Genomic DNA, 144179 nt, shown 5'->3' on the forward strand with positions numbered 1-144179 from the left:
CTCTGGCATAAATAAATACAATGTAAGAATGTGACACACACACACATATACACACACATAAACACACACACACACAGACACAATGCAATGCCTGCTGTTCTATTTCTACTGTATAGACTTCAATGTACGTCCCATATACTGTATCATATTGGATAAATAATTGGTAACCATTAAGGTTTGTTGGTTAGTGTTGGTTACAAAAGCAAATTTTCAAGCCTCGTTGATTGCATTTAGTTAATTTGACTGGCTGCCCTGTGCCTCAAACTTCCCCCCTCAGTCTGTACAGTATCTTGACAACTACACTCCGTAAATATTTTCTTCGGGCAGCTGTCCTCTGGAAGGGATTTTCATAGACTGTATCTGTGAAAGGAACTGCAGGACCACATTGTCTGATGCAAAAGTTGAGGGATATTTCTTACAAATACATGGGCCTCAGACTGAAAATAACAAACACAATAAGAAGGCCTCCTTGCGGAGACACCTTCACTCATGTTCTCCCAGGCCCAGAACCCAGGAGACCTGCAGCCCCACTCCATAGCACTCTACTATAAACCATTCCCACTGGTCACAGGTACAGCTCGTCACCTGTGATGAGGGATAGAGGGAGGAGAGAGAGGGAACAAAGACAGAACAAATGATAGCACAACATAATAACATGACATCTCCTATTCATTCACATACTGAAGAATAATGGATCAAGGTGTAATGATGAAAGTATGCATATATGTCACAACCTGATCTGTTTCACCTGTCTTTGTGATTGTCTCCACCCCCCTCCAGGTGTCGCCCATCTTCCCCATTATCCCCTGTGTATTTATACCTGTGTTCTCTGTTTGTCTGTTGCCAGTTCGTCTTGTTTGTGAAGTCAACCAGCGTTTGTCCTGTCAGCTCCTGCTTTTCCCCAGTCTCTCTTTTCTCGTCCTCCTGGTTTTTGACCCCTGCCTGTCCTGACCCTGTACCCGCCCGCCTGACCACTCTGCCTGCCCCTGCCCCTGAGCCTGCCTGCCTGCCGTCCTGTACCTTTGCCCCACCTCTGGATTACTGACCTCTGCCTGACCTGACCCTGAGTCTACCTGCCTTCCTGTACCTTTGACCCTGTTGCTCTAATAAACATTGTTACTTCGACACGGTCTGCACCTGGGTCTTACCTTGATTCCTGATACATATAACTGTAGATTTATGAAATATGGATTATGATACTGATTTATCTACTGACCAATAGAATAAAGGGTAAATACATAACAATAAATATTCATACCTCCACTCTGTCATATTCAGCCCCCCTTCTAGATATAGATGGCAGACACCCCCTGAAGGCCTCCCTTCACAGCAACATTACCATAATGTTATTCTTACAGTGGTCATTTGCAAAAATGCTGTGGCTGAGTACCTGAAACTGCCATGTCTCAGTTACCATTACCTAAGCATTGGATCTTTGTACAATAGTCTAAAATAGAGGTACTTACTGAGAAATGGTGTTCAATCATCAGATATGTCCAATGGCGGTCAGTGCAGTTTAAGATGAGGGAGGACGGCCTTATTTCTATTACAGCCTATTGGAATGACTCTCATTCATATTCCATTCACCCAGTTCAATGTAACAGCGATAGGTTTAGGCTACTACATGATACTCTAATTTTCCCTATACCCATCATGAGGTTGCTATAACCTAAATGAAAGTTTACAACGCAGGTGCACACAGGTCGAGAGACAAATTTGAGGTGACAGACAGTGACATTCAATACCGCCTTGCACACTTTTGCCTGCATCTAGCTGATATAGGGTGTAATCATGAGTCCAACAGTTGCAAACAAGAGTTTCTACTGGACAAATGTATACCCGTTTTGTTCCATTTGCTTCCGTTTAGATACATTTATCAACAGAATCGGCGGAATGAATACACCCCTGCTCATGCATAGACAGAGTTCACTCTCATAACAGCCACGTTGTATTCCTTCTCTTCCCTTCGCTTGTGGACTTCAATGCACAACACCTCAGCTGTATGTGACCAGGTGAAAAAACCTGTACAAGCCAAACCTCTGCAAAGCCTACATTGTTGTCACCATATTAGCTAAAGTAACGTCATAGTCAGCAGAGCTAATAGAACTACATTTACATTTACATTTAAGTAATTTAGCAGACGCTCTTATCCAGAGCGACTTACAAATTGGAAAGTTCATACATATTCATCCTGGTCCCCCCGTGGGGAATGAACCCACAACCCTGGCGTTGCAAGCGCCATGCTCTACCAACTGAGCCACACGGGACTAACGCGTTAGTAAAACCGCTACAATCATACAGTAGCGTTAGTGTACAGTCAGTAAGCAGTTACACCAGCGGGCCCCGGTGGCAATAAATTAGTAAAACCAAAAGCTTACCTTGACTTGGAAGAGTTCCAGTGTTGTGTTGGATAGTTATAGCCAGCTAGCTAACATAGCATCCCCTCTGTTTGAGCAGGGTGTTACAGTAGGATAAACTAGCTAGCTGCACTTTTTAAATGTTTACCATTTTAATTTTTATGAAATTCACTGAGGAAGATTGTCCTACCCTTCCTCCTCTGAGGAGCCTCCACTGAAGGCGATGATTTCATTTTAAGTCACAATGGACTGTTTTGTTGTCCTAAGTATTTGATGACAATAACACATAATTGCAATTGCTGGACACAGTAGCACAGCAACCTAGGATGTACCAACGTCTCAACTGAAATAGAATATGGAACAGAGTAGAGCAGACTCCTCTGTAAACAATAATAGTAAATACAACTGCATCAAATATAGATATGTAAACACACAAGGCCTTATTAAAATCAATTCACCAGGGCAACCAAGACATGCACGTCACAACTATTTTGAGAAAATGGAGAATCTTACGAAAATAGCTTGCCTTATTTCAAGTACCCTGAAGCCAAAACCTATTGAGTAATTGGCTTGTAATAGACTGAAAGAACACAGGTATAGAGTATAAAGAGTATGGGGTTACAGAGATGCCTATCTAACGTGTATGTCCTCCCTCCTCAACGGGTGCAACTGCTGCCAGACAGACAGAGGATCGAACGCCGTGCTGAACAGCTCTCATCAGATCATTCTGAGCAAGTCTCTAACAAAGCACTGTCACTATGACAACAGAGATCCTTAGGTAAAAGACAGCTGCTACCAGTATTCACAATACCAATAGATTATCCATACAGTAGCTAAATGACAGCAGGCACATTGAGAAATGAAACTTCCTGACACCTTTTTAGAACTTAGTTACATGATTCACTGAGCTAATCGGCAGGATAACAGAGTGATGATCGATACTTKACACTGTCTCTCCCTCCCACTGAAAATGTTTTCCTGAGTACATATCATGAAGAAGAAGAGTGTTTCTCTCTTGTACTGAATGCCTAGAACTACATCTTGCTGCCTTTCTACAGCGAATTGCCTGTTTTCTGAACACAAGTATGTAAATATGAAATGACTAACAAAAGCTCCAAATATAATAAAGGCTACCATTTTGCTATTCCAACTACAGATGTAGAATATTAATTTGATCACTCTTTTGTTGCTTAGAAATGCAAACTTGTTGTATTTGAGTTTTAAAAAGGCTTCTAAAGTTTGTAATTTCCACTTTGAAATTTCAGACTTGATTTGCCCTAATGAAAAATATATCAACCCCTACAAAAATGCCCCTTAGTTATAATCCACATAATAATTTACATTTCCTGTTGTTACAGTATAATTTCCCTGTTGTAGCAAACTGGCTCAAATGAAGATCCTACATCTGTAGTGTATAATGTGTCTCAGAATTTTCAGGGTGCGCCAATGAGCATTTGAGACAAAAGAACAAACATTCACTTTTTAATGAAGCACTAGACTTTTTACTCTGCTTCATACATCTACTCACTTGAACTGCTCGCTACCAGGAAAAGAGAGAGAAAGGAAAGAGTAGGTTTCTTTTACAGCATCACCAGCATGGAAGTGGGACAATCATCCATCACGGAGGAGAATAATGGAGGAGCTTTTCATTTCCTTACTGTGGGCCTGCTGCTCCTGTAGGGCTTTACAGAAGCTTCATGAATTGCCCGTTTAACGACAATTGCCTATTGTGGCAGGTTTGTGTTATCTTGTAAACATTTGCGTTTTATGCCGTAGCACCATGATTGCAGATTTTGAATGAAAGCTGTGCATTAGGATTCTGTGTATTATGGGGCTTTAAGAACTGCTTATCCTGAGGGGAATGGAATTATCCAGCTAGTGTTATCTGAGGCGGACACAAGTGTAGATTTTTACACAGTTATAGTTACCCTACACACTTCTATCACAGTGTTCTAGAAAGGCAACACTGTTGCATGTCACACATATAGTACAATAAATACACCACACATTATGGAGCATACAGGCAGATTTAATGCAGATTTGACTGAGAGTTGGTCATGGACACTTCCTCTTTCCATTCCATTTTTAAATCATCCACTACACTTAGAAACAGAGAATTGCTCACAGTCCTCGGGCATGATTTGTGACGTTTTGAGTTAAAAAACAGTTATGTCGACAAGCAAATAAGAAACACAGTGTTGAACAGTGTGATGCGTTTGCATAATATGGACTCATTCCAAAAACACAATGTTCTCATCGTGCCTTAGGCAAAAACAGAACATAGGCTTGTTTGAGATCCTCATTCAAATGTACATGCCATATATGAACAGATCTAGAGAATAGAGTCAAATATGAATAGATCAAATCTCTGACTTGGTGGCTTCATCAGCTAAATCCATCCAAGACTGGTCCCTTGTTAATAAAAAAAATTGCATTCAAGCTCATATAGTGTAAATTATATGGCAAAATAAATTATTAATTTACTAGCCAATGTGTGCTGACCTAAGATATTAAAATGGTCTTTATTCATAAGATACCTTTCTAGATTCAATTCCCCACGTTTTAGTAACCATTTTCACCTCATTTCAACAGGATAATTAACTTGCAAACATATCAGGCTTAAAACTCATCCTTCTCATAGAGAAGCGTCAAACATAGTGATATGAGCCTACTGTTTGAGAGAGAAGCATCATCAAAAACCCCAAATGATAAATTATTGAAAAATAGAAAACCAATCAACTACTTTGATCATCATATTTGCATACCCTGCATGTGTCACAATAATATTCTGTATGTCTATCAATCGACCGATGAGCTTCTTTCAGCATATTCCATAATGCCACTCAGTGTCCAATTTTTCAAAATATGAAGTGAATAGAAATATATGACATAACGTCCCAATGCTATAACGGACATCTTCAGATTTAATATCAATTACATTTTACACATGAAGCTGTCATCATAAAATGTCCGTTACATTCACTCTGCATGGCCCATAGCCTACTGTTTCATCATCTAACCTGGGTATTCTGAGTGAAGTATCTGGTTACACAGATATTGATATTGCTCTGCCTCTGCAGCTAATAAAGATAAAAAAGCAATGATGCCAAGTGCCAAAAATACACTACTGCCTCTCCAAGAAAAACTCCCCCACCCACCCCCCAATCCCCCTCCCCCATAAACTGGCACAGTGGAATATTAACACATGGCAGACAGACATTCAAATGGCCATTACCTTCAGGACAGGAGGGAGAAGTTATTGACCTCCTAGAGCCAAGGTTAGTGCAAGAATGACGTGAATTTTAAGTACCACTCTCTGTCTATGTCTCTTTGTTACTAAGGCAACATCGGAAGACGTAGTACTGCAACGACATCACAGTTTGCCAGTCGTTAACAGGAGACGGAGGGAGTGGGAGGATACTTATGTCCTGTGAAGGAGAGCCCCTGTACCAGGAAAACTGGGAGGAGAAGGGAGTTTGGTTTTGTAACTGGAACTGTAAACACATGACTGGCAGTATTTGGTTCTCTCTCTTCCTCCCTTTCGTAGGTACTAGTAAACCTGGAGCACAGTCATGCTGAAGAGGCTGCATTCTGGCTCACAGCAGGACGGGGCTAGAGAACATGAAGAGCAGATGCCTGAGTACAAATGGTGCCCGGATAAGAGACGCTCAGCCATGCAAATGAGAGGCTCACTTCCAGAGGCTTCTGTTTTGTCACACCAATTCAGGGAACTATCCATTTGTAGAAGAGTTATGCCACAACAGACATGAGGAAGAACAAGCAACATTCGCCCACATCAGTAAACGATATCATTATCATAACGTCATTGTCATTGTATTTTCCCTTTGAAGACACTGTAATGGACCATAAAATGAATAGTACATTCTAACCCAGTGGGCACAGCAATTCATCTAACCCAGTGGGCACAGCAATTCAAATCTTCTTTTCTTCTTTTGTCTCTTTTTGTAACTCTCCCTCATTCGACACAGCGTTTCCCCTCTGGCCCCTAAAAAGTGCCATTTGAATTGACAACATGAACTTACACAACATCCTGAAGTGGACAGAAAATGAGCGAAAGAGCGACATGTCTGAACGTTCTACCCCAGTTCACAGTTAATAATATACAGGTGTGATTTCTAAGAGGGTTTTGACGATAGCGTTCTCACTCTGTATTCAATTTAGATTGTGTTCCAGATGGTTGCCGACGGAGACACCAACGTTCCTATTCTGCTTCAAAGAATTCTTTTGGCAGCTTTACACACAGCTCAGATGCTCATACATACCCCACAAGCCATGCCACCATGGGTTTCTTCACAGTCCCCAAGTCTAGAACAGACTCTGGGAATTGCACAGTACTACATAGAGCCATGACTACATGGAACTCAAGCGAGCAGTAAAATCAGATTTTGCACACGCACACATTGTAATGTTGTTGTATTGTAGTATTATCCATTTGATATCGTACGTTTGTAATAAGAGAGTAATAATCTAATGAAGTAGTGTATGATGTATTGTTTTATTGATGATGTGGGCTATTGTGTTTTTGTTGTGATATAATTGTTTTAATCCTGTTTGTACCCCAGGAAGAGTGCCTTGGCAGCAGCTAATAGGGATCCTAATAAATACAAATAAAAAAATATACCAAGGCCTGTACTCTTCTACAGTCAATCACCCATCGCTTTGAATTTTCAAACCAGTGAATTTTCATCAAAGGCAAGCGTTTGGAACATGCTGCCCCCATTTCTCCTACGTGTGAGCTTTCAGGGGGAGAGAGAGAGAGAGAGAGAGAGAGAGAGAAGAGAGAGAGAGAGGAGAGAGAGAGAGAGAGAGAGAGAGAGAGAGAGAGAGAGAGAGAGAGAGAGAGAGAGAGAGAGAGAGAGAGAGAGAGAGAGAGAGAGAGAGAGAGAGAGAGAGAGAGAGAGAGAGAGAGAGAGAGAGAGAGAGAGAGAGAGAGAGAGAGAGAGAGAGAGAGAGAGAGAGAGAGAGAGAGAGAGAGAGAGAGAGAGAGAGAGAGAGAGAGAGAGAGAGAGAGAGAGAGAGAGAGAGAGAGAGAGAGAGAGAGAGAGAGAGAGAGAGAGAGAGAGAGAGAGAGAGAGAGAGAGAGAGAGAGAGAGAGAGAGAGAGAGAGAGAGAGAGAGAGAGAGAGAAGAGAGAGAGAGAGAGAGAGAGAGAGAGAGAGAGAGAGAGAGAGAGAGAGAGAGAGAGAGAGAGAGAGAGAGAGAGAGAGAATGAGAGAGAGAGAGAGAGAGAGAGAGAGAGAGAGAGAGAGAGAGAGAGAGAGAGAGAGAGAGAGAGAGAGAGAGAGAGAGAGAGAGAGAGAGAGAGAGAGAGAGAGAGAGAGAGAGAGAGAGAGAGAGAGAGAGAGGAGAGAGAGAGAGAGAGAGAGAGAGAGAGAGAGAGAGAGAGAGAGAGAGAGAGAGAGAGAGAGAGAGAGAGAGAGAGAGAGCGAGAGAGAGAGAGAGAGAGAGGAGAGAGAGAGAGAGGAGAGAGAGAGAGGAGAGAAGAGAATGAGTACGAGGGACGAGAGATGAGAGACGAGAGAGAGAGAATGAGAGGATGTGACTCCCTGGGGCTACTGTACCAGGCTCACAGGATGTGGTTGATCGAAGCTGGAGTCCAGAGGGAATAAGCCAAATGTCAGGATACCTACAGGGGAATGTTGAATTCTCTCTCCCCCCACACCCCTCCCCAGGGAGAATCCTGCCATTCCCTATCCCTGTATTGGAAGCTGAGCTGTGAATCATGGATGTGAGGTAGGCCTGCTGCCTGGAAAAACGGCAGCATTTATCCTCGTTTGACATTTTGTCTGATTAACAGGCGAGATATTCCTGGCAGGAGTTTTATGCCAGGTCGCTTTCTCATTTATTTGCTGGTTTCTTTACCCCCCACCATTATAATACACCTCCCTGTATTTCTATCTCAGATAGACATGAAAACATGAAATGACCCCGGGATTCGACAGAACATCGCTCAGAGATGCACAAATACAATACAACATTCAAAATGGGTGAATATTAAAGGGCACTTCATTGAATATAACAGGCTAATTGGTGCATAATTTGAAGAGTTCATTTCCAAAACGCTACATCCACCAATTTTTCACATTTCTGTTTTTTCACCAGAAATTATTGCTTATGGGTGGGTACCTTCATGTGTGTGTGTAGAATATTACTGTTTTCCGATTTTGTATTAATCTATTTTAGTTGTGTATTAAAATGTGGTTTTTTTACAAAACTATATTTCCATAGATTTTTTTTATTATTTGTAATTTTTATTTATAGTTTTTACTTAATTTGTTTTGTATATATATCTTTTTTGGGGGATTATACCCCTTTTTCTCCCCAATTTCGTGGTATCCTCAATTTGCTGATCCTCAACACTGAGGATGCATTCTCAGCCCTCTCCTGTACTCCCTGTTCACCCACGACTGTGTGGCCATGCACGCCTCCAACTCAATCATCAAGTTTGCAGACGACACTACAGTGGTAGGCTTGATTACTAACAACGACGAGACGGCCTACAGGGAGGAGGTGAGGGCCCTCTGAGTGTGATGTCAGGAAAATAACCTCTCACTCAACGTCAGCAAAACAAAGGAGATAATCGTGGACTTCAGGAAACAGCAGAGGGAACACCCCCCTATCCACATCGACGGGACAGTAGTGGAGAAGGTGGAAAGTTCTAAGTTCCTCAGCGTACACATCAAGGACAAACTGAAATGGTCCACCAACACAGACAGCGTGGGGAAGAAGGTCCTCAAAAACTTCTACAGATGCAAAATCAAGAGTATCTTGTCGGGCTGTATCACCGCCTGGTACAGCAACTGCACCGCCCTCAACTGCAAGGCTCTCTAGAGGGTGGTGCGGTCTGCACAATGCATCATCGGGGGCAAACTACCTGCCCTCCAGGACACCTACAGCACCCGATGCCACAGGAAGGCCAAAAAGATCATCAAGGACAACAACCACCTGAGCCACTGCCTGTTCACCCCGTTATCATCCAGAACGCGAAATCAGTACAGGTGCATCAAAGCTGGGACCGAGAGACTGAAAAACAGCTTCTATCTCAAGGCCATCAGACTGTTATACAGCCATCACTAACATAGAGAGGCTGCTGCCAACATACAGACTCAAATCACTGGCCACTTTAATAAATGATTTAAATAATGGTATCACTAGTCACTATAAATAATGCCACTTTAATAATGTTTACATATCCTACAATACTCATCTCATATGTATATACTGTATTTTATACCATCTATTGCATCTTGTCTATGCTGCACAGCCATCGCGCATCCATATATTTATATGTACATATTCTTATTCCATCCCCTTACATTGTGTGTATACGTTAGTCGTTGTGAATTTTAAGATTACTTGTTAGATATTACTGCATTGCTGGACTGGAAGCACAAGCATTTCGCTACACTCGCATTAACATTGCTAATCATGTGTATGTGACCAATAAAAATGTATTTGATGTGTTACAGTCCTGTCCCATCGCTGCAACTCCCGTATGGACTCGGGAGAGGCGAAGGTCGAGAGCCGTGCGTCCACTGAAACTCAACCCAGCACTGCTTCTTGACACAATGCCCGCTTAACCCGGAAGCCAGCTGCACCAATGTGTCGGAGGAAGCACCATACACCTGGCGATAGAGTCAGCGTGCATCGCGCCCGGCTTGCCACAGGAGTCGCTAGTGCGCGATGGGACAGGAACGTCCCTGCCGGCCAAAACCTGCCCTAACTCGGACAACGCTGGGCCAATTGTGCGCCGCCCCATGGGTCTCCCGGTCGCGGCCGGCTGTGACAGAGTCTGGACTCGAACCAGGTTCACTAGTGGCACAGCTAGCACTGCGAAGCAGTGCCTTAGACCACTGCACCACTCAGGAGATATATCCATTGTTTAGCTGGAATGAAAGATATTTGACTGTGATATGTGGTTGTCTGTCCTAGCTATCTTAAGATCAATGCACTAACTGCAAATTACTAAAATGTCAAATGTAAATGTTTTACATACAGTACAGATCTCATATTACTCTATTGATTCATTTTTTAAAACATGTTTTTAAATATTAATGTCACAAATTTATAATTTGAACAGTTCTTTATGAAAAATTTAGTTATTTAGCGGATATATAGCATTTTGCAAACAATTATGATTATTTGTCTCTGAAATTAAACCATCAAGTGATAGATTTCAAACAAATACATGTCTGTCACTGAACCACCCGCTGCCATTGTTAGATACTGAAAAAACACACCAATCTCTTTCATACATTCTTTAAACAATAAAAGCTAATTTACCAACATTTCTGAAAATGGATATATAGCGTTTTGGAAATAAACTCTTAATTTCTACTTAAAATATCAAAGGGACACAAAAGGCCCTCATTTGGTGGAACGACCCTGATACTGCTGTTTCAGTTACTCTCCCAATAATCCATTTTGATGTTTATAATGCTGTCTTTGCAGCCATTGATCCATTGTAACTGTTTCTATTGCTAAGTCTGCCTTTACAACCACTGCCGGTATGTCCAATGCTGTCTCTGTTGTATCTGTATGTTCCCGGTTGTTCTTTCTGTTTCTATTCCTTTGCTGTCTCTAAGGTGTCTGTTGATGGGTCTATGGTTTCTAATGCTGAGTCTAGGCTCTCTGTTGTTGTTTCTGCTGTTTGGACGGCTGTCTCTCTGGCTGATAGTGGGATAGAGATCCTGGGGCAAGGCCTCTCTCTCTCGCTGTGTCTCTCAGTGGGCGGACGGTGGGCGAAATGACTAAGCCAAGGTTGGTCGTGTGCTGGAACAAATTCCACTGAGAGCGTATAACGCTGCCCACCTACTGTGGTTTCATCACTCAAACAGCCTGCTGAAAATTAATAAATAAAGTAAAAAATAAAAGATGCATAATCATTTTCTGCAGTGTCTAACTGAGCTGGCTGAGCTGCACTGTTGACAATTCAGCCACAGGAGATACTGATGATAAAGAAATCAGAGACTAAAACTACATGACATGACCATGACCATGTTTATGAGGGTATTCACAAAACAAATACATACAGTTAACCCTGGTCTGTAAATGTATTTTCTATTATTGTTACTACTGTATGCGTTCATCTATCTTGTATTCTATGAGCGCGCAATCTATTAATCAAATCCAGTTTTATAATGATGTGATGTAGCAGCACGGGGCATTACGTCCATATACACCAACCACAGTGCATCCTGGGGGTTAGCATCTGCTGATTAGCTATGACACAGCGGGGGGAGTTCATCAAACTTCAACCCAGTTTAAAGATTCAGAGATGGATGCATTTTAACAGTTACTGATCATGTGAAACAAGGAAATGTACCACAGCAGTAAGTTTTAATAAGTATGGCTCCACCCAAATTGGGGTAAGTACTGTACGTAACTACAGTCTAAATAGTCTGGGTACACATCTAGAGCTTGGGACTATAAGGTTCTATCTGCAAAAAGATGATTCTGAGATCATTGGCTTTAACGTTCTGAACCCTCATTGATTTGAATGGTGTCAGCAATTTTTATCTTGTATTCTTTTGAACTTAACAACATGAATTGGGGTATATCGGTAGAGAACATTGAACAGAACATGGCTTGGTCAATAACTCATTTTTTACATGAATGCAGATAGAACCTTATAGTTCCAAGTCCTCAACATGTGAAGAGTCTCATCTGTGGACAAAAAAGACAAGGAAGGAGATGGAGGGAGGTTGTGGAGGAAAACACAGATGCATTTGGGAGTGGAGGGAGAGGGGGGGTGGCTTCTATTTTTAGGTCCTGATAACAAGAGAGAGAGAGAGAGGCATCTCTAGCCCAGCCAAGCCCCTCATTTGCACGTGCAACAGACGCTCGGGAACGCTCTGTCTCCCAAATACCAATGAGTTGGAAGCAGCTGGATCCCGATTGGCATTCCAGGCCACATCCCTGTCTCTGGAGCAGAGAGGGACTGAGAGTCAGATGGGACAGACACACAGCCAATAACCTTAGACTGACAGGCAAAATAATGCTAAAATTGTATAGAGATCATAAGCGTTTTGATACACACTATTGATACATCTATACTGAACATTCACATACTTGCTAGAGGGCTTGTGATGGTCTGTTGGAGAGCAGGTTGCATCAATAACATCCTTCCAGTTATTCATTTGACACACTCATGAAAGGACAAAGGAGAAGCAAGATAGCTGAAAGAATCCAAATCAATCTACAAATGCGGTATCTTAATAAAGATCCTCAAATTAAGATCCTACATTTGTAAAGTAAGGCACAAAAAATAGCTTACCGTGTCCTAATGCACTGCTTAAGAATCAACCTTGTTTTTACTCTGCAAGGTTTGCATGCTTCCATCAGCTCCCGCTGGCACTGTACTGAGAGGATAATACATGATCTACCGGTTATGTCTGGCACAGGGGGAAATACATATGTAGGATCTTAATTTGAGCCAGTTTGCTACAGCAGAAAAAGTATTCTGCACCAACAGGAAATGTGAATTATGTGGATTATATTTAATTAACATTTTTGTAGAGGTTGATACATTTTTCGTAAGGGAAAATCAAGCCTTTTTAAACCTCAAATACACTTTGATGTTTAGAAAGTTCTCCTGCAACAGGGTGATCAAATTAAGATCCTACATCTGTATAGGCTTTGTAAAGTCTGGGGCCTCTGTAGAGGCTTAACAAGAAGATGGAGAAGCCTGTTAGCCACGTCCAACAGGAGGACACAAAGTCAACCTGAGACACACAGGAAGCCCAGACAGAGGATTGTACATCTGATTTATATGGCATTGTACAAGGCAGCTCGGTAAGACATGGCCCCTTGTCTCAAACTGAAGGATTGCTGACAGGGTTCTGTCTTTCTCTTCTCCTCTATCTTGGAGAACTGTTTAATTGGTTGTTCGTCAGCTTGGTTACAGCTTGGCTGTTATTTTTAAGTGTTTATGTGGGAAACTGGGAAATCATTGCATGCACTTCTGGGCGCAGGCAAGCACACACACACATACACACATACTGTACACACACACACACAAACCCTGACACATTCCTCACACCCTCAGCTAGCCAGAGATCTGTTGGACACCCTGTTGAAGTGTTGGAGATAATAGCGTTTGACTGAGTGCTGGTTGTCATGGGAATGCAACCATCAGTAATCCCAGTGGAGCGTGGGGCTGAGTGAAAAAGCACAACTTTTCCAGACACTGTTATTGTCCACAGGAATGTCACTTTCCAATTAGTAGATAACCAAAGCAGGGAGACTGAAACATTCTGTGAGAAAAATAATGACAAGAAGAATGACTTGCGTTTTCCTATGGCGGGTACATCTTGAAAACATCCTGGAGCATTTCTGCAACTGTTTAACCATCCTGAATGTAGTCTCTTTCATAGCTTCAGGAGAATTTCCAGGGATTTGGACAGAGTTGCACACTACCAATTAATTTAACTAGGGAGGCTTTAATTAATTGCACCATGTTAAATTAATGAAAAGTAAGAAAAGTAATTTTGATACCAATTATAATGGTTAATTTTTAACAGAGATGGAAGATTCATTTATCAAATGAATACATAGACTGGATAATGAAAATCCCAATATAAATACAAGTTTATCAAAGTAGCTGGCTTTTATAGTAGTAGTAAAGTAGTTGCCTTTTGTAATACTAATTATGTCATCATTATCAATATCAAAATCATGGTACATATAAGGACAGGAAAACACACAAATACTATTACAGCAAGACATTCTATGGGTGACCAGAGACAACGCAGAGGCACAGAGAGCCAAGATGGAGACTGGTGAGGTGAGCTAGGGCTGTGGCTGCCAAGCTGAACTAATGGCATGAAGCAGTGAGCTGGGTTGCAGGTGGAGACAACTCGATGAGCTGTGACCGCTGGTCCATGACTAATGTGACTCCATATTGAGGTCACAAATAAGCACTGAAATATGTATGATAATTAGTAATGTAATTATCATAGGCATGATGCAATACAGTATTTATTTTAATTTGACTGTTAGTTAATACAAACCTTGTTTGGTTGGAGGACTGACTTGTTCCAAAAATACATCATCATAGAACAGAATCAAGACAATCCCCTCGAATAACAGAGAGTTTTGATGTGACTGCAACATAACATGCTTATTTAGTGTTCCTACCAAAAAAGCTGTGAATCATGGGTGAATCAACATTTCATATGGGAGGAAAAATAATTATGCTACGCAGCACCTCAATGCATTCTCTCTCTCGTTCTCTCTTTCGCACTCTTTCTCTGTCTCGCTCCCTCTTTGTCTCTCTCTCTCTCTCTCTGGACTTCAAAGGAGAGAGAGAGAGGGATGGTTTGCTGGCAGGACTCCATACTGGGTTGGGGGAGTAGAGAGAGAGTGAAAGAGAGAGTGGAAGAGAGAGAGAGCGAGGGAGAGAGAAAGGAGAGAAAGCAGAGAGAAGAGATGAGGTGGTAGCAGACAGAGGAGAGCGAGTGAAATAAATAAAAGGAAGAACATTGCGAGAGAGAAGAAGCAGGATGGACACACCGACACATCTGAGATCTAAGGGGAAAGCAGAGAGACACAGTTAAGCCAATCCGTCAGTTTTTCTCCCTGCAGTCGTTAAGAGCTGACCATCTCTGAGCTCATTAAGCTCATCAGTGGTGTGGCCAGACCCTGCTAATCTGCCATTAGATGGAGAGTTGTAATTAAATGAATCAGACAGACAGACAAGGCCTACGAGACCCTGAGTCAGCTATTCCTTTAATACCTAGACGTCCTCAGCCCCTTGTATAATACAGAAGAAAATACAGTTTAGTATGACTATAGTGCTAGCCAACAACGGTTAGGCTTTTCACAGGAGAGAGAGGAGAGATGGCCAAATGTGTGGACACTCCCACTGCCATACCATGCCAGCAAGGGAAGTAATCTAGATGTACAGGCCATTCTGTATTTGGTGCGTCAGTAATATGCAACAGTCTGCCAAGGAATAACGATACATATTTAACCAATACTTTCATCATCTACTGATAGTGGTCTGTAATGTCCTACTTTTGGAGTAACATTTGGCATAGACTATAAAGACAAACGCGAGCTGTTCCATTTTCATAGACAGCAGGATATATAATTTCTGGGATTGATGTCATACAGACATAGCATCTTCATTTGAGCCAGTTTTCTACAGCATAAAAATAATCCTGCAGCAACAGGATATGTGAACTATTATGTGGATTATAATTCATGGTCATTTTTGTAGGGGTTGATACATTTTTCACAAGGGAAAATCAAGTCTGAAATTTCAAAGTGGAAATTACAAACTTCAGAAGCCTTTTTAAACCTCAAATACACTTTGATGTTTAGAAAGTTCTCCAGCAACGGGTTGATCAAATTAAGATCCTACATCTGTATAGGCTTTGTAAAGTCTGGGGCCTCTGTAAAGGCTTAACAAGAGGATGGAGACGCCTGTCAGACACATCCAACAGGAAGACACAGTCGACCTGAGACACACAGGAAGGCCAGATATTGCAGGAAAGTTCTCTTGCAACAGGGTGATCAAATTAAGATCCTACATCTGTATGAGTCCTTGCCTTATGTGCAATAGTGGAAAAACACCAAGACAGAAATGCCTACGCAATCCAGCAATCCAACATCAAACTCACTATTTTCTTGTGAAATATATTTTCATCCCTTTTGAACTAGAGGTTGTATGTTTTCATATACACCCACATGAAAACATACTACAGTTTACTATAAAACACTACAGTACTTACTTAATAACTCATACTGTTGAATACTATACTACTATACTATTGTTTAACTTGGGTAGTATACCTCGATCATGTGTAGTACTTACTATAGAATGGTGTAATATACTGTAAAATACTATAATAAATACTACAGTATACTAAAAAAGGCAAACACACTACAGTATACAGTAGACCATATATTGTGTTCCCTACAGGTTATAGAAAAGAGCAGAAGCTCTGAAATATCCGTTCAGACCTCAGTACTATCTACCTACAGGTTATAGAAAATTTGCTCTTTTAGTATTTTGTCCAGGAGGCTTCCTCAAGGCCAAAGCCTCCACTGCTATGGAGATAATAAAAGAAAAGATAATAAAACAATAACACTGTTGTAAATACTACAGTAATGTCCACAAAAACACTACAGTAATTACTATAGTACAGTTGAAGTTGGAAGTTTACATACACCTTAACCAAATACATTTAAACTCAGTTTTTCTCAATTCCTGACATTTAATCCTAGTAAACATTCCCTGTCTTAGGTCAGTTAGGATCCCCACTTTATTTTAAGAATGTGTAATGTCAGAATAATAGTTGAGAGAATTATTTCTTTCAGCTTTTATTTCTTTCATCACATTCCCAGTGGGTAAGAAGTTTGGGTTGTCTATGTGTGATTTTCTATGTTGGGATTTTGTGTTCGGCCTGGTATGATTCTCAATCAGAGMRKMCWYTCAYWSGRWGRRSRRYATRGWMYWRCKTYKTTYYGKAMCKTYSMTWMSKKGRSTGMMTTMRYSGTGTMTMTTMTVSGTGTRWGTWMTRSMMSRKKYRYGMWSTGTTTGTCYGTTAGATTCTCTTTTGTTATTTTGTTTCGTGTAGTGTTCAGTTTATTTGATAATAAAACATGGACACTTTCCACTCTGCGTCTTGGTCCGATCCCTACCGATCCCTTTTTGGAAATCAGCCGTAACAATTATGGCCAAACAGTTACATTTTTGTTTTATCAGACCAGAGGACATTTCTCCAAAAAGTACGATCTTTGTCCCCATATGCAGTTGCAAACCTGGCTTTGGCTTTTTTATGTGTAACGATTGTTCTCCTCCTCGTCTGAGGAGGAGCATGGATCGGACCAAAACGCAGCTTGTGTGGAATACATGATGAATTTATTTAAACAAGACGAACACGAAACACACTTGATAAATTACAAAATAACAAAACGACGTAGACCGACCTGAACATGAGAACTTACAGAACACGAAGAACGCACGAACAGGAACAGACTAAACAAACGAAACAGTCCCGTGTGGTACATACACAGACACGGAAGACAATCACCCACAAACAAACGGTGTGAACAGCATACCTTAATATGGTTCTCAATCAGAGGAAACGTCAAACACCTGCCCCTAATTGAGAACCATATAAGGCTAATTAACAATGAACCTAAACAAGAAACAAATAACATAGACTGCCCACCCAGCTCACGTCCTGACCAACTAAACAAAGCTAAACAAAGGAAAATAAGGTCAGGAACGTGACATTATGGCTGATTTGGAGCAGTGGCTTCTTCCTTGCTGAGCGGCCCTTCAGGTTATGTCGATATAGGACTCGTTTTACTGTGGATATAGATACTTTTGTACCTGTTTCCTCAGCAGCTTCACAAGGTCCTTTGCTGTTGTTCTGGATTTGATTTGCACCTTTCGCACCAAAGTACGTTCATCTCCATCCTCAGCGGTATGACGACTGCGTGGTCCCATGGTGTTTATACTTGCGTACTATTGTTTCACAGATGAACGTGGTACCTTCAGGTGTTTGGAAATTGCTCCCAAGGATGAACCAGACTTGTGGAGGTGTACAATTATTTTCTGAAGTCTTGGCTGATTTCTTTTGATTTTCATATGATGTCAAGCAAAGCGTCACTGAGTTTGAAGGTAGGCCTTGAAATACATCCACAGGTACTCTCCAATTAACTCAAATGATGTCAATTAGCCTATCAGAAGCTTCTAAAGCCATGACATCATTTTCTGGAATTTTCCAAGCTGTTTAAAGGCACAGTCAACTTAGTGTATGTTGACTTCTGACCCACTGGAATTGTGATACTGTGAATTATAAGTGAAATAATCTGTCTGTAAATAATTGTTGGGAAAATGACTTGTGTCATGCACAAAGTAGATGTCCTAACCGACTTGCCAAAACTATAGTTTGTTAACAAGAAATGTGTGGAGTGGTTGAAAAATGAGTTTTAATGACTCCAACCTAAGTGTATGTACATTTCCGATTTCAACTGTATATACTAGTTTTTTTTTTACCACAGTATTTATACTATAGTAAACTATAAATAATACAGTATAGTACAATCATGTCCGCAACACTGCAGTTAATAGTACAGTATTCACTGAAGTGTTTTTGCGGACTAGTCCGCAAAAACAGTACATTTATTACTACAGTTAAGTCCGCAAAAGCAATACAGTGAATACTATAGTATTTAACCATAGTATACTATAGCATTTTTTCATGTGGGCAGTAGTCATTTCCGCTGGCCTACATAGCACACAAAGGGCTTCACACAAAGATTCCTCGGATCTGCCAATTAATGAGCCTCTCACTGAATGAATTTGAATGCTGCTTGGGGGAGCTTGGCACTTCACAGCTCTTCACTCCGTTTCATATGATGTACATTTGCAAGGGTCTGAATAGACCTGATACCCAGCTGATGATTCACTGTAATATCTGTAGACGGGATTCGTTTTACACAGCTGTGTTACCATGGCAGAGGCAAAACTATAGGCTTGTTCCTACATAATAACCTGCATGTACACTACAGTATGCTCTCATCAATCAACAAATCAATAATCAATAGTACAATTAATTCACACATGCTGTATATGGTTTGTAAGCACAATAATATAAATGAGACCAATATTAAGTAAGAATAACAATAACGGAATCATACAATAACATTTGCTCAGCTGTGTGTTTAATGGTCATACACATACTCTAGAGAGTGGAGAGAAGAGCTCACCATTCCACTCACTGGCTGCCAAGACATGAAAAACAAAAGCCTGAACTGCCATACACACAACACAAGATCAGGCCGCTTGAAAAACATTTTCTGCAGATTTGGGCTTCTGGCTAAAGAGACAGAAGAAATGCACATTTAAAAAAACACAGTCACTCACACCCTCAAACAGTCTCTCACACCCTCAAACAGTCACTCACACCCTCAAACAGTCTCTCACACCCTCACACCCTCAAACAGTCATTCACACCATCAAACAGGCTCTCACACCTNCACACCCTCAAACAGTCACTCACACCCTCAAACAGTCTCTCACACCCTCACACCCTCAAACAGTCATTCACACCATCAAACAGGCTCTCACACCTTCGAACTGTCACACCCTCAGTCACTCACACCCTCAAACAGTCATTCACACCGTCAAACAGTCACTCACACCCTCAAACAGTCACTCGCACCCTCAAACAGTCACTCACACCTTCAAACAGTCACACCCTCAGTCACGCACACCCTCAAACAGTCACTCACACCCTCAAACAGTCACTCACACCCTCACACCCTCAAACAGCCATTCACACCCTCAAACAGGCTCTCACACCCTCAAACAGTCACACCCTCAGTCACTCACACCCTCAAACAGTCATTCACACCATCAAACAGTCACTCACACCCTCAAACAGTCACTCACAAAGCTGAAGCAGACCTTGGGAAACATTTGAGAGATTTATTTAACAAATACTGAGATGTAAATACACAAAGTTTTAAAACCTGGTAACTAAAGATCCAGAGGCTTCCCCAGCCATTATATTGAGCTATAAAAGCTTACCTAAAATCCTGGCATGGACGGGCTTATAAAGTGATTAAGTGGGTACTCAAATAATTGACATACAGGTTAAAATAATGGATATGCATGACCAATAATATCAAAGGTGTTTCAAATGTTATGAAAGAGCCCCAACCTTTCATCTGTTGTTCATCCTTTCCAAAGCCATTTTGGTGACAGGCACCTGTTGTGATGTTTCAGATCAATCTAAGCATCTATAAGCATCTAGAGTAGACACATGCATACAAAAACACACACACACACACACACACACACACACACACACACACACACACACACACACACACACACACACACACACACACACACACACACACCTACTGGAGGAGGATGTTGTTCTATCCTCTGTGTGACTATGAGCGCCTCACCGGGGCTGCTTTTGTTCCACATACAGAACGCAGTAGAGCATTATTCATCATAGGACGTCACCAAGCTCAGAGAACCACACTCACAACGGCGATATAGACAGATGCTTTATACTGTATGTGACTGGAAAGAGTACATTACAGGGAGTAGGCAATGATTGGGTTGTGCCTGAAAACACCACGAATAGAAGTATGTGCATCTTCCCAGCATCGTAAAGGAGATGCTGCATACTGTATCTTCTATTCGCATTTGATCGTTTGCTTTTAACCAGTGAGATGCTCTAACTTAAGTGTCAGCCAGGAGTGTTGTGAATAAATCAGGTAATCACAGCACATGCTATTAATATGCTTGGAGGAAAAGCGACACACAGCTCCACAGTAATCAGGTCAACACCTCTACCCCTCTTCCATCCATTTTCATTAGAAGTAAACGACAAGAGCTGAGAGAGGATATGGAGTGTTATTCCCAATGGAGTCCCTGTAAAACCTCCATCCACTATCAGCAGTAAAACTCTCCCTGGCCAGATTACAGAAAGTGTATATTTATTGGATGCCTTAAAATAGTGAGCAGAGACCAATATCTCATGAAAATCTTTACAGGAAATTAATTTGATGACCTACAATTGATTTTGAAAAAGGGACTTCAAACAACTTAGAAATGGCATGACTGTGACAACATTGTGAAAGAAATTGATTACCTAATGAATAAAGAAAATACCCAGCAAACCAAAATTGTTCTGCAAAGGTTCTGTTACAGGCAGCGGTGGAAAAAGTACTAAATTATCATACTTGAGTAAAAGTAAAGATACCTTAATATAAAATGACTCAAGTAAAAGTAAAAGTAACCCAGAAAAATACTACTTGAGTAAAAGTACAAAAGTACCCGATTTTAAATGTACTTAAGTACAGTGGTGGAAAAAGTATTACATTGCCATACTTGGGTAAAAGTACAAAGTAAAAGTAAATGCTTTACATCAAATTCCTTATATTTAGCAAACCAGACAGCACAATTTTCTTTTTTATTACTTTTTTGACAGCTAGGGGCAACTCTAACACTCAGGCATAATTCACCTTGTTAGTCAGTATGTGTTACACTTGTGCTGGTTGCCGTCTCATTAGTGGGAAGGTGTTTAACCTGTACTGGCCAAGGTGCTATTTAAGAGTGGCTGGCCCAGTGCTCCAGTTGTCTTGATAGATGCGGAGGGTTAACACCTTTAAAGGCACACCCTACTAAAACATTGATTTCCCTGATTTTGTTTTGCTCCACCTTTTTGTTTTGCTTAGTGTCTTTAGGTTTGGTGTGGGTTTATCTTTTGTTTGCCTCTTAGTGGGCAAATTTAGTGGCCGCTTATGGTGGGTGTCTTTAGGTCTCAGTTGTTGTTGCTATGCAACTTTCAGTGGACACCCCCATGAGTGTCTTTCAGAACCCCTCCTAAAAACCCACCTGTTTTGTTTTGGTTGTTGTCAGTAACTCTTTGTTAGTTCCCCTTTCTGTTTCAGCAACAATTTCTAGTTTCCTTGCTGGGGAACGTAACAGTTCCCAGAACATTGTTCTCATAACACAAACTGTCCAGTTGGGGTGATGATTATAGAATGTTTGTATAAAACATTTGTCTAATGTTGCAAGAACGGTTCTAGAACACATTTAATCTGTTCTTTATAGGTTCCCAGAATGTTTCATTGGGTTGTGGGAAGAGTCTGGTGGGAACAATGTGGGGACATCACAAAATATATGTTCCAGAAACGCCAGAACTGTACAGTTGTGCAGATTATTATAAAATGTTTATTTTAGGGTGCAAAAAACACTCAACTGATGTTACAAGAATGTTCCCAGAACAAATTTTGTCTGTTTTTTAAAGGTTCTCAGAATGGTTCATTAGGTTGTGGGAACAGTCTGGTGCGTACATTGTAGGGACCACAGGAGGCTGCTGAGGGGAGGACGGCTCATAATAAAGGCCGGAACGGTGCAAATGGAATGGCATCAACCACATGTACACCATGACAAAAGCTGTGGCCTTGTTATTTAATTTTTTTGTCAAATGTGGTCAATCAGGACACAGAACAGTTATTAAAACCTCCCATCCTTTTCTTTCTTAATCACATGTGGGGTTTGCAAGTTTAAAACTCACATGTGCAGATTGTCAACGTATGAAGTGTCAACATATGAAGTATAAAAAATATGGATGTGCTTGCATTCTGTTCAAATGTCCTATGAATAAAATGAAAATGCCATGTGTCTCTATATCACCTACAATACTGTCCTCAAATGCAAATTGTCATGAAATCTGGAGAGAAACAAAACGGGGATGTATTCCAATCTGATTTCTTGTGCTTTAATTTGCATGCTGAGAATGTTGTGGTAAGATTAGGTCAAACTTAAATCTAACATTTTCTAAATGTTCTTGAAATGTTCTAAGGACCTCCATATCAAGGTAAGCTGTATATTGTGTGAACATCAATGGAATATGAAACCTAAAACAAATATGCTATGAAGATCATAAAAAAATACTTATTTCATTCTTACAACATTAAGGGAATGTATGTGCAACCTAACTTAAACGTTGTATTAATGTCATCACAACTGAGCATATTTTGTGTTTTGTAATGTACCCACACTGTTCACACAACCTAATTACATGTTCTGGGAACCTTTAAAGAACTCAGAAAGGCTGCTTTGTCAACATTCTTGTAACATCAAAGGAATATGAAACAAACATTATCTGAATGTCAGTACAACTGGACAGTTTTTGCATTTTGGGAACTTGTCATGTCAAAGAACAGACTAAATGTTTTCTGGGAGTGTTTTTGTAACATCAGGTGAATGTTTTTGCATACTAAAATAAACATTGTAGAATAATCCACACAACTGGACAGTCCACACAACTGGACAGGCCATGGAAGAACTAGGACATTTTCACCTTCCAGTGTAATAGCGAACACCCCGCCGGTAGGCGTCTGATTGCCGTCATTTTCGTGCATGTAGAATCGTTTTGCACTCGGATTGCAAATTACGGACTTCACTGTGTTCAGAGGAGCTAAGTCAGGGGTTCCAAAACATTTTTGGCCCGCAACCCCATTTTAATATAAATTATTTTTCACGACCCCACCATGTAAAAAAAGTGATGTAATCAACGGCCAATGTTTACTTTTTTTATTTGGGCTTTGACAGTCTATTACAAATAAGTCTGACAGTATTTTTTACAGTATGAAGACAGTATGGTTTGAAGTGACTGAAATGCATCAGAAAGGTATTGGGAAGTTCAGAAGATTATCAGGCAATAAGGTTGTATGATCTTCTGTGTAGAAGTCTGATTTAGTGCCTGGTCTTGTCCACTCGGTTCTAACGGCTTGTGGGCATACTAGAGGGAAAAAGTATGTACATACGTGAGTCTTATCTTTCAGTGAAGGGGTCATAATATTTTGTAGCTTAAACCATTCAAAAGATAGAGCCACATTTGTAGGAAGAAAACAGAAACCGCTCTGTTTATTACAACCACATCTAGCAGCTACCGGAGGCTACTGAACCAAGCTCAAATGTTCTCTTGCTGCCCCATTTTCAAATCAGGCGACCCCTAGTTTGGGAAACCATGTGCTAAGTACTCTCGGCCGACTAACGCTACCAGTGTGTCTGTGCCATTAGGCCACTTAGAAAAGTCTCTGCATTGACCATCTTGCTCAGAAGTGTAAGTGGGTCATCCAGCAGTTCAGCGGCCACATGCAGTCAAGAAGTGACCGACTGGAAGAGTAGATGAGATCAGGGAAGATCACAGTCATAGAACAGCTGAGAAATAGATCTGGTAATACATTATGAATGATATCTCAGCCATGTGAAAGGAGGTTGCTTAGAAATGTATTTTACATACACTGGTGCTAATTTATTTCCATTACCAGAACAATTTTTTACCCTGACAAAAATGAAAGTTCAAGAGATCAATAGCGGAAGGAAGGAAGCAACATCATATCTGTAATTGAGTTGCCAAAAAGACCACAAATCAATAGGAAGTCCGGGAGTCTTTGTTACTGTTTCTCCAAACCACTTCCTTTATTTAATTGAATAAGTAACACAATTCCCCTCCCAACCAAATTAGGAATAACAAATCCGTTCAAATACACCCACCCAACCCTCTCACTCTTAGTGTTTGCCCGTTTTCAAATAGTCAAACTTTGAATGCCATTCTCTTCCAGTGGAGTAGGAGGCTGCGGTATAAGGAGGACATGAAGTACTGTACCTTTGTTTTTCACATGTAGCTACAGCATGAAAGGAGAAACTTCCACCAAATCTCTCTACAAGGACTGTAAATATAGCACAACATCCCAGAGCTATGAAAGACAATACATGGAATAGTTTCCCCACATTCTTCTTGCTTTGTAATAGAAAAAAGAGCTGTTGCAGAGGAAATGTGAAAATCCACTGATGGGTGAAGGAAATGAAATGAAGAAGAAACTCCGATAGAGAACAGACCACAAGGGACTGTGATGGGAAAATGATCACTTTATTGATGGATTTGACAACGTGAGACAGAGCCTTTCCTGCTCTGATTACGTGGTAACATACAAACAGCTCGCACATGTGATTGAATTCACAGACCCAGAAGTTTGTGACTGTTAGGCTGTCTCTAAGGATCAGCTTCACGTTGTAATGATACGCGTACCAGAGAGTTGATTGAAATTGTAGGGAACCATGTTTCCTCTGAGTCCTCAAACAAAATCTGTCATATGTTTACCTACAGAATTCCTTAGAATTCAATTGAGCCCATCTCTGTAATTTTTACACCTCATTTTGTTTCCAACTGCCTACACACACAAACATAAAGCATCTACCTATGGAGAGTACCTGGTAGTATAAGTAAATTCTTACAGTTCTCTAAAAACACTGAGATTTCATTTGACCAGGGACAAAGAGCTACAGTGTACCATAATATGTTTCACATTGAATTGAGCCCTCCTTTTTCACATTTAACCTCAGCAATGAATGTACAGAGCAATGTAAGTAATCTGACCTCTCTGCTAAAAAGATGTGTCAGAGAATAATGTAGAAAAACAAAACCCCAGCTACTGCCTCTTCACTTATGTTCTGACATTAACCTGGCAAATAGTATTAACAGAAAACAGTAAACACAAGTAATTTTAACTGTGCAATTAGTAAGTTGGCTTTTGGTCCATATAACATCAACAACATGCATGCCAGTCTTTCTTGGTTGAGGGTTGACAAGAGATTAACTGCTACTCTTCAAGTTTTTATGAGAAATGTGAATGTGATGAAAATTACAAATTGTCTGCATAATCAAATAACATTCAGCTCAGACACCCACACATACCCCACAAGACATGCCACCAGGGGTAATTTCAAAGTACCTAAGTCCATAACTAATTAATGGCACCGCACAGTATTATACAGAGCCATGATTGCAGGGAACTCCCTTCCATTTCTAATTATTCACGCAAACAGCAAAATTACCTTTAAAAACAGGATTAAACAACATCACATGGAACAGCGGGAACTGTGAGGGGACACACACAAACACACACACAAACATACACACTCTAACACATAGTTTTTGTTGTTGTATTGTTTGTATATCGTTGTATTTTAAATGTATGTGATTGTCCTTGTCTATCAGTGTATCAGTGTTTTGTTACTTGTCATGTTTTGTGTTTTTTGTGGATCCAAGAAGAGTAGCTGCTGCTTCAGCAAAAGCTAATGGGGAGCCAAATAAACAAATAAATACTCTCTTCCATATAAAACAAAACAAATAAATACTCTCTTCTATATAAAACAAAACAAATAAATACTCTCTTCCATATAAAACAAAACAAATAAACAAATAAATACTCTCTTCCATATAAAACAAAACAAATAAACAAATAAATACTCTCTTCCATATAAAACAAAACAAATAATTACTCTCTTCCATATAAAACAAAACAAATAAACAAATAAATACTCTCTTCCATATAAAACAAAGCAAATAAACAAATAAATACTCTCTTCCATATAAAACAAAACAAATAAACAAATAAATACTCTCTTCCATATAAAACAAAGCAAATAAACAAATAAATACTTTCTTCCATATAAAACAAAACAAAATAATGAGCTGAATCCAAATCCCCACTATCCATATACTCTGCAGCTATGAAAAATGCTAAATCATGCTAAATCACATGCACATGCACATTCACTGAGTAAAATACACAGAAAAAAGTTAATCTCGTTATCCTCCCTACTTTTCATTATATTTTTTCAAGCTATTTTGAAGCTTGAGGTAAAAATATATTAATAAGATATCCCCACAGAACATCAATACATTTCTCTTTCTCAGGGGGGAGTTGCACTGATGGACTAGATAGATTTCACAGCTGAATCTAAAGAAATACTGCATTGACAACATACTAGACATTCTAATGCATTTTCCTTCCTTTTGCTCCAAAACGTGTAACTCAACTGGTTAAAATGGCTGAATGTCATACATACACAACCAGAGCCTCTGGAACAAACCAGACCATGTAACCTGAGTGTGTCTGCATGCAAGTACAAGTGGCGATATGCATGTTAGCATTTATGTACAGTCATGTACATCAGTGCACATGGTGACACCCCCGCCATACACTCATTTTGATGCCACATAACTAGCTAACGCTACAAACCCAAATCAAGGACATGGATTTCAGTAGAGTCAAAGCCTTCTAGTTGTACATGTGTGTCCTTTAGCATTGGGTTTGTATCAGCCTACACGGTGTCTTATCGCTACTGAAGTGCAGCACAAAAAAAAGTGCACTGAGGTTGAATGGGTTTTCACCCAATTTGAACACTGTTCTGCACACCTTACCTTTCTGTATACAATCATGTTGGGTGATTCATCGGCTACTCCATTACTCCCCACACTGTTGGTCTGTGCCATGATCCAGTAGGGTGAACAGCCTCAGTAATGCTCAGGTGCTGAAGCAGAGAGATAGGATAGTGGAGAACATTATGGCATAGAAACATTAAAGAAGAATCCTACAGGAACAAAATGTCCCTTACCTTTAAGCTACATACAAAATAGTAGAATACTTTGAGTGCATAAAAATGACCTATTAGATGTAAGTGAGTCTATTTCCAATCATAGGCTAACATGGTAGACATGTTAATATCATCAACTAATTGATGTATTAACTAAATGTTTTGGCTGGTTAATTTCAGTACAAATAGCAGTAATTACAGTGATGTGATCATCATTATTATAATCATCACCATCATTCTCCTCCTCCTCCTCCTCATCATCATTTCATATTTTACCATTATATACATTCCTTCAGTATTCCACCCGTTTAACATATGCACAGTATCGAGATTTAATGAAAGCTTACACAAAGGCCTTATTGATTTCTGCCTTGCTATCGTGCTTATTGACATTGGAGAATTCAATAGCTCCTGAGATGCGAAAAGGCAGCACGGTGGCAAGAAAACGTGCAGGCAAGCTCTAAATCAAAAACAGTGGATGTAGGGGACTTAACGAAATAGGCTCGGGTTGTTTCTCAAAGGGAAAGTAAACAACAATGTGTAAAATACATTTAATTTAGTGCCATTGAAATATAAAACGTGAATACAAAGTATACAAAATACCCTTTCATTACAAACGGTGAGAAATGATCGAGGGCAATTTTGTGTGCATCCGAGGTTCAGTATCTAATCTTCGCCCCAAACGACACCCACCGCATCCTTTCAAGGATTATTCCAAAATACATAGCATATGTAAATATATTAGTCTTCCCTTAGCTCCCATCATCACATAGCTAATAGTCAATGAAGTGTCTCCATCAAGCCAAGACTCCTATAATTTCAGCACCATGGACAGCTACAGCAAAAAGCCCCGCTCCCTTGATCACTTGTCTCGATCTATCGTGAATAAAAGGAAAATATGTAAATAAGCAATCGTTCTTTGATGATTTACCTGAAAAAACGCACAGCCTGCGAATATCCTGTTTCTTGCAGAACTGGTGTGCAGTGCGTGTGATAGGTTAGGCTATGTCAACTGGCAGACATAGGAATTCGAAGATAATTCATTGGCAATTGTAAGAGACAGGCATTCGATGCAGACTTGGTTGTTACCGCTTCCCTCTTCTCCAAAATGATGCTGAAAGCACGGGCGCGCGGCACCCACAGAATAACGTGAACGTGCATCGATCCATGACCAATCACGTGCAAGGAATCCAAACCCCTATCTGGCACATTTACAGGGGACCGTCAGATTGAAGTAGCACTGTGTTGTTGTTATAAAACAGTAATGGTGGTCACACATTTCTTTAAACACATTTTGGTGAGCTGAGCAGAGAAACAGGCATACTACTGATGATGATGATGAATTGGGAATACACATTTAGTCAATTACATGTAATGGTGTAATGAGTACCCACCAAAACCTATAAATAAATGTATCTGTGTAGTCTTTATGTATTGCTTATATTTCTGTTACACACTGTGACATTTTGCATATTCAATAGTCATTATAATTAGTTTTAGCATACCTTGCTAGAATGTCATATTGACATAGCACAGAGATATCTGATTAGCATTTAGGTCATTAATTGGATGGCCATTGTCATAAAGATGAGCTAATAATGATATTCTCATCTGTAGCCTACAAAACATCTTCCTTCACTTCATTATGCATGCACAGTATGCTTAGCTTTCAGGTTTAGGTGACACTGTGTCCAAACTCTTTTTTGTCTTCAAGTCCTGTTTGCTGCTGTGGTAAAATAATGCATTATACTCAGTCTTGAATATCCAGAAATTATGAACAACCTCATTTGATGCAGCATTGTTGGCTGGGTGGCACATCACTGTCAGAGTGCAAAGGATTTGCAAAGAAATTAGCTTCAAGACTCATGTGTCACTCTCATCCCAACCCAAATCAGGTTCTTCCATCTCACTTTCATATTTCATATTTCTCCTCAACCTCCCCTTACATCGAATCAGTTTTAATATTTGAAAAAAAAAATTCAAAGGCTTAACATTTATGTCCATCATTTATTTTGATAAAACAGAAGTATCTGATACGCTGTTTTTTTGTTGGCACCTACTCTTGGTCCCTGAAGACTATTAATCCATATGATACATTTGTTGGCGTGTATAAATCCACTACTACTTTTCCATAGAAATGTTTATGGTACATGTCCTCTTGGGATAGCAAGTTACTATAAATGTTAATTTTAATACATGCAGTTAACCCAGATTACCTAGAACTGGCAATCTACCACCAACAGTTTGTCTACAATCATATCAAAGGGCTTCTCCCTTCATCAAGCAGAATAGTTCTTATAACCCTTTCTCCCTCTCCCATAATTACATATCTATTTGAGGTGCCGGTACTCAGTTCCAGTGAGCTCCTGCCAAGTCAAGCACTGACTCTATGCAGTATTGACTGCATGTCACCAGGGATCTCCCTATATTGAACGCCTCATCAGTAGAATTCACTACAAAGTCAGGCCGGGTCAACCAAGGGCCCCCTAGGTCCCTTCTAAGAACTGGAGCCCATCCCGTGAGAAAACCCTGCAAGTATAATATGTGTCATATGCCCTGCCTTCTTCTTTCCCACTTGTCAATGTAACAGACATCACGCTGCTTGCTTAGCAAGTACCACATCCTCCTGATGAGGCTCACACCGAGGCTCGAACCCAGGACCTCTGCCTTGCTAGCACATGTGACCGCCCTCCCAAAGCGTCTTACCAGTCGGCGACATCAAGAAGTTAGCTATTTGGTGGCACTTCAGAATGAGGAGTGAGTTTCACACATTCTCATGTGCTACACCAAGACCTAGGTTCGGTAGGTTACTTTATAAATGTAACCCGTTACAGTTACCTGTCCAAAATTGTAATCAGTAAAGTAACTTTTGGATTACCCAAACTCAGTAACATAATCTGATTACTTTCAGTTAGTTTTGGATTACCTTCGCCTTATTAATATTGATGCACCCGTGCTTCAATCTATGTAACATAATAACATTTGTCAGTCTGAGATAGAGATTTCAGTTTTTTTGCATGGGCTGCATCTCAATCCAGCGCTTCCACCTATGCGGCCTTCCCTATCTGCAGTGGAAAGTTGCAGAGCAACAGCGCTGTTTGTCAGACCAGGAGACACCTGAAAATTGGTCTTCTCACGAAAACGTCCGTAACTAACATGGCACTCTATAGAAAGATGAGACTCTCATGAACACAATGGTCTTCTCTATTTTGATTCATGACTTCCATAAGCCCCACGGGACTCGTCTGAAGTCCGTTTGAGCTACAAATGAATATGTGTCACGGGACTTGTCTGAAGGTACTGGTTTTAAAAACGTATGGATGTATGGAGGTAGTTTTGTGCCAACAAAAAAAGGGGTTAAATATGTGTAAAAAAATACATATCTATAATATATATATATATATTTCCTGAGTGTTCTTATATTTCCTAGATATAGGACAAACACTTCAAAACCTTGTTTCTTATGAGTTATACTTTTTTTGTATTTTTTGCAATTTATAATTGTGTTATTAAGTGCAATTCTGTGGGCTATAGTAGTAAAGGCCAAATTCAATATTTTATCAAATAATTTTCTTATATGTATTTTTTCTATACCTAAAGGGGTCCTAAAATTCCAAATGAAATAGTTAAATGATCCACAGTATGACCATCTTAAACAATTCCATGTCAGTTTAGACGCCCCCCACCCCTTATGCACTTATGTACTTTTATTTAAGATGTCTATGTTTTTTAGAGGATGATACACAGTTCAGTAGTCACGCAGTCAAGAACATTAGAGCCATCTGGTGGTTCAAGACAGAACACTGCCCAAACTAGTGCAACGATATCAGAATTACTGCTAGACAACAACCAGACATAGTTTTAGAATACTACACATGTGCCTTATTTGATTGATGCTTACAAATGCAGAGATCTAATGTAGTAGGCTAGCTCAGTTAGGAAAAATCAATGAGAATATCATTGTATCTAGTTGTGTGGAAAAGCATCTCCTCAGTAGGTTGATGGTGCATTAATAAATATGATTGGCTATTTGGAATTCGATATTAGCATTGTTCACGTCATGTCCAAATCATCCGAAAGTATTTCAAATTGATTGTTGAAGTCAACAAAGTCACTTATAGATGATTTGAACAAAACGTTAGCATTTGGAAACAGTCCCAGCGAAACTAAACTAAAGCATAGATTGCTGTCATACCACAGAACAATGAAACAGATATTTCACTGAATGTATAAATGTGAAGCGTCCGCTTGGCTTTTCAACTCACTACAAAATATGGTAGTGAGAGGAAGACCAGTGGCAGACAGTGGGAGAAGATGGAACAAAATGGATTTTGGCCGACATTCTGCAAATTTTCTCATTGATGAAACCTTTGATCTCAAAACAGTTTTCTGCTCCCAAAACTATAATCTGTTACAAACAGTGGATCAAGTTTTGTAGACTTTACCTTTTGTTAAAGTTTCAAATTGAGTTGTTTAGAAGGCGTGGAAAGGCAAATTTAGTTATTGCACAAGCACACATTACACAGTAGGCTAATTTATTCTCATTTGAAATGACAGGATGTGGTCTATCTTGGTTTAGTTCTAAAAAAATATTTGGTCTTACCTTGTCCATAGACTGGTTACAGGGTAAGGAAACCAATGTACTTTTGTAATTTGGGGAAGGCTATCCCTTTAAAATACTACCATTTATGTTATGTGCATCTGTCCACGAGAGATTAGCAATGTGCCACAGATAAACCATTTATTTTCGTAATCTTTGAGTGTACTGTTACTTTAACAGGCCGATGTTCAACATAAAACTCAAATCCCCAGAATGCACAGTAGTTTGAGTCCTCGCCAAAAGGGTAATGGTTAGAAGGGATACAGATTTGATCAAATCAACGTCAAAAGTAAACATTTGGGGGATTTTAGCTAACCATTTTCGTAACCATAATGTAATTATCATAACCTCATACGTTAATTCACCAAACCTGCTGCGTAACATGGTCTCCTAACCTGTTACGAAAAGTCAAATCTAACAAAAGCCATATCCCATCTAGTCAAAACCAACAAAAAGCGGAAACAAAAGAAATCGCAAATTTCTAGAAACAATTTTTGGTGAGCTGGGCAGAGATACAGGCATACAACTGACAGCTTTCAGTGTTAACACCATACACCTAACTCAGGAGGGCTGACATGGCTTTGAAAAGAATACAGAAGGTGAGTGTGTCCATTAATTTTATAACGTCGTCATGTTCATAAACGGTTGGTCGATGTCCTGTCACAAAATTCCACGATAGCAAACTATAGCTAGCTAGCTAGCTAATTTTAGCTTTGGATGTTAGCTGTGTCACAAAATTCCACGATAGCATACTATAGCTAGCTAGCTAGCTCATTTTAGCTTTGGACGTTAGCTGCGTAGTTATGTAACGTTAGCTAGCTACCAATCTAGCTATACCATTGGCTACTTTGTCAACAATGGTTTAACTTGTCCGTTATTCCTCACCAAAGAAATACAAAATTTTCATCGCAGCAATAATGACAATAAAACGTTAGCTAACTGTTAATGTTTTACCTTATCAGGCTGGCAAATCAAAGCTTGCTAATGTTAGTAACGTTAATTCTACCTGTTGGCTATTGGCCTACCAGCATAATCATCAGTCAATCAGTAACGTTAGCTAACTAAGTTAACTAGTTATCGGTGTAACGTTAGCTAGGTAAGTTAATTGTGTCAACGCCATAACTAGCTAGTTACAGTAGTTAGTTAGATACTCGTAAATTAGCTAACCAACTGGCAGTTAGCTACTCGAACTTGTAAGCTAGTTATGTTGCTGTTCTGGTTATTCCTGTCTGTCAATGAATAAAAACGCTTCTGGAATCGTCATCACCACGAGTGGGCTATTGTAGCTATCTTTGCTTGTTTTACTTTCAGTGTATATTTCAACAGAACATTAACGTTAATGCGCCTTTATATAATTCATGAAATTCAGCAGTAGCTCAATTATAGATATATGGGGGTCAATTCCTAGTTAAATATGTAGCTAGCTAGGTACCTTGTTATTTGTTATTTATTTAACCAGGAAAAACCCATTGAGACACAGCGTCTCTTTTGCAAGGGAGATCTGGCCAAGAAAGCAGCAGCAGTCAATAAACATTATGACATGTAAAACATACAATACAAACAGCACAACATGTCACCTAGCTAGCTACTTGAATTCGTATAAAGCCATATAGACCACAAGACTGACTTGTCAAAGTAGCTAACAACATTGTTGGGTAGACAATATGTATGGAATTTTCCCCCTGTACATAATTCATTGTGCTACATTTTATTTTACAGGAGCTACATGACTTGCAAAGGGACCCTCCTGCTCAGTGCTCTGCTGGACCAGTTGGAGAGGACTGTATGTTTCACTACAGCTTTTGTGGCCACCTCAAACTTAAATTAATGCAGAAATACAATTTGATGCATATGGAAGTGAAGGGGTATTGACCTCAGTCAATGAATTCCTTTTGGCTCCATTTTGTATTTTATTATTGTCAATAGTTATATGATTTTATGTGATCTAATGTCTCATCTTTCTTTTACAGTGTTTCATTGGCAAGCCACAATCATGGGACCTGTAAGCCCTTTTCTAAATTCTCATTTATAATTCTTTAGTAGACAATAGTGTCAATATTGTGTTGATTTCTGATGGAAGCTATTTATTCTGCTTTGGTCCCATTGTTATAAGCTCAACCTTCTTGCACCAAAGGAACAAGTGTTAGTCTCCTTGTCTTACTATATAGTCTACGATAACTGAGTTGCTTGGATGTGTGTCACCTCCAGTAAACCCCCATCACACTTCTGTTACTGTAAACAATGACAAGTAAAGGGAGGTTGACTGTGGGCTTTAACATTCTATGGAGTATTGGGTGTCATTTTATGGTTCACAGCACTGTTTTAACAAGGTACCTTTCACCCCTCTTTTAGACTGACAGCCCATATCAGGGAGGAGTGTTCTTCCTCACCATCCACTTCCCAACAGACTATCCCTTCAAACCACCAAAGGTTAGAAAGGCCTCTTCAGCTCCTGTTACACAATTTTCCCCTGGGTGTAGAGTACCCTAAACCACATGCAGTATGTATGCCTGACTTTTTTTTTTCTCCATGTATTTTCTTTCCATAGGTAGCCTTCACAACGAAAATCTATCACCCAAACATTAACAGTAATGGTAGCATCTGTCTGGACATTCTGAGGTCACAGTGGTCCCCAGCACTTACAGTTTCAAAAGGTAAGACAAACTGGCTTGTTTTTCTGTATCTTTTGTACCCTCATGAAAGTTAGTTGAAAAATGCATCTCAAATGTTTGTCTGATTTGTTCTCCAACTGTTAAGCTTGACAATATTGATCATGGCAATATTATTGCTGGTGTAATTGTGAAATAAACTCATCCTGGTTATCCCTGCCTTTTTGTTTTTCCAGTTTTATTGTCCATATGCTCTTTGCTATGTGACCCAAACCCAGATGACCCCCTAGTCCCAGACATAGCACACATCTACAAGCAGGACAAAGAAAAGTAAGTTGACACGCTCTCTCACACACACATGCACACCATTCTTTTAGCAGGAAAAATATATGAACATGACATTCCTTTCATGTGTACAGCATGTAGTCAATTATAGAATAAACATCTCTTCTGAAAGTAGACACTCCTACAAGATACTGTATAATGATATGGATGCTTAAAACAGACTGGCTGAATGTAAGATTTGGCTGTAAATTGCTCAATAAATCTTTGTTAAACCTGGTTTACATTTTATTTTGTTTTTACAGGTACAACAGATTAGCAAGAGATTGGACTCAAAAGTATGCAATGTAATGGACTGAAGTTTGAGACAACGGAAGAGGTTTAAGCAAATTAACTTCATGGACACTTCTGAAAACAGTACTGTTGCCACTCCTCATCCACACTGGTTCAAGAAGAAGTGTTGTATATGGGAAGCACTTTCTATCCCCAAATTAACTGCTTTTATGCTTTGAAGTCATTATTTTCCTTTTGTTTGACGTTCCCAATGTTATATAAATTATTATTCAGTTATTTCTGAGATGACCCATAAAAACAGACCAATTATGACTCCACCCCCTCCATCTTAGTTTTTTTCTCCTTTTAGAGATTTTTATTGTATAGTATAAAGCTATACTGAATCTATTTTTATTATTTTGCATTAAAAAGTTAAACAAACAAAAATAGATCCTGTCTTTATTGTTATTCTAGAGACACCTATTTATTTTAGATCTGCACAAGTGCCTGGAGGTTTGGGCTAAGGCTTTTTTTGATTAGGGCAGTAGAATTCAGAAATTCTTCCCATGTCATTTTGTATTTCACCACTAGATGACAGCATTTACCTCTTCTCACCTACTACAGCAGGGCTCAGTTGAATGCAAATTCGAATTAGGGCTATAATCTGGCAGGTTACTCAAATGGATTACACAGTTACCTTGTTGTTCTCAAATCTATAACTCCAGAGTTAATTGCATTTTTTTGGTTAAATTTCAGCTACTATCAGATTTAATTATGACAGTGCGTTCTGACTTTTCAGATGGGATGTCTAGATAGAATACGGCTTTTGTCAAATTGACGTCAAAAGCAGATTTTTGGGGGGGTTGGTATTTTAGCTAACCGTAACCCTTTTCCTTACCAAAGTAATTCTCCAAACCTGCTACGTGAAGTCTATTAACCTTTTACATTATTCCACTAAAATTCAATTTTGACCAAAGCTGTATCCATCTAGACAAAACCACTCTAGTCCTACGTAAGGATGAAAGTTGACCCTATGAACTTCAACATCTGAATTAAAGCCGAATGATAAGAGATGCATAATATTTGTTCAGTCTCCTTGTATGTATGCTGTGGAATAGCGCTGTAGGCCTACATATAAATGAAGCATATTGACTAAATGTTTCAATTTCACATTAGAGGCAACTCAACTGTCTTAACTGAAATTCTCCATTTTATCTCAGTGTATCAACTCTTACAGAAGTGGTTCTTGTGGGGTGGTGTTGGGCCATTGTGTAGTTTTCTTGTTACTGTATTTTATCCTCCGGATGTGAATTGCTTCCTCAATGTTTCTTAGAACTCAAAATGCTTCCTCTGGCTCTTCTCTTACTATACGGTAAATATACTGTATCTCATCGGTGCCATAGTGACATGGAATCGTTGAGTCATGAATAAAATACACATAGTAATGAACTTAAGTAAATGTTTTAAACCTAGTCAAATTAATAAAACAAACCTACCTACAGTGTGTTTGGAAAGTATTCAGACCCCTTGACTTTTTACACATTTTGTTACATTACAGCCTAATTAAATTATTTATTTTCCTCAATCTACACCCAATACCTCATAATGACAAATCCAAAACGGGTTTTTAGAAATGTTTGCAAATGTATAAAATGTTTAAAAAAATGATACCTTATAAGTATTCAGACCCTTTGCTATGAGACTTGAAATTGAGCTCAGGTGCATCCTGTTTCCATTGATCATCCTTGAGATGTTTCTACAACGTGATTGGAGTCCACCTGTGGTAAATTCAACTGATTGGACATGATTTGGAAAGGCATGCACCTGTCTATATAAGGTCCCACAGTTGACAGTGCATGTCAGAGCAAAAACCAAGCCAGGAAGGAATTGTCCGTAGAGCTTCGAGACAGGATTGTGCCGAGGCACATCAATGGGGAAGGGTACCAAAAAATGTATGGTTCCCTAGAACACGGTGGCTTCCATCATTCTTAAATGGAAGAAGGTTGGAACCACCAAAACTCTCCCTAGAGCTGTCTGCCTGGCCAAAATGAGCAATCAGGGGAGAAGGGCCTTGGTCAGGGAGGTGACCAAGAACCCAATGGTCACTCTGACAGAGTTCCTCTGTGGAGACTGGGAGAACATTCCAGAATGACAACCATCTCTGCAGCACTCCACCAATCAGGCCTTTAAGGGAGAGTGGCAAGACCCGAAGGCACTCCTCTGTATAAGGCACATGACAGCCCACTTGGAGTTTGCCAAAAGGCACCTAAAGGACTCAAACCAGGAGAAACAAGATTGAACTCTTTAGCCTGAATGCCAAGTGTCACGTCTGGAGGAAACCTGGCACCATCCCTACAGTGAAGCGTGGTGGTAGTGGCAACAGCATGCTGTGGGGATGTTTTACAGACTAGTCAGGATCGAGGGAAAGTTGAACGGAGCAAAGTACATTGCGATCCTTGATGAAAACCTGCTCCAGAGCGCTCAGGTCCTCAGACTGGGGTGAAGGTTCACCTTCCAACAGGACAATGACCCTAAACACACAGCCAAGACAACGCAGGAGTGGCTTCGGGACAAGTCTGAAAAATTGTCAAAGACTCTAGCCACCCTAGTCATAGACGGTTCTCTCTGTTACCGCATGGCAAGCGGTACTGGAGCACCAAGTCTAGGTCCAAAAGGCTTCTTAACAGCGTCTAACCCCAAACCAAAAGACTCCTGAAAAGCTAATCAAAGGGCTACCCAGAGTCCTCTTTTACGCTGCTGCTACTATCTGTTTATTATCTATGCATGGTCACTTTAACTCTACCTACATGTACATATTACCTCAATTACCTTGACTAACTAGTGCCCCTGCACATTGACTCTGTACTGGTAACTTTATATAGCCTCGCTAATGCTATTTTACTGCTGCTGTTTAATTATTTGTTACTTTTTGTTTTATTTTATTTTACTTACACATTTTTCTTAACTTCTTAAATCATTGTTGGTTAAGGGCTTGTAAGTATGCATTTCACTGGCACATGTGACAAATATAATTTGATTTGAATGTCCTTGAATGTCTTTGAGTGAAATTTGTCCTTTGGTCTGGAGTCCAAATAGGAGATTTTTGGTTCCAACCACCATGTCTTTGTGAGACGAGGTGTTGGTGAACGGACTATCTATCTCTCTGTATTTCCCACCGTAAAGCATGGAGGAGGAGGTGTTATGGTGTTTGGGTGCTTTTCTGGTGACACTGTCTGTGATTTATTTAGAATTCAAGGCATACTTAACAAGCATGTCTACCACAGCATTCTGCAGCAATACGCCATCCCATCTGGTTTGGGCTTAGTGGGACTATCATTTGTTTTTCAACAAGACAATGACCCAACACACCTCCAGGCTGTGTAAAATATATTTTACCAAGAAGGATAATGATGGAGTGCTGCATGAGGTGACCTGACCTCTACAATCCCCCGACCTCAACCCAATTGAGATGGTTTGGGATGAGATGACAGAGTGAAGGAAAAGCAGCCAACAAGTACTCAGCATATGTGGGAAATCCTTCAAGACTGTTGGAAAAGCATTACAGGTGAAGCTGGTTGAGAGAATGCCAAGAGTGTCCAAATCTGTCATCAAGGCTATTTGAAGAATCTCAAATCTCAAATATATTTTTTATTTGTTTAACACTTTTTTGGTTACTACATGATTCCATATGTGTTATTTCATAGTTTTGATGTCTTCACTTTTATTCTACAATGTAGAAAATAGTAAAAATAAAGAAAAACCCTTGAATGAGTAGGTGTTCTAAAACTTTTGACCGGTAGTGTATGTAAATGTGACATTACCGTTTTAAATTTTGGAAAAGTGTGAAAACAAATCTAAACCTATTTTTGCTTTGTCATTATGGGGTATTGTGTGTAGATTGATGAGCGAAAAAAACAATTTGTTGGTGTGACCCTGGATAGCCATGAATAAAAAAACAAGAAAATTGTGCCGTTTGGTTAATATAAGAAATATTAAGTATATTTAAAACCAAATACTTTAAACTTTTACTCAAGTAGTATTTTACTGGCTGACTTTCACTTTTACTTGAGTCATTTCCTATTAAGGTATCATTACCTTTACTCAAGTATGACAATTGTGTACTTTTTCCACCACTGCCTATGCTTTTCATACATGATAGTCAATAATGATGATCTAAAAAGGGTTCATTTAGACAAATGATGGGAAGGATTGCAATAAACTACATTTGGGAGGAGTCACACGTCTTCGAGTTGTGCCTGACACGTGAAAGTTTTACTTGTGCTCTAGACTCAGAAAAGAAACTGTGGATCAGACTATTTTTAGAGCGGTACTCTATGGGGGCATCAGAAGGGGCTCGAGAAAACGGTCGAGGAATAAGTCACTGCGCAACAATGAGTCTGAACACAATCTCGAAGTGATAAATGTCGGGAAGTAGCTTTTACAATCCACAATTTGGTAGTTTACAATTAGTTCGAAACGCAGTGGCCACTGGAAACGTTTCTGCGCAGCGCAATGGCTGCCCAGTGCGACTCGTTGAGCGGATACTTGCAACAGTCCGACCAGGGCTCGAACAGCGAGCGCAGTACTGACTCCCCGGTCCCCGGCTCCGAGGATGACTTGAGCGGACCCCATGCCTTACCAGACCCGGAGTGGACGGAGGAGAGATTTCGAGTGGACCGCAAGAAACTGGAAATCATGTTATTAGGTAGGCCTAAAGAAAAAACACAGACAAATGGTGCTCTGTGTTGCTACATTTTAAAACTTTGACTACATTTTAAAACATTCCTTTGTTATGGGAATGGGAACTATGCCAACTGTATGCTTCCAAAACCAAATTTCCCCCCTTCATATGGTATTGGCAGTTTTTTTCCCCATTAACATTATTTGGGTATATTTCGTGTCTGCCTTGTCCTGGAATGTGTAGGCCTGATGTTACTTTGTCGCTCGTTTACTTGTTTTTGATGTCTTCAGAGACTGTCCGGTTCAAAGAATTCTGGCCATAATTTGAAACATTTCTTTGTAGTTTCTTTTGATCACCGAAAGCAAATTACACATTGTGGTTCCCTCTGCTCGGTTGGTATTGAGATGTAATCAATGTCATGTATTTTTTCTAGGATGGGCATAGTTTTCTGTAGAAAGTTGCCTCAATATTACATGCATTTAAACAAACGTTAGACACGGTACAATTGTTTATGCAAAACTAGTCATTGAATTCTGACTGAAGTCTCGGTCACTTCACATGCATTTATAATGTTTGTGCTATGGTCAGCAGTTGAGAAGGATGAACACGACTCGACCAATAGGAGTCGCTATGAGCACGTGTTATGGTCATCGCTGAAGTTTTACGTTCTGATACCTCAATAGCTGAAAACACTTCTATCGATGAAACCAAACGATCCTGAAAATATTTCCTGGTCATTGGTAACCTATAACGATGCAAATGCCCACGTTGTTTATGGTTATTTAACCTAATTAAAAGTGTTTAAGAATACTATTTTGTCAATATCTCATGTAGTCTGTATGCCCAGTACTGTACAAACCTATTGTCAATGATCTGTCTGAGATACAAAGCGTATTTGCATCCACTGTTTTCCAGATGATGATAAAGTTTTATTCCCATTCGTAGCTACTCCAGCACAATCTCTGTCACGTCATGTCTGTGAACAGTTCAACGACTGACATAAGTCCCTTGGAATGTAAAGGGTGAGATCCTCATCAGTTATTGCAAAACGCATCTTGTAGAAGAAGAAACCAGGGTTATGTAACTGAAGACTCTTTATCAATCCCACAGGAAGACTGTGAGTTGCCATCAGCTGGAGAAACAGCCCAACAAGGCCATACAGGGAACATTAACAACAGGAGATAATGAACCCAATGAAAACAACCCATGGAAGCTGAGATATCATGCAAAACAAGGGGTTTCCTATTCAGCTTGACACGAGACAACCCATGTCTTTGTCTGTCTTGACACTTCTTTCTCATCCTGTTGGATATCTACTCAGTGGGCTACTGATTGATCTACTCTCCTTTGATAATATTTTATTTCATTACAGTACTCATTTGATTATAATGAGTTAACCTCCGATGAATGTTGTTCCAAACTTCTCCTCCGTGTATGCCCAAGATAATCCAGATCTGTGTGGGTGGACATTATTATAAAAATGCCTGTTTAATTGGAGCACATTTATCAAACCTGCTCTGTAGTTCTGTGTTTTGAAGTTGAAGAAAAAACTGTTATAGGTTTTCTGTCTGTCTTTCTCTCTCTTTCACCCACACTTCCAGCTCCTCATGGTTGTGGCCCCGTTGCTGCTGTGCTACTCTGCAGTCCTTAAAGCTCCATGTCATCCCTTCCTTTTCCAGGAAAACAACTTAACCAGAGGCCGTCCCTAAACTGAAGTCTCCTGGACATACTGTGTGTGTGTGCCTGCGCGTGTGTGGCAGAGGTCATCTCTTTAACATGTTGTTTTCTAGTAGTTTCTATGATCATGGCAGGATTTCGCCATGTTAACATTCAGTCAGTGGCATGAAGTGAATATTACTATTTGTTTTGTCTGTGGTCAGTCGTTGGCCTTTCTCAATTGGGCAAAGGTCTGTTCCCTCCTCGAGTCCTGTCCTCCGGGACCCGGTAAACCGATAAGTGGTGGCCATGAAGGAGAGTGTCAATTCGTTAATAGAGGAACGGAGGAGTTTGCTCCTCTCCCTCAATTGCCTCTTCCGGGGGAAGATGCTCAGGTGTATCCTACCACGGAAGAGTTGAAATCCCCCACACCCCCTTTGAAACAGCTGTTGTTTTCTCAGAGGAGAAATGCATGCACACATTTAAAAAAAGGATACATTTATAATTTTATCTATAAAATGTCTGGCTCAACTAGCTCAACATTTTATACCACTTTACACAGGTACTTGAAGATTCCAGTTCTTTAAACGTCATTAGCCTAATGACATTCTAGTGGAGAAGGATAGTCCAATTTCATACAAGCACATTTATTTCCACATTTCCTTTCCTCGCCTCCTCGATTTACCTTTTTCAAAAGAATGTGAGGAGAGGGAGTATATGACATGAGGAATTAAAGAAATCCAGTTGAGATTTAATTTAATTGAACCCATATTTTACCAGGTAGGTTGCCTGAGAACACATTCTCATTTACAGCAATGACCTGGCGAATAGTTACAAGGGAGCGGAGGGGGGATGAATAAGCCAATTGGAAGATTCTCCCAGTGGTTCAGAGTGAGTGATCGTGCAACCTCAACCATGAAACAGCATTAGACTTTAAAAAAAATCGACTTTCTCTATTCTGGAAGAGTTGAAGGATGTACTCTATCCCATAGGGCTTGCAGACATTCTTTAAGACATTCAGTCTTCATCAGCAGTAAGAGCATCCTTGTGTGGTTGTTTTTTTAATGGATAATTAACCAATATACCGTATATTTAACTCCAAGCCTGTTTAGGATGCTTTGATTGGTCATTGCGTGTTACCGTCAGCATTGTAAAATCTGTTTTCATTGGAGGAGAGGGCTTTGTTGATGTGGGACTCGGTATCCTGAAGTGGACACAGCCCAGAGTTTGGCCTATAGTTAATTCATTGTGTGGGAACTTCAGTATATTTTCACTCCAGGTTTTATCAGGTGTGACGGTATCTCTGGCCTCCCTTGCTTGGAAACTTGTGTAACCTGCATTATGCAAAAGGGAAAGGTCCTGCATAAAGCCTTGCTAATGTTAAAAGGTGCTTCAAATAACATTTCCTCCCATCTCAACTTCCACTATAGAGGAGGAGTTTTGGAAGACTTAATTTAGAGGGAAAAAACACCTGTTAGGAATGTGTGTAAGCTTTTATTTAGTGAAGTAATGAGTCGTCCTATCTGAATAGCCAAATGTAGGCCTCCTCTTGGCTTGCATTGCAGTGTGACTTCTTTCCAAGCCTCCCTATAAAATCCATTAAGCCAGTATCCGGATGGTGTTGAAATATACAGTATGACAGATGAGCATCTATTTCCCATGCACAGTTGAAGTCAGAAGTTTACATACACTTAGGTTGGAGTCATTAAAACTCGTTTTTCAACCACCACAAATTTCTTGTTAACAAACTATAGTTTTGGCAAGTCGGTTAGGACATCTACTTTGTGCATGACACATTCATTTTCCCAACAATTATTTACAGACAGATTGTTTCACATATAATTCACTGTATCACAATTTCAGTGGGTCAGATGTTTACATACACTAAGTTGACTGTGCCTTTAAACAGCTTGGAAAATTCCAGAAAATGATGTTTAGAAGCTTCTGATAGGCTAATTGACATCACTTGAGTCAATTGGAGGTGTACCTGTGGATGTATTTCAAGGCCTACCTTCAATCTCAGTGTCTCTTTACTTGACATCATGGAAAATCAAAAGAAATCAGCCAAGACCTCAGACATTTTTTTTTGTAGACTTCCACAAGTCTGGTTCATCCTTGGGAGCAATTCCCAACACCTGAAGGTACCACGTTCATCTGTACAAACAATAGTACGCAAGTATAAACACCATGGGACCACGCAGCCGTCATACCGCTCAGGAAGGAGATGCGTTCTGTCTCCTAGAGATGAATGTACTTTTCTGCGAAAAGTGCAAATCAATCCCAGAACAACAGCAAAGGACCTTGTGAAGATGCTGGAGGAAACAGGTACAAAAGTATCTATATCCATAGTAAGATGAGTCCTATATCGACATAACCTGAAAGGCCGCTCAGCAAGGAAGAAGCCACTGCTCCAAAACCGCCGTATAAAAGCCAGGCTACGGTTTGCAACTGCCCATGGGGACAAAGATTGTACTTTTTGGAGAAATGTCCTCTGGTCTAATGAAACAAAAATAGAACTGTTTGGCCATAATGACCATTGTTATGTTTGGAGAAAAAAGGGGGAGGCTTGCAAGCCGAGGAACACCATCCCAACCGTGAAGCACAGGGGTTGCAGCATCATGTTGTGGGGGTGCTTTGCTGCAGGAGAGACTGGTGCACTTCACAAAATAGATGGCATCATGAGGGTGGAAAATTATGTGGATTTTTTGAAGCAACATCTCAAGACAATTGAAGTTAAAGCTTGGTCGCAAATGGGTCTTCCAAATGGACAATGATCCCAAGCATACTTCCAAAGTTGTGGCAAAATGGCTTAAGGACAACAAAGTCAAGTTATTGGAGTGGCCATCACAAAGCCCTGACCTCAATCCTATAGAAAATGTGTGGGCAGAACTGAAAAAGCGTGTGCGAGCAAGTATGCCTACAAACCTGACTCAGTTACACCAGCTCTGTCAGGAGGAATGGGCCAAAATTCACCCACCTTATTGTGGGAAGCTTGTGGAAGGCTACCTGAAACGTTTGACCCAAGTTAAACAATTTAAAGGCAATGCTACCAAATACTAATTGAGTGTATGTAAACTTCTGACCCACTGAGAATGTGATGAAAGAAATAAAAGCTGAAATAAATCATTCCCTCTACTATTATTCTGACATTTCACATTCTTAAAATAAAGTGGTGATCCTAACTGACCTAAGACAGGGAATTTTTACTAGGATTAAGTGTCAGGAATTGTGAAAAACTGAGTTTAAATGTATTTGGCTAAGGTGTATGTAAACTTCCGACTTCAACTGTATGTCAATATTCTCCAACACTCACACAGATCTGGTCTATCGGTCAAAGGTCTGTTTTTACTATTAGACACATCATCTCCTATGACGTGTACTGTAAGTGGGGCTGAGGATACAATAGTTTTTATAGTGTCCTCTGTTTTGTCTGTTTCCCCTGCTGTTTGTTTTAGAGGCTTTGAGCTGAAGGAAGTGTGTAAGATTTGAAGTTGGAGGAGAAAAGGGTTGTTGTCTGAGAGAAACACAGTGGCTACATTAGAAACATCATGATGACTACACCGTACATCACCACATTAGAAGGCTATATCCACTAACACTCACTTTGTTTAGCACAGTTCCTTTCTGGAACAATATGGAAATAATGAGCTGAATAGAAATGGTAATACATGCCCCCCCGTGCAGTGCCTCCGTTGCACATTATCACAATTTGTTTTGGTGCCCTACTTCTAAATTAAATTACATGGTCAAATTGAAATGTCTTGAATTGGCAGTCAATGGATGACCAGTTTTAAGTCAGTTAATGATTTTAAGTCTGTAAATGGTTGCAAAAATCTCTCAGTAACTGTCTGCATACCTCAAGTTTTTGTGTGTTGGTGCAGGAGGAAAACTTGAATGCTTTATGGTTCTCTGGTCACATAAACTACCAATCTCATTAAAATTTGTTTTTTTATTCACTAAAGTGTGGGAAAACATTTCCTCTTAGTCATATATTCCAAATCAAATGTGTGTGAATATGCCCATGTACAGTATGTGTAGTTTCCATAGTTACAAGCAAGGTAGACAGATGTGTATTTGGCATGTGATTTGGAGACTCTCAATTGGCCTTTGTTTATTGGGGTTACCTTTTTACTAACAACATTTTATTGTTAATTTGAAGTTAAGTGAGATCTTTGTACAGACTTCTGGTGGCCTACAGTATACAGACTATATGTTAGCTGACTAACTACACCACCCCTAATTAAATTAATAATTTTCTTCATTGTAACATTTTGTTTCCCTCCCCTAAACCTCTACCTGACAATTATCGGGTAGCTGTATCTTGGTCTTGAGGTGTAAAAGCGCTCCTCGAAAACAAATAGTAAACGTGCAGATTTGCTGCTACCTTGTAGCCTGCAGGTTTACGTCAGTATTCTCATGCATCCTAACAAACGCCATTAGCTAACCGTACAATGTCACCAAGTAGGCTATGCCTTGCAACATTATACACTCTGTCCCCCAGTAGGGGTGGAACTGAGTACATTGAAGGCAATGTAAAAACTGATCCTGTATGGAAAGAAGCAGACTCACAAACTGGGTCGAAAAGCAGAAAAAGGGTCTTCTCTCTGCGGCACGTCCACATTCTGTCCTAAAATAGTGTAGGATGGGGTATAGGCCCCCATCCTCGTCTTCCTCCTGGGTGCTGAGTAAGAGCTTCAGACAGGAAGTGAGTGTTGTGTGGGGGAATGTGCTGCAGGCACCACTCTCTACTGTAGGAGAACACAGGACTGTTTCAACCTCCAGAACCACATACTATTAAACTAATGGGCTGTTTTAAGTGGTGTTTACTGAGGACATTACAGGGACTCATCATGGGGGAGCTCAAAGTATGTCAAGTATGTGGTGTAAACTTGAATATATTTCGGGTATAATGTTACTCAAGTGTTTTTTCTATTGGAGCTTTAACATCACTCTATACTCTGCTCCTCAACATCATGGCAAGCAGACATTATGCCAAAACAATATGTGATAAAGTGTTTGTGCCTTTTGTATGGTGTAGCTCTCCTCTCTGTATCCTGTAGCTCTCCTCTCTGTAWACTGTAGCTCTCCTCTATGTGTACTGTAGCTCTCCTCTCTGTATCCTGTAGCTCRCCTCTCTGTATCCTGTAGCTCTCCTCTCTGTATCCTGTAGCTCTCCTCTCTGTATACTATCGCTCTCCTCTCTGTATACTGTAGCTCTCCTCTCTGTATACTGTAGCTCTCCTCTCTGTATCCTGTAGCTCTCCTCTCTGTAGACGTGTAGCTCCCCTCTCTGTATCCTGGAGCTCTCCTCTCTGTATCCTGTAGCGCTCCTCTCTTATCCTGGAGCTCCTCCTCTCTGTATTAGACTGTAGCTCTCCTCTCGTATCATGTAGCTCTCCTCTCTGTATCCTGTAGCTCTCCTCTCTGTATCCTGTAGCTCTCCTCTCTGTATCCTGTAGCTGCCCTCTCTGTATCCTGTAGCTCTCCTCTCTGTATCCTGTAGCTCTCCTCTCTGTATCCTGTAGCTCTCCTCTCTTCCAACCTTTTCTGAAACACGCTGATACAATTTAACAATTTTATATTCAACTTTGCTTACACGTTGAATTCCTTCATCCCAAGCATGATGAAGTGTTCAGGAGCTAATTGAGGTCTTTTCTTGTGGAAAAACCTGCATGTTATTACTAAATAAAACCTGGAATCATGTTTCAACGGTCCGACTTGACTCGAGCTCTCTGACCCATTTCTCTGCTTCTGAAACTGTGAAATTAATACCTTTTTTTTAAATAATATTTTTTTACTTCACCTTTTTCTTCTGCACCTTTAAAGTGCAGATTTACATTCTGGCTGGTTTGCGGCTGCTATAATTGTACTTTTTTTGAACTACCACTCTCCCCTTTGAGTGTTGTGTTTTCTTAAGAGGACCTCGGTTAGTTGTTCTTTCTCTTCATTCAACATTTAGTACAATCTGCTTTTTCTCCACATGCCCTGATTGGAGAGAGTGCTCTTGGTTGGTGGACCTGGTCCTGGTTGTTGCTAGAATATTCTTCAATGGGATAAAAGAAAATGGAAAGAAAGGGAACAGAAACGTTATGTTTAGTTTGATGGAGAGGGCTGGACGGTGGTCATTTCAAAAAGGCCCTAATTGAGTTACTTTGTTGATTTGGATGTGTCAGTGTGGACTGCGGATGCCGTTCGTCAAAGTCATCAAGGAATGAATTCCCACACATTCAGATAACAAACAAAAAATAAGTGTAGATGAAAGATGGTTATTTATGTGAGTGAATTTGGGATATGAATTCTACTGTAGGCTATTAGCTGTGTTTAGGGTACTATGGCTCCATCTGTTTTAGTGAAATGGACTTTACCAGCCCCTCTGGAGTAGGTTCTTACACTACATACCAGGTACAAGGGGAATGCTTAGGTTGTGAAATGTTTCTGGCAAGTTTGCAACAACTCACCCACAATTCACCAATGGGAGGAGATGGGTAGACACCCACAATGTGATAAAGCATCATTCCTGCACCTCATTCTAATGCCTCTACTTAGCAATTAAACCAACAGACTGACTCAGTGGTTGTAAATGAGTTTGTCTGGGTCTCCTATTTGTTTGTTATTTGACTTGTATTTTTACTTAGAAAAAGGACCAATTTGTTAAGTGTTTTTTATACTTAACTGTTTATGTGGTATGTCTTAAACTGTCTAGTGTTTTATGGATTGTGAGTTGTGTAAGCTTTCTGTATCATATTTTATTTTCTAGGGCCCGTATCCACAAATCATCTCAGAGTAGGAGTGCTGATCTAGGATCAGTTTTGCCTTTTAGATCATAATGAGTAYGATGGTATGGACAGATCCTAGATTAGCATTCCTACCCTGAGGCGCTTTGTGAATACGGGCCCAGTACTGGCAGTCTGTCAACTCCACTGCAGCATTACACATCTGGGAGTTTGTTTATTCATTTATTATTTCACAGTTGCCTGGCAACTGCACATGCCTTTTTCTCCTGTGAAAGAAGTCATTCGGAGACGACAGCAGCCTGTGTTCTGGACAGGAACACAAGAATAACGGTTGTTTGAGCTGTTGCCTTTCTAACAGCTGTTGCCTTTCTTACAAAGTGCATAAGTGATTACGAATTTAAGAGGTCCCACAAAAGCAGACGAAATAACAAATATGGAGGGCTTAAAAGAAATTGGCATGGCCATGGATGCAATGGTTATACTCTGAGTCTCTCCAACATTTGGCCAGCAGCAGTGACCGGAGGTTGTTGACAACTTGTCTGGCTGTAGCTACTACTTCCTGGGTCCTTCCGTCCTTACTGATTTAGATACGATTGTGTGGATAGTGCGGGAGTCGAGAGCTACTCAGGAACTGAAGTTTAGTGAATGGATGCTAACCTGTGTGATGGTTTGCCAGAGGACCACATAGAGGAAGACTCAATAGTGCTCTGTCRGTATCTGTTTTCTCAAGTGCTGCCAGCAACTTGTCTGTTGAAAGGTGATATACTGGATGGAAACATCGCAGCTTTCATCCTGCTCATTTAGACTTGATTTATTTAAACAGGCTTGTCAATGAAAAATAATGTTTTTGGCAGAAATCGTTAGTGTTAAACACATCCTTCTGTTTATCGTCTAAACATTACAGTGGTCCTTTCTTATAGAGCTAGATCAATCTTKAACCTTTTATGCCGCCCACTGTCGTACCATTTCTCAGAGAGATTGATGGGGATGGCAAGATTCAAGAGGCGTAGTATTGCGTGCAGCACAGTTCTAAATGGTGAATGATTTCACCAAACTTGTCTTAAGCAATAACTCAAGTGGTGCGTGCGCGGTTTGGGCATGCACGCAGATGGTGTGTGTGTTTTTTAAAGACTCCCCCGGGTGCACTGTCATTTCCATGTTGAATCAGCTGAGAGGTGCTGACGCTCATAGTGTTCTGCTTGAGAGCATCTGGTGGGTGGAGAAACATGGTAAGAACATCCTGCTCTCGCTATATTCCACTCCATTCTATCTGGGAGTGGTAGTAGTTCATTCAGACTTGTCCTAAGGGGCTATTTCACACAGCTGGTCTAAGGACTTAAAGCCAGCTAACTTTCACAAGTACATGCAAGAGAGTTTGGACAGACATTTTGGAAACCTGAAATTTGGACAGCGGTTCAAAACAAAAACAATTTGGCTACAGCCTTAGGCAGTTCCACCTCGGTTTTTATATGCTGACAGTGATTTCCTTGTCTCTGTGATATATTGTCTGTTGGTAATTTAACCACCATAAGCATTTATCTTGTATTAATTTACAACGGTCCTTCTCTTTTCTCGTTTTAAACCAGTGATTACTGGTTACCGTTTTAAACCAGTGATTACTGGTCAGAGTATATTTTCCTGTTTGTGTCAGAGCAAAGATAGTTTTATGTGTTTTGCTTTAGTTCTAATGTCCATAAACATACTGTGAGTACCAAAGCTTTGCTCTAGAGTCTACTCCCCAATGTCTTAAGTCACTCTGTTACTGCTGTCCCACCAGGATTTGTCTCGCCAGGCATTGAGATTTAGATGGTGCCTTTGGGTTTTCCTCACTTTTCATGCTCCAAAAAACTCCAACCATCATCTAAATCCTTTGATTTTMTTGTTGTTGTACAGAATAAGGTTCTAGACATCAGAAGAGCGATTACTCYCCTCTAACTGGACAAGGATATTTTTTTCTTTAATGAGTCGTACGTGAAGGATATACTACTCATCCCGGACCAGGCCAAAAATCTTGGTCATTCGCATGCAGAGGAGAAGCCGTTGCAGAAGTCGTAGAGCCAGATGCCTGGCAAGACTGTCACTGAGTGGATAATTGGCCTTTACCCTCCATTCTGCAGTGCGATCTCTAATATTAAGGAAGTCTTGAGGTTTTGCCCGCCTGAGTTAGTGTGGTCTACAACTTATGATGAAGTATTCTATCTACCGAGAGAGTTTTCATCTATATTCTTCGTTGCTGTCTATCACAGGAAGTACCAGTGACGCGCTCTACGGAAGTGGTCCGATGAAGCGGATGCTAAGCTATAGAACTTTTTCGCTAGCACAGACTGGAATATGTTCCGGGATTCATCCAATGGCATTGAGGAGTATACCACATTGGCTTCATTAATAAGTGCATCGATGACGTCATACCCACAGTGACTGTACGTACAGTACATATRCCAACKACTAGCCATGGATTACAGACAACATCCGCGATGAGCTAAAGGCTAAAGCTTCCGCTTTCAAGGAGCAGGACACTAATCCGGACGCTTATAAGAAATCCCACTACACCCTCGGACAAACCATTTAAACAGGCAAAGCATCAATACAGGACTAAGATTGAATCCTACTKCACTGGCTCTGACTCTCATCCGTATTGGCAGGGCTTGCAAACTATCACTGATTACAAAGGGAAACCAAGCCGTGAGCTGCCCAGTGACGCAAGCCTACCAGACAAGCGAAATGCCTTCTATGCTCACTTCGAGACAAGCAACACTGAACTATGCATGAGAGAACCAGCATTTCTGGACGACTGTGTGATAACTCTCTCCATAGCCGATATGAGTAAGACCTTTAAAGAAGTTAACATTCACAAGGCCGCAGGGCCAAACGGATTACCAGGACAGGTACTCCTAGCATGCTCTAACCAGCTGGCAAGTGACTTCACTGACATTTTCAACCTCTCCCTGACCCAGTCTGCAATACCTACATGTTTCAATCAGACCACCATAGTCCCTGTGCCCAAGAATGCCAAGGTAACCTGCCTAAATAACTACTGCCCCGTAGCACTCACATCTGTAGCCATGAAATGCTTGGAAAGGCTGGTCATGGCTCACATCAACCCAGAAAACCTGGACCCATTCCAATTCGCATACCGCCCCAACAGATCTACAGATGACATCTCTATTGCAGTCCACACTGCCTTTTCCCACCTGGACAAAAGGAGCACCTATGTGAGAATGCTGTTCATTGACTACAGCTCAACGTTCAACACCATAGCTTAGTGATGAGCTTGGAGGGCACTAAGGACCCTGGGACTGAACACCTCCCTCTGCAACCGGATCCTGGACTTCCTGACGGGCCGCCCCCAGGTGGTGAGGGTAGGCAACATCACATCCACCACGCTGACCCTCAACAGGAGCGCCCCTCTGGGTTGCGTGCTCAGTCCCCTCCTGCACTCCCTGTTCACCCACTACTGCGTGGCCACGCACGACTCCAACACCATCATTAAGTTTGCAGAGAACATGACTGTGGTAGGCCTGATCGATGACGATGAGACAGCCTACAGGGAGGAGGTCAGAGACCTGGCAGTGAGGTGCCAGGACATCAACCTCTCCCTCAATGTGAGCAAGACAAAGGAGCTGATCGTGGACTATAGGAAAAGGAGGGCCAAACTGGCCTCCATTAACATTGATGTGGCTGAAGTGGAGCGGGTTGAGAGTTTCAAGGTCCTTGGTGTCCACATCACCAACGAACTATCATGGTCCAAACATACCAAGACAGTTGTGAAGAGGGCACAACAGCACCTTTTCCCCCTCAGGAGACTGAAAAGATTTGGCAAGGGTCCCCAGATCCTCAAAATTCTACAGCTGCACCATTAAGAGGATCCTGTTTGGTTACATCACCGCCTGGTATGGCAACTGCTCGGCATCTGACCGTATGGCGCTACAGAGGATAATTTGATTAGATTTTTGATTTCATCGTATGTCGAATGAGGCCATAATTCTACAGCTCCAACACTATTTACATTCCTCTTACCCTCCAAAACAAGTAAGCATCTCTCGCTCTGTACACATAATCAAATAKAATTTTATTGATCACTTACACATGGTTAGCAGATGTTATTGCGAGTGTAGCGAAATGCTTATGCTTCTAGATCCGACAYTGAAGCACTATCTAACAGGTATAGAATAGATAGTGTAGTATACAGTATATACAAATGAGATAAGTAATGCGAGATATGAAAACATTCTTAAAGTGGCATTATTAAAGTGACTGGTGTTCCATTTATTGAAGTGGCCAATGATATCAAGTCTGTAGGTCGGCAGCCGCCTCTCTGTGCCAGTGATGGCTGTTTAACAATCTGATGGCCTTGAGATAGAAGCTGTTTTTCAATCTCTCTGTCCCAGCTTTGATGCACCTGTACTGACCTCGCCTTCTGGATGGAAGTGGGGTGAACAGGCAGGGGCTCGGGTGGTTGTTGTCCTTGATCTTTTTTGCCTTCCTGTGACATCGGGTGTTGTAGGTGTCCTGGAGGGCAGATAGTTTGCCCCTGGTGATGCCTTGTGTAGACCACCCTCTGGAGAGCCCTGCAGTTGTGGGCAGTGCAGTTGCCGTACCAGGCGGTGATACAGCCAACAGGATGCTCTCGATTCTGCACCTGTAAAAGTTAGTGAGGGTTTTCGGTGACAAGCCACATTTTTGCAGCCTRCTGAGGTTGAAGAGGCGCAGTTGCACCTTCTTCACCACACTGTCCGTGTGCGTGGACCATTTCAGTTTGTCTGTGATAGGTACACCGAGGGACTTAACACTTTCAATCTTCTCCACTGCTGTCCCGTCGATGTGGATAGGGGGGTGCTCCCTTTGCTGTTTCCTGAAGTCCACAATCATCTCTTTTGTTTTGCTGACATTGAGTGAGAGGGTATTTTCCTGACACCACACTCCGAGGGCCCTCACCTCCTCCCTGTAGAGTGTCTCATCGTTGTTGGTAATCAAGCCTACCATAGTTGCGTTGTCTGCAAACTTGATGATTGAGTTCGAGGCGTGCATGGCCACGCAGTCGTGGGTGAACAGGGAGTACAGGAGAGGGTTGAGAACGCACCCTTGTGGGGACCCAGTGTTGAGGATCAGCGGAGTGGAGATGTTGTTTCCTACCGTCACCTCCTGGGGGTGGCCCGTCCGGAAGACCAGGGCCCAGTTGCACAGAGCGGGGTCAAGACCCAGGGACTCAAGCTTAATGATGAGTTTGGAGGGTACTATGGTGTTGAATGCTAAGCTATAGTCAATGAACAGCATTCTTACATAGGTATTCCTCTTGTCCAGATGGGATAGGGTAGTGTGATGGCGATTGCGTCGTCTGTGGACCTATTGGGGCGGTAAGCGAATTGAAGTCGGTCTAGGGTGACAGGTAGGGTGGAGGTGATATGATCCTTGACTAGTCTCTCAAAGCACTTCATGATGACGGAAGTGAGTGCTACGGGGCGATAGTCATTTAGTTCAGTTACCTTAGTTTTCTTGGGAACAGGAACAATGGTGGCCATCTTGAAGCACGTGGGGACAGCAGACTGGGATAGGGATTGATTGAATATGTCCGTAATACACCAGCCAGCTGGTCTGCGCATGTTCTGAGGATGTGGCTAGGGATGCCATCTGGGCCGGCAGCCTTGCGAGGGTTAACACGTTTAAATATTTTACTCACTTCGGCCACGGAGAAGGAGAGCCCACAGTCTTTGGTAGCGGGCCGTGTCGGTGGCACTGTATTGTCCTCAAAGCGCGCAAAGAAGTTGTTTAGTTTGTCTGGAAGCAAAATGTTGATGTCTGCGACGGGGCTGGTTTTCTTTTTATAATCCGTGATTGTCTGTAGACCCTGTCGCATACTGTACGTCTTGTTTGAGCTGTTGAATTGCGACTCGACTTTGTCTCTATATTGATACTTTGCTTGTTTGATTGCCGTACGCAGGGAATAACTATACTGTTTGTATTCTTGCCTTGCCATGATTAAATGTGGTGGTACGTGATTTGATGCCATCGCGTATGCTGCCCTCAATCCACGGTTTCTGGTCAGGGAAGGTTTTAATAGTCAGTGGGTACAACATCTCTTATACACTTCTTTATAAACTCGCTCACCGAGTCAGCGTATAKGTCAATGTTGTTCTCTGAGGCTACCCGGAACATATCCCAGTCCACGTGATCGAAGTAATCTTGAAGCATGGAATCCGATTGGTCAGACCRGTGTTGGATAGACCTAAGCACTGGTMCTTCCTGTTTTAGTTTCTGCCTATAGGAGGGGAGCAACAAGATGGAGCCATGGTCAGATTTGCCAAAAGGAGGGTGGGGGAGGTCCTTGTATGCATCGCGGAAGTTAGAGTAGCAATGGTTGAGCTTGTTACTCGCTCGTGTACTGCAATCAATATGCTGATAGAATTTAGGTAGCCTTGTTTTTAAATTAGCTTTGTTAAAATCCCCAGCTACAATAAATGTAGCCTCAGGATATATGGTTTCCAGTTTGCATGAAGTCCAGTAAAGTTCCTTGATGGCCGTCTTGGTATCCACTTGCGGGGTAGGATATACTGTGACAATAACCGAGGAGAGTTCTCTTGGGAGATAATACGGTCGGCATTTGATTGTGGGGAATTCTAYGTCAGGTGAACAAAAGAACTTGAGTTCCTGTATGTTGTTACATTTACACCATGAGTCGTTAATCATGAAACATACACCCCCGCCCTTCTTCTTACCGGAGAGATGTTTATTCCTATCGGCGCGATGCACTAAAAATCCAATTGGCTGTACTGACTCCCGACAGCATGTCCCAAGCTAGCCATGTTTCCGTGAAACGGAGTATGTTATAATCCCAGATATCTCTTTGGAAAGCAACCCTTGCCCTGATTTCGTCGACTTTGTTAACTAGGGACTGGACATTAGCGAGTAATATACTTGGAAGCGATGGGTGGTGTGCGCGCATCCGAAGCTTCACTAGAAGACCGCTCCGGCATCCTCTCCTCCGGCAGTTTGTTTTGGGTCAGCTTCTGGAAWCAGTTCAAATTCCCTGGGAGGTGCAGACAAAGGATCCGCTTTGGGAAAGTATTCCTGGTCGTAGTGCTGGTTGTGCTGTTAAGTTGACGTCTCTGATATCCGATAGTTCTTCCCGGCTGTATGTAATAACACTTAAGGTTTTCTGGGCTAACAATGTAAGAAATAATACATCAAAAAACTAAATACTGCACAGTTTCCTAAGGACTAGAAGTGAAGCTTCCATCTCTATCGGCGCCATCTTGTCTCGTACCAGGCTAAATGCATCTGTCCAGGCTGCATCCTCCATACTGCTTCCAGGAGCTGTTTTATAGTGACAGGATGGATGCCTTTGTTAAGATTAGGTGAAGTGTATATAGTATCTAAGTTTTGAACTAATAGGTGTAGGGGTTTGATTCATTAGATCCTATTTGATGGTTTTTGGGAAATGGCAACATAGATTACTACTCATAAATTGACTTCATATTTTGTTCCATATTTCACAAACACCCCAGACATATTGGTTGCAACATCCCGTTTGTACTCCGAGGTCTCAATGTTGAAACCCATAGATTCCTCCTCCTTTCTTGCCTGCTGCAGTACATAGTGGTGCCAATGTCAATATGAAACTCATGAGATGTTCTGTTATTGTGTAACACGCTGGCATATAATGATAACATATTACTTTATGCTGTCACAAGTATGCCATAACAGATCAGCATATCCAGGGTCGTCAAGACGGCTAACGCCAATCTAAAGCAACTGATTTATGCAACTGTGACATGTTGTAAGACTCAGCTGAAGTACTGATATTCTCCACCCCCATAACAAACCCCAGAGGTTCGTGGGGCGCCCACCCGTTCCTCCCCTGGTTCTCCCACGGCCCGTCTTCATGCCATGCATCTGCTGACAGGATGTTTTTCACTCCTTGCATTGCCCTCATGTCCTCTTCTACAGATGTTTGTAAAAGCAGAAGGAAATGTGGATTATAATTAATGAACATTTTTGTTGGGGGAAATCAGGTCTGAAATTTTAAAGTGGAAATTATAAACTTCAGAAGCCTTTTTAAACTGCAAATATACTACATGTTTTACATTTCCTGCATTGCAGAAAAGTTATTCTGCGACAGGGTGGTCAAATTAAGATTAAGATCCTACATCTGTACACCACTGTCTCCACTCATACTGGGGCGGCAGGTAGCCTAGTGGTTAGAGTGTTGGGCCAGTAACCGAAAGGTTGCTATATCGAAACCCAAACTGAGAAGGTAAGAATCTGTCGTTCTGCCCCTGAACAAGGCAGTTAACCCACTGTTCCTAGGCCGTCATTGTAAATAAGAATTTGTTCTTAACTGACTTGCCTAGTTAAATAAAAAAWWAAAAAATACTCCACCAAGAGAGGTTCATTTCAGTTCCTCTAGCTGGAAATGCTGTTTTGCGTTCCATATACAGTACATGTGTTAATGTTATTATTAGGAAATAAGGAATGTTAGAAAACACTTTGGTTTGTATTCATCCACTGAGAATGAGTTGATGAAGTGTAACACATACCCACTTGTATGATTGGTAGGCTTTTTATGTCAAAGCATCTTCATCTGTTCATCTTTGTCTGCCAGCATCTTCAGAAAACAGTGTTGCTGCAGACTGTTTAGCAGTTTTGCATCGTTTCAAATCAAATGTTATTGGTCACATGCAGATGTTATTGTGGGTGTAGCGAAATGCTTGTGTTCATAGCTCCAACAGTGCAGTAGTATCTAACAATTCACAACAATACACACAAAACTAAAAGTAAAACAATGGAATTAAGAAATATATAAATATTAGGATGAGCAATGTCAGAGTGGCATTGACTAAAATACAGTAGAATAGAATAGTGTATACATATGAGATGAGTAAAGCAGTATGTAAACATTATTAGGGACTAGTGTTCCATTATTAAAGTGGCCAATGATTCCATGTCTATGTATATAGGGCAGCAGCCTCTAAGGTACAGGGTTGAGTAACAGGGTGGTGATGGCTATTTAACAGTCTAATGGCCTTGAGATTGAAGCTATTTTTCAGTCTCTCGGTCCCAGCTTTGATGCATGCACCTGTACTGACCTCGCCTTTTGGATGATAGTGGGGTAAACAGTCCATGGCTCGGGTGGTTGATAATCTTTTTTGGCCTTCCTGTGACATCGGGTGCTGTAGGTGTCCTGGAGGGCAGGCAGTATACCCCCGGTGATGCGTTGGGCAGACCACACCACCCTCTGGAGAGCCCTGTGGTTGCGGGCGGGGCAGTTGCCGTACCAGGCAGTGATACTCAATTGTGTGCATCAATTGTGCATCTGTAAAAGTTTGTGAGGGTCTCAGGGGCCAAGCCAAATTTCTTCAGACTCCTGAGGTTGAAGAGGCGTGGACCATTTCAGATTGTCAGTGATGTGTACACCAAGGAACCTCTACCTTCTCCACTGTGGTCCTGTTGATGTGGATAGGGGCGTGCTCCCTCTGCTGTTTCCTGAAGTCCACAATCAGCTCCTTCGTTTTGTTGATGTTGAGGGACACGTTAGATTCCTGGCACCACTCCGCCAGGGCCCTCACCTCCTCCCTGTAGACTGTCTTGTCATTGTTGGTAATCAGGCCTACTACTGTTGTGTCGTCTGCAAACTTGATGATAATATAGTTACTGTCACTGAGATAGTGGCTTTCCTTCTACCAGGGCCTGGGTTTTGACCCCTGTTGTAAATTCTGATTGTACCACTTGAATAAACTCAAATGTTATGGACATTGAGATTTGATTAACAAATTGTCTCATTGAGAACATGACAGAACATTGTGCTTTATTTCTTTCTTGTTTCTGTATGTCATGAAGAGCTGTAGGCTAAATCTCAAAGTGCTAGGCTAAAGTACACCTGCTGCTGTGCATGTCTCCATTGTTCCATAACAACCTACAGAGCTAAGGCAATGTTAGTATTTTGGTGAAGCAGAGTGTATATTGTTTTGACAGTATAGAATTAAACCAACTGAAAGCTATCATTCGGGACTGTATGTTACCCACCCACTACCAGAGGCTTAATCTTTCCCAAAGTCACACATGCTAGCCCAGTATCATCCAATCTCCTAGTGTGGCCCAAATAGGTTGTTTCATCCACCTCATCCCTTGGGCTTCCAATAGAAATACTCCCGCCTCTCAACGGTGTGATTCACCACATTCCTCATCCACAATGACCTGTAACTCCCACAGGACGTCCTGACCCCTGGCCCCAACCTGCTCCTACTTCTGTGAAAACATCAAACATCATTAACCTTTGGTATTCTGTTTTTAAATTATGTTCCCTGTAATCTAATTTGTTTTCCAATTTCAGACTAGTCGGGGACTGTGAGTGTAGAAATAGTATTTCATGTGAAATTTATGGGCCACATTCTTCTGAGTGAAGCAGGCTCTCTTGTGAAACATTTACAGACGTGTTTGTGGGGGAGTAAGTACAAGGATGTGTGAAACTTACTTTCTGTAGGCATTACTCCATTGCCAAGGGCCAGTTTGTCTGGACATTAACACCACCAGTTGGGGTCATTTGTTCGCTTATCTAATGCTTACATTTGTGCTTACCCAGGACATGTTATGTTGAGAAAGGAAAGCAAAATCKATTTTTCCCTTCAAATCATGTCAAGACACTAGTATTGCATTTTACCACACATTATGCAACTCATGGTGATCCTGACTGGAGAATGAAGGAGGTACCTTTGCACATGTTTGCATATTAAGGTTTACGTCTAATGAAACTGTGATCCAGGTTGGTTCCCTACAACCTAGCCAATCTCAGGATCATTATATATTGATATTCTGTCATGTTGTCAACCCCTCCACAACATTAACTGCATTTGTGTTGATATCAAGAAAGCAAAAGTACTTTCATTTCAATAGCAAATCATGGTGACATACTATGACATTGTCCTGCAGTCTTTTTCCAAAGAACACATACTGCGTGTTTCCATGGACCAATTCTAGKCAGTTAATCATTCTGAGTGTTGACCTTTTCAGTAATTTTTCTATAGAAAATGCATTGCTCTCCAGAGGTAATACTAAACAGAACATTGGGTTAGGTTAAGGGCAATTCCATGGTAACAGAGTGACACTGAGACTCAGATTTTTCACTTCAAAATGTATGTCAAACAAAAACCAATGATTGCAAAGTTAAACAAACCATACAACTCTATGCGCAAATGACAGTTTCCACTGAAATGTTACAAAAACACATGGCAACAGAATGATGGTTTGTGCTGATTGTTCCTTTATTCTCTTACCAAACTTTGTTTGGTAAGAAACTACTGTACTGAACCTTACTGTACTCTACTGTGATGTATTTTGATGTCAACTTGTGAAACATGGACGTAGACTATGATTGGTTCAGATTTGGTCGGGACTAACCAAATTTGGTCTTGTTTAGTGGTGGAACTCATTAAAATAATAGCCAGTGTGTATAATAATACCCAAATATGAAAAGGAGAATATTACATATTTCTACCTTTGTGTACCTATTCAGGATACATCACCATGATGGATATGAATATCCATAATTATGCATTTCTGTGTAGTACAGATCAGGGACCCATGAATTCCGTTACTGCAATTCTGTTACCGGGTGTAAATCCACTTCACCTACTGTAGTTCAATAACCAAAATCGATTTTTGACATGACACCTTAGTTGAGTTCCCATTCTTTCTGCAGACATATTTGAATCTTAATTTGGAGCAGATATACTATACAACAGTATGTGGACACTTCTTCAAATTACTGGATTCGGCTATTTCAGCCACACCCGTTGCTGACAGGTGTATAAAATCGAGCACACAGCCATGCAATCTCCATAGGAAACATTGGCAGTAGAATGGCCTTACTAAAGAGCTCAGTGACTTTCAACGTGGCACCATCATAGGATGCCACCTTTCCAACAAGTCAGTTCGTCAAATTTCTGCCCTGCTAGAGCTGCCCCGGTCAACTGTAAGTGCTGTTATTGTGAAGTGAACGTCGGGGAGCAACAACGGCTCAGCCGCAAAGTGGAAGGCCACACAAGCTCACAGAATGGGACCACCGAGGGCTGAAGCGCGTAGCGCGTAAAAACGTCTGTTCTCGTTTGCAACACTCACTACCAAGTTCCAACCTGCCTCTGGAAGCAACGTCAGCACAAAAYCTTTTTCAGGAGCTTCATGAAATGGGTTTCCATAGCCGAGCAGCAGTGGTGGAAAAATGACCCAATTGTCACGCTTGAGTGAAAGTAAAGATACCTAGAAAATGACTCAAGTGAAAGTCACCCAGTAAAATACTTCTTGAGTAAAAGTATTTGGTTTGAAATGTATTTGCTAAAATATACTTAAGTATCAATAAAAAAATATTCCTTATATTAAGCAAACCAGACCACACCATTTTCTTGTTTCGTTTTTTGCGGATAGCCAGGGGAACACTGCAACATTCAGGCAACATAATTTACCAACAAAGCATGTGTGTTTAGTGAGTCCACCAGATCAGAGGCAGTAGGGATGACCAGGGATGTTCTCTTGAAGTGTGTGAATTGTCCAATTTTCTTGTCTTACTAAGCATTCAAAATGTAACAAGTACATTTTGGGTGTCCGGGAAAATGTATGGAGTAAAAAGTAAATAATTTGTAAAATATAAATAGTGTGGCCTCCCGAGTGGCTCAGGGGTCTAAGGCATTACGTCAGTGTTGAGGCGTCACTACAGACTAGGGTTTGATCCCAGGCTGTGTCACGGCCGGCTGTTACCGGGAGTCCCATAGGGCAGCGCACAATTGGCTTAGCGTCGTCTGGGTTAGAGGAGGGTGTGGCCGGGGGGGCTTTACTTGGCTCATCACACTCTAGCGACTCCTTGTGGCAGGCCGGGTGCCTGCAAGCTGACCACAGTCGTCAGTTGAACGGTGTTTCCTCCGACACATTGGTATATATATATATATATATATAAAACCTACAGTTGAAGTTGGAAGTTTACATGCACCCGGCCCTGCACCTGGCCCCTTCCAGTGAAGGGAAACCTTCAGCATACAATGACATTCTAGAAAGTTCTGTGCTTCCAACTTTGTGGCAACAGTTTGAGGAAGGCCCTTTCCTGTTTCAGCATGACCCCATGCACAAAGCGAGGTCCATACAGAAATGGTTTTTCGAGATCGGTGTGGAAGAACTTGACTGACCTGCACACAGCCCTGACATCAACCCCATTAAACACCTTTGTGATGAATTGGAACGCCGACTGCAYGCCAGGKCTAATCGCCCAACATCAGTGCCTGACCTCAATAATGCTCTTGTGGCTGAATGGAAGCAAGTCCCTGCAGCAATGTTCCAACATCTAGTGGAAAGCGTTCCCAGAATAGTGGAGGCTGTTATAGCAGAAAAGAAGGGAACAACTCCATATTAATGCCCATGATTTTGGAATGAGATGTTCAACGAGCAGGTGTCCACATACCTTTGGTCGTGTAGTGTATTWTTTWTTTTTTTGGTCACATAAAAAATAGGGAGATTTTACCAAAGTTCTGTTACCAGATTTTGCATATACACTGTTCTTCCAGTAAATGTGTTTTGTAAAATGTTCAGTGGAAATTGTTAAAGTAGTTCTTGTGCATAGAATTGTATGGTTTGTTTAACTTTACAATCATTGGTTTGCTTGACCAAGATTTTGAAGTGAAAAATCAGTCTTCGTGTCACTCTTTTACTGTGGAATTGGCCTTAACCATAACATCATTCTTGTTATTACACCAAGGCCAATACGTATCACTGTACACCAGTGCTGTGGTGCTCCTGACCCAGTTTCTCTGAAAATGTGGTAAATCTATCAAGAAAATAGAGAAACGCATCATTAGCAGCTTTGCATCAACTGCCTTAAATGACAGATGAACATGTGAATGCACTGCGGAGAACAACTATGTATTTTACATCAACAGAAAAGCCACAGGCCAGACAAATGGATGTGCAGATGTATCTGTATCATAAACAAAGTATTGTTTTCACTGTGGTTAGGAAACTGTTCCGTGACATATTTTACAGAGGTCTTGAGTATTTTTTTTCATTGCAAGTCTTTAAAATAATATTTGTTATACTCAGGGATATCCCTACAAAAGCTTGTGKTCTGCCAGATATGTCAGTAATTTCTCTTGTAGCTAACATTTCTAATGCCAGCCTTATGATACCATATTAATGCAGGAGGAGACATTGTCTGTCAAAAGTGTGAATATTCCAAAAAGATGGATCTCCCATGGTAGTATAGCACTGAGATCTTTTATACAAAGATCAGCAATTTGTTAGAAGGAAGCCCTATCTAATTATAAGGTTTATCAAGAATGAGTTTGACTTCTTTCTAAATCCAAAAATGAGATACGTTTGGGGATTTAGTCCTGTTATCCACACATTCCCAGGACATTAGTTAACCCGAGCGTGATTTGGCTCTGTGAATGTTATACAGTACTGTATATTTAACAGTTGGTGGTTTCATGAATTGTTCCTTTTTCCTCTCCTACAGCGGCAACTGAGGGAAGAGTCAATGGTGGCGAGGACTTCTTTCAGAAGGTAAGTCTCGAGTCTGTATTATTGGATTGTGTTTGGATGTCCAGAGGAGAACACTCAGGTGATGAAATTAGAGAAAGTGTCAGGTGTTCCCCTAATAGGGTCCTGATAACAGAACGAAGACTTTCAAATAAGTTAGTATTACTTTTTGTTGAAACTATTGTACCTGATATTATTGTGGACCTTGTACTAGTCAGGCATGTGCTTGACAGGCTGAGGCTGCACATTCGATACACCAAAGATGGACCACTCTCCACAATTAGGGCATGTACAGACAGAGACGGATGCAATACGCATTCATACARTATACACATTCATCTGTTTTGTTGTCATACTTTGTTAGCATTAAATATTTTTCTAAGACTCAGTTTAGTTTGTACTAGTCTACTCTATGCTATTMCATAGGAACCTAAGTAATTGCCTGAAAGAAAATGGAAAAGTGTTTGAATGCACTGCTCCTGTCTAAAGTGCTGTTTCCTGAAGTGTTTCAACTTCCTCCACATAGTATGTTAATGGCCTTTAATTAACTAAGTGACGGACATTAGTTTATTTTAGCATTCTTTGTCTGGTTTTGAGGCAAGTTTATTTAAATGTAAAAGCAGGAGGCAATTTAACTGTCCCTACAGCCATTTCAAAACCAAGAATGCAAACCATGCGTCATCCRATAATTATTTTTTACCATAAATTCTAGACATGTTTTGTCTCTGTAAATATGAAGCTCAGTCAATTAAACTTATCTGACATAAATGTAGGTGGTGCCTTGGCTTGCCAATCATGCCTTTCCAAAGCCACTGCCCTGTCTTCACAGTTCACATGCAATCCTCCCTACGCCAACTTTCCATTCCAATGGATGCTTGTCAGAAGTTAAAAGACTAGTAACACAGACAGTGACGTTTTTATTGAAGAATTTCCGTTCAAATGGGTCTGTAATTTTCCTCCGATAGCATGACAACCACAGAGACCCAATTAATGTCAGTAAAATAAACATTGTAGAGATCTGGAACGCTTTATTTTAAAGAAAATGTATGAGGTTTGTGTGGACTACCTTGAAGTCGATGAAAATGTAAAGTGTAACTTGACCCTTTCCTTCCTCAAACATACCCATGAAGTTCCTCATATTTCACACACAATGATTCTCTCTCCCCTCCACTACACACACACACACACACACATGCACATCGTCTTTTTGAGGTAAGCAGTTTGCAAAGAAAAGAACTAAACACTTGCAGGGATTTGCCTGTGGTAGATCACCCTCTTACTCACTGTCTGTTTGTCTTCCGTTCAGTCCAGGCCAGCTCTCAGCCCCCCCCCCCCCCTCTGCATCTCATGCTGGGTCCAAGCATTGTTTCCCACTCAGATCACTGTATTAGATAATTTGTAATGTTTTGTTATATGGATCTTTGGTGTATTTTACTGATGGACAACATGCTTTATGTGTAGGCTATTATATAATCTCTCATTGACAGATTATGTGTGTAAAACAAGGATTGACAGACTGTGAGAATTTTACTTCTGGGTAACCAAGATTAGCTATAATAAAAATATATATATTTTACCCTTATTTTACCAGGTAAGTTGACTGAGAACACATTCTCATTTACAGCAACGACCAGGGAATAGTTACATGGTAGAGGAGGGGGATAAATGAGCCAATTGGAAACTGGGGATGATTAGGGGGCCATGACTGTATGAGGGCCAGATTAGATATTTAGCCAGGACACCGGGGTTAACACCCCTTCTCTTACGATAAGTGCCATGGGATCTTTACTGACCACTGATTTCCCTATCTGAAAGACGGGTGACATTTTAACTCAAAGACCATGGACCATTGAACAGTTCAACAGGCTATTAGGCCATCCAATTTCGGACCGTGAAGAGTTGGAATGGTAGACTATGGACCACAGAACTTTAGTGGAGGCTTTTGTCAAACATCTTTCKGTGCTGAGCCAGTCCCTCCCTCCTTATCCCTCGCCTGTGGTTCTGTAAACAACGGAAGCTTGATATACGAGCACTGATTCACTGTGATCTGAGGCCAGGAGGATTCTACTTCATTAGTTTAGGAGTACAACGCAGCCCTGTAGTTGTGTGCTGTTAAGCTAGTGTGAAAGGAAACTATTTAGATAATTTTTGTAGAAACTAGAGGGATAGAGAGAGGAAGAAATTGGAGAAAACGTGAAATGAGTCATCACATTGCAGTGAAGCAATCAGTTATGACTTTGAAGTGTCCATTGCAGCAAACCAATAGACATCTAAATTGGTTCGTTCCTCTGTAGATACCTAGTCACTTTTTATGTTGTAACAAGTGAAAAGAGTACTGATATATCCTACTCCACTAGAAGTACTGTTACTGTTGGAGCTAGGAACACAAGCATTTCGCTACACCCGCAATAACATCTGCTAAATATGTGTATGTGTCCAATAAAATTTGATTTGATTTGTTACTTTAATGAAATTTTACTCAAGCAAACTACTAGTATAAAAAAAACTACTCAAGTAAAAGTACAAAGTAGCTCATTTAAAAAGTACTCAGAGTAAAAGTCATTTTGTAACTTTTCAAATAAAAACATTGACCTTTATAGCTAATTTCGCTAAGGTTACCTGAACATTGTTACACATGATATTTTCCATGCAATACATTGAAAAAGTAAGAGAAAAGTAATGTACCAGTATGAACTAAGTTCATTTTATTGCTTGAGTTGCAGCAAGGTACATCTGTATAGAAAATAACTGGATTTGTCAATACTATTAATATTTGAAAATAAATCATGTATTGATGAATTATACAAAATAAAGTACATAAACAAAAAAATCACCCATTTACGCTCTTCACTCACTCACTTCCCCTTTCACTCACTCACCCATACAAAGGCCAAATGGGGAGTGCTGGGACACACTGGACATACCTAAAGGATTTGATATCAAATTAGCTCTGAAGGTAATAACAGAACATCATGGAAATAAATATGTTTGAGAAAACCCCCCTGAAATAGAGAAGGGGCTATCGATGTTGGGGGCTATAGATATTGTATTAGATTGATTAACTATATATAGGCTACATACAGAGTACATTAGGTGATGTAGTGTTCCTTGAGCAAAAACAAAGGCGTTATGCTCTAACGCTGTCACGTTTCTCTGAACTTGCTGTTCAGTTTCATCAGGCGCTGATTTTGTGAACCGAGTTTATCCTGGCTCGCTTTGCATTAAGAGCAGTCCAACACAGCTAAAAAGACACTCACAAGCGTCAGAGGCAGGCAGGCCTGTGTTCAGTTTGAGGGACAGCTTCTTTATGTATGGAAAAGAATGAAGCATGTCCATCTTGTCTGACACACAGGCAAGGTACCCATCCATCTCCCCTGTACCTTGTGACCTTCTCGGCACCTTCTTCATCAGATGAATGCTGCCTTTGTTGCTCTGTCTCAAACTCTGTCATTGTGTCAAGATGATGCTTCAGATCGACCAAATCTGTATAGTGTCAAATACACARAGAATATTTCAACAAATTCTGCTTTATGTGGCAACTTAGTTAATCATATCACTGACATTATAATAACCCAAACAGACTTTCTATTCTTGTTATTCGCAGTTATTGTGACTAGAGTGACTTTGTCAGTTGTTCTCAGACCTAAAAAGTTGTCTAATGTTGAGATGAGTCCATGTCTAGCTGTACCTACTGTGTACACTCACACAGGTATATTATGCACAGTTAGACTTACTGAGTCTCTGGCTTTTAGATGAACCGTATTCTAATTTACACAGACCAAATAGCTACAGTACATAGCAAAAAATCCTAGGATTCTCTAAATACTGTATGTCATGACCAAGCAAGCCAACGTTAACTAGCTAGCTAGCTACCTCACTTATGGATGTTAGACTAATGTTGTTAGCTAGCCCAGATAACTTACTAGCTAGCTAGCCACCACCACACATAGTGATATAGACGTGCTAGCCATAACGGCTATCATCATCGGGTGGTGGTTAGCCATGTAGCTACCTTAACTGCAAGGATAGTTTGCTAATGTTTGCATGCTAGACAACTAGGCTAACAGTAACGTATTGCAGCGACCCTGGATTATAAGCACTTTTGTGGCAGAGTAGTTGGCGCGCTGGGTTTGGTGCCAGAAGGTTGAGGGTTCGAGCTGCACTTCATGCCTGTTTCAATACTATAAATTGGTGTCGGAAGTGATCGGACCTCGCATCCACGACAGTGCGTGTGCTTGACCGGTGAGCACGCTCCTGCAAGACTGCGTCCTGTGAGGTCTAGCATGAGGGTAGTAGTGTAGCGACCCTGGTTTATAAGCGCACACTTGAGCATGCTTTTGTGGAACCGTCGCTGGCGCGCTGGGCTTCGGGACTGAAGGTTGAGGGGTCGAGTCGCACTCCCTGCCTGTTTCATTAGAGCAGTGGTTCCAAAACTTTTTATAGTCCCGTACCCCTTGAAACATTCAACCTCCAGCTGCATACCCCCTCTAGCACAGGGTCAGCGCACTCTCAAATATTGTTTTTTTGCCATTGTAAGCCTGCCACACACACACACACTATACGATACATTTATTAAACCTAAAAATTTGTGTGAGTTTTTGTCCCACCCCGTCTCGTGGGAAGTGACAACGTTCTTATAGGACCAGGGCACAAATAATAATATAATAATAATCAATGCTCTTTATTTAACCATCTTACATATAAAACCTTATTTGTTAATCGAAAATTGTGAGTAACTCACCATAGGTTAATGAGAAGGGTGTGCTTGAAAGGATGCACATCACTCTGCAATGTTGGGTTGTATTGGAGAGAGTCTCAGTCTTAAATCATTTCCACACACAGTCTGTACCTGTATTTAGTTTTCATGCTAGTGTGGGCCGAGAATCCTCTCTCACATATGTAACAGTTTTGCTTCCGTCCCTCTCCTCGCCCCTGCCTGGGCTCGAACCAGGGACCCTCTGCACACATCGACAACAGTCACTCTCGAAGCACCGTTACCCATCGCTCCACAAAATCCGCGGCCCTTGCAGAGCAAGGGGAACAACTACTTCAAGGTCTCAGAGCAAGTGACGTCACCGATTGAAGCGCTATTAGCATGCACCCCGCTAACTAGCTAGCCAATTCACACAGGTTACACAGGTACGTGGTTGCAAAAGTCATCAGTGTCTTAACAGCGCGACTTGCCAAGGCAGGATACTCTGAGCGCAGCCCAATCCAGAAATCTGGCAATGATTAAATTCAAACGTTTCCTCCCTTTCACGATATGTCTCAAACTAAACTAAGTTCTTTCTGACTTTTTGAAAATCTTTCGACCATCATCGTTCAGTTTGTATGCACAGCTTGATTTGATTGACCCTGTATTGGCACAATGTGTGAAATTTGGATTTGATTTGGGCAATGATAAAAAATAAAATAATAATATCTGTCTCCAAGGGACTAGCAATCTTTCCATGCCCTCATAATCATCTATTATGAATAGCCTCCAAAATTATACTCTGTAACGGATTATTTTAAAAACGTAGCGAAATAAAATGCTCCATTCAAAACATACTCAAGTAAAAGTTAAATGACTTACTTTGAAAAATACTTAAAGTACAAACACTCTGAAACTCAATGACTGTGACGAGAGTATTTGTATAGTCTCTGGTTTTAAACAGTAGAAGATATTGTGCAGTAGCTCTTAATTTTGGATTATCTTTTGAACTATGCACATATTAGTTGAACGCCTTAAGGTAAATGTCTCCAAACATAATGGAGCTTGTGAGAGTTAGCACATGGATTGTTGGCACACGTTTAATTCATCCGATCAGTCTCATTGGATGAAAACCGTGGATGGATCATTAACTAAGACCCTCTGCTCTCAGCTTCTGTTGAAACAGGAGAACTATCTCTCAATTCCCCCCCACATCCCTTTACCTTCCTAAACCCTCTGTCTCTCTCTAACACACACACACACACACACACACACAATCTGAATCCACTGCTGCACCAATGCAATACAGGAAGAAAGTCCACTCCATCCATGTTGATTGCCATCGTGCCACACACACACATGTATAAACTCACGTGCACCGAGCACATGTGGCTGTTTTTATGACATTGCCATAATGACATCCTGTTCGATTTGGGTTACAGTATGTAACTGCACCTCCTGCAAGATCCAATCATCATCATTTATTATGAAACTTATCATAACACTAAACGTATGCATTATTTGAAAAGGGTGTGGTAGTAGAAAGACTAAAGAGTGGAACATTAAATGTATAGTTAACCTAATTTGTGCAAATATCTGACCCATTTGAGAGGTATGTGCTGGCGCCTTCATAAAAATAAACTCCATCCACCCTTAAAATGGTGTGTGGTCTGTCTGAAATCACTCCCATCTGTATGGCCTTGCCAAGAACAGCAACTATGAAGAGGAAGAAAGTTCCTGAACAAGACCCTATAGAGAGAAATAAATTGAATGGGCCGTAAAGTTTGGACTTTGGAAACTATATAATTGCATATACCTCTATAAACACACGGTTGTGTGTTTCATCACAATTTCAATCATTTGACATCACTTTCATAGGGTTCTGCACTGCTTTGTATTATCTGGCTTTCCAAACATGCCAGGCCTTTACTGAGGCATACATTTCCTGATTGGACGCAACAACGGCCAGTGGTCATCTCATAACTATTGTGTTGCCTTGCATGTTGCTATGCGACATTATACAATTCCTGTATCCATTTTATCATGTTATATCATACAGTATCTGATCATAGCCCATTCCCTGGCCATTCCTGGATTTTGTGTAGTTTTGCCAATGTCAATATTTTGGTAGAAATGCATTACATATGTTTGTACTGGTGTAGCTGAAGAACTTAAATGCCACATGGAGTAAAAAGACGAGTTGGGTTTCTTCACCGGGACAATCATTTTGTGGAATTAATATGAATACCTCGGTGACAAAATGCAGAAACCCCATTTATTGGCTCATGAGACTGATACAATTGGGGAGGGAAAGGTCCAAATGGGGGAGGGGATCAGAGCCGAAATTCCTGAACAACATGAAGAACAAAATGTTCTAGAGATGTGTTTTCGTTATACAGTTGAGTGGGAGCACGTGTTTATAGAAGAAAAGTCTACGGGGGGTTCATATAAAATGTACGATAAGATGCTAACTTGTGTATCATGATGAAGACAATGTGCTAGAAAGTGGGAGAGAAACGGAGATAAATCTCTGATGCAAATCTTGGATTTGGATATCCCTGGGGCTAGATTTTCCAGTGTAAAATGGTACAACGGAGTGGAGTCCACGATTATTAGAGGTCAACTGTATACTATGTCGTCCTCATAGTTGGAAGCAAAACATTGTTTCCACAAAGTCCTAGCATGTTAGAATCCGGTAAATTAGTATCTGTCCGATTCAGAAAACAAACTGCTCTATTCTGTTTGTTAGGAAGGAAATACATCCAAAATTATGTTTATTTTCCCTTCACCCAAAAGACTACCTTCCTGGATCTCTATTTTATTGGTATTATCCTGTGAAATGGTTAGAAGTGTCACAGCCAAGAGCTTTCATGAGAACTCCAGCTTGGCAGGGGCTTTTCCTGCTATTAGATGAAGATAATACCCAAGACCAGTAACATGAGCCAAGGTCTTTAGTGAGAAAGGGAAAAATGCAACTCAACAAGACACATTTGTTATACTGTAGGAATGTGATTTATATTGTGGAAGCGTTTTTTTGGCTGCCAATACTGTAGTGGATTTGTTTTATTGGTTTCAATGAAGAAGGCAGAGACATAACAACCTGATTCAATTGAGACTTTTCATAAAAAGAGTAACTTGTTTTTTTCCCAAAACATAAGTTTGTAGCTTTTGTATTGTGAATAGGCTCCACAATCAGTGATGATACATAGAAGAACTATGTGGATGCATCAGTCCATCTGTGATTTGTAAACACTGGAAATTAATAACTAAGCCCAACCTCTACCAGATATTGAGTTTATTTTGTATAGGTTACTTTTTCACAGATACAATAAATCTTACCTTTGCAATTGAATTGACTAGATCAGTTGAATTTGAAATTGTTGAAATTCAATATTGTTATGTATGTTTACATGGGGCCCTGCAATAACTAGGATCAATATCTTTGTCAATCTTATTGCAAGCTCAAAGTAAGATTGTGAAGCATGCAAGTACCCCATTATTATGTAGCCAACGCACACACTCTTCTTTATGCTCCACTTCACTTTCCATATTTGTGTGTGATTATAGTATGTTTGAGAAACTCAGTGAGGCTTGAAGGGCCGTGCACTCAACCATCAGTGGTCTTTAACAGTGTGGAATACCGGAGTGAAAATGCACACGTTCAACTAGCACTGCCCTACTGGTGTTTGAGACTGGTGCAGGAAAATCTGTCAGTCAGTTTGGAGGGTGTTTAGAGGATGCCATGCAGGCCCACTTCCCAAACATATGGAGGAATTTGGACATTTCCCCTATGAATACTGTGCTGCATGAAGATAGGAAATTGTAGAATGAAGGCTGTTCTTTAGTATTTTTCTTAGAAATGCAGTTCAATACATAAATAGGGACCATAGATCCAGCAATGTGACAGTTACTCTAATGAGTAAGTACTGTACAATCCTGACCATAGACAGGGACATTTACAGTAAGCATGTTGTCCCTCTCTGCATGGGTTTCCATGTGAGGCCCTTGCATAACCACTGAAGCCCAGGAAAAACATGGATCAGCTTCATACTGCATGAGGGAACAGTCATAAGGCGCTCACGTGTCCAAGCCAGTCTTGAGTTCATTCCTTCTCCATCCAAAAACATGAGCCCCCGGTACGCGTTAAAGCAAACAATCACGACAGGACCTTTTGTAAAAACAAGGAAATTGAGGACAAGGACAGATCTGTGTTTTGGAGATGAATGGTTTTCAGAAATATTCATTTCTAATGTGAACCACCAGTCAGCAGGTCTCCATAAGGCGATGCAGATGGTTCATGTTTCTCAGGGCTTAACTGTGTGATCCCCAGTCAATGTTCAGGAAGTTAGGTGAAGGTGAGCGGCCTCATGAGCATGTGGATGAGGAGTGTAGTACCTCAGAATAGCATACTCTGTCCTCTCAGACTTTGCTCTTTCTTTTTTGGGGGTTCTTTTTTGTTTCACATTTGTGCAAATGCTCCTGGTTACGATGGGTAGGCTAGTCAACAGGCTCTCACAGAATGCAGCTGACACGTTTCATGTTGTCCTAAACCAACAACATCCAGTCCACTTCAGAAAATATGTAGACGTCGGCTTTTTTCGTCACTGAGTACCGCCGGGAAACATTTGTTTCAGTAAGTTTTTATATCAAAAGGCATGTTTTGGCTTGATCGTACCATTTCTCCACCGTTCTGGTTCATTTCTCCAGTTTCCTTTTTTGAGTTTGACTTTCGCGCACGTTCTCTCCTTCAGAGTGCAAGGCCTTTTTAGAAAATTGTTGATGGTAGACCTCTCTTCGTAGGTGCTCTCCAAAGTCAGCATGGCAAGACGTTAGAGGAGGTGTAAGGCATTGTCCCAAGTTTAGACAAGCCTCGAGCCACATTCAATCAGCCATTAAAACAGCAGAATTGTGAATGTTTCTGGCCAACGCTGACTAGAACGTGGTCCTCATTTAATACTGTTTATTTGAAGTGAGGCTGGATCTCTTATGTTTAAAATAATCTCTCTTAACCCTGAAGTAAAATCTTGCATAATTTGGTCAGCTGCGTGATTAACCTTTGTGTTCGTACATGTTAGAAATTGTGAGCTCCGGCAAAATGAAGTCTCCACCCTCTCAAGAGGAAACTCTCAGCCCCCCCACACACATGCGCAAAGCACTGGAGTTGAAGCAGTTTAAGCACCCCCTTCGCCCAATCCTGAAGCGTCCAAATAACCAGTGACGAAAACCCCCAAAATGTAATGATGCTAGTTATCTCATGCATCGCATTCAGTCCCTGCAGATTCTTCAGTCTACACGCAAAATCTGCCCACATGAGATTGTTTAAAATGACACCTGTGTTAAGATGTGTGTGTGTTTATAGCAATGTGTACCATGCAGTTATCATCTGTCATGTAAAATTGGTCATCTAAACAGACTACAGTATAGGCACTCTCAAGAAGAATCATGGCGCAATTATCGGTTTTCTGATCTCCATTTCTGTACTATTGAACTAAGATATGTAATAACACTTTCTTTTTCCTTTTATTGAATATGACCAATATCTATTTCAGGTCATGGATGAAACCAAAACACAGATAGCGTGGCCTTCCAAACTGAAGATCGGCGCCAAGTCCAAAAAAGGTGAATATTTGTTTTGATTGTACAGATCAGCTGTAGTTATATAAAAAAGAACATCCCTCCTGTTTACTGCCCTACAATTCACTCCACTGTTGCTTTTTCATTTCCGGATGTAAGTCTTTAGGTTTGTTTGTGGAAGATATATGCTGATTATGTCTATACATGAAGAGTATAAATCAGTTTATTTTCAAGGACAACATATGCTTGTTTGTTTTCCCTCTGAAAGACCCCCCTAAGTCATTTTTATAATCAAGAAAAAGGTCACAGCAGTATATTCATATTTTGACCACTTACTCTTCTCTCTGGTCAGTCATTTCAGACTTTACACCAATTTGTAAGTTTGTTTGAGGGCACTTGAGTTAGAAGTTATGTGCATGTAATGGCTGAGTTGTTCCACTGCTCTGTTGTTCCACTGCTCTGTTGTTCCACTGCTCTGTTGTTCCACTGCTCTGTTGTTCCACTGCTCTGTTGTTCCACTGCTCNTCCACTGCTCTGTTGTTCCACTGCTCTGTTGTTCCACTGCTCTGTTGTTCCACTGCTCTGTTGTTCCACTGCTCTGTTGTTCCACTGCTCTGTTGCCAATAAAACACTACAGCTATTTAAAGCTTGTCCAGGGGAGGGTTGGTTTTGACCTGCCCCCTTTGTTGTCCTCAAGGGAATGCCAGTGTGTCTTCATGCCAAATGTAAAATCCCATAACTTGATGTAACTTCCTGGAAACTTTTTAACAGCTCTTCTACCCCCAGTCGATTTAGAGTGTGCCCCACCCATCCTTCCAACTTCATTCACAAATCTAATTTCCATTGAGAGAGCAGTTTGTCCATTTAATTTCCGCCCTATGATTTGTTGGGTGTCAGCCTTTTAGTATTACGTAAACCAAGAAGAGGCATGAACAATTTCCACTAATGTCTTCCAGTTATCTCATGAGTGCATGCACTGCATTTTTGTGCCTTTGGAGGAAAAACACATGTATTTGTGGTCATGTGTCCTTCACAACCAGAGGGGAGAGAGTACTTCTTGGTACTATAATCAACCCTGTAATCTACCCAGAATGACTGGATAGCCTACACCTGTGAGTTTGATCTGAGGATAGCCATCAATCCCCTTCCATTCTGCTTCTCCACTCTCTTATGTCTTGGATATTTGGAACATTAAACTACCATTATGAAAGTCAATCATTTACAAATTGGAGGTTGCTAAAACTCAAACTATTTGTCCCACTTTATGTAATCATTATGTGTCGCCATTGTCTCTGAAAAGCGACGCTTGTAGTATTTTACTCTGCCCTCTTAATGCCCGTGAGTCATGAGCAAATGTGAGAGTTGTTTGCAAGGCCTCCGTGCAGGTCCCCTCAGCCTCTCCATCAAAGTGTCAGGCCTTAACACCTTCAGCTAGCACCACTACCACCTGCACCAGTGTGATAAGACCAGAGTCCGGCCRCTAGAACAGGCCGTCATCAATATACCGTCAGGTGATTCATAGCAGAACAGTATCTCTGAGAGGCAGGCAGGCTCATATTACACTTTACCAGAACATGTCACCATGAGAATAAATGGCTAATGTCTTTACACATTTATATGTATGACCAGTGGGAAATGCTCCGACTATCCATCTTAGGATATGTTTTGAATTGACAGCATTTTATTGTTTAACTGTTTGTTTGGTTTTTACATAATTTTATACTTGGTTGTTACCCATTTCACCGATACACTTTCTGTTCAGAATATGCAATATAGTAGCCTATCAGWTAATTAAATACATCCTTGCATGACAATGGAAGACTTCATTCATGGGTAGGCTTTTTTGAACAACATTTTGGTCTTTATCACTACTCTCGACACATAGCCACAGAGTAGTGACTTACACCTTTAATATACACATGTAAAAATAAATATATATATGAAAGACATCACAAGTTGTCAATATAAAAGAACGGTAGAGCATATCAACAGCGCCTACTGTAGGTCAGACCGAGCCTCGTGATCAAGGAAAATATTTAATTTGGCCTACTCATTATGAAGTTGGGCAGTTAAACGTCACCCAACATCAGTGTTGGGTTAGTAGTGCATGTAGTAGTTTCCTCTCCTTATGTTGAAGTGGCCTATGGCCATGCTCGCACATAAAGTTTAGGAAAACTGTATCCTGTATCCTTGTATCCTGCTTCTTCAGTTCTGACAGTGATCACAGGCAACATGTAATCGAAGGTAGAACTTTATGCAGGGCTTCATTCTATTCTAATCAACATTGGAGAGGTTAGACATAGTGCCTTCGGAAAGTATTCAGACCTTGACTTTTTCCACATTTTATTATGTTAAAGCCTTATTTTAAAATGGATTAAATAAATAATAAATCCTCAGCACTCTACACAAAATACCCCAAAATGACGAAGTGAAAATTGTTTTGTTTTTTGTTGTTGATATTTTTGCAAATGTATACTTATTTACATAAGTATTCAGACCCTTTGCTATGAGACTTGTAATTGAGCTCAGGTGCATCCTATTTCCATTGATCATCCTTGAGATGTTTCTACAACTTGATTGGAGTCCACCTGTGGTAAATTCAATTGATTGGACATGACTGGGAAAGGCACACACCTGTCTATATAAGGTCCCACAGTTGACAGTGCATGTCAGAGCAAAAACCTAGCCCTGAGGTCGAAGGAATTGTCCGTAGAGCTCCGAGACAGGATTGTGTCGAGGCACAGAACTGGAGAAGGGTACCAAAACAATTCTGCAGCATTGAAGGTCCCCAAAAATACAGCGGCCTTCATCATTCTTAAATGGAAGAAGTTTGGAACCACCAAGGCTCTTCCTAGAGTTGGCCGCCCAGCCAAACTGAGAAATCGGGGGAGAAGGGCCTTGGTCAGGGAGGTGACCAGAGCTCCAGAGTTCCTCTGTGGAGATGGGCGAACGTTCCAAAATGACAACCATCTCTGCAGCACCACCAATCAGGCCTTTATGGTAGAGTGGCCAGACGGAAGCCACTCCTCAGTAAAAGGCACATGACAACCTGCTTGGAGTTTGCCAAAAGGTACCTAAAGACTCTCAGACCATGAGAAGCAAGATTCTCTGGTCTGATAAAACGAAGATTGAATTCTTTGACCTGAATGTCAAGCGTCACATCTGGAAGAAACCTGGCACCATCCCTACGGTGAAGCATGGTGGTGGCAGCATCATGCTGTGGGGATGTTTTTCAGCGGCAGGGACTGGGAGACTAGTCAGGATCAAGGCAAAGATGAACAGAGCAAAGTACAGAGAGATCCTTGATGAYATCCTGCTCCAGAGCGCTCAGGACCTCAGACTGGGGTGAAGGTTCACCTTCCAACAGGACAATGAKCATAAGCACACGGCCAAGACAARGCAGGAGTGGTTTCGGGACTCTTTATGTCCTTGAGTGGTCCAGCCAGAGCTCGGACTTGAACCTGATCGAACATCTCTGGAGAGACCTGAAAATAGCTGTGCAGCAACGCTCCCCATCCAACCTGACAGAGCTTGAGAGGATCTGCAGAGAAGAATGGGAGAAACTCCCCAAATACAGGTGTGCCAAGCTTGTAGCATCATACCCAAAAAGACTTGATGCTGTAATCGCTGCCAAAGGTGCTTCAACAAAGTACTGAGTAAAGGGTCTGAATAGTTATGTAAATGTACTATTTCAGTTTTTATGTGTAAAAAAAATTGTTACATTTCTCAACCTCTTTGCTTTGTCATTATGGGGTATTGTGTGTAGATAGTTTTTTCGCCTCATCAATTTAATCKATTTTAGAATAAGGCTGTAACGTAACAAAATGTGGGAAAAGTCAAGGGGTCTGAATATTTTCCGAAGGCACTGTATTTATCTTTTGTGCAAGTAGTCCAAGTTCATGGCATTTGGTCAAGGCGGGCACTCTTTACACGCGGGAATCATTTGGAAAATGTTTAGCTTTTCGGGAAATCGGGACAGCAGCAAGACCATTAACCTGAACTCGACTTCCAACTTGTTATGTTTGTTCAGCCGCCATTCTTTTACCAATCTTTCTTCGTCTTTCAGTCATTTTGCAGATGTTAAACATCTGCGGTACCTAGATCCAAATTGACTTTAATTCTGAGCGTTTGTGTGACTTCAGGGTGTAAGCCCATGCTGGAAAAAAAGTATTTGCCAGTAAGCAGAGGGTTCAGAAATGGTTAATTTTTTGTCAAGTGTCAACTACCAAGACTATTCTTCTTAGCTGTATTGCCATATTTTTGCTTTTCTAGGTGTTTTGTGTGTCAAATTAACACTTAAGGTGTTCCACAGTCAATCATATGAGTACACACCGCTCACTTAAAAAATGTGTGGGTGTTCCACGTCACACATAGCAACACTCATTTTGCCCCACTAATGAGTACCAGATGTGCAGGTTAGGCCAGTGGAAGGCCAACACGCCCTCTGCTGGTGAGATGCCACCAGAGGAAGTAGATGTGGACTTTACAGTCTCTAGTCACAGCTGTGTGTTTGGAATGTTTCCTAGAACCAAAGCTGTGTCAGTCACCTCTAATACTGCTGTGTTTTTCCTTTGTTTTTCTGTCTGACTGCGCCCACTCCTATCTTGATGTAACCCAATGTGGACTTGAGGCATTTAGGTTGTTTTTGTTTCGTTTTTTTTGTCTCGCAGCATTTTTCTTTTCACTCTTCTATGATCTTGTTTCAGCGTTGAGGCCACGGAGGTCCCATGTCGCACTGACGAGATCCACACGGCCTTCCACTGCTCCCACAATCCCTCCCCAGGCCCATTTTTAAAAAATGGAACACTGAGGCTTCTAAACACTTCCCTGCAGCAGCATTCCAGAGCCTAGCCAACCCAGATCTCTCCTCAGTAGGGACCAGGGCCAGTTCATGTGTTTTCCTCTTAGTTTTTGTTTTGTGACTCTATGGAGAGTTTCTGTTTGGTTGTGTAATTGGAGCTTTGATGTGGTGTTCGGCCTATACAGCACAGGATACAATAACGGACTGTTCTGTTTCTTTGAATGATGGTTTCAGTAATAGTTTACATTTGGATGAACTCTTCTGTTTTACATTATACGGTTTTACCTGCATTTTCCTGCTCATTACCTCTAAAATCTCTAAACCCAACCAATGTCAATGGGTTTTATAAAGTGTCTGTAAACAAACTCTGAATATAAATATTTTCTTCTGTAAGAGTATACAAAGTAAATCGTAGCTATTTGGGGTGAGTGTGTGGGGAGGGGGGTTCCTGGAAGGCGCTTAACTGACATCCTGCCCCTCCGTACAGTCAAGAAAGGGGGGCTCCTAGGAGCTGGCTCGCTGCATGCCCAGATGGACTCTACAGCCATAAGCATTAGCAGCACTGTGTATTTATGTTGTGAGTTGCTGTACAAGAGCTGAGAGGGTCTCTACAAGTGCAGTTTACTCAAATAATTGACACATTTGCCCAGAATGTATTATGATGTGCAGATATTTTATATTTTCTCTGCAGTTTTTGAACTGAACAGTTGTGATGTAGTAGACACATGTGTAGCCATTTAGGTAGTATTTAGTTTAGCTTGACTCAAAGGACACAACCTTGATGTTTGACCACTGGAGGAGGATTTCATCTATTTAACCAGACAGACAGAGGAACAGTGTTACGCCTTTGGCACTGATCGACTGGATGAGGTTTGTAGGAATGAAGTGAAACACATGGGACTGCCTTTATCTCTGGGCTAATTTAAGTGGCCATTGTATCCAGTACTGTCTGACTGATAGTGATACAACATTGCTGTGTAAGAGCCTATAATGAGAGTCATCACATCTGAAAGGAGCATTTACGGTAGTGCTTTACCTGATGTCATAACGGATCCCATCAACTCATAGGCTTGGGAAAAGGTGTTCAAATAGTCTCTTCTTGAGATCTTGATCTCTCCACCATTTTCTCTTTGTCTCTTTTTGTTCTCTCTCTCAACCTCTCCTCTCTCTCCTCCAGATCCGCACATTAAGGTTTGTGGAAAGAGAGACAACGTGCGGGAAGCCAAAGACCGAATCATGTCAGTCCTCGACACAAAGGTATGTATGAATGATGGAAAGGTTTTTGTTTTGTTGTCATGGCAACACCAACACTGACCTCCCTAAATGATCAGCTAGAGGATGGTAGACACAGATGGATCCAATGAGTGTCTTATTTTATGCTCTAGAAAGCCTTGGTTTTCTTCCTCTTCAATTTGAGAATCTCAGACTTGTAATATGACTTGCCACCAAGGTGGCCAGTGCTTAATTTCCTGAGTGTGTAYTGGCTTGGCATGGTGCAAGTCTTGTCTCTATGGCAACAAACATCCTCATCCTAAAATGGGCTCACCATAGCACACCCTGTGGGCGGGTTTTATCATAACACTCGAAAGTATTTTCTCTGCACACGGTAGAGGGCTTCACAAATCTATCAGTAACCGAATAGCCGCTTTTCTAGGTCCCGAGACCCGATCCGGGACCCAACCGGGTTTGGATCCAGAATTGTAAATAATGTTACGGGTCTGGGTCAGATCTGATCGTCACGGTTATGTGTAACTTTAACTGACTTGTTCGGAAGGGCCCGTACAGATCTGAACGCAACTGCTGAGAGAGAACGAGAGAGAGAGACTGCTATTTACAGTGGTGGAAAAAGTAACCAATTTTCATACTTAAGTAAAGATACCTTAAAAGAAAATTACTCAAGTAAAAGTCACCCAGTAAAATAATACTTGAGTAAAAATACTTGGTTTTAAATGTACTTAAGTACATTTAAAAGGTCTTATATTAAGCAAACCAGATGACACAATTTCGTTTTTTAAATTTACGCATAGCCAGGGTCACAGTTCAACACTCAGACATATGTGTTTAGTGAGTCCACCAGATCAGAGGCAGTAGGGATGACKWGGGATGTTCTCTTGATAAGTGCGTGAATTAGACAATTTCCCTGTCCTGTTAAGCATTCAAAATGTAACGAGTAATTTTGGGTGTCAGGGGAAAATGTAAGAAGTAAAAAGTAATTTTTTTTCTTTTGGAATGTAGTGAAGTAAAAGTTGTCAAAAATATAAATAGTAAAGTACAGATACACCAAAAAACGACTTTGGTAGTACTTAAGTACTTTACACCACTGGCTATTTAGCTAATATTCTGAGTTGTCATTTGTAACTGTAGGATGAGAAAGCGTATGCACTGCAGCTTCAATTAGCCTAGCTAGCTAACGTTAGCTAGCTTAACTAGCTTCTCCTGGTTTGATGCAGTCAAGACCGGTAATACGTAATCATATTTGATGATAAATAACCTAGCCATGGCAGCTATTAGTCTACTATAGCGCGAGTCGGCTTGGTTGGTTGCGGTCTCTCCCTCCCTGCTCCGTGTCACTCGCTTACAGTACAGCCCATCCCCGCCAGCTAGAGCGGCACCTCTCCCTCCCTCCTCTCACGCTGTATCAGCTCTGGTTAATAAAGTAGCTTAAATGACTTTTCTGCTGCTTCCTTCACTTGAATCGGACCGGGTCTGGATCCAACCAGGTCTTTACGGAATGGGTCTACTTGTCCTTGGGTCAGTTCGGAATGGGTCTCTATATTTTTTAAATACATTTATGCGTATAGGGTCCGGGTGAGAAAGCCCCAGGTCCATTTCGGAACAGGTCCAACTTTTTTGACCCATGAAGACCTCTAGCACATGGTTGGCTGGCTACATATTGCACCCCAATGAGTTGAATATGAAACAACTATGATTAGCTCTCATTAATATCAATGGAATTGTCAAGTGAAACTTTTTGTAAACAACATACTTTTAGGCTTATCTGCTTCAGCTCCATGTAATTGGATGTGATTGGTTATATTCCTCATGCCTCTAAGTGGAGCATTGGGGACTGGTATTAGCTTCTCGTGGTGGACCCATCTGCCTGGCAGTGGTGTTGTACCAGAGCCGTGGGTGTGGGTGGAAGAGATGCATCCTATTTGTCTTCAAAGTCATTCTACTATTATAGACTGATAGTCTAGTTTTGTTCTGGCCCGTTAGCTTGAATGCTCCTCGGCTAATAAACAATGTCAATATATTTTTTTATTTAACCTTTATTTAACTAGGCAAGTCAGTTAAGAACTTAGACCGCTGTGCCACTCGGGAGCCCCAATATTTAAGCTGTGTCAATATTCACAATATTGTCATGGTTTACAGTCATATGTTGTTATAGAATTTAATATTTACGCATGTTAGATTTCTGTCATATCATTCACTATTAAGTGAACATTCTGGCAGGCCTGCTTAAGAAGTGTGTCTGCCCCTCCTTCCTCTCCCCAGCAGAGTAACAGGGTAACCCTTAAGATGGACGTGTCCCACACAGAGCACTCCCACGTCATCGGCAAGGGAGGTAACAACATCAAGAAGGTGATGGAGGACACGGGCTGCCACATCCACTTCCCCGACTCCAACCGCAACAACCAGGCGGAGAAGAGCAACCAGGTACAGAGAGATATACCACCGTATATGTACAATTAACAATGTATACTGCATCTGATAGACTGAATACTAGTTAATGTGCTGTGCCATCACCAACCACATTTGTGTGGAACTGTCATGGGTTCTCTGTTTGCACAGGCTGTATTTACTTTTTTTTAACCACATGGAACTGGTATACAGTTGAAGTCTGAAGTTTACATACACTAAGTTGACTGTACCTTTAAACAGCTTGGAAAATTCCATAAAATTATGTCATGGCTTTAGAAGCTTCTGATAGGCTGTGGATGTATTTCAAGGCCTACCTTGCAAACGCTGTGCCTCTTTGCTTGACATCATGGGAAATCAAAAGAAATCAGCCAAGACCTCAGAAAATAATTGTAGACCTCCAAGTCTGGTTCATCCTTGGAAGCAATTTCCAAATACCTGAAGGTACCACGTTTATCTGTACAAACAATAGTATGCAAGTATAAACATCATGGGACCACGCAGCCAACATACTGCTGAGAAAGGAGACGTGTTCTGTCTCCTAGAGATGAACGTACTTTTCTGCGAATAGTGCAAATCAATCCCAGAACAACAGCAAAGGACCTTGTGAAGATGCTGGAGGAAACGGGTACAAAAGTATCTATATCCACAGTAAAACGAGTCCTATATCGACATAACCTGAAAGCCTGCTCAGCAAGGAAGAAGCCACTGCTCCAAAACCGCCATAAAAAAGCCAAAGCAAGGTTTGCAACTGCACATGGGGACAAAGATCHTACTTTTTGGAGAAATGTCCACTGGTCTGATGAAACAAATATAGAACTGTTTTGCCATAATGACAATTTATGTTTGGAGGAATAAGGGGGACGCTTGCAAGCCGAGGAACACCATCCCAACCGTGAAGCACGAGGGTGGCAGCATCATGTTGTGGGGGTGCTTTGCTGCAGGAGGGACTGATGCACTTTACAAAATAGATGGCATCATGAGGTGGAAAAGTATGTGGATATATTGAAGCAACATCTCAAGACATCAGTCAGGAAGTTAAAGCTTGGTCGCAAATGGGTCTTCCAAATGGACAATGACCCCAAGCATACTTCCAAAGTTGTGGCAAAATGGCTTAAGGACAACAAAGTCAAGGTATTGGAGTGGCCATCACAAAGCCCTGACCTCAATCCCATAGAAAATGTGTGGGCAGAACTGAAAAAGCGTGTGCGAGCAAGGAGGCCTACAAACCTGGCTCAGTTACACCAGCTCTGTCAGGAGGAATGGGCCAAAATTCACCCAACTTATTGTGGGAAGCTTGTGGAAGCCTACCTGAAACGTTTGACCCAAGTTAAGCAATTTAAAGGCAATGCTACCAAATACTAATTGAGTGTATGTAAATGTCTGACCCACTGGGAATGTGATGAAAGACATAAAAGCTGAAATAAATCTCTATTATTCTGACATTTCACATTCTTAAAATAAAGTGGTGATCCTAACTGACCTAAGACAGGGAATTTTTACTAGGATTAAATGTCAGGAATTGTGAAAAACTGAGTTTAAATGTATTTGGCTAAGGTGTATGTAAACTTTCGACTTCAACTGTATGTCCTCATTTGAGTATGTCCCATTTGCTAGTTGCTAGAGTGGCATTCAGTGGCAGTATTGCAGAGAGCCGTTGTCATTGGCTGTTTTGATTGGCTGCACCATAGGAAGCCAGTGTGTTTGGGCTGGATTGGATAGATGTGCAGTAGGAACCAGCTGTAATTACCATTTACATACACCTCTGGAGGAGGCAAGCTGCCAATTTATTTGTTGTTGAATGATTATAATTTTTTAAACAATACAAAACATACAAACGCTCACAAAGATCAACAAAATCACACCTGCCCAGACCCACCACCTCACGCCCTTAGCGCCCGCATTGCCTCAAACTACACCATTTTGTTTCTCTCCGTCGCTCAAGCACTTTCAACATTTAGATAATAACGCATTTGACCTTTCCATTGTGTTAACGATGGAGGATTATCGAGAAAAGTCTTTTCCAACCCATCGGGTATCTCACTGCCCCCTCATATGCCATGTCTTTAAAAATATGCAGACAGACGGATTCAAAGTATATTGACATTGTAATACTTCTGACAGCCAATTTTTGAACTCCGCCCATAACTTTTGGACTTTATAACATTCCCAGAAGGCATGGATTATTGACTCATTGTTAGTTTTACACTTAAGAGACGACTCTGCCGTTGTGCTGTAGAAATTGTGAATTTTTTTCAATCGTTTATACATTAGTTTATACTTGATTAAGCATGCATTTTCGTTAGATATGTTCCAACATTCCCTCCATCTTGTAAAAATATCAGTTATATTTAAGTCTTTGTTCCAATAGTTTATATTTTCTAACAGATTGTCAGTTGGATAGGCTCTCTGCAAGGTTTTGTATATCTTACCTATCATATGAATATCCTTTTCTGACTCAAATAGGATTCCCTCAAGATTGCTTGGATATACAAAAGATTTCGAAAAAAATGTTGTGATATTAAACTTATGTTGCATGTATTTGAAAATATCTACATTGGTCAGTCAAAAATGGCTTTTTAAAAAATGTATTTCCTATTACCAAGTCATTTATGGTTTCAATGCCTTTAGTTTTCCATGTGGACCAATTTATCAGAGAATTCTAAAAAGCTATCCAAGGATTGAAGTTAATGTTCTTAGCTTTATCGATTGAAGATAGACATYAAAAGATTCAGGGGGTGAGCATGTGCATGTTCATTATGTACTCCATTGTTCCTCTTTAGTGCATTTAACAATATGTCGCAAGTTAAAGCTTTGGGTGGCGAGTTGATAGAATTCTAAGTCTGGAAGGTTAAAACCACCCTCTGACTTGGGAAGATGTAAAACTTTCCTTTTTATTCTATGAGTTTTTTTTGCCCATATAAAGTTTGTTATGACCGAGTATACTTTTTTAAAGAATGTCTTCAGTGGGGTGATTGGTATTACTGAGAATAAGTCTGAAAATGTTGGTTTATTCTACCTGTAAGATTTATGGGACGATTGTTCCATCTAAGTAGATCTGCTTTGATATTGTTAAGGAATGGGATAAAGTTACCTTTTATATATTTGTTGTTGTCACTCATTAAGCATCTTATGTATTTAATATTTTTTGTGGTTCACTTAAAGGATTGCTGTAGATCGAGTTATTCTGGTTTCTTTCCTATGGCCATTTCTTTTTTTCCCCCTCTTTTTTTGTTGTTACCAGCTAGTCTTAAAGACTGGGGCTTAATTTGTTCAGAAGTGCTGATTAAATTTATTCCGGAGTGATGACTCTGTCGGCCAAAGCCTGGTTTGCTCCGTTATGGTGAGTTCCAGATGAAGGGCTTGAAAAGGGAGAGAGGAGGAGAGAGATTACCGATCCGCTGGCAGGATATCTAATAAAGGCTTTTATCTTTTTTATTTTATTTATGTCACAATTATTTTAATCACAGGCACACAGTCAGGATGTAAAGTGATGAAAGGAAATGGGTGGGTCTGTGTTATTAATAGTGGGTCTGGGTTCTTAAAGATGGTAAGAGTCTCCAAACCATCTTCCTCTTTATGGTGTTATTCTGATTGGGTTGTGATGAAAAACAAAAAAATTTGGGCGGGATTTTTTTAATACACCTAACCAGCACTTGTACCTGTCTCTTATACACATCTAGATGTGTATAAGAGACAGCCCTTCTACCTCTCACTCTACTGACAGCTACATTACTGAGGAAAAATGTACTTTCTATGCCTGTGATATGTGGTTGTCCCACCTAGCTATCTTAAGATGAATGGACTAACTGTAAATCGCTCTGGATAAGAGCATCTGCTAAATGACAAAAATGTAAAGGAAACGATAATGATGGGTCTAAATGGACATTTTGCCTAAGGTTCTCTTTTCACGGCTTTAGATTCCAGTTTTGATGTAACGGTAATAGCTAAACTATAACAATGACTTCTGTCTGTCCATCTGAACAGGTGTCCATTGCAGGCCAGCCAGGAGGGGTAGAGGCAGCTCGATCCAAAATCAGGGTAAGTTGGATGTCATTTCTATGGAGGTCTCTCTGAGGTCTGAGCTATAGAACTTTGAACAGGCTGTTATTGTAAGCATGTGTCACTACAGTCATCCTTTAGTTGTCTTTTAACTGCATGTGTTAGCTGTGGAGCCTGTGAACTCTGTGGTAATGCTCTGGCCATAGCCCATGTGGAACAGGGTACAGAGCAAACGGTTCAAGCCCAGCACACAGTGCGTCTGGCTTGGTAGAGCTCCTGATCCATCTCAGAGGGAGGAGGGCCATTCCACTCGTGTGAGCCTCTGCGGTCCAGACCTTCCACTTGTTTCTCCGCCATCACAATTCTTTGCACGCACGTGCTCCCTCTCCGAGTGGACCAAGACAAATAAGCTGAGTGCGAGAGAGTGCACGAAGGAGTGTGTTTTCACAGACAACAGGGCGCAACCCAGTTCATGCACTTCCTTGATAAAAAAGTTAACAAATGGAATTTGGAAGTAGCATTTGAGGGTACCGTTGTTTTAGGAAGGGGTTTATAAAATAAGCTGTAATAGCCACATGATCTGTTCTACCCTCCAAAGAACACGCAGCCAGCGGATGAGTGGGGAGGATCAAAGACCACTTTCCTCTGACATCCTGCCTGCTTCTGTCAGTCGAAGCAGGACTCCTCGCCTCCCGAAGCCAAACACCTAGCATCCATACTCTACCAGTCCACCCAATCACATAGCACCCCTCGCCCCAAACAGCAGCCCAGCTACTACCCAAACCTGTACTCTGTCCTTACTCATGTCACTAAGTACAACTATTCACACCTGTAACCTTTGGCATATTCTTTTCATACTGCCCAACCATATGACAACATCTGTACAGACACCCCACATACGGTATTAACACCTACCCAGCTACCCTTAACCCAAACGTCCAACAACCCRCCACCCCTTCACCCAAATAAAAACCCTACTCTGCTTCGTACTGATGTTGGCTGCCATTAAAAAAAAAAAAGGAAAATAAATGAATCGTCGCCACTTCGATATACACTATCCTCTAGCAGCAGGGTTTAGAGAAGACCTTTCAAGTTTGTTTGTTCCGGAGCAGCCTCTGTGCTGTTTTGGTTAACAGTACATGATCCTGGGTGGCCTCATCTGTCTTTGCCTGGGACCAAAACAATGATTGAATGGATTTGATGAGTTTTCCCTTCCATGAAGTGCAGATGTGGAACATCCCTTGTTTGTGCCAGAACTTTGGTCTTCTAGCTGTTATAAAGGGAAGGCTCAGATTGAGTTGTACCCTTAAACTTGATTGTGTGTAATGAACACTTTAGTCTGTATTTAGTCTTTGTGTAGTTGTTATTCAGTCTTCATACAATATCTTCCTTTCTGTCCTTTTGTCTGCAGGACTCATGCACACCTCCAGATTGAATACATATTAAGCTTAAAGTTGCCTGGAAGACCCGTTTTAAAAAGTTTATGGTAGTTCTATCTAAGCTGTTCTTCATTCAGAGCGCCTGGTTGGGCCATTCTGTTTGTCCCCTCTGTGTTTCCATACTCACTGACTCTGACTTTACAGTGGAACTCCTGCAACATGATATAAAACTAGGGCCAGAAACATATGGGATTAATCATGGGTGCATTTCTTTGGTCGGAGTAATTCATGCTGTTTGTCCTTCTCTGGCAGCCTAAGCTATGGCGCACTGCCCAAGACTGAGTGTTTGGATAAGTGTGTGTGTGTGTGTGCGCACATACATGAGTAGACTTATGTGTATGTATGAACTTGTCAGCAAAATCTCCTGGCCTCCATCTAGGCTGTTTGAATGACTGCTGTGATTTGAGTGATGGAGTCCACTTTTAGTCTCTGTTCTCTGTGATAGCTTGACTTGATATATTATTTAGTGACTTTACCTTAACATTCACAGTCTGAGTATGAACAGACTGTCTAGGAGCAGACATGATCTGCTGCTACAGTGTTGTACTGTATGTTTAATCAGCTCCCAATGGAAGTCTGCTGTAGCATGTGTGTGATGAAGGACGTAACGTCTCCGGTCCCTACTGAGTACTGGCACAGTTGAACCCATTGTGATAGACAGCAGTCAGTGGTTTTATTGAGTTAAAACATGTCTATGCCATGTTTGGCCACTCCRGGCTGAAGTGAGACATGTTATGTCTGTGTAGATGTGTACATGCCAACCCTATGTAAAGAGATCTCTCTCAACGTTTTCACTCCTACGTCTTTACTGTTTCACTATTCAAATGGACTCCGTTACATACTACAGGGAAATTGCCTAAAGTTTGCACTTGTGGCAAAATGATAGTATGATGATGGTAATGGCAATAACTGTAGGCAGTGGTGGAAAAAGTACTCCGTTGTCATACTTGAGTAAAAGTCAATGCTGTACATCAAATTCCTTATATTAAAGCTGCATATGTATAAAATATATTTTGCAGCGGTTTAGATGGTACAACGATTCTCTACACTATACTATTTGAATTTTAGCAACCAGAAAATGTCAGAGTGATTTCTGCATAGTGCACCTTTTTAAGCAAACCAGACAGCACAATTTATTATTATTTATATATATTTTTTTGTAGGGGCACACTCCAATACTCAGACATTATTTACAAATGCAGTATTTGAGATTAGTGAGTCCGCCAGATCAGAGGCAGTAGGGATGGCAACAAGTTATATTGATAGGTGTTTGAATTGGACCATATTGCTGTTCTACCTGAGCATTCAAAATGTAACTAGTACTTTTTGGTGCCAGGGAAAATGTATGGGAGTACAAAGTGCATCTTTTCTTTAGGAATGTAGTGAGGTAAAAGTTGTCCAAAATATAAATAGTAAACCACAGATACCTCCAAAAAACAACTTAAGTAGTATTTTTACTTATTTACTTTACACCACTGACTGTATGTATGTCGCTCTCTCTCGCCCTCTCTCTCGCCCTCTCTCTCGCCCTCTCTCTCTCTCTCTCTCTCTCTCTCTCTCACTCTCACTCTCACTCTCACTCTCACACACACACACACACACTCTTTCTCTTGGTCTATTCATCTTTATCATTCTCAGGAGCTGCTCCCTCTGGTTCTGTCGTTTGAGCTGCCGGCCATCGTGCAGCCTGACCCAGGCTCCCCCACAGTGCAGCACATCTCCCAGACATACAACCTCACCGTCTCCTTCAAGCCCCCCACACGTCTCTATGGGACCACCGGAGTGGTCCGCGGCTCCCAGAACAACTCTAGTGCCGTCAAGGTGAGGCCCAGCAACACCCCTCACATCTACCCACCAACATACCACAGTACTTAGTGAACAGCAGGGGTTGGGGCCTAGTGGTTAGAGAAGTGGACTGCTGTGACCAGAGGGTTGCTTGGTCAGCTCCCTAGTGGGAATTACAGTACTGTTGCCTTTAAAACCAAGCACTGTTCTCTAGCCCATGAGCAAGTAAATGTCTAATATAAGTTGTCTGGCGCTCCCTCTTCCTCTCCCCTTCTCCCCTGGGCCTCAGAGCTGTGGCTGGTGCCCTGGAACCTTTCTCACTACTCAACCCAACACCCCCCACCCACCTAACACTGACCCACCCGCACTCTGACCTTCAGTACAACCCAGCCTAGGGGAGTTAGTGTACGGCGTCATTTTAACTTGGGATGCTGGCCAGATTGGGGCTGGGGTTTTGGGGGGAGTATGTATGCTATGTAGTGAGAGACCTTGCTCTGTAAAAGGGGTCTGCCAAAACCACTGTGGATTACTGTGCTGGCCTCAGGCTGGAGTTCCATTGGAAGGCCTTCTAATTCATCCAATAATTGTTTGCGGAGGCAGAGAATCAGACCATTCTGTTGGCTGCCAGGTGGCATTGAAAAACAGTGGTTTACTGTGGTGTAAACTATGGTTGAAATGTTGTTGGTTCACTAGCTCAGAGTGGACACTCTTTTCATTGGTTTTTCTTCCTGCTCTTTTGACATATTTGGATGTGCAAAATGAATTTCCTTTTTTACTGTGTTTTCCCTTGCCCCAGAGGGTAACTTTAGTTGAGAGTGCTGTCCACACAGTCACTCACTCACCTTTGCTAGCTCCTTTGAACAGAGTGTCTGGATATTTWWWAAAWWWWTTATTTCACCATTATTTAACCAGGTAAGCTAGTTGAGAACAAGTTCTCATTTACAACTGCGACCTGGCCAAGATAAAGCAAAGCAGTGTGACACAAACAACAACACAGAGTTACACATGGAATAAACAAGCGTACAGTCAATAACACAATAGGGGAAAAAAGAAAGTCTATATACAGTGTGTGCAAATGGCGTGAGGAGGTAAGGCAATAAATAGGCCATAGTAGCGAAGTAATTACAATTTAGCAAATTAACACCGGAATGATAGATGAGCAGATGGTGATGTGCAAGTAGAAATACTGGTGTGCAAAAGAGCAGAAAAGTAAATAAAACCAATATGGGGATGAGGTAGATTGGGTGGGCTATTTACAGATGGGCTATATACAGCTGCAGCGATCGGTTAGCTGATCAGATAGCTGATGTTTAAAGTTAGTGAGGGAAATATAAGTCTCCAGCTTCAGCGATTTTTGCAATTCATTCCAGTCATTGGCAGCAGAGAACTGGAAGGAAAGGCGGAGCTTTACCTAGCATAGACTTATAGATGACCTGGAGCCAGTCGGTCTGGTGACGAATATGTAGCAAGGGCCAGCCGACTAGAGCATACAGGTCGCAGTGGTGGGTGGTATAAGGGGCTCCGGTGACAAAAAGGATGGCACTGTGATAGACTGCATCCAGTTTGCTGAGTAGAGTATTGGAAGCTATTTTGTAAATGACATCGCCGAAGTTGAGGATCGGTAGGATAGTCAGTTTTACGAGGGTGTGTTTGGCGGCGTGAGTGAAGGAGGCTTTGTTGCGAAATAGGAAGCCGATTCTAGATTTAATTTTGGATTGGAGATGTTTAATATGAGTCTGGAAGGAGAGTTTACAGTCTAGCCAGACACCTAGGTATTTGTAGTTGTCCACATATTCTAAGTCAGAACCATCCAGAGTAGTGATGCTAGTCGGGCAGGCGGGTGCGGGCAGCGAACGGTTGAAAAGGATACATTTGGTTTTACTACCGTTTTAAGATCATRTGGAGGCCACAGAAGGAGTGTTGTATGGCATTGAAGCTCGTTTGGAGGTTAGCACAATGTCCAAAGAAGGGCCAGATGTATACAGAATGGTGTCGTCTGCGTAGAGGTGAATCAGGGAATCACTCGCAGCAAGAGCGACATCGTTGATATATACAGAGAAAAGAGTCGGCCCGAGAATTGAACCCTGTGGTACCCCCATAGAGACTGCCAGAGGTCCGGACAACAGGCCCTCCAATTTGACACACTGAACTCTGTCTGAGAAGTAGTTGGTGAACCAGGCGAGGCAGTAATTTGAGAAACCAAGGCTGTTGAGTCTGCCGATAAGAATACAGTGATTGACAGAGTCGAAAGCCTTGGCCAGGTCGATGAAGACGGCTGCACAGTACTGTCTTTTATCGATGGCGGTTATAATATCGTTTAGTACCTTGAGTGTGGCTGAGGTGCACCCGTGACCAGTTCGAAAACCGTTTTGCACAGTGGAGAAGGTACGGTGGGATTTGAAATGGTCAGTGATCTGTTTATTAACTTGGCTTTCGAAGACTTTAGAAAGGCAGGGCAYYATGGATYTAGGTCTATAACAGTTTGGGTCTAGAGTGTCACCCCCTTTGAAGAGGGGGATGACCGCGGCAGCTTTCCAATCTTTYGGGATCTCGGACGATACGAAAGAGAGGTTGAACAGACTGGTAATAGGGGTTGCAACAATGGCGGCMGATAATTMTAGAAAGAGAGGGTCCAGATTGTCTAGCCCAGCTGATTTGTACGGGTCCAGGTTTTGCAGCTCTTTCAGAACATCTGCTATCTGGATTTGGGTGAAGGAGAAGCTGGGGAGGCTTGGGCAAGTAGCTGCGGGGGGTGCGGAGCTGTTGGCCGGGGTTGGTGTAGCCAGGAGGAAAGCATGGCCAGCCGTAGGGAAATGCTTATTGAAATTCTCGATTATCGTGGATTTATCGGTGGTGACCTAGCCTCAGTGCAGTGGGCAGCTGGGAAAAGGTGCTCTTATTCTCCATGGACTTTACAGTGTCCAAAAACGTTTTGGAGTTAAAACAACAGGATGCACATTTCTGTTTTAAAAGGCTAGCCTTTGCTTTTGTCTGCACACTATAAGAAAATACTAATCTAAATATTGCTAGATTCTGCAGATTGACTGATTGTATTGATATATTTATTGATTGATTTTCATCTCATCCAAGAGAGGCACTGCCATATTGCTGGAGCACTTAGCGGGCAGCCTGGCCAGTGCCATCTCAGTCAGTACCCACCTGGACATCGCCCCCCAGCACCACCTCTTCATGATGGGCCGCAACGGCAGCAACATCAAGCACATCACCCAGAGGACAGGAGCCCAGATCCACTTCCCTGACCCCAACAGCCCCCAGAAGAAATCTACTGTCTACATCCAGGGAATCATCGAGTCTGTCTGCGTGGCGCGCCAGTACCTCATGGTATGTCTCCATGCTTGGTTTGTATAGATTAAGTAATTGCCTTGTTTCTGTTGGAGAATGACCCTGCATATGGATTGCATATGGAGTTTTATTGTGTTCTGACCCTGACCAAGACACTTTCAGCTATGTGGGTGTCTTGGTAAAATGTTATTCATTTAATTGTCTTTGGGTAAAAACAATTGCTGAGCAAGATGTCAAAGACATTACATTTAAAGATTTTGGCATCCTGATTAATGTAACATTAATCATAATATAATGCAGCTATGCTAGTGTTGATGTCCTTTGTCTGTGGCAGTTTTGCCCAAAGACTCTTGAAAAATGCAGAAGTCCTTTTGTAAACATAACTTTTTCTGTCTGGTACGTGGGACACACAAGAAGAGGCCCCTCTGGTCTGCCTTGGGAGAACCGAGTCATTTGACGAGGAGATGAGCCTCCCCCACAGAGAGCCATGTTTAGACCATCGGACTGTAAATTACAGCTCCGGCCCGGCCTGTCACCACCAGCTTGGCCCAACTGGTTTAATTACACACAATGGGAAGGCCTCTATCGCTCAGCTGAATATAACGTAGGAATGAGGTTGTGGTGGGATCATGCAAAACAGGCTTTTTTGGTCAATTGTTTTGGAATTTCTCAAGTAGTGGTTTTTCAACTGAGCTTTCGCTCTTAATTGAAATGTCTGGTCAGGAAAAACTGTCCCTGTTGTATTCTATGAGTGTTAGTTCTGTAACAAGGGTCTGTTTCATGGAACGTGATGATGATGTGTGTGTTCCACAGGGCTGTCTACCGCTGGTGCTGATGTTTGACATTAAAGAAGACATCGAGGTGGAGCCCCAGTGTATCACCGCTCTGATGGAGCAGCTGGATGTCTTCATCAGCATCAAGCCCAAACCAAAGCAGCCCAGCAAGGTACCACACTAAACATGAACATCTAGTYTGTTACAGTGGCCTTAACACAAATCCAGGAAGCAACTTTACCAGGGTAATGCTACAGCTAAGATCCAAGGTTTTTCTCCTGGCCCCGACTATAGTGCTGGGAAAAATCGATACAGTTACATAGAGCGATATTATTTTTGGACAATATATTGATATTTGACTCGAAGACTCTGGTATTTGTCATCCTATAGCTTGTTCTCATCTTCTTTTTAAATAGTGAGCCAACATGTTTTCAGCACTTTTATTTCCCTGACMMGTCAAAACTCGTTTTCTCATGCTCTCTCATCTCTCTGCAGCAGACATATGGTGAGCAATATGTTTGGAACATCAAATCACCGTAACGAATCACAATACATATCCTATCCTTGGTAATTCCCAGCCCTACCTAACTACAAAGCACCTTGCGTCATCAGCCAAATCCAAACAATATAGTAGGCACATCAAATTTGCTGGGCCCCAGCCTAACCACCTTCGCCAGGTGCCCTTTCCTCAGTGTGCCCGGCATGATTCCCAAACCCAGACAGGCCAGTGGGGAACGGTGGTGTGGTGCCAGTGTAAACGCAGCCCTACCCAGACCTCTCTTCTTTAACGAGGTGACACTACTAATCCAAACGGCCTTCCAAACACCGCTTTGCTTCTGGCTATTTGGCTACTCCATAAAGAAGGGTGTGGAGTCAGAAAAATCGTAACTGGACTCGATTTGGCAGGACCAACTTTGGCAAGTTTAGGACCACAGAAATGATTTGTGTGCATGTTCATTCTTTATTCCTCGCTGTTTTCTAAGCACTCTTAATGGTAATGCTGGAACTGGAGAAAGTTGAATATCCTTTCCAACTTCCAACTCTCTTTCTCACACATGAATTGAAATGAACCACTTTATAAAAAAATMATGTTTTGACATTTTACTAATCCCTTTTTGATTCCACTGTTCATTCCATTAAAGAAAAAACAAAATTACGTTGCTGAAGTGCATTTTATGCTGACAACAACCTGCCATTTCGTTTTCTCTTTTTTCCTCTGTCTCTCCATCTCTCTCTTTCTTCCATTCTCTCTTTCCCAGTCTGTGATCGTAAAGAGTGTGGAGCGGAATGCAGTGAACATGTATGAGGCCCGGAAGTTTCTGCTGGGTCTGGAAAGCAACGGGGTGTCATCAGCCCTGTCCCCCTCAACCATCGGCCCCTCCCCCACTCTCATCTGTCCCGTCGGCCTGGATATCCTGGCCTCAGCTGGCCTGGGGCTGAGCAGTCTGGGTAATGGAGTTCTCTTTACATCAGCCTCTTACACCATTATGAGAATTCTTTAAGAAAATCGATGGTGCCTTTCTACAAATGTACAAGGTCAACCCAAGGCCCTTTCCCACACACGTTTATAGATCAGTGATTGAAAAAGAGGCTTGAGTGTAATATGTAATCCAACTTTATTATCTTGTGAAAGGAGACAAAATTACAATAATAAATAAGAGACAAACCCCTTTACAGCAGAATGAATCATGAGTTCTGTATCATGGGATAAACTGTTGTGTGTAGGAGGTTTATGTCTGGAAACTGATCACATTGACAGTGCGAATGATTGTCTTGCTTAAGCCATCTCTTCCTGGGGTGTACAGTATGAACCCAAATGCCCATGGGTAAGATATGGGCCTCCACAGCTCGGCCTGTAGTTAATTACTACATCCCTCTCCATCAGATTACAGCTCAGCCTGCCAGAGAAATCCAAGCCTTATTTCTGGAGTCAAATGAGCCGTTTGTCAAACCCACAAACCTGTTTCAGTCTGCTTTGATATGTTTGGGTTGAAAGTAGCATAGTTTAGCATTAAGTTATTGACTGTGTTGAGTTATATTTGTCAAAGGCCCAGTTCTCTCAAATGTCTCTCTCTTATTTCAATCCTGACCACTGATATGAAAGGATTTGGTGAGTGATTGTGGTAGTATGCAATAATATCTATTACTGGTATGGGAAGAAATTAATTGTAGAGTGATACTGTAATGAGACACAGTCTTATACTGTGTTTTTCTCTCCTCCAGGCCTCCTGGGGCCTTCAGCGCCCCATTCCCTCAGTAGCTCCCCGGCTCCTGTCCTCAACAGTCTGAACTCTTCCATGAGCCCCCTGCAGAACCCCCCGTCTCCCTCCCCCTCACTGTGGCCCAGCTCTCTCACCAGCACACAAGGTGAGTTACAGTTGGCTGGTGCACAATCGCTCACGGTCTCACCCCTTGAGGTCTCACCTTGATCACAAATATCTAGAAGGGATTGATATGATGAAAGTGTTACGATAACGCCGAAGGATTTCCTCCCTCATGTGTCCAGGCTTCTCGTCTCAGTTGATGATGCACCCTGTAGCCCAGGCCACTCTGAGCAGTATCCTGCTCTCTGGGGTCAAGGGGTACACCCAGAACACCCCGTCCCCTCCCCCCGGCCTCGCCCCCATCGACAAGCAGACCAACGGAGTCCCTGACTGCTCCAAAGGCCCCTGTACCATCAATGGACATGTCAAGGTGAATGACTTTCATAGACATATACTCACTAGCTGTTACATTGAATATATACCTTGCCTATAGTGAGTATAATGTATAGAGCTACATTTGTGTTTGTATACAGCATCCTGGCTCAGTCTATGGTAGGATGTCCAGTGCGTCACTGGCAGACACGGTTCTGAACCCCAACCAGTGTGACTCAGTTCAGGAGGCCAGCGTACACAATCAGTCAGAACCCCGCTCCAGCAAGTCCAACCAAGACGAAGGTAACACGTTCACACCGCACCTACAGACAACAAGGAAATGTGTAACTCTTGTCGCTATACTTTAAAAAGGTTTATAATACTCAAAAGAAAGCCTTGATATTTGGCCTTATTACCTGTAAGTGAATTTCTACCACAATATATTTGTCTTGTTCTTATACGTAGATCAATATGCGGTCCAGGTCCAATTCCTATTCAAACAACTTTTCTAAGGTTGCAGCAGGGTGACATTGATGGCTGGTATTCCAGTGGTTGAGGTCCCTAATTTCCTGCATCTCTAACATGTGTGGTTTGAGTGTAGCCTGGCTCTCACACTCCTCACATTCCCGTGTTGTTGGAACTGGAGCTCAGTGGGCTCCCCAGCCTCCGCCTCCAGCCTGGCTGGTCACAGTAGTAACTGTTTCCTCTCCCTGACCTCCTCCTGTGTTCTCCATCCTGTTCCAACTGGCTCTGCTCCCCATAACCATCAAGCCCAGGGAGAAATAACCAAATAAAAGCATATCGAGGAGGCCTACACTCTCACACACACAGATCCTATTCTGCTGGCCGGGTTACTGCCTGGAAGAGTGGGAAAAGAAGAGAAAATCTCCTTCATTAGACTGCTTCTGTTTTTTATTAACACCGGGGCCAACTGTACGTTTTAGCAGCTACATTTAGTCACGCTCAAGCCATCATGCAGAGTGACTTACAGGTGCAAACAATGTACTGAAATGTATACATGATAGACGATGGAAAGCTGAGCAACAAGGCACTCGAAAGAAAAGGTTGCTTTGGAAGAACAAAAACTTGGTTGTCAAGCACAGGGATTCTACAAGAATGTAAAGAGTATAATAGCACATACAGTCAGATATATAGCCTATTGACTAACTTCATTAACTCACGAAGGAAGGAATATAATATCCCACGTTACTGTTTCTTCACAAATGCTCTTTTACTTTCTCTCTGCCAGACTCTGACACCTTTGTGGAAGTGGGCATGCCCAGAAGCCCATCTCATTCAGCCAATGGGAACGAGCTAAAACAGATGCTGGCTTCCTGTAAGACGTCAGGGAAACGGCATGCGGTGGAGCTTCTCCAGGGGACCAAGAACTCCCATCTCCAGTATGTCTGTCCAGAGCTACAGTAAGACTATAGATGTCCTCACTCTTTCATTCCTATGCCTCAAGGGTATGAAAATACGACTAGAACTCATTCTGATTCACTGGGTATGACTCCCATACATTCATAGAATAGAYAATTAAAGAACTTTGTGACAACTTCTGATATACAAAGGGCTTTATAAAATATATTTGATTGGTTGGTAAGAAAATAATAGTAAATAGACTGTCCTGTATGTCTTGTCTGTGCTGAAAGCTTCTCTGTTGTSATGGGGTTTGTACCTTGCTGGCTTTCTAATATGATCGTAGCTCTCTGTTGTCCCCCCCCCACAGCTCAGACTGCCTCCTGTCAGACCCAGAGTCGAGTGCTTCAGACGGCCCTGTGACAGATAAGAGGGCGCCGGGCAGTGAGCGGGCAGCAGAGAGGGCAGCACAGCAGAACGAAAGGGACAGGATCCGCTTGGCACCACATTCCTCCTTTGCCAACATGCAGGTACAACTAGAGGTATTCCAACTCCACTTTTCTCTCTCACATACACGCACTCACACATCAGCGGATGGCTCAAGTGAATTTGACAGGTAGAAAAACTGACACTGACCTTACTTTACTCTCTGTTTCAGGCGCTTGAATATGAACAGAAAAAACTGTTAGCAACCAAAGGTAAGTGTCAATCTTTCGGGCAGTTCCTGTCTAGTCTCAAGGGATACTGTGTTCATTTTTTTCAGACCTTTCTGGTAACAGAGGTTTTATCTGTGTCTGTGTCCAGCTATGTTGAAGAAGCCTGTTGTGACTGAGGTACGGACCCCAACTAACACGTGGAGTGGTCTGGGTTTTTCCAAGTCCATGCCAGCAGAGACCATCAAGGAGCTGCGCAGGGCCAACCACGTTTCCTACAAACCCACAATGAGTACCACCTACGAAGTAAACTCTGACTATGAGGTAAACACAAATGGACCACTTAACTGTTGAAGAAAATMTGTTTTTACTAACATACCTGATATGAAAGCTTATGTGAAGACTAATATGAAACATCATAATGAATACAAATAAAAAAAGATGAATCTGTAAAGCAAAAAAGTTAACTGAATTGAACCATTAATGAGAGCTTATAACTGCAGCACATGTATCTATCAGTAGGATCTGATATCCCCCTTCTCTCCTCCAGGGCTCCCCCCTGTCCCTGTCCCGCTCCGGCAGCAGAGAGGGCGTGGGCAACGGCAGTGACTCTGACAACTGGAGGGACAGGAACGGGGTTGGGAACGGTCTTGTCAACCACGCCGAATTCCCAGCGTCTGTTAGCAGTCCCAAGAGGAAGCAGAACAAATCTGGTGAGCTACCCAGCAGATATTTGTCTGAACTTTTTTTTTTTTTTTTTTATGAAATCAAAAGGAGAAGAGAAAGGGAAGAAAATCAACACACCCACTCAGTCAACTCTCTCAAAAGTGTTGATGAGAAAGTTATGATGATGACGTAAGAAAGAAAGGGAACAAAGTCTAACCTTGAACAGCAGATGCTGTGTGAAGATTGCCTTGTTCATTAAAATGTGTATAAGTGTGTGGGAGTAGATGTGTTTAAGTGTTCCTTCCTCCTACACACCTGCACTCAGCAAAGTTCAAGAGACCAGATACGTCTGTTCATTTCCAACTCATGTTCTTACCCTTGTATCAAATGATTTGTTATCATCAAAGCCAATCACTACCGGTAATGCTGTAGAGAAGCACACATTTATTCTACAGTATCTTGGCTTGTATTGCACACATTAAAGACAATCAAATGGCATACTTTTGCTTTAATAGATACACATGTCTAAGTCACAACAACGTTTCAGCAGCAAGATGCATAAGGGTTTATTTTATGTTGATTTAATATTTTTTTTACAATGATAACTGTCTATGAAAATCTTCTTTTAATATTGACTGTCTGGGGCTCCTGAGTGGCGTAGTAGTCTAAGGCACTGCATCGCAGTTGCTAGCTGTGCCACTAMAGAACCTGGTTKGAGTCCAGGCTCTGTCGCAGCCGGCCGCGACTGGGAGACCCATTGGCCCAGCGTCATCCAGGTTAGGGGAGGGTTTGGCCGGCAGGTATGTCCTGGTCCCATCGTGCTCTAGCGACTCCTGTGGCGGGTCGGGTGCATGACACGGTTGCCAGGTGTATGGTGTTTCCRCCGACACATTGGTGTTTACCTGGATGTGTTTCCGCTTAACGCGAAACACATCTGGGTTAAGTGGGCATTGTGTCAAGAAACAGTGCAGCTTGGTTGTGTTTCGGAGGACGCATGGCTCTCGACCTCTCCCGAGTCCGTACGGGAGTTGCAGCGATGAGACAAGACTGTAACTACCAATTGGGGAGAAAAGGGGGTAAAAGTTAAAAAAACAATTGTCATTGAAAAAAACAAGTCATTGACTTGTCTCATCTTCCTGTGACTGCTTTTGACGGACAGCTGCGGAGCACTATCTGAGCAGCAGTAACTACATGGACTGTATCTCCTCGGTCACCGGGAGCAATGGCTGCAGTCTCCAGTCCTCTCTCAAAGGGTCGGACCTGCCGGAGCTGTTCAGCAAGCTGGGCCTGGGGAAATACACTGACGTGTTCCAACAACAGGAGGTACTGGCCTACAGCCGCCGTAGCAAAAAATTATAATAAATAAAATGTTTTTCATGAACTAACATTCGCACGTAACTTTTTTWWTTTTTTTTTACTAGCTGTGACTTGCTGATAGTTGAGGAAACATGTACTTACTGTGATGTTTTTGACCCACCTAGCTATTTTAAGATTAACACACTAACTGTGAGTCGCTGTGGATAAGAGCGTCTGCTAAATGACTAAAATGTGAATGTAAAATGCAGCATGGATTAACCACATTAACATAGGAGCAGGAGCCTTCATCCATCCCTGCTTGGCTGACTTCAGTATAATAGAGATATGCTACCCTAAGCGTTGGCTAGAATTTATGGATGGATGGGTCAGTCCTTTTTATGGTGGTATTCAACTTTTTAGCTGCCTATTGCAGCTAGGCTAAGCTTTTTAGCAACATATTATGCAGTGGACTTCATGGGCTAGTGACTAGACTTATATTTATATCCAACTAATAGCTTTATTGATATTAGAGCACATGGCAAATATTTGATAAGGGATGGGCATTAGTTATTTTATGTTGCAATGGGGGATTTTATTGTAAAAAATATATATATTTATTATAGTGTATAGCAGGGATCATCAACTCGATTTCTTCGAGTTCTGGTGTTTTTCGTATTCTCTTTTTTGCTCAGAAAACTTGGGTGGGTCAAATAAAATCCCAAATGTTTCTAATACCGCCAGTTGGGGAACCCTGGTGTATAGTGTGAAGTGGCATAATAAAGATATTGACTGTGAACATGCACTCTTTTCAGATCGATCTCCAGACCTTCCTCACTCTGACAGACCAGGACCTGAAAGAGCTGGGTATCACCACATTCGGAGCACGCAGGAAAATGCTGCTTGCCATCTCGGGTGTGAATGACTATGGTAATGTACAAACGTGTGTGTGTGTGTGTGTGTGTGTGTATGAGCGTGTGTGTGAACCCAGTTCCAATGACGTGTGAGATCAGGCTGGTCCTGCTGGGCTGTATGTGGTGATAATAGCTCCTGTCAGAAGTCTGTCGGGGGGGGGGTGTGTGTATCGGGCCGTGCCAGAACCTCTCCTGATGGCGGCAGTGTGAAATTGACTTCTATTTTCATTAGGCCTCTATTGTCTGGCACTGCCACTTGCCTGAGTGGCAGCCAGTCTGACAGCCAGCGAGCTGATGGGCCGTGGTACAACTATAGCCAGAGCTGAACATTCATTGCAATCAATCTCTACTGCCATCCATTGGTTTCAGTAGTCAGTGGTGCAAGTRGTGTTCTTCTTTTTGGCTGACAGAGAGGAGCTCAGATCCTCATACTGTTCCAAGGCAACGAATGCCCCACATGTTTGTTGTGACATGAACTAATCCTTGTTTATAAATGCAGAACTACAGGAGTAATAATTTTCCTCAACCAGGAGTGAACATGATTCAATGAAGTGGCATTTTGATTGAATATATATGTATTCCTGTAGAATAGGACTTAGAACATGTTTTGTACCATCGCAGGTATGATAATTTCATGGTTTTGTGGTATTGTATTAGAGAGAAGGGATCATATCTATATCAAAGTTTGCTGCTCATTTTTGTAGTGTGTCTTACTAATGCAGTAGGGGGTCATGTTGAGGTTTGGAGAGGGAGGTAGTCTGTCTTATTGATGCAGTAGGGGTCACATTGAGGTTTGGAGATGGAGGTGGTCTGTCTTATTGATGCGTTTTAAAGGGTCACATTGATGTGGAGATTGGAGAGATAGTCTGTCTTATTGATGCAGTAGGGGTCACATTGAGGTTTGAGATGGAGGTGCTGTCTTATTGAGCAGTAGGGGTCACATTGATTTGGAGATGGAGGTAGTCTGTCTTACTGATGCAGTAGGGGTCACATTGAGGTTTGGAGATGGAGGTAGTCTGTCTTATCTGATGCAGTAGGGGTACATTGAGGTTTGGAGATGGAGGTGGTCTGTCTTATTGATGCAGTAGGGGTCACGATTGAGGTTGGAGATGGAGGTAGTCTGTCTTACTGATGCAGTAGGGGGTCACACTGAGGTTTGGAGATGGAGGTGTCTGTCTTACTGATGCAGTAGGGGTCACACTGAGGTTTGGAGATGGAGGTGTCTGTCTTATGATGCAGTAGGGGTCACATTGAGGTTTGGATAGGGAGGTAGTCTGTCTTATTGATGCAGTAGGGGTCACATTGAGGTTTGGAGATGGAGGTGGTCGTTCTTATTGATGCAGTAGGGGTCACATTGAGGTTTGGAGATGGAGGTGGTCTGTCTATTGATGCAGTAGGGGTCACACTGAGGTTTGGAGATGGAGGTGGTCTGTCTTATTGATGCAGTAGGGGTCACATGAGGGTTTGAGTGGAGGTGTCTGTCTTATTGATGCAGTAGGGTCACACTGAGGTTTGGAATGGATGGTCTGTCTTATTGATGCAGTGGGGTCACATGAGTGGAGATGGAGGTGGTCTGTCTTACTGATGCACAGGGGTCACATTGAGGTTTGGAGATGGAGTGGTCTGTCTTATGATGCAGTAGGGTCACATTGAGGTTTGGAGATGGAGGGGTCTGTCTTATGATGCAGTAGGGGTCACATTGAGGTTTGGAGATGGAGGTGGTCTGTCTTATGATGCAGTAGGGGTCACACTGAGTTGGAGATGGAGTGGTCTGTCTTATGATGCAGTAGGGTCACATTGAGTTTGGGAGTGGAGGTGGTCAGTGTCTTATGATGCAGTAGGGTCACACTGAGTTTGAGATGAGGTGTCTGTCTTACTGATGCAGTAGGGGTCACACTGAGGTTTGGAGGTGGTCTGTCTTATTGATGCAGTAGGGGTCACATTGAATTTGGGAGATGGAGGTAGTCTGTCTTACTGATGCAGTAGGGGTCACATTGAATTTGGGAGATGGAGGTGGTCTGTGTTCTGTTGTGAGAAGTGCTTAAAGCGAGAGTTGGTTCCACTGCTGCACTCCGTTGCCAAGCTCAGATCAACTCTAATCTCTGCTGAAGAAGTCAGTGAGCTCCAAAACAGGAACACACCCCCCCCATCCTTCTCTCCTCACTTAAAGATGCTGAACCATTTTATTGACACATTTTTAAATAATTATGTTCAGTAGATGGGTGATCTGCCTGGCAAACCAATGGGTCACAAAGAGAGGTCTTGTTGATGTTCAAAGAGAGGTCTTGTTGACATTTTCCTGTCATTGTTGATTTAGTCTTGACTGCATCGAAACACTAATAATCTGTACTTTCCCTCCAATTTTGTTTACAGTTTGAATTGACTTGTCGGACTCTTGATGAAAAAACATAGTATGTTATTGAACATATCTGTAACAATTGCAATTATACAGTTTTATGTTATTTTGTCTTTTCCAGAACTGAACAAGAACCGAAGGAAGCTGTTTGAGCCTCCTATCAGGTCCTCCTTCCTGGAAGGGGGCGCCAGCGGGCGTCTGTCTCGTCAGTTCAACGCTGACATGGCCAGTGTCAGCGGCCGGTGGTAGAACTCCACTCCCCCAGAACCTAACACGACAGAGACCCAGCCTTCAGTGCCTCTCTTTGGGCTTCTGTAGCCCAGTCTCCAGCCTCTCTGGGTCTCAGTGGTCCACCCTCCATCTTATGCTTAACAATGACTGTTAAACTRTTTTTTMGGGGGGGGGGGCCATAACAAAAAGCCATAGTTTAACCAGAAGTGCCAAAAACGAGATCTCCGTGGTATAGAAAGTCCAGTGTTCACTCCACATAGTGCTAAAATGTTTTTGTGGAGTATCTACACATGAAGGGTATTTGACTAATTATGAAGGACAGGTACTGTCTAATAGTTGTAATTTTTTGTTGAAGGGAACAGGCCAAAGGATTAGTACGAAATAATTACATTGATACCGTCTGCATTCGTAGTATGCTGTTGTATCAATGACATGCACTTTAACAATATTAGAATTTTGCCTGTGAAAGCCTGATTTCTCATATTGGAATACCTATGCATTTTGTATTAACTCAAAGCACAGATGTATTTGTACCAAGCCAAATGTAAGCACTTAGTGAGATGGGGTAATGAAGTTAATTAAGTTCAAAGGTCAAAGTGCACAAGTGACATCATCAACTAAACACAGAACCTAGAAAAATGACCTTTGACCCCTCAGTGTTTTGATTGATGGACATTCCACGAAGGTCAGTGTTGTATCCACCAGCAGTTGGGCAGCAGTCTTTCAAGGTCATATGTATTTAGACAATTATGATTTTGTATTTGCATTATGATTATTTTTTTAAATCATCATTTTTGGTGGGAGGTTTTAATGATAATCAGTGTACATGTATTTTTTTATGTTTTCATTATTTTATACATTCATGAATGAGTTCCTATGGTTTGTAATTTGTTTATTATTAGTCTCTTTGATAATTACTTTTGCCCCATAATCTGTGGAGCGGTCAGGTTGTGCCATGAGACAGCAGCAGAGAGTGAGAGCGCAATCTGTCAGAAGTGATTCTGTTTGTTGGCCTCCTATGTTTTTTTTAGTCCATGTCATTATGTCTCCTGTTAACCTTTCTGTGGTCTCTACTCTATGTTGAATCCCACTGTGTTCCTCTATCGGTTCAGGAGACCAGTCACTATTCCCAGACTGTGTGCTTTAATCTTTCCATTCACTTTGACTGCCTTTAGAGCTGCGGACAGAGCAAGAACCTACTACAATGTAGAATGCCTCCACACTACTACAGTATAGAATGCCTTTACTTCTCTCTACGGTAAGTTGCTCAGCAGGGAATTGTTTCTATTAGAATATTGCCATTTTTCTGAACAGGACTGACACTACTGCTCACATAGGTTGATACACCACAACGTCAGTGGAAACTCAACTTTGTTTCATGTGACAGCCCCTAGCCTAGACACGTTTCTCGACATTTACCAAGATTGTGTCCTCATGGAAGAGTCTAAAGTCTTCATAACATTTATTCTAGATTAAATTAACTATAGTGAAAATATACAATTGTCAGTATCGGTTGTGAAATCAGATATCCGGGAATCTTGTAAAGCTATATTTGATGAAGTAACAGGATTATGTGTGCAGTGGTGCTGCTTATCAAAGGATGGGCTCACTCTCACGCTGTGTTATGTTCGGGTTCATATAGTGGCAGAGTATACTCATAGCTTTTTGTTAATGTTGGCTGACTCTGGAATGTGTATTTGCTATAACTGCTTCAGATTGAACCCCCAGATGAAGCCTGGAAGTTGAGTCTTTTTGCATTCTATCATATACAGAGTGTTCGTGTGAAGTACTCACCATCTTCATGTGCAGAACGCTTGTTGGTAGATGGTACAGCATTTGACTGACAATGCAGTGACCTCTATGTAGAGCCCAAGGTGTGAGTCTAAAGAGGCCACTCAATCTTCAAACTAGATTCTAGGTTCAGAATGTTGAAGTAGATGGAGAGAACATTTCAAAGCAACTTGCATGTCAAAATTGTTCTTAAATGTTGTGTTTCCGCACAGCAGCAACATCACTCTTAGCGTCAACCGTTCTGTAATCAAGCACAGAGAGAAGTCATTTGTTTTTCTTTTTGCATGCTTTCTCTCTTGACCATCTGTTGTATCATGTGTTTACACTATACCACTTTCCTAACTGATTTGAGCCATTCTCAATGTCGTTGTTGTATTAATATAACATATTCTGACATGGTTGTCATTTCCGACCAGTAGTGTAGTGGTTCATTTTCTTAGACATTTTAAAAAGAGACAGGATATTAAAAGGGATTTGTTACTCCACAAAGAAATATGGGGTATGTTTAACCCTTTATAATGGTACTATATTAAAGCTGTTCAGCATTGATTTATGTCAGTGCAGTTATGTCGACCCATGTACCTACAGTGCAGACGACAGTGTTTGTTTTCGCTTCTGTAAAGCCTCTGGTCATTTGTCTGTTTGGAGGGCAATAGAGATTGTTTTCTGTCAAGTGAATGTTAAAGTGAGAATTATTGATGCCTTTTATCTAGTTTAATGAAGGGAGTCATTTGCAATCAGTTTACCACCAATCTCCTTTCCCCACACCCTTTACAGAACCGTTATGCAATTGTCTTTAATTTTTGTGTTTAGTCCTTGTTATTCCTAAAGGGATACATTTGAAGGGGTCTACTTTGTACTGAGATCAAATGGTACAACATTTATAATGAATGTAAACCACTAAGGAATTTATGTATGTATTGCTTTGCGTTTTTATCCTGTGCAGCCATGCTTGTTTTTTAGCAGTATATCTCCAGTTTCCTGTGAGAGAAAGGTACAGTGCCATAGCTATTTTCCTTTTGTTGATAGGATTGTTGAGCAGGACATTGTTTTAGCTCTGTTGTTAAATCTGTAAATATAGTACAGATAAAAAGTGTTTGAGGAGTTAGCAAATGTTATTACAAAGGAAATAAATGTATGCAGTAAAATGTTTCCTTTTGTTTTTGTTCATAGCACATACATTTGGACTGTTATAGTGAAGAATGATATTCAATGTGTGAAGACAGTGAATTTGATACAATACTATGGTAACCATAGTTGAGGAAAGCCTGTGTGAGGCCCACACTCTCATAATCTGGAATATAATCCAACTCTTGGTATGTCCGATTTGGTGCCAAAGCTGACATGTCCACTAATCCCGAGGCAGGATCTATCTAATCCCAGAGAATGAATCGACAGAGCACTAGGAAACACTAACCCATACCAACCATCCTGCCTGTATCACCACCGTACTAAATAAGGAATGTATTGTCTCTCCAATGTAACGCTCCGCCCCCTTCTCTCTCTTTCCCTCTTCCCTCAGATTCACTGTAGAGGAGGGAGAGGGAGTAGCAGCAGCTGGCAAATGTAATCCATTACCATGTAATTAAGTGGCCCTAGGGTCAATGGTGGGTGCGTTGTTCTACTCTCTACTGAATGCATCACCCTTCCAGTCAGGTCACAGCTACATTCTCAGCTGTATTGTGTTTTTGCTATATACCTACCCTTTACCACTTTGCCAATCTATTGTATCACTCTTTCTGTCTTGCTCCAACTGATGTGTGATGAGCTCTCTGGAGCAAAATGGCTGCCATGGCATTACCCAGGTGGGTGCTACACATTAGTGGTGGATGCAGGGAGTTTCTGCTGCATGTAATGTKAAGCCCTTTGGGCACCTGGTGGAAAAAAACACTATGTAAATCCCATGTTATTGACTGAATATTTAGATGTGTTTATCTCCTCTAGGGGGCACTACAGTAACAAAACTCTACTAGGCCTACCGGTGTATTGAGCTAAATTACAGAAAAACATTTATTTGAATCATTCAGCTTTACTTAGTGGCTATTATTAGAACATGCTCCTTGAATTTATTAGGATTTTACAGAAAATTGCTTCTAAGAGGAAATAGTGGCTCAACCTTTTATTGGTGTGAGCATTTCAAATTCTTGGATATAGACCTATTAATGGTACATCTCATTTAGCTTAGTCTATTGAACTATTTCTTTTAATTTATGGCTGTAAAACAGTCTGAGGCATATTCATTGCCCTTCTCTTTCCCCATAGCAGATGTATGAGCTCTGATGTAGAAATCATTCATCCAATGCAAATGGACCTTCTCCATTCACAGCAAAAACAGCTGGCCTCATTGAAATGTTTTCTGAACAAGAATAGCGCGTAGACTATGATTCCCCTCGTTATCTCATAAAGCATCATTATCTGAATAGGAGCCCTGCTGGGGAGAGAAAGCTGAACAATATATCACTGCCTTTCATGTAAATCTATATGTAAAGTTAATGTCCAATGGTTGTTCTGTGAGGATGTGTTGTGAGGAAGAAATTTATCCTGGAATTGTTACTCTTTGAAATAAGTTATTTCATTKACATTAGAAAACAGTTTTCTCTGTCCTGTTAACAGTGCTGCCATTTAGACATCAATGAAGGTGGTGTGATGGCATCTAAAAATAAGAGTAAAAAAAGATGCCATCCAAAAATACTTTCTCCCTCGCAAAATGTCACTGAGAATGGTTACAGACAGAAGGGTTTACAGGCGGTGTTGTCACCTCACCTATTGTCACCTTAGTAGCTTCACTGTCAGAATGTCTGACTGTTGTAGAAATCCTTTGCATGTTCTATGCAACATCTATGAGGATACATTGATTGAAATTGAAATGGTATTGACTTACACCCTGGTCTCGGCAGTATATTTTGTTTGAGAGCTACATTTTTTTTAGACCAGTAATATGTTATTTTGGGCAGGTGCCACATGAATGAAATGTCTAATCCTAACTCTGAAGTCGGTATTTTTTTTTCTTTTTTTTTTTTTTCACCTTTATTTAACCAGGTAGGCAAATTGAGAACACGTTCTCATTTACAATTGCGACCTGGCCAAGATAAAGCAAAGCAGTTCGATACATACAACAACACATAGTTACACATGGAGTAAAACAAACATACAGTCAATAATACAGTGAAAAATAAGTCTATATACAATGTGAGCAAGTGAGGTGAGGGCAAACAAAATATATAAATAAATAAAAATATAAAAAGGCCATGGTGGCGAAGTAAATACAATATAGCAAGTAAAAAAAAAAGTAGAGTAGAGATAGTAGCGATAGAAAAAGTAGAGATAGAAATATTGGGGTGCAAAGGAGCAAAAATAAATAAATGAATACAGTAGGTAAAGAGGTAGTTGTTTGGGCTAAATTATAGATGGGCTATGTACAGGTGCAGTAATCTATGAGCTGCTCTGACAGCTGGTGCTTAAAGCTAGTGAGGGAGATAAGTGTTTCCAGTTTCAGAGATTTTTGTAGTTRGTTCCAGTCATTGGCAGCAGAGAACTGGAAGGAGAGGCGGCCAAAGGAYGAATTGGTTTTGGGGGTGACCAGAGAGATATACCTGCTGGAGCGCGTGCTACAGGTAGGTGCTGCTATGGTGACCAGCGAGCTGAGATAAGGGGGGACTTTACCGAGCAGGGTCTTGTAGATGACCTGGAGCCAGTGGGTTTGGCGACGAGTATGAAGCGAGGGCCAGCCAACGAGAGTGTACAGGTCGCAGTGGTGGGTAGTGTAAGGGGCTTTGGTGACAAAACGGATGGCACTGTGGTAGACTGCATCCAATTTATTGAGTAGGGTATTGGAGGCTATTTTGTAAATGACATCACCGAAGTCGAGGATTGGTAGGATGGTCAGTATTACATAATGGAGCAGCAGGACTGCAGGAGTTATTACATTGTTGTACTAAAAGTCTCTCGCACTCTCTTCAGGTAATTGCCTTGCTGCAGGCAGAACAATAACATTTTCTTTGTGTGAAAATGTCCATTTGAAATGCTGTTCCAAAGAGAGAAACTGCTTCTGCTAGTCCTACATTAGCATCACAGAAGAAACCATGGAGACTTAAAGGTATTTTAATTACAATCTAACTATGTGTTGAATGAATCCCCTGGCTCTTACTATTTAAAGAACAGCAGCATACCCACACCAGACCACTACTCTGACAGACAGAAAGGAGATGGGTATTTGGGTGGTGTTCATTTCAAGTACAATGTAATCTGTATACTAGGCTATGCAGTGCATTTAGATACTATAGTTACAGTACTCCTTTTCCTTTGATGTAATTCCCAGAATTCTTAGAGCAGATAATCAGATTTGGCCATGAGATTGTTTAGTCAGAAGATCACAAACACACTTGGCTTCACTTCACTGTTAAATCACTGTATGTTGTGCAACAGTGCTCTTTGATTCTGTCCTCATCAGCTCTGGCTCACAAAGTTGTCCTGTCAGCGTCTATGCCAGTGTTTCCCTGGACAAGCACACCTGATTTAACTTGTCAACTAATCATCAAGCCCTCAATGAGTTGACTCAGGTGAGTTTGTCCAGGGCTAAACCAAAAATGTGTGCTGTGGGGGGTACTGGTGGACTGGAGTTGGGTAACATTGGTCTAAGACAAGGTCACGTTTATTTAGTCTACATTTAATTTAAACCAAGACCATCCTCATGATTCATAGTCATGTTTGAAATGATGTCATTTCAATTTACTCCCACATTCAAWCCTAGGAAGTGAATGACTCACCCTCATTGTGATAAAAGCATTTATTCGCAGAGAATCTTCCTTGCATCTGTCTTTCTCTGCTTATTTATAGCTGCTTATTACTAGATGTCCACTCATAACTTGGATGGAATGACCACTGTCAACTCACTTTGTGCATGGCCATTAATCCAACAGCACAGACTGAGCTCACTGCAAATCGATGACAAGCTCCATTTCACTCACACATTACCACCATTTGGACGGACTGTGTTGGTAAACTGTTAGGCCCTGTCACAACACAGCACAACACGACTGTGACCCCATTGCATGTCCGGTGTTCACCCCCAGGGGAGGCAGTGAAGTGTTACACCCTTAGAGTGCAGTTGCTGGGCTCCTGCCAGTCTCCACAGTGTGTGTGAAAGGACCAGATTAGTTCTCTGGTCCAGATGAGACCAAAATGAGATGGGCACTAAAGCAGTCCATAGAAACATACATGTTTAGATACACATACCAACACCCCAATCCCTCTTTAAACCAACCATGTCAGGCTGCCTAAAGCCAACACACAGCCTTCAATCTCTAGCAAATATTTTTATTTAACCTTTATTTGACTAGGCAAGTCAGTTAAGAACAAATTCTTATTGACAATGACAGCCTAGGAACAGTGGGTTAACAGAACAACAGATTTTTACCTTGGCAGCTCAGGGATTCGATCTAACAACCTTTCGGTTACTGGCCCAACGCTCTAACCACTAGGCTACCTGCCGCCACACTATGGCTTGGTGAGTCTCTCCTTTTTTCCCTTGTGTTTCTCTCCTCTCTCTGTCACCATGGTCTCACGTGGGCTCTGATCTAAGTGCCACAGAGTGAGCAATATGACAATACAGAATGAAGATATGACACACAAACACACGTGTTACGCAAGCGTGCATTTAGTAAGAGCCTCTGCAATGAGAAGAAAGGGGGAGGGAGAGGGGGTGGACGGACTGGTGTGGCCACAGATCAGTGTGGAAGGCTCAGCGGAATCCCCTCCCGCGTAAGGCTCTGATGCTAACGCAGGATGACTCCCCCTAGGGGTTAGCATGGGAAGGGGGCTGCAGGGAGGATTACGGGTGGGAGGGCTGCAGAATCACTCATCCTCCACTCCCTCCTCTCTAGAAGCAGATGAGCGAGAGAATCATGTTAGTTAACTTAGCTAGTAGAGGCTATAATGGCTGTTTGGCTGTAGATGACTTAACTGTTAGTTAATTACATGGAATTGCTATGTAAACAGACAAATCCGAAACAGATGCTGTCTTAATCTGTTTTCTCTGTTAATTAAAGCACTGCAATTAAACAACATGGGTTCATTACCAATTGTCTCACAAACACTGGCCTGATATAAACTAACACTGTGGACAAACACACAAACTACTTGTCTAGACCACACTCAAGAGGCTAGTGTAGTAGGACTCCAGTTGATATGATGTGCCAGTGTTCACACGTCATAACACACACTGTATGTATTTGGTTATATTTGAATTAATAGCTTGGTTTGAGAGTAATATTGCCCAAGCAACTTTTCTCATACAAATAGCTGTAGAGAGAGCAATATATTTTTTGGGCCAGGGCTGGCGTTATGGGCGGGAGTTAGGGGGCCTGGCCCAACCTACCGTACCTCCTTGCTAGTCCAAATAATATATTTGACCGAGACGCGCACCAACAGAAAGAGGCATCAATCTCAGTTAAAGCATCCGAGCGAGAGAAACAGCGCTCCTCTGTCTCAGTATGTGTACACCATGTGTCTGATGTCCGGGCCAAAAGAGTATGGCATGTCATACTATTTCTGGCCAGTCAGCATCAGACACGGGCTACATATAGAGGGGCGCTGTTTCGCTCGAGCGGATGCTTTCTCCGGTGATATAGTTTCAGCAGAGAGGAAGAGGCGAAACGAGAGAGCCCACTCTTGCCAGAATATGTCCAGTGTAAGCCCAATACGTTTCTATGAGAACATGCAGACCTTTCCCGCCTTTGGGACAAAGACTCCCATTGTTAGGACGGAGACATGAGCATCTCATCATTGTATACAGATCTCTGATTTCAGCCTCTTGTGAATTGGAAAGGAAAGTTGGCGAGTGCACAGTGCACTGTTAGGTTGATGGATTGCTGTAAAGTAAATTGATGTTTCACCTAAATTATATAATTACTCCTGTCTAAATAAAATCATTCAAAATACTTCATTGGGGAGCATGACTTAGCCAACGGGGATCATTAGCTTCTTTAAATAAAATGCTATGGATTGTTTCAAATCACAAGTGTGTTTGGGAACCCCACAGTTTAGGTAGTGCACGTGGCAATAGGTCTAGCTCAGTTATTCCCAGACTGGGGTATGCGTAATGCCGTCGGGGGTACGCCTAAAAATAAATAATAATAATAATAATAATATTCTTCACATTTATAAAACAGTCCATTGATATTTTCCAACTGGGCTATACATTTGCATGAGGTTTTTTTCACGCCTGAGTAGCCTCGTTTCACTGTCAAAAATAAAATTCAACCATCTAGTGTTCAGAAAAATAACAACATGATGTCAAATACAGGTATCCTAGTCAAATAATTAACATCCAATCACATTAACCGCTACTCTCTCGTGGGAATTCGACTAACAGTCCGTATGTAGCCAAACGTAGCTGCTGCTCATGTTGGTATCTGTACTGATGGTGCAAAAGCCATGATAACGAGACATCGTGGATTGGTAACTGTACACAGCAGCATCCACCGAGAGGCTCTTGCTGCCAAGGGAATGCCTGACAGCTTGAAAGACTTTTGGACACTACAGTGAAAATGGTTAACTTTGTTAAAGCAAGACCCTTGAACTCTTGTGTATTTTCTGCACTATGCAATGATACGGGCAGTGACCATGTAATGCTGTTATAACATACAGAAGTGCACTGGTTATCAAGGGGCACTTTTTTTTAATCGAGAGAGGAGCTTATAGTTTTCTTTACTGACCATAGTTTTCACTTGTCTGACCGCTTGKWTAATGACGAGGTTCTCACAAGACTGGCCTGTCTGGGTGATGTTTTTTCTCACCTGAATGATCTGAATCTAGGGTTACAGAGACTCTCTGAATTTAGGATTACAGGGACTCTCTGAATCTAGGGTTACAGGGACTCTCCATAACTATATTCAATGTGCGGGACAACATTGAGGCTATGATTAAGAAGTTGGAGCTCTTCTCTGTCTGCGTTAATCAATCAAATCAATCAAATGTATTTATAAAGCCCTTCTTACATGAGCTGATGTCACAAAGTGCTGTACAGAAACCCAGCCTAAAACCCCAAACAGCAAGCAATGCAGGTGTAGAAGCACGTTAACAAGAACAACACACAGGTCTTTCCATCATTGTATGATTTTTTGTGTGCAAATGAACTCAAGCTTACGGACAATGTCAAATGTGATATAGCGAAGCACCTGAGTGAGTTGAGTGAGCAATTACGCAGGTACTTTCCCAAAAAGGATGACACAAACAACTGGATTCTTATCCGTTTCATGTCCTGCCTCCAGTCCACTTACAATATCTGAACAAGAGAGCCTCATCGAAATTTGAACAAGTTGTTCTGTGAAAATGTAATTTAATCAGAAGCCACTGCCAGATTTCTGGATTGGGCTGCGCTCAGAATATCCTGCCTTGGAAAATCGTGCTGTTAAGACAGAGATGCCCTTTGCAACCACATACCTATGTGAGAGTGGATTCTCAGCCRTCACTAGCATGAAAACCAAATACAGGCACAGACTGTCTGTGGAAAATMATTTAAGACTGAGACACTCTCCAATAAAACCCAACATTGCAGAGTTATGTYCATCCTTTCAAGCARARCCTTCTCATTAACCTGTGGTGAGTTATTCACAATATTCGAATACGTTTTTTTTGTAAGATGGTTAAATAAAGAGCAAAATTATTGATTATTATAATATTATTATTTGTGCCCTGGTCCTATAAGAGCTCTTTGTCACTTCCCACGAGCCGGGTTGTGACAAAAACTCACTCATTCATATGTTTAATAAATGTATCGTATAGTGTGTGTGTGGCAGGCTTACAATGATGGCAACAAAAAAAATACATTTGAGAGTGCGCTGACCCTGGTGCTAGAGGGGTTACGCAGCTGGAGGTTGAATGTTTGAAGGGGTACGGGACAAAAAGCTTGGGAACCACTGGCCTAGCTGATTGAGTTGTGGCTGTTAGTGAAAAGCGTCTAAAATATGTGTCTTGAGCATAATATCAAAGGCTGCATCAAGAAGAAGGAGCGGGGTGTGTGGTGAAGATGTGGTGCGTCTCTCTCCAGAATGCATGCATATGTAGGAAAGTGCCCATTTGTCAATGTCTTATTTCTGATTGTCTTAACTCACCAAGTGGGCTACACCACCATTTTTTTCTTAGTCTCACACAAGTCAACAGTGTTTTTTAATATCTATTGCGAATGATAGTTCCTCAGTATTTGAAAAATCTTTCCAACACTCCCAGCCGTGATAATCACCAAGTCTCTGTGTGAAATAGCAAAATATCATGATCTGATGATCCCTTATATCCAGTGGAAACGTCATAAAAACAGCTTTCTGTGATAATTTGATACAATGTTGAACTTCACTAGCAACAGCTCAAGTCAAGACAGATAGAAAGAAGTGGAATTTTCATCAGGATATTTTCAGTTATTTTTTCTCAGCTTTAGGCCTAGAAACAAAAATATAAAATGCAACATGCAACAATTTCAATGATTTTATTGAGTTACACTTAAAATTAGGAAATCAGTCAATTGAAAATGCCATGGGCCCACCCACTTGGGAGCCTGGCCCAGTCAATCAGAATGAGTTTTTAACTCCTCGGTTTCATCAGCTGTCCGGGTGGCTGGTCTCAGACAATCCCGCAGGTGAATTAACCGGATGTGGAGGTCCTGGGCTGACGTGGTTACACGTGGTCTGCGGTTGTGAGGTCGGTTGGACATACTGCCAAATTCTCTAAAATGACGTTTGAGAAATGAACATTACATTCTCTGGCAACAGCTCTGGTGGACATTCCTAAGCTTTTTGTGAGTATGGAACATTTCTGGGATATTTTATTTCAGCTGATGAAACATGGGACCAACTCTTTACATGTTACATTTATATTTTTGTTCAGTATATTTGACTTAGTTGATGATGGAAGTTATAAGCCTTTTGCTGCATTGGCCTATAGGCTATCCATGAGTTCTATGCTCTAATTTCTTTAGCTGCTAATGGATCACAGCGTAGCAATGTGTCCATATGGCAGAGGCTAGTTATTATTGAAATGAAACTGTTCCACGAAAATGTGCATATAAAAATAATCATGAATTGCACGCAGATCGGTATGAATGATAGGATAACTTGTAAACTTCCCCAAACTTCAAACTCACGAGCTGCTTATGGTCTTTACCAATACACCCATTTAAAAAATTGTGAAAGCGCAAGTGCGCGACACATAGGAGGTCCCGTGATAGGAGGTCCCGTGTAAAAAACGGACCCGCCTATGGAAATCAAATGCACTCCAATTGATTCATTCTAGCGCCGGGTCGGTTTTAAACCAGTTAATCTCGCTACTAAAAAGGGAGAACTGGCCTTACTGAATCAGAGTGAGGTATACAGTTTGAATCTCATCAGAGTGTGCTGCATTTGTAATGCCATGGTGATTATGGGCTTATGGGTGTTTAATTCGCCTGCCCATAACCCCACAAAGTAATCCTCCTCAAAATGAATGCATTTTAATATGCAGGCAAACTATTTGTCCTTTAAAGCTCTCCAGAAGTGTTCATATGCCCTGTATTGGACCAAAATTCAGAAACACATTGATAATAGACATTGTTACCTACACATCCTCAGTTGACATTGAATCTGCTGCAAAAATTGGCATGCGACTTTGTTTTGTGTTTCCACATAGTGTGTGTTAACAAGCACACGCGCATCCTTGTGTGCATGCCTGCGTGTATCTGTAGGGGGGTTTAGGGCTTCCCTATTTCCAATTGTATAAATTACATATACGCTGCAGTTACTTCCTCTGCCTTCTCAGCAGAATGACTCAGTAGTCCTATCAGTATCGGCGCAGACGAAGACAGAGCAGCCCGGGCCTGCTGAAAAGATACCACACATCTTTGTCCAAATACCCCATGACGCTCAAGCCAACCGTGAAATGCAAAGTGTTACCGCGCTCTAATGTCGCGTGAAGCGCAGAGTATCCTTTCAGAATGGAGGTTGCTCGACAGAAAACATCTATGTCTGCCGATCATCATACATAGGGCCTCCAGTTTTTCTATTGGAATTAACTATTAACATATTGTTACATTTTAATAATATTGCCAATAGCATATTTTGTTTTGCTTCAGCACTGTCCTTGACCCTCATGTTGTGTAGGCTACTATCATGCCGTGTTCATAACAACTGGCAACTCGAAACTGGGAAATCTCCGCGTTCAGACTTCAGTGCGTTCAAGACACCTAGGAACTTGAAAAAAACAAACTCCAAAACAAATTTTCACAGTCGAACGGACACCCAACTCGGAATTCCAAGTTCGAGTTCCGAGTTGTTTTGAACGCGCCATTTCATGAGCTCCGACTTTCCGACCTGAAAATAATGATCATGATTTGACCTCCTATTTTTCCGAGATCCCAGTTGTCGTGAAAGCACCATAAGTAGCAGCACTTGACGTTGTGACCTGGAGCGACCGTGTCATTATAGCCAGCTCAGTGGGCGTTGTTGTCACTGTGGCCCACTGATAGACTGGGTGTGGGGACTGGGGAGATTATATATATATATATATATATATACACACACACACACACAGGGAGTGACCACTGTTAGGTCATTATTAATCATCGCAAGGCAATTACATGGATCAATACATGTATAATTTGTAGTCTTCATACATGTAGAATGACGCCATCTGTTTGCCAGTAAATCCCGCCTGTGTCACGTTAGACTCGAGAAAGGGCCCGTGGCTAAAGGATTGTGGCAGAGATGGGCCACGGCTGTTTAAAATACATTATTCTTCTTGTCATGATAGGTGAGGGGTCGTTACCGCTTCATTAACGCATTGGCCACTTGCACCTGCGCTCCAGTGGAGAGCGCGAGTCGCGGAGAGAGCTCCAAATAAGGATATATATATGGACCACCTCGTTTGGCTGGCGTTAGCAGAAACGGAACGCAAAATAAAGAATGTGTATAGAGATTTACATTGCGTTTTAAACRGTAGGGGGTGGAAGGTGTAATCTGGTTACATAAAAGCCCTTAGAAATTGCTCACTCGCCCCTAATCCGGTATTCATGTTCCACTGTCCTGCGGCTGAATAGGCGAAACACTTGTGGCTTTCATTGAAAATAGCGCGCGCGTGGGACCTATTTTTTGGGGAAAAAATTATATAGCCAAACATTAAAAGGATTGGCATATCTTCGTAGTATTTATTCCTATCACATTGCAGCGTCAAGTCGGCAGTGTGCTATGCGCTCATGACGATTTGCTGACGCGCCTTTAACCACCACCCCCCCCCCCCCCTCCCCCGAGTGAAGCTGCGAGAGAGCAAAGAGGCTGGGAACCGGTCACTCTCTCTCGCTTTCTTCACCGAATGTGAAGGAAGGCAAGTCCTGCGGCAAAAATCAGCGAGATTCCAGGAGAGGCATCCCAGCTCTGTTGCAGAAATGGAGGTTCCAAACTTGGGACACAACCTAACTAGCCCGATGAGTCCGTGTGAGGGCATGATCAAGAACCTCAGCTTGGATGCGATACAGTTATGCGAGCGAGAGGGTAAGCACAAAATACATGTAGTTTAGGCGTTGTAATTCCAATGATCACCCCCATCCCTTTCCACAAATTTCATTCTGTGTGCATTAGAAGATTCCCTGACATCAGATAATGAAAGATGATAGCCCTCTATAGTAGTGCCACAATGTCTGAATAGGTGTCCAAGAAGTGCATAACGCTTCTGTTTGGCCCTTATTTTATGATGAAAGTGTAACAATATGGGCATGTTTACAGTTTATCTGGATTGGATGGAGACCGGTGCGCTGCTGCATCAGCGGCATAGGCGAGGGCGTCAATGCACAGATTTTTCTTCACATAACCTACCCTATCTATGGAGCCTATGCATTTAGGTTTTCACAACGAAACGAAATGGTCATATCAGAAAAATGCTAGGAAAGCAATTTGGCGCAACGGTGGGGTTTCACCATTTCAGAACCATGGACGTGGACAGCAGTCGGCAAAGCGCTTTTACACAGGTTCCAATGGATAGAGACTAAGATAAGGATATTATTGCCTGGTGCAGCTCTGAACAAAGCTTAAAATTACAAATATATAGTCTATATTGAAGTAGTCTACCGTTAGAGCTGTTTTCGTTTCAGAAACCACATCCACAAGCCCAATACAAGGATATCTTTGAATTTCATTATTTAACAGGCTCTGACTAAGAAAAGCTACATGATTTGATGATTTAGCTGGTTGAGAAGACAACTATTTATGTATGCTACAGAGGAATCGCTTTACAATGGCTCAAACATTATGGTCTGATCATTAAAAGGCTTTGTTGAAGTTCACATTTCGATACCAGGCCTATTAATTGTAGCTTAATATGACAATTGTATGTGAACATTTCAATACTGGATGTCAAATGCATGATGTAGCCTAGGACCTAAGTTAGCCTACTAGGCCTATATGTTACCAGGATGGATTTTTATTTTTGCAACATTGAGATCATTTTGAGAAATACATGCAGATGGAGGCCAGCTGTTGCTAGGCCTAGCCTAGGCTACTTTTCTCTAAGTGTAGGCCTATATCCTACGATGGCTGATTTGAATGGAAAAAATAGCAAGTCATGATCACTGGAAGACTGGGCTCAAAGATGGCTGCACCCATAGAAAGGAGTGTGCAGCAGGACATGGAGCATCCACACCCTTCACTCTAATTCCTTAGATCATTTTACAATAGAGTGAGAAAGAACATGGACAAATCCATTTGTTCCATAATATGCTAGATGACACATACTCAATGCATTCATTGCTTTACAAGACAATAATCGACAAACTATAAGGTATGGCCTAGTCACAGAAATACTAAAGATGTGTTTTTAGAAAAATGTTGGTAGTGAGCATCTTAAACTGAGCTTTTGATTTGTACATAGGGGGTGTTGTCTAGGGCCTGTGTAGTCAATGGTGGTCTTCACAGGACCACACAAGCAGGGCAGTTAGACCCTGCCAGCATCTTTTGCACTGGTTCATTTTCTCATCTGCTGCTTAGTGGGATGCAGTTGATATCCTCTTATACAACTCTGGCCTGATTTAAAAGCTGTCATTTTAGTAATGGTATACGCTGGACTTTCTGAGGGACGTAGTTGTTGGTGCCAGCTCTGTGCTTTGTACTTGTATTGGCCTCTCTGCAGCAAACAAGCACTCTCCTATTTGTCAGGCAATACTGGGTAAATAGTGGCTAAGTGTCCTTGAGCTGCCCATTGTTTATAGTACAATATCACAACAATCTCTGTCATTACTTTACAGATCCTGAGGGGAAATGACAGGATTATAATCAGGCGTCTGCATCCTTTACACAACATTGTCATTTTAGTATGAAGCTCTTTTCCCAAGACAGGCTACTTCTTCACTGGCTTTGATGATGCTTGATATAGCCTACATCAGCATCATGGGTTTGTGTTTTTCAACACTCCTATTTCCATGTAGATTTCAATATCTCTGATCCAGGGTCACTGATGATAGGGGCAATGCCATGATAACAATAAAACCATACCTACTAGACAGACCATATAAACATGAAAGCAGTTTAAATCATGGTTTTAGAATAAATCAGGTGTAGGACAGGATGATCTCCTGAAAAAGCATTCTCATTAACACCACAGACAGCTTTGAGGTCTTATACCTCAACATCACATGTAGTTTATTCTGCTTTGACAGACTAAAGCTTGAAGCAAGCTGTTTTGATGGGTTAGTATCATTTTAAATCTTCAAGGTTATGTTTTCATGTCATTTCCTTAGGCTTGTTCAAATGTAGGGACTGTGCCCAAGCTTTTACGAACTGTTTGCTGTCTACAAATACAATACATTCAGTTCTCTTGGAAATGTTCCCCAATGTATTTATAAAACATTACATTTCATATTTATTTTAGTGCTTCAAACCTGTCAAATGATCTAGCATATGATCAATATTTAATCATCAACACAAACGTGAGGATTCCCAAGTCAACCCAGACTAGCAAATGGCTTCGTCAGAGGCCTATCCCATATGTTAGCATTGTGATGTGTATAAAGTGGGGGTGGATAGCAGCAGATATAAACTATATATATATATATACACTATATATGTGTATATATATATATATATATATATATATATATACAAAAGTATGTGGACACCCCTTCAAGTTAGTTGATTCGGCTATTTCAGCCACACCCGTTGCTGACAGGTGAATAAGATCGAGCACACAGCCATACAATCTCCATAGACAAACATTGGCAGTAGAATGGCCTTACTGAAGAGCTCAGTGGCCTTCAACATAGTACCATCATAGGATGCCACCTTTCCAACAAGTCAGTTAATCAAATTTCTGCCCTACTAGAGCTGCCCCTGGCAACTGTAAGTGCTGTTATGGTGAAGTGGAAATGTCTAGGAGCAACAACGGCTTAGCCGCGAAGTGTTAGGCCACACAAGCTCACAGAACGGGACGGCAGAGTGCTGAAGCGCGTAGCGTGTAAAAATCTTCTGTCCTCGGTTGCAACACTCGCTAACGAGTTCCAAACTTCCTCTGGAGGCAACGTCATGTCAAGAACTGTTCGTCGGGAGCTTCATGAAATGGGTTTCCATGGCCGAGCAGCCGCACACAAGCCTAAGATCATCATGCGTAATGCCAAGTGTCGGCTGGAGTGGTGTAAAACTCACCGCCATTGGACTCTGGAGCAGTGGAAACACGTTCTCTGGAGTGATGAATCACGCTTCACTATCTGGCAGTCAAACTTACAAATATGGGTTTGGCAAATGCCAGGAGAACGCTACCTGCCCAAATGCATAGTGCCAACTGTAAAGTTTGGTGGAGGAGGAATAATGGTCTGGGGCTGTTTTTCATGGTTTGGGCTAGGCCCCTTAGTTCCAGTGAAGGGAAATCTTAACGCTACAGCATTCAATGACATTCTAAACGATTCTGTGCTTCCACTTTGTGGCAACAGTTTCGGGAAGGCCCTTTCCGGTTTCAGCATGACAATGCCTCTGTGCACAAAGCGAAGTCAATACAGAAATGGTTTGTCGAGATCGTTGTGGAAGAACGTGAATGGCCTGCACAGAGCCCTGACCTCAACCCCATCGAACACCTTTGTGATGAATTGGAACYCAGACTGCGAGCCAGGCCTAATCGCCCAACATCAGTGCCCGACCTCACTAACGCTCTTGTGGCTGAATGGAAGCAAGTCCCAGCAGCAATGTTCCAACATCTAGTGGAAAGCCTTCCCAGAAGAGTGGAGGCTGTTATAGCAGCAAAGGGGGGGGGTTAACTCCATGATTTTGGAATGAGATGTTCAACGAGCAGGCGTCCACATACTTTTGGTAATGTAGTGTATGTGAGAAGGCACACGTGACTGAGCCTTTTCCCTCTGTCTCAAGAGGAGCTCTGAGAACTGCATAGAGAAATAAAATAACTGGAACTGACATCACCATCTGAAGGAGCCGTTATTCTTTGTTAAAAAGCCAAACATCCATTTTGAATGCTGTATAAGAAATTCAGGCCCACTTGTCTACCAAATCAAATGTGTGCCAACCAAGTCTAATCTCAATTTAAATGTATTCCGTCTATGTCCAGTGGTCACCAATTCAATAAGTTACCATGATGGATGGGTGACATTAATTTAACCAAGTAGCTGTGTCTGTTCTCTAAGAGACCTCCCAACCGCCATCCCCCCATTCCAGCTGTGACACCATCATAGCTAGCCTCACTGTCAGACACTGGCCGTGTATGTGTGAGTTGAGCCTACCATCTGTCTTTCAGCAGCACCAACTAAATGAACAGTAGCCATAAGCCCCCTCCCCAAGAGCCCAATATTACCAAACATTATCTCAGGCCTGATGCCATTTGTTTTTCTAAAATATACTAACAACACTAAACAAGAGGCTTAGACTCAAATCCCCTAAAAGCCAGTGGAAACCATGGAGAAGCCTTTATGAGAGAAATCCAGGAACTGAAAGGGGAAATGGAGTCATACTCTTGATACCATACCAGTAGTGTTTACAAATAATTTTAAAGATTTGTTATGATTTATTGTCCTGGCACTCTGACAACTCATCTGTGTAAGCAGGCATGAGAGCACATATTTTGTGTGGACAGTTGCCCCATGACTGTGTCTGGCAGTAGCCTTGTTTACACATTGCACTAAAATGTGGGTTTCGTGATCTGCTCAATCCGAACAAAGTTAGTCAATGTTAAAATGTGTCTCTTATCCGTCCACATTGTGGCCAGATTTCCTGGTGCCGTCTTGTATGGAAATTATTTGACTGATATTCTTTCAGAATAATATTAATGTAATATGTATTTATTTTATGGCATTTTATTGATGCCATAAGTCAATGGTGCTACCTGTCAATTATTTTAGAGGCCGGTATAATGATAATTTAAATGGTTTGACTATCAAGATCTGTTTACACTTGATTGATATCCAGATACAATGGGTCCCTGACTACCTCCGGAGGTACACAGTGTGTATTTTAATCATCTACACCTGTATCAAAATGTGGGCACAATCAGAATGTGCACAAGATCAGGACAAAGAAAGCATGTTAGCACTAGGTGTAAACGGGGCTTATTACACTGCTGCTGCTCTCCACCTCATCCAGACCAGACACTGCACTTCCAGCTCTCTGGGGATTTAACACTTTGCTGTGAACAGATTGTGTAACCTAGTTGGGGGGGACAAAATTATGTTGGAATTGAAATGGTTATTTAGGTAAAAGGGTCTTCTTGATAAAAATTATAAATGACGTGTATATCAACAATGCTATGTAAACAGTTCCATAAAAGATAGATTTTTACGCCAAAGTATTCTGTTGAGGGATTTAACATAATTTCCTCTCACTCTGGTTAAACATGCTAATTCTATGCAAACGAAACACAATGACTCACCTCTTCATCCTCCCCTAAGAGGCCTTTTGGATTTAATGAATTTGCTAGAACAGCTGGGTATATTTAGAGCTGAACTTCTTTTATGATATTTTTTTATTTTATTTAGTCATTCACTCTGCATTCTTACTCATTGTTTTCTGTTTTTGTTTCTATTTTATTGTTTTCTTTGTTGCTCAATTATCCTGTGATTTTATTGGAGTAATGCGTTACACACAGTATCTGTATGGAGCCATATGAACAGAGCTTTGTGTTTCACTTCTAGTAAGATGTTACCGCTTTCACTCTCAGCCTGTGCTATCTTGCCAGTTTATTTTGAAAGTCTTGCACTGAATCGTACTTGGTGTTTATAGTGTTGTGTTGGAGTCTTTTAGCGTGAGAATGAACCAAAAACAAATGGTCTGTCTAGACAGTACCTCCGGATTTCCAACCACCTATAATGCTTTGACTTTGAATTCATAGCAGTGGATGCTGCTGAGGGGAGGACGGCTCATAATAATGGCTGGAATGGAGCGAATGGAATAGCTTCAAACAGATGGCAACGACGTGTTTGATGTATTTGATACTGTGAGGGAAAATGTTGTTGTCTGAAGTGATAGCATTGAATTGTACACAGCATCTCCTTTCATTCTATCTTGGTTCGTGCAGGTGACTGTGACATCCTTCTCAAACCAATTGTCAGTACGCCCAGAACACGGTTCTGGGAACCAAAAGAAGTATCTCAGTTTCAAGGTCCCAGTTTTGAGAGATGAAGCCTCGTCAGTCACTTGCAGGAACCAACATTAATAATGAATAATGTAAATCATGCRTATATGACTTGTTTGTGTAGCAGTATAAAAGAACTGAGAAGGAAAGCCCTTGTCAGAGTTTTCATCAAGCTATGATTGAGTTTGTGAACATCTCCGGCCGTGATAATAAAGATTGATTCATTTACATTGAGTTTGAGTCCTTAGTGGTGAATTTCCACGACAATACCATTCCACCAATTCCGCGCCAGCCATTACCACGAGCCCAGCCTCCCCAATTAAGGTGCCACCAACCTCCTGTGATTTATAGCCTATGGGTCATGTCGACACTCAGGAAAACTCCTCGCCCAAATCACAAGACAAGCCATGTATATATGTTAAGTAGGTTGATATTGATTGTTGATTTTGTTTAACTTCACCATATTGGTCAAATTAAAGGGCAGTACTCAATTAGTTTCATTTGACAAGGTTAAAGTAAAGGACACATTTGCAGCAAACTGCGATTCTTGGCCATGCTACCTGGCCTTCTATGTAATTGATGAGATTGTGAGCCATGGATTCAATTAATTAAATGCAACCTGCTATACCAATGTTCATGTATTTATTTACAAACCACTGTCTTATTTACAGAGCAGACAGATTGTATTCTGAAAGCTACTGCATAAATACGGCAATGCGGATTTCATTGAGACCTGCATCATGCCAATGTTTCTATTTCAAAATGTGGCAAAGTGATAAACACCCTGCTGCACCTGTGTGAATAAGCTTGCAATCTGCTGGTGACATAACTGTGAGCTGTGTCTTCACAGACCAGACAGCTGGCTGGCTTAGAGCCTTCAGTATGACAAGACTCATTTATAATCCTCTGAAATGATGGACCAATATATTGCATGCCATTTCAGAAATGGAAATAATGTATACAGTATGTCCTTCCATAGGCTCGTCTCCCCACCAGGCATAATTCTCTTTTCCACGGCTTCCTTTCTCTTGGGTGTGATGAGCTATTGAGCTGTCTGAGTTATGCTGCATTGGTAAATGCCTTTTTAAGGACCTAACACTGAACATCATTATGCTCACTATGTGAGCTCACCATTAGTCTGGCAGTCAGGGCTAGTTTGGGAAATTCCAGACCTAGGGTGTATGCTGGAACATTAATATATTGTAGGAGGCAACCCGTCCATCTGAGAGGCTACGTCACAGCCTCCATTACCTAATAGCCATATTGATTCCAATGACCTCCAAGCCTGTCGAACGGAACAGGCCTTAAACACAATTGTCTGTGACCATTGCTTGATGTTAATTATGGGAGCCAGCTAGTTTTAGGCCTCAGGCTAGGATCACCATCACACTAGGTTAGCTTGGGAGAACACCTATAATACTCAACTACAGCAGTCCTGGCTGACGTAGATACAGTACCACAAGGCCTGGGCCAAACAGGCCGACAGCTCCATCAATGCAAGACGAGCGTTCTATGATTCATACAGTATAGTAAAATGATAACAAAATACTGAATGTTGAATCCATTAGGTAATGCTCGACTATGTTTTATTAGAACATTAAAGGGTAGGTAGGATGAGTTTTTACTCACCAAATTAACAGCGTAGTGTGGTCAAAGACTTAGTTACTTAGTTGTATTCACAGTGTGGTTACCTATAACCACACTGTATAATAGTTATGTTTTGGGATTTAGAAATATTTATGAACTTCTTTTTTATATAGAACATCAATTCAAACATTCAATTGAGCAAACTATTTCAGATGAATAGTGAACACAGAGTTCTTCACAGTAGTAGAACTTTGTGGGATCAGCAGAACCAAGGGATGGTTGCACCTGCCTCTCTTCCTCTCTGATTCAGATGGGTTGGGTTAAATGCGGAAGACACATTTCAGTTGAAGGCATTCAGTTGTACAACTGACTAGGTATCTCCCTTTCCCTTTCTGCCATTGGAAGAAGAGCACTACCCACCGCTGTTGCTCCACCTTCATTCTATGGATGTGATTGTTGGTTGTTGCTGTTGTTTTTACTTTTTCAATCAAACCTGAAATGTAGAAACATTCAGATACTAAGCAACAGGAAAAGACAGGAAATGAATGAGGAGAAATCACTGTTGTGTATTGTTTATTGACAGATGTGCTCTCACCYTGATGATTTATCCTCTCTCTTCAGGAGGCTGATGACCCACAGCAGCAGGGAGGCAGGGTCTTGGGTATCCAACAGCGCCAAGTAGTGTGTCTCGTGGCCAGTGGCATGAGGCGACAGGAAATACATACTGCCCCTGATCAGACAGAGTGAGAGACACAGGGAAGATAGGAATTATACGAGTAATGCCTCTACCTGATGTATAGACAGAGCATGCTGCTGATCACAATACAAACTTACACAAAACGTATGTTATATAGACCTACATGTACATTTTCTTAACTACTTTAGCTAGCTAGCTATGGATTAGGCGCCCCAAATCAGCAACCACCGATCGCAGCAGCTGTTCTCTCGCTGCACCAAAGTCAATCAGCCAAATGTATTTCATAAAGCCCCTTTTACATCAGTAGTTGTCACAAAGTGCTTTACAGATACCCAGCCTAAAAGTCTGCTGGAACTGTATCAATGTCTGTAAAAAGTAGTCTCATACAGTTGACTTTGGAGGTCCAGCTCTCTGTCTTTACCTTCTTTGATTTGAGTCATCTGCTTTGTATTGTTAGCTCAATTTATTTCATGCCACAACCTTGCTAGCTGCGGGGTAAATTACTGCACTTCTGACAAACGTAAATAGCGCATTTGTTACTTTGATAACTCATTTGAGTAGGCCTAACCGTGCACGTGCTTTGATCGTACATGGCTAGCTAGCTAACAAGCTCGACCTTGTTACATTTTTACATATAGCGGTAAAACGATGAAAGTTTATAGTCCGTTAGTGGGACCCTGCCCACAATCTAGCTACGTGTAAATGCTGCTGCTGCTGGGTAGTTATTTCGTATGTTTACTTAACTTCCTTACATCCGGACTGGAGCGGATAGCTAGCTAGCTGCCCAACTTGGCTTGGCCTGCCGCCTGCATTGCTTCATTGGTTTGTGTGGAAACAAGTAAAAATAGGATTGAAAATTAGATGCTTTTTCTTGCATTCTGACTAGCTAGCTAGCTAACGTTAACTGTCATAGCTTGGGGGACAAATGTTCATACGAAATCCATCACATTTCCATGTTGGGGGGTGGGCATATCCTGCAAATTGTCCCAAGTATAACGTTAGGCCTATACCTAGCTCTACATTTTCATTTGAATTAAACCAATGGACTCACCTTCACATTGACTGGGATTATGATCTTCTAGGCCGGGTGGGACTACATGGGTTGAATTGTGTTTACATTTCTAGAGGCTGTTTATAATGAGTGATGTTCTGTTGGACTGTATAGTGTAGTCACAGATAGAACGGTTAGTTACCAGTAGCTTTGGTGTGGTGAATCTAGGTCCAGGGCTGAGCAGACTGCAGCCCCACAGGAGGGCCTTTGGAGAGGAAGGCAGAAGGAGCTGGTGCTGCTGCTGAGTCAAACACGGTCTGTCTGTTAGACCTCCTCTGTGCAAAGAGGTCTTTAATCCCATCATCACCTGACCCTCTCCTCCTGCTTCCATTTATCCCTCTTTCTCAGGGGAGAGGGCCAGACAAAGTAAAGAACCTCCACAGACTGTGAAGATGGAACACATCAAAAGGATCATGCATTTAGGCCTATTTGTCAGGAGGAAATAGCCTACGTAATTCAGTGGTTGACTAGTTGGTACCCATTTAGTTTAGTAAATGTATAATAATTCAATATTGCTCAGCAAGTACCTTCCTACTGGTATCAGCTTCTTTAGAAACAAAGGTATAATATTTTACAGAGCTGTGTCTGTCCCTTTAGTTGGACATAATTTGCCACACATTTTGAGTAATTTAGCACAGCATTATCACAGTTTAGTCATACTAGGCCTAGACCTAATTCTGTGTGATTAGATCGCCATAGGCTAACGAAAGCAGTTTGTAATGCTGTTATGTGGGCAAACGTTGACAGCATTAGCCAGGCTTACATTTGACATTTTAGTCATTTAGCAGACACCCTTATTCAGAGTGACTTACAGTTAGTGCATTCATCTTAAGATAGCTAGGGGAGACAACCGTTATCACAGTCGTAGTACCATGCCAGTGCCAGTGTAATTCCTCTATTTGCAGGTTAATGAGGTGGGATTAGTGTAAACAGCTGAATAGCTAAATCAGCATTCTGGCACAGTGGCTTGGGCTGTGTGGGATGGGTGCTAAACAGCCATCCAAAATCTGGTTGGGTTTTACTCTGTGCTTTGCTGTTGGCCAACACTTAATTTTCTCAAACCAGTGTTCAGTGTTTGCAGATAGCCTAGCGGTTATAGAAGTTTGTTTAGCACAGAGCAGAAGACCTGTGTTGAAAAATGCCCCTTGACAGAAACCCATTTTTGCATGCCTAGTTCAATAACCTCAGTTTATATGTTTTGTAAAAACTCCATATGAACCAAATTGTGGAATTACTCAATTATCACTTCGCCTCAAAACTCATGGTCCGAGATAGGCGTTCCATGGTCCGCTGCTTTTCCCATTGATAATTGAGTCCCATGCATTACCCCAGAATTCCACATTCTTGCTCTTGTATTTATTTCCTGTATTCAGAGCTTGCACAGAAAACAAATTGTTGCCATGCCTTGAGTAGGTGTTTTAGTGTGTAGTGGATTCTCATGGCCATGTTACAAAGCTCTTATTCACTCACTTGTTTTGGTGTATAAGGCTATTTCTATTCCTGTGCGTCTTTGTGTGTGTGTTATGACATTTTCATGAACACGTAGACATTCTGTAGTGTAACGGATGTGAAATGGCTAGCTAGGTTAGCGGGTACGCGCTACTAGCATTTCAATCAGTTACGTCACTGCTCTGAGACTTAAGTAGGGTTTCCCCTTGCTCTGCAAGGGCCGCGGCTTTTGTGGAGCGATGGGTAACGACGCTTCGTGGGTGACTGTTGTCGATGTGTGCAGAGGGTCCCTGGTTCGCGCCCGTGTCGGGCGAGGGGACGTACTAAAGTTATACTGTTACATTGGTGCCGTGACCCGGATCACTGGTGCTCGGGAAAAGAAAGAGGTTGAAAGGGGGGTGAGTGTAACGGATGTGAAATGGCTAGCTAGTTAGCGGGTACGCGCTACTAGCATTTCAATCAGTTACGTCACTTGCTCTGAGACTTAAGTAGGGTTTCCCCTTGCTCTGCAAGGGCCGCGGCCTTTGTGGAGCGTGGGAACGACGCTTCGTGGGTGACTGTTGTCGATGTGTGCAGAGGGTCCCTGGTTCGCTGTCGGGACGAGGGGACGTACTAAAGTTATACGTTACAGTAGCACCAAAAGGTGTCTAAACATGCATTTAGTGAGGAAATTGTGAATTTTCCTTGCTACACACACCTGTTCAAAATAGGGAGTGCTGAACTAGATACTGAGGAACATGGTCTGACAAACCCTGAACAAAAGGCTTATCAGAGCAATCTTCTATCTACTTTCATTTTCTTTGTGTGTGACAAAAGAAAAATGTCCTCCATGAAAGAGAAAAGCGAGGCTTTATTAGAGATCCATCTGTGTTGGGTTGAGTCACTATAATCATCAGCGTTTGAAATATTTAACACCGTATGTGCTTGTAATCTGAGGGATTGCAGCGTTGCCATGACAACAGATACACGGTGGAGCTCCCGCTCTTTGGTAAATGCTCCACAGAGCACAGAGGCAGCTGAGTGGTGGAAGTGCTCCCTGTAGGGGACTGTAGGCCCTATCTTATGTATTAGGTGTCTCAAATTTAAATAAAAAAACGTCAGTAGTTCTCTAAATTGTAAAATATCATTGAGACATTTCTCATCTCCTTAAGCATTAAAGCCCAACCAATCCTTTTGTCCCTGTCCACAGGCAATAAATCACAGGACAGCGGCATCGTAGAGATGGAGGAGCTTCCTGTCCCTCAGAACATCAAGATCAGCAACATCACATGTGACTCCTTCAAGATTTGCTGGGACATGGAGCCCCGGGTCAAGGAGCGCATCACTCACTACTTCATCGACCTCAACAAGAAAGAGAACAAGAACTCCAACAAGTTCAAACACAAGGTAAACTATTAACACGCACACAACAACAACTAGGCTATTTCAAAGCAAGAACTCACAGTTTAAATACAATCAAATGTATTTATAAAGCCCTTTCACATCAGCAGTTGGCACAAAGTTATTAAGATACCCAGCCTAAACCCCCAAAGAGCAAGCAATGCAGAAGCACAGAGACTAGAAAAAAACTCCCTAGAGCCTGAAGTTGTCTATAAAATAATTTCTACATGATAAGGCCAGTTGTTTAGTTTGAGCTATAACACCAACCAGTTAGTGTACCCACATCGTAACCTTTATACCCCAAACAAGTTGTGTAACAGGCGTAATGAGTATATAAACGGAGAGTATCTTAAATAATTCATCAATCCCCCCACAATTTTTTTGCTTAACTAACACTCACACTTTACTTTTTTCCAGCTTACTCGCTCTGGATAAGAGCATCTGCTAAATTACTCAAATCGAAATGTAAACAAAGGATAGATAACCTTTTACCAGAGCTCAGAAGCAGAACTGACACTCCCACACTAGGGAACCTTTTGTATTCTAACAGATAAGCCCTGAGCATGAATGATATCACACAGCGCTAGCAGAGACTAGTTGCACAAATATGGCTGCTGTTTCAGGCTTTAATCTAATGCATCTAATGTAACATTTTTGCAGATCTATTTCATCAGTCTCCCATTCACATTCTGGGTGGAGTGAACATAAAAGCCCCCCCCCCCTCCCCAAAGGAAGTGTTTCTTCCCATTCTCTGTGTGAATATACATAGATAGAATGCATTTATTTTTCATTACAGCATGTTGTGCATTATGTACTGCTGTTGTCGCTACACAGGGCTGGTGTAATATTGCAGGGCGGGCCCAATCTATGTCCTGCTAATGCATAGAGACAGGAAAGTACTAGGCTCCATGCATACATTAAATCAATATTGAGGCGATGGGGAAGGGGAACGCCCACAGGAGTCTATACATGTCGTATATGCAGCTTAAAGGTCATATTCAACCGTTTTTTTCTCAATATCAAGTAATTTCTGTGGTAACAATGAAGTACCTTATTGTGATTGTTTTCAATTAAAATGGTCAAAAATAAACAAAAATAGCTTCATAGCAAAGAGCAAAAGAGCAAAGAGCAAAGAGCAATTTCTCAAGCAAGAATTGTTCTGTGACTGTCTGGGCGTGGTCTGACTGAGGAGGGGAAAACTGAAAACTAGCTGTTATTGGCAGAGAAGGTTTGGAACTCTTTCTTCTTTGTCTATTAACTAATTTACCACCTGGTGATGTCACCAGACAGGCCAAAGACTTTATCCACAAAAACAGGCAGACATTTCAGGTGGTCTTTTCAAACAGCTCTTACAGTGTAAGGCAATATCATAATTTTCACAGTACTTATTCCAACCTAATAGTGTGAATATATATAAAAACATAGAAATTCACGTTTTTGACTGCACTGGGCCTTTAACACTAAGCATTGTATTTATGCTGATTTAGTGGTTTGGTCTGTGCGTGGCATTAAAATATACTGTATCAATAGTGAGGAGGCCACTACTGATATGTTGCTTTTGCAGCTGAACGGTGAATAATGTGTTTTATTCAGAGTTTGTGTTTTGTATGTAGAGTTGTAACTTTGTGTATGTTGAGTTAAGCTCTGTCTGCCGGTGTCCCTGTCCAGGATGTCCCCACCAAGCTAGTGGCGAAGGCAGTGCCCTCTGCCCATGACGGTGAGGGTCACTGGTTCCTCAGCCGCGTACGGAGTACACCGTGGCCGTGCAGACTGCCCTCAAACAGAAGTGAGCGGAGACTACGCCGTGTCAGAGTGGAGCGAGATCATCGACTTCACCACCGCCGGTAAAGGCAGGGGGCAGAAGAGGGACAGGGAAACAAAGCATTTATTTTTTGGCCTATCCCTAAAACCTTCTATCTTTATTTGATATAGGCCTACATGCTGTATTCTCTCATTAATGGCTAATCCTAACCCCTGTTTCCAGATTATTCCACACGGTACATCTAACCCAGCTGCTGGAGAAGGCTAAGGTCATCGCAGGCAGGATGCTGCGCTTCTCTGTGTTCTACAGGAATCAAAAACAAAGAGTTACTTTGACCAGGCCAGGTTACGTACGAACGTCGGCACAACTGCCCTAACAGCCAGCACAGTTTTATTCTGATGTTATGATACAGTATGTAAAAACGGTATAATACGGGAAATCACGTAATATTAGAGATACATGACCCTTTGCTGTAACCTCCTTCCCTTGTAACTGAAATTGTCATAGGCTTTTCTCAAAGCTCAAAGGCCAGTGGTCCAGATGGTATGGCTTAATGCTTTTTTAAATATATACTCAGATAGTATAGGCTGTGCATGGTAGGTCTAGTTCTGTATTTGGGGAGTTAGTCTAAGCTCAACAGAAAGGTTATATTGCAAAAAACTGCCTCCAAAACTCTGCTTACATTGCATCATACAACAAGTAAAGTATCTGGGTTAGCAGATTATATTTGGGTAAAACAGCCGTTCCGGATATTTGTTTACTTATAGGATTTCTGCATTCAGAACTAGAAGTGTACCATGGTCAGGAAACCTCTGAATTACTATTTTAATAACAGCAGCTTGCACAAGTTAGGTAGAATTTTTGTGGTTCGCATTTCCGCATATTGTTTGCTGGAACAAATGACCTCCCCAATGAGCTGCATGCGTATGGACCAGTCTTAAAACGTAGCAGCTTTAATTGCTGGATACAAAGCCTTTTAAAGTATATTCTGATGAAAGAGGAAGCTGAGGTGTGTAGCAAGCACCTGACTGGAAAGCAAGATGGAAAGGGGGGAAGAGAGAGGAACAGAGTGAGAGAGAGAGTGAGAAGAGAGAGAAGAAGAGGAGAGAGAGGAGAGAGAAGAGAGACAGAGAGAGAGACAGAGAGGAAGAAGTCTGGTGTATTTTTAGTTGTTTGCTGATGTGTTAACCGATTATGTATTTTTCTTCTGGGGATAAGAGCACTTTCTGTTCTTTAGTTTTATCTTCTGTATTTGAATTTCTCTGTGGTGTAGCATGGTGAAAAACTATACAGAAACGGCTTCACCTCGTGGAGAATACACCCAAGGACAGTAAAATGAGGCCTTCCTATGATGACCCGCGATGGGACCTTAATAATTAGATAGGTTACCATGACAAAGAGAGACAATTATGGTATAATGGCAACCTTTAAAGTGTTACCAATGTAATTACGCCAATAAATGAAGCCTTTGGAGCTCAGATTTGCATCATAGGATATGACTGCCAATTTAACTCACAAGGTGCTTCAAGTTTCTGCTATTCATTTGTTGGATCCAGAGATCTTTGCCGAATACAATCTATCTGTCAGTTTTTTTTGTCTGAGTTCTGTCTAGGGCAAAGAAAGGTCTGTTTGCCAGTGAGAAAACTGAGGAGCAATTTCATTTTTATAGTAGATTAACTAGATGACATTGATTAGATCAGTCTTTTTACTCATTGTTTCCGAAATGCATCCTTTCTGAATAGGTGTTTTGCGTAGTCAAGAGACACATTGACAAGCTTTCAGGAGGATTCAGCTGCTACCCAAATCCCTGGTTTTATCGATGATACATTTATTGTAATAACTTATAGTATAGTGATTACTCAGACAGTTGTCCATGTCTCCTCTCCAGGGAGGTTGCATGGAACCCACATGCTGCCAGCTGTGAAGGACAACAGTGGAAGTCCATGGCTCACCTATCAGCGGGAAGCTGAAAGGGCCTCTACTTCAGCTGCAACACAGAGTTCAACACAGGCAAGCCCCCCAGGACTCCCCCTACGGCCGCACACGCTTTGAGATCCAGGCTGAGACCCTGTTCAACCCAAAACTAACCTCTACTTCGGGGACTTCTACTGCATGTACACGGCCTACCACTACGTCATCCTAGGGCTGGCCCCACAGGGCTCGCCCGGCGGATGACTTCTGTAAGGCAAAGGCTGCAAGCGCTCGACGTCACCAACAACCACTTCTGACTTGCACGGACGAGGAGGCGGGCGACGGGGCGCTGGTTTTCCGGCACGCCCAGGATTGATCCTGGAGGTGATCTACACAGAGCCCGTGGACCTGGCGCTGGGACACGGTGGTCAGAGATCAGCGGCACCAGCTCATGAGCTGTCTACCGTCAACGCCAAGAAGAGACCCCAGCGCAAGACTGCAACACAGCGTGGGACGCTAGTGGGAGACTGGACTGCACCTGTGCTACACAGATATCACACACGCAACCCCAACCTTTACCCACCTCTATATCCACCAAAGGACCACCTTCCCAAAAGAAGAACTGCAGGAGAGGGACCCAGACTGTGAAAGAAATTTAACAACAGGTAGGGTGCTAGAATTCCCAGTCCACACGCACACGCAAGCACAACAGCACACACACACACACACACACACACACACACACACCCACACACACACACCACACACACACACACACACACACACACACCACACACACACACACACACACACACACCACACACCACACACCCACACACACACCCACACACACACACACACACACACACCACACACACATCATCCAAGTTTCCTTTTAAACAACCTCATAGGAACCACCCTCCCAAAAGTGTGGCATTCAATTCATCCCTCCCGCCTTCCCCATCAGAAGAGAAACCATGTAAAAGAGGGAGGAGCCCCAACTGAAAGATCTACAGCTGAAGTGTGGGATCCTAACAAGCCTTGGTCAGCATCATCCAAACCGCTAGCCAACACTGACTGATCCATTTAAATGTTCTAACCAAACATTGTTCCGTGCATGTATTCACACAGCTTTTCTCATTGATTTTCTCTCCTGTTGTTTTTCAAACGTCTCCTTCTCCCGTTGACCTCTTCAAATGTTCTGTTGTTCACTTCAGTCCAGGTAGACAGATGGTTGTGTTCCTGTTTTCCCATCTCTCCTGGAAGGCGTTAGAATGGTTCAGATCCGACAGATCTAAGTTACTCCCTCCCTCTATCGGCAGAGACTGGTACTAATTTAGGGCTGCAGTGTCATCATCTTTAAGCCAAAGGTAACACAAAAGGACATAACTTGCTGTAGAATAACAATACTAATGCAACAGCCACTAAAAGCATATTAACTCGGAGATCAAGTTGAACTACTTGGTAACCATTAAGAGCATGATGCAGTATGTACAGCATGACTTTGAAAACTGAGTCTGTCAGTTTCTCTACCACAGCTACCCTTCTGCAATGTTATGTGGCGGTGACGTCTCACTCTACCACAGCTACCCTTCTGCAATGTTACGTTTGATTTATTCTAGTTATAAGGAAACCATAAACTGTGTTTAGTAAAGTAATGTGAAAAAATATTTATTTTTTACTGATATATACACATATAAACCAGAAGTGCACAATGTCAAGAGTTCTGATCCTAGTAAAGAATTACATTTTTGGATGATAAACACAACCAGGAGAAAACAACACAGATTTGATTAACTTGCACTATGCCAACATTCACAAGTTAGTTTTTTCCCAAGGTAATGTATAACTTGAATTTCCACAATTCATCATATCAACTATGAACTATTACATATCATAGTACAATGTGGGACTAAAAACTGATTGACATGCACAAACATTCTACAGGATCGTCGGATTGTGTATTCGGATGACATATCCCCCGTGCCAAGATTGCACTTTTCAAAGAGCAGCATTTTAACGTAGTAGACCACGTTACGTACCTGTTATATCGACATTAGTTTGGCAAGAACAAAATGCAAGTAACAATAAAGTGCCATAAAATAGCTTAGAATAACATAAAATAACATTTATCTAACATCAACTGTGATATATATTTGTTCTCTTTTTTTCCTTAAAATGAAAGTGTTACACTCGCTACATCAGTTTCATAAAATATTATAATTACATTAGTAGCATACAAAAAGTATAATTTGTCATGAATAACAAAGGACTTGTTAAGGGACTAAAAATAGCTGGATGTGGCCCAGCAATTCTTGTGGCACTCTTGCCATCACTCTTAACCAAAGTGAGAGTCAGTCAACATCAAAGTCATTTAAAGTGCATCACCATGTAAGCATCGCATGAAACATTACCAGAAGTACCGGTATCTCACTTTGAAATTTGTTCTGGGAAAAAAAAAAATCCAATAAAGTGAGCAAAAAAAAACTGTTTCAAAATAAAAGTCCCACTGTGAAGGAGGCTCAAACAGTCTTCGGAGTATCCCGTTTACTGAGCAGGACTTCCAGCAAACGGAGTTTAGCTTTTAAGTTCTTGTACTCGCAGTACTCCTCTGCCATGGGCCCACGGTCCTCTTTCTGGGCAGCCCTTTAAAGACGAGGAAGAGAAAAATACTAACTTAACATTTCAGATAAGCTGCAGCTTTCATTACTGGTATAGTCCCTGTGTTGCCTTATTCAGATAACTTTGTACAGTAAGTATTGTAATCGGAACATTTTATTTTACTTTCAAAAACCGCTACATGTACAAAATATGTGTATAGTTCAGAGCAGTTGTCTCTATCTCTCCGTCTCTCTCCCAAGTACTTCTTTGTGTCGTATTAACGTCAGTAAATGTGTATCATGCTGTTGTGATTCTGATGAATTCTTCTGGTGGATGTTTTGTTTTTCACAAGGCATTGTTGAACTATGAAAACCAAATGTTCCAGTTTATTAAAAGAAAATTAAAGGAAAAGCAAAAAGTGAAGTGTAACGAGTCTTACCGGCCGGTCTGTGTGTAGAAGTGGTCCTCAAAGACTCGGAGAGCTGAACGGAGTCTCTTCTTCTCAGCTCGCGTCATCCTCAGCTGCTCCAGTAACTCTGACCTACAGTACAGTAGAAGTGGTCAGGGAGAGGACTGAATACATACAGCAAGGCCTCAACACTTCACTTGCTCAATCCCAAATCAACCCCTTTGCACTGGCGAGAGAAGTTACACCTGGGAGAGCATACCTTGATGCCTCGTGCAGTGTTGCAGTGGTGACACTGGGCGGCTGTAGACCTTTGATCTCCTCCAGAGGTGACACCAGGGGCATATTGGCCACTTCACTATGCGGCAGACGCAGTGACTCATCTGAAGACACACAACGCAGTGCTGTATGAGGTAGCCAGGTGCTGTCCTTCACACACTCTTCATCAGAACCCTCCTCTTCCTCCTGTAGGGAAACAGCACAGAGGCTGAGAGACGTGTGTGTGTGTGTGTGTGTGTGTGTGTGTGTGTGTGTGTGTGTGTGTGTGTGTGTGTGTGTGTGTGTGTGTGTGTGTGTGTGACAGAGAGAGACTCACTATGGTGGTGATGACGGGGATGGTGGTGGGTGAACACAGGAGCTGCTGTTTGACCTGGCGGTAGCGATCATAGAAGGGCTTCATCAGAGTCTTCTCCTGTCTGGTGCTCTGAAAACACACACATACATGGTTAAAAAAAAAAAACGGAACAATATGCAATTGTCATTGAGAAGCTACACAAAATAAAGAAGCTACACAAAATAGGACATTTACAAGGAACACTGGGCAGTCTTACCGGTCGCCCATACAGGCTCTCAAAGTAGAGCAGACACTTCTGCAGGGTGACCTTCTCCACAGCCATCTGAGCTGGAGTCATCTCCTGCAAGAACACACCAGTGGTAATACAGTCAGACACCAGGCCAGAACCAAACTAATACACAACACCACAATTACACTGACAGAATAACACCCACAGCTTCCAAGTATATTACTAGCTCATGTCCAGTATGTTACAATCCAGAGATAACAAGGTAGACGAAATTAAGGCAAGGGTTGCTTTCCAGAGAGACATCAGGGATTGTAACATACTCTGTTTCACGGAAACATGGCTCTCTCGGGATATGCTGTCGGAGTCGGTACAGCCACCGGGATTATTTTTGCGTCGCGCCGACAGAAATAAACATCTCTCCGGGAAGAAGAAGGGCGTGGATGTATGTTTCATGCCTAACAACTCGTGGTGTAATTGTAACAACATACAGGAACTCAATTCCTTCTGTTCACCTGACCTAGAATTCCTCACAATCAAATGCCGACCATATTATCTCCCAAAATAATTATCGTTGGTTATTGTCACAGCCGTGTATATCCTCCCTCAAGCCAATACCACGACAGCCCTCAAGGAACTTCACTGGACTTTATGCAAACTGGAAACCATATATCCTGAGGCTGCATTTACATTTACATTTAAGTCATTTAGCAGACGCTCTTATCCAGAGCGACTTACAAATTGGTGCATTCACCTTATGATATCCAGTGGAACAACCACTTTACAATAGTGCATCTAACTCTTTTAAGGGGGGGGAGGGGGTTAGAAGGATTACTTTATCCTATCCTAGGTATTCCTTAAAGAGGTGGGGTTTCAGGTGTCTCCGGAAGGTGGTGATTGACTCCGCTGACCTGGCGTCGTGAGGGAGTTTGTTCCACCATTGGGGTGCCAGAGCAGCGAACAGTTTTGACTGGGCTGAGCATTTATTGTAGCTGGGGATTTTAACAAAGCAAATTTGAGAACGAGGCTACCTACATTTTATCAGCATATTGATTGTACTCTATCTTCTGCGATGCATACAAAGCRCTCCCTCCCTCGCCCTTCCTTTCGGCAAATCTGACCACGACTCCATTTTGCTCCTCCCTTCCTATAGGCAGAAACTCAAACAGGACGTACCCGTGATAAGGACTATTCAATGCTGGTCTGACCAATCGGAATCCACGCTTCAAGATTGTTTTGATTACGCGGACTGGGACATGTTCCGGGTAGCCTCAGAGAATAATATTGATTTATATATGCTGATTCGGTGAGTGAGTTTATAAGGAAGTGCATAGGAGATGTTGTACCCACTGTGACTATTAAAACCTACCCTAACCAGAAACCGTGGCTAGATGGCGCCATTCGCGCAAAACTGAAAGCGCGAACCACCGCATTTAACCATGGAAAGATAACTGGGAATATGGCCGAATACAAACAGTGTAGTTATTCCCTCTGCAAGGCAATCAAACAGGCAACATGTCAGTATAGAGACAAAGTGGAGTCGCAACGGCTCAGACACGAGATGTATGTGGCAGGGTCTACAGACAATTACGAACTACACGTCTTGCTTCCAGACAAACTAAACACGCAACAGCGCCTCTTCAACCTCAGAAGGCTGAAGAAATGTGGCTTGTCACCTAAAACCCTCACAAACTTTTACAGATGCACAATTGAGAGCATCCTGTCAAGCTGTATCACCGCCTGGTATGGCAAATGCACCGCCCACAACCGTAGGGCTCTCCAGAAGGTGGTGCTGTCTGCACAACGCATCACCGGGGGGCAAACTACCTGCCCTCCAGGACACCTACAGACATTTACATTTAAGTCATTTAGCAGACGCTCTTATCCAGAGCGACTTACAAATTGGAAAGTTCATACATATTCATCCTGGTCCCCCCGTGGGGAATGAACCCACAACCCTGGCGTTGCAAGTGCCATGCTCTACCAACTGAGCCACACGGGACTACAGCACAGGAAGGCCAAAAAGATCATCAAGGACAACAACCAACCGAGCCACTGCCTGTTCACCCAGCTACCATCCAGAAGGCGAGGTCAGTACAGGTGCATCAAAGCTGGGACTGAGAGACTGAAAAATTGCTTCTATCTCAAGGCCATCAGACTGTTAAACAGCCATCACTAACACAGAAAGGCTGCTGCCTACATACAGACTTGAAATCATTGGCCACTTTAATAAATGGATCACTAGTCACTTTAATAATGCCACTTTAATAATGTTTACATATCTTGCATTACTCATCTCATATGTATATACTGTATTCTATACCATCTATTGCATCTAGCCTATCCCGCTCGGTCATTGCTCATCCATATTTTTATATTCTTATTCCATTCCTTTACTTAGATTTGTGTGTATTAGGCAGTTGTTGTGGAATTGTTAGATTACTTGTTAGATATTGCTACACTGTCGGAACTAGAAGCACAAGCATTTTGCTACACTCACAATAACATCTGCTAACCATGTGTATGTGACCAATAACATTTGATTTGAGCTAATCAAGAGTAGCCTAATCTTTGTAAGAGAATAGGTCCTTTCACAGCCTATATGTACATTTCCATCGCATTACCACTATGTGGGGTTTTACCTTGATGTTATCAGGCAGTCCCTCCTCCTCTCGTTTCTCCATCAGTCTCTTCATCAGGCTATCAATGGTCTCCTCCAGTGAGGGTTTGTTGTTACTGTTGTGGTAGTGTTCCATCGCCCCCTTGGGTTCACTTGTGGACCTGCATGTCCCTGTGTTTCCCCCTTTCTGCTGCTCTCTGAGCCCCTCTGCACACTGTTTCAGCTTCAGCTCTACACAGGTTCCATTTGATAATATACAACATCCATACAAATATCAATATAGATTCAGAATACATGTCCTTCCTCCACAAAGAAAAAAACATCAAAATGGCATAAATAACGAATATAAACAACATTCATTCTACAGCCACCAGGTGGTGTGTCTCGGTTACATTCAGCTTCTATTCACACAGGGGTTTCTAAACACATCTGATTGCACCTCGTCAAGGACTCACCTTTGAGCTGCTTTCGAGACTTGGTGAGGTCCCGCATCAGTCTAGACACCTCATGATGGGCAGTCCTATCATTGTGTGCTGGCTGTCACAGAAAAACAACACACACCTCATGAATATATTACACATAGAAAAAAGTATGTTCATCATACTGTATCTGGCAAATGATATCCTATTGTTATTATCAGTCCATAAACACTAGGTGGAGCCACACTAAATATATGCGCTATACTGGATTAAGAAGTACAGCCCTGGAAAAGACAGAAGTGTAATGGTTGTAAACGTCCAGTAGGTGAAGTCTTGTCCTTGAATCGGTCTACAGTTTTTCTCATTTGCGTACAAGCAATTTTTGGATCTGTGTTGAAACGTATCTATAGCAGAACAGCAATAATCAAATGCTTGAATACATTTACAGAACTTCTGATAATTGTCTTGCCTTAGTACCTGATTTGCATATCTTAGAACACCTTTCACAAAACTTTAAATGTCATCAGTGGGGGAAAAAAGCAATGTTAAGTGTACACAGAATATAACACATTGTTTTCATCAGAAGAGAAATGTGTGTAATTGTGTTCACTGTCTCCGCATACAATGTGCTTATTTTCTTTTATTTTTTTTATCAGGAATAATATTTGATGTGTATTCCCCATAATTCTGCACCTTTGTAGCTGAACTTTTTGAAAATCTACAACATTGTCGCAAAAAAATGCTGGATTTCAGTTTCCAAAGGCTCTGTGCAGCTGGTATTGGGCTGACTTTGCGCTTTAGGAAAGGAAACTGAAGTCAAGTCTGCTTCTCAGCCCCAGACAGCTGAGACAGACAGAGAGATAGAAAGAGAGTGTTATTTGAATCAGTCTAAACTGGCCTGGCATAGAGAGAGAGGAGATATTACTGTCTGTGGCTTTGATTCTCTCACTCAGCAGAAGGAAATACATTCCTTTGTCTTTATGAGAAAGTCTGCGCTAAAACCATCATCAGTCAAACTATGGATTCATTCAGAAACTAAAAGGTTGGGCTCTGGGCTATAATGGGGTTGTAAATAATGTTTCACGGTTTCACTGTCTCACCCTGTACTGTCTCTCTTGCTCAAAGTGCTCCTCGAAGCGTCTGATCCTCTTCCTCACGTTCTGGATGTGTCTGTTGAGCGTCGTGACCGATGGGGCCTTGTTAGCGCCCTCTGCTGGTTCAGTCCTCACTGTGTGGTGAGCCCTGAGGAGGGAGGGAGAGCTAGAACGGTAAATTACCATTATCCATTACATACCGTACAAACACGTCCAGCACCACCACACACACACACAAATACAAAAACTGAACACAAACACACAACACTTGGACACAGTCTCATACATCCTGATGTGTTGTGAGCAGGGTGGGGAGGGGGCCGTTTCAGGGTCCGTGTTGAAGCGATGGCCCAAGTTGAGGTTGTGGCTGCGGGGGGACGGTACGGGACAGTCACCCACTGCAAGGCGCTGAAGGAGAGGACTGGGACTAGGGGTCATCAGACATTCACTGCTACTGCCCTCAGAGAGAGACACGGGGGGCCTCTGGACCGGACTAGCTTCTGACAGAGAGGAGAGGGAGGAGGGAAAGAGACAACAGTGGTCAAAGTACATAAATTAAATGAAGACCAACAGGTTTGAAATGATAGAAAAGCTAGCAATGTAATTGTGCACCTGTCCTATTCACCCTCTGGATGGCAGACATACACTATCCATGTTTCAATTGTCTTAAGGCTTAAGAATCCTTTTTGAACCTGTCTCCTCCCCTTCATCTACACTGATTGAAGTGGATTTAACAATTGACATCAATAAGGGATCATATCTTTCACCTGGATTCACCTGGTCAGTCTGTGTCTATGTCAAAAACAACTGACTTCACTTCAGTCCTTCACTTTGGTCCTTTGTAGCTCAGTTGGTAGAGCATGGTGTTCACAACACAAGGATAGTGGTTTTGATTCCTGGGAATACCCATTTGTAAAATGTATACACGAATGACTGTAAGTCACATTGGATAAAAGTGTCTGCTAAATGGCATATTTTATATTATACACTGAGTGTACAAAACATTAGGAATTGCTCTTTCCATGACATAGACTGACCAGGAGAATCCAGGTGAAAGATATGATCCCTTATTGATGTCACTTGTTAAATCCACTTCAATCCGTGTAGATGAAGGGGAGGAGACAGGTTAAAGAAGGATTCTTAAGCCTTAAGACAATTGAAACATGGATAGTGTATGTGTGCCATTCAGAGGGTGAATGGGCAAGACAAAAGATGTAAGTGCCTTTGAACGAGGCATGGTAGTAGGTGCCAGGCGCACCGGTTTGAGCGTGTCAAGAACTGCAACGCTGTTGGGTTTTTCACGCTCAACAGTTTTCTGTGTATATCAAGAATAGTCCACCACCCAAAGGACATCCAGCCAACTTGACACAACTGTGAAAAGCCTTGGAGTCAACATGGTCCAGCAAGTGCCTCCCGGGTGGCACAGTGGTCTAAGGCACTGTATCGCAGTGCTAGCTGTGCCACCAGAGACTCTGGGTTTGAGCCCGGGCTCTGTCGCAGCCGGCTGCGACCGGGAGGCCCATGGGGCGGCGCACCTACGGCATAGCGTCGTCCGGGTTAGGGAGGGTTTGGCCGGTAGGGATATCCTTGTCTCATCGCGCACTAGCTACTCCTGTGGCGGGCCAGGCACAGTGCAAGCTGACCAGGTCGCTAGGTGTACGGTGTTTCCTCCGACATATTGTTGCGGCTGGCGTCGGGGTTGGATGCGCGCTGTGTTAAGAAGCAGTGCGGCTTGGTTGGGTTGTGTTTCGGAAGACGCATGGCTCTCGACCTTCGCCTCTTCCGAGTCCGTACGGGAGTTGCAGCGATGAGAGAAGACAGTAACACCTAACAATTGGATACCACGAAACAAAACTGATCATAGACGAGCTCTTTGTGAATATGGGCCAATGCTCCAACTGTATCCTGGTGCATCGTGACTCGACTAGCAAGCATGAGACACACCCACCCAAAGCGAATACTGAGAGAGCTTATATCATCCATAAGACTGATACGATACTAACCATAAAACTGATACTAACCATAAGACTGATACTAACCATTAAGATTCTGATATCATCATAAGACTGATAATATCCATAGACTGACATCTCAAGGATACACTACACCATTGAATATTTTGATAACCTAAGACTGATATCTTACCATTAAGACTATTAAGCATGGAAGCATACTAACCATAAGACTATACTAACCATAAGATGATACTCTAACCAGAAGATGATACTAACCATAAGACTGATACTAACCTAAGACTGGACATAACCATAATACTGATACAAACCATAACTACTGATATCATCCATAGACATACTAAACATAAGACTATACTAACCAAAACTGATACTACCATAAGGACTGATTTTTATCATCCATAAGACTGATATCATCCATAAAATTGAAACTAACCTTAAGACTGACAACTACCTAAAGGCTGATATCATCCATAAGATCGATACTAAACCATAAGACTGATACTTACCATAAGATCGTACCAATAAACTGATACTAACCATAAGACAGACAACTTAAACCTTAAGACTGATATCATCCATAAGCTTTGATTCAATCCATAAGACTGATACTAACCATGAGACTGATACATCCTGACTTATAACCATAAGACTGATATCATCCATAACGACTGATATCACCATAAGACTGATACTAACCATAGACTGATATTCATCCATGAAGACTGATATCATCCATAAGACTGATATCATCCATAAGACTGATACTAACCTTAAGACTGATAGAACCATAACACTGATATCAATCCATAAGACTGATACTAACCATAAGACTGATACTAACCATAAAACTGATATCATTCCATAAGACTGATACTAACCATAAGACTGATACTAACCATAAGTCTGATACTAACCGTAAGAACTTGATACTAACCATAAGACTGATACTAACCATAAGACTGATACTAACCATAAGACTAACGAAGACAGATGAAGAGACGCGATTGATTCAAATGAAACAAGCACTATATATATCATAGTGTACAAGATATCACACAGTYCAAGAATAACAAATATGCTCACAAGGAGATTCATAAAAAGATGGAGAGAGAAGGTGCTGTTCTCCTACCTGTCAGTGAAGTACTGATGATGTCCTGTTCCTGTTTTGGGAGGGAGTGGAGAGATGGGGTTAGGCTCTGGTAGTCCTTGGTACAAGGGGGGTGATCCAGGTCCTCCTGAGGGGTTCCGGGTGGCGAGGGGCACAGCTCAGCCTCCAGAGCTT

General features: G+C 41.8%; 4 protein-coding genes, 1 long non-coding RNA gene and 1 pseudogene across 12 annotated transcripts in view; 3 read left to right on the forward strand and 3 right to left on the reverse strand.

Moving 5' to 3' along the window:
- The window catches only part of LOC111951805 (regulator of G-protein signaling 7), a 50399-nt gene extending 21975 nt beyond the window's left edge, over positions 1-28424 (reverse strand). For all 3 annotated transcript variants that reach the window (XM_023970039.2, XM_070434973.1, XM_023970038.2), the window contains exons 1-2: positions 28246-28424; positions 27142-27251 (exon numbers count right to left, since the gene is read on the reverse strand). In XM_023970039.2, coding sequence (XP_023825807.1) covers positions 27142-27213 — 72 coding nt within the window. In that variant the 5' untranslated portion in view covers positions 27214-27251; positions 28246-28424. The remainder of the gene's footprint in view (positions 1-27141; positions 27252-28245) is intronic.
- A 3780-nt stretch (positions 28425-32204) lies between these two features.
- LOC111951979 (ubiquitin-conjugating enzyme E2 D4) lies at positions 32205-35322 on the forward strand. The gene is made up of 7 exons (XM_023970369.2): positions 32205-32513; positions 33634-33697; positions 33885-33916; positions 34267-34344; positions 34463-34568; positions 34760-34853; positions 35111-35322. The coding sequence occupies exons 1-7, from the start codon at positions 32490-32492 to the stop codon at positions 35154-35156; spliced, it is 444 nt and encodes a 147-aa protein (XP_023826137.1). The 5' UTR covers positions 32205-32489; the 3' UTR covers positions 35157-35322.
- A 4033-nt stretch (positions 35323-39355) lies between these two features.
- On the forward strand, positions 39356-105716 carry LOC111951804 (protein bicaudal C homolog 1). 6 transcript variants are annotated; one of them, XM_023970032.1, is made up of 21 exons: positions 39356-39783; positions 62638-62684; positions 72903-72972; positions 78906-78985; positions 81224-81385; positions 85355-85408; positions 88447-88629; positions 91684-91935; positions 92710-92841; positions 93929-94118; positions 94893-95036; positions 95176-95363; positions 95467-95608; positions 96555-96726; positions 97011-97206; positions 97323-97362; positions 97469-97641; positions 97868-98030; positions 99143-99306; positions 100092-100206; positions 102668-105716. In XM_023970032.1, the coding sequence occupies exons 1-21, from the start codon at positions 39591-39593 to the stop codon at positions 102793-102795; spliced, it is 2988 nt and encodes a 995-aa protein (XP_023825800.1). In that variant the 5' UTR covers positions 39356-39590; the 3' UTR covers positions 102796-105716. The 6 variants fall into 6 exon arrangements, with proteins under 6 accessions (XP_023825800.1, XP_023825802.1, XP_023825804.1 ...); XM_023970034.1 differs by having other exon boundaries at positions 97011-97194; XM_023970036.1 differs by having other exon boundaries at positions 97035-97206.
- Positions 105717-116843: 11127 nt separating this feature from the next.
- On the forward strand, positions 116844-133707 carry LOC111951610 (phytanoyl-CoA hydroxylase-interacting protein-like; annotated as a pseudogene).
- LOC111951611 (uncharacterized) lies at positions 124724-126873 on the reverse strand. The gene is made up of 3 exons (XR_002875632.2): positions 126480-126873; positions 125327-125461; positions 124724-125224 (listed from the first exon to the last, which is right to left on the reverse strand). It is a non-coding gene; the product is annotated as an uncharacterized lncRNA (long non-coding RNA).
- Positions 133708-134006: 299 nt separating the features above from the next.
- LOC111951728 (protein FAM13C-like) overlaps positions 134007-144179 on the reverse strand; it is a 14819-nt gene continuing 4646 nt past the window's right edge. Inside the window, exons 5-14 of the mRNA XM_023969933.2 lie at positions 144027-144179; positions 141208-141421; positions 140928-141069; positions 139864-139945; positions 139431-139639; positions 136819-136902; positions 136584-136691; positions 136251-136453; positions 136022-136123; positions 134007-135627 (exon numbers count right to left, since the gene is read on the reverse strand). The exon at positions 144027-144179 is cut by the window's right edge and continues 19 nt beyond it. Coding sequence (XP_023825701.2) covers positions 135504-135627; positions 136022-136123; positions 136251-136453; positions 136584-136691; positions 136819-136902; positions 139431-139639; positions 139864-139945; positions 140928-141069; positions 141208-141421; positions 144027-144179 — 1421 coding nt within the window. The 3' untranslated portion in view covers positions 134007-135503. The remainder of the gene's footprint in view (positions 135628-136021; positions 136124-136250; positions 136454-136583; positions 136692-136818; positions 136903-139430; positions 139640-139863; positions 139946-140927; positions 141070-141207; positions 141422-144026) is intronic.

This window comes from Salvelinus sp. IW2-2015, linkage group LG25 (assembly GCF_002910315.2).
Source record: "Salvelinus sp. IW2-2015 linkage group LG25, ASM291031v2, whole genome shotgun sequence".
Lineage (NCBI taxonomy): Eukaryota > Metazoa > Chordata > Actinopteri > Salmoniformes > Salmonidae > Salvelinus > Salvelinus sp. IW2-2015.

What these genes read in the sequence shown, in the direction of transcription:
- LOC111951979 (XM_023970369.2), top strand. Translation starts at nt 32,490, where the DNA reads ATGGCTTTGAAAAGAATACAGAAG. An exon ending in AAGCCACAATCATGGGACCT is followed by an intron (nt 33,917 to 34,266) that starts GTAAGCCCTTTT and finishes CCCCTCTTTTAG; the next exon opens with ACTGACAGCCCATATCAGGG. An exon ending in TACAAGCAGGACAAAGAAAA is followed by an intron (nt 34,854 to 35,110) that starts GTAAGTTGACAC and finishes TTGTTTTTACAG; the next exon opens with GTACAACAGATTAGCAAGAG.
- LOC111951804 (XM_023970032.1), top strand. Translation starts at nt 39,591, where the DNA reads ATGGCTGCCCAGTGCGACTCGTTGAGCGGATACTTGCAACAGTCCGAC. An exon ending in ACTGGAAATCATGTTATTAG is followed by an intron (nt 39,784 to 62,637) that starts GTAGGCCTAAAG and finishes CCTCTCCTACAG; the next exon opens with CGGCAACTGAGGGAAGAGTC. An exon ending in CTCGGGTGTGAATGACTATG is followed by an intron (nt 100,207 to 102,667) that starts GTAATGTACAAA and finishes TGTCTTTTCCAG; the next exon opens with AACTGAACAAGAACCGAAGG.